The sequence below is a fragment of the Genypterus blacodes genome, unplaced genomic scaffold (genome assembly GCF_046128005.1).
Source record: "Genypterus blacodes isolate CSIRO-AG114 ecotype Tasmania unplaced genomic scaffold, CSIRO-AGI_Gbla_v1 ptg000156l_1, whole genome shotgun sequence".
In the NCBI taxonomy this organism is placed as follows: domain Eukaryota; kingdom Metazoa; phylum Chordata; class Actinopteri; order Ophidiiformes; family Ophidiidae; genus Genypterus; species Genypterus blacodes.
The window spans coordinates 4,950,882-5,058,702 of record NW_027466957.1 but is presented as its reverse complement, the minus strand read 5'-3'; the positions used below and the strand labels follow the sequence as shown (position 1 = coordinate 5,058,702).

The 107,821-nt window shown below is 43.5% G+C and overlaps 12 protein-coding genes across 19 annotated transcripts in view; 7 read left to right on the top strand and 5 right to left on the bottom strand.

The window, feature by feature from the left end:
• Positions 1-1,476: 1,476 nt before the first annotated feature.
• Positions 1,477-13,166, bottom strand: spats2 (spermatogenesis associated serine rich 2). Its single transcript, XM_076166786.1, has 13 exons — positions 13,007-13,166; positions 10,429-10,723; positions 9,809-9,888; positions 8,976-9,084; positions 8,451-8,500; positions 8,058-8,277; positions 7,635-7,820; positions 7,404-7,539; positions 5,947-6,005; positions 4,914-5,023; positions 4,711-4,813; positions 4,387-4,541; positions 1,477-4,249 (listed from the first exon to the last, which is right to left on the bottom strand). Exons 2-13 carry the CDS (start codon positions 10,451-10,453, stop codon positions 3,986-3,988), a joined length of 1,497 nt encoding a protein of 498 aa, XP_076022901.1. The 5' UTR covers positions 10,454-10,723; positions 13,007-13,166; the 3' UTR covers positions 1,477-3,985.
• A 1,325-nt stretch (positions 13,167-14,491) lies between these two features.
• Positions 14,492-16,864, top strand: pym1 (PYM homolog 1, exon junction complex associated factor). Its single transcript, XM_076166599.1, has 3 exons — positions 14,492-14,805; positions 15,584-15,677; positions 15,775-16,864. The coding sequence occupies exons 1-3, from the start codon at positions 14,775-14,777 to the stop codon at positions 16,277-16,279; spliced, it is 630 nt and encodes a 209-aa protein (XP_076022714.1). The 5' UTR covers positions 14,492-14,774; the 3' UTR covers positions 16,280-16,864.
• A 645-nt stretch (positions 16,865-17,509) lies between these two features.
• On the top strand, positions 17,510-20,497 carry LOC143012902 (matrix metalloproteinase-19-like). The gene is made up of 10 exons (XM_076166240.1): positions 17,510-17,515; positions 17,765-17,869; positions 18,410-18,498; positions 18,635-18,765; positions 18,872-19,084; positions 19,207-19,452; positions 19,550-19,648; positions 19,758-19,922; positions 20,017-20,144; positions 20,219-20,497. Exons 1-10 carry the CDS (start codon positions 17,510-17,512, stop codon positions 20,456-20,458), a joined length of 1,422 nt encoding a protein of 473 aa, XP_076022355.1. The 3' UTR covers positions 20,459-20,497.
• Positions 20,498-20,508: 11 nt separating this feature from the next.
• LOC143013116 (transmembrane protein 198-like) lies at positions 20,509-24,889 on the bottom strand. 2 transcript variants are annotated; one of them, XM_076166598.1, is made up of 5 exons: positions 24,697-24,889; positions 23,532-23,836; positions 21,664-22,239; positions 21,447-21,571; positions 20,509-21,219 (listed from the first exon to the last, which is right to left on the bottom strand). In XM_076166598.1, exons 2-5 carry the CDS (start codon positions 23,665-23,667, stop codon positions 21,070-21,072), a joined length of 987 nt encoding a protein of 328 aa, XP_076022713.1. In that variant the 5' UTR covers positions 23,668-23,836; positions 24,697-24,889; the 3' UTR covers positions 20,509-21,069. The 2 variants fall into 2 exon arrangements, with proteins under 2 accessions (XP_076022713.1, XP_076022712.1); XM_076166597.1 differs by having other exon boundaries at positions 23,532-23,810.
• Positions 24,890-26,097: 1,208 nt separating this feature from the next.
• kdm5bb (lysine demethylase 5Bb) lies at positions 26,098-38,844 on the bottom strand. 3 transcript variants are annotated; one of them, XM_076166347.1, is made up of 28 exons: positions 38,463-38,844; positions 36,947-37,024; positions 36,508-36,630; positions 36,252-36,422; positions 35,810-35,866; positions 34,614-34,769; positions 34,418-34,511; positions 34,176-34,300; positions 33,868-34,026; positions 33,636-33,755; positions 33,378-33,536; positions 33,004-33,185; positions 32,751-32,913; positions 32,516-32,635; positions 32,017-32,211; positions 31,714-31,895; positions 31,405-31,529; positions 31,061-31,211; positions 30,839-30,953; positions 30,320-30,675; positions 29,411-29,549; positions 29,120-29,299; positions 28,857-29,018; positions 27,802-28,287; positions 27,627-27,711; positions 27,315-27,523; positions 26,971-27,228; positions 26,098-26,751 (listed from the first exon to the last, which is right to left on the bottom strand). In XM_076166347.1, exons 1-28 carry the CDS (start codon positions 38,613-38,615, stop codon positions 26,614-26,616), a joined length of 4,641 nt encoding a protein of 1,546 aa, XP_076022462.1. In that variant the 5' UTR covers positions 38,616-38,844; the 3' UTR covers positions 26,098-26,613. The 3 variants fall into 3 exon arrangements, with proteins under 3 accessions (XP_076022462.1, XP_076022463.1, XP_076022464.1); XM_076166348.1 differs by having other exon boundaries at positions 34,176-34,297; XM_076166349.1 differs by lacking the exon at positions 35,810-35,866.
• A 2,556-nt stretch (positions 38,845-41,400) lies between these two features.
• On the bottom strand, positions 41,401-47,085 carry klhl12 (kelch-like family member 12). Its single transcript, XM_076167130.1, has 12 exons — positions 46,578-47,085; positions 45,904-46,121; positions 45,555-45,708; positions 45,231-45,448; positions 44,472-44,621; positions 44,273-44,387; positions 44,079-44,185; positions 43,803-43,998; positions 43,558-43,716; positions 43,370-43,468; positions 43,094-43,280; positions 41,401-42,473 (listed from the first exon to the last, which is right to left on the bottom strand). The coding sequence occupies exons 1-12, from the start codon at positions 46,633-46,635 to the stop codon at positions 42,347-42,349; spliced, it is 1,788 nt and encodes a 595-aa protein (XP_076023245.1). The 5' UTR covers positions 46,636-47,085; the 3' UTR covers positions 41,401-42,346.
• A 745-nt stretch (positions 47,086-47,830) lies between these two features.
• Positions 47,831-53,682, top strand: ptpn1 (protein tyrosine phosphatase non-receptor type 1). The gene is made up of 9 exons (XM_076166829.1): positions 47,831-48,325; positions 48,914-49,004; positions 50,036-50,136; positions 50,298-50,396; positions 50,507-50,644; positions 50,727-50,936; positions 51,183-51,344; positions 51,478-51,635; positions 51,760-53,682. Exons 1-9 carry the CDS (start codon positions 48,269-48,271, stop codon positions 52,052-52,054), a joined length of 1,311 nt encoding a protein of 436 aa, XP_076022944.1. The 5' UTR covers positions 47,831-48,268; the 3' UTR covers positions 52,055-53,682.
• A 7,925-nt stretch (positions 53,683-61,607) lies between these two features.
• On the bottom strand, positions 61,608-63,302 carry cebpb (CCAAT enhancer binding protein beta). Its single transcript, XM_076166727.1, has one exon. The coding sequence runs from the start codon at positions 63,096-63,098 to the stop codon at positions 62,184-62,186; it is 915 nt and encodes a 304-aa protein (XP_076022842.1). The 5' UTR covers positions 63,099-63,302; the 3' UTR covers positions 61,608-62,183.
• Positions 63,303-65,118: 1,816 nt separating this feature from the next.
• On the top strand, positions 65,119-71,199 carry peds1b (plasmanylethanolamine desaturase 1b). Its single transcript, XM_076166327.1, has 6 exons — positions 65,119-65,471; positions 66,395-66,514; positions 66,622-66,713; positions 66,829-66,973; positions 67,082-67,294; positions 67,395-71,199. Exons 1-6 carry the CDS (start codon positions 65,336-65,338, stop codon positions 67,514-67,516), a joined length of 828 nt encoding a protein of 275 aa, XP_076022442.1. The 5' UTR covers positions 65,119-65,335; the 3' UTR covers positions 67,517-71,199.
• Positions 71,200-71,906: 707 nt separating this feature from the next.
• On the top strand, positions 71,907-75,312 carry ube2v1 (ubiquitin-conjugating enzyme E2 variant 1). Its single transcript, XM_076166328.1, has 4 exons — positions 71,907-71,974; positions 72,958-73,103; positions 73,838-73,963; positions 74,761-75,312. The coding sequence occupies exons 1-4, from the start codon at positions 71,953-71,955 to the stop codon at positions 74,905-74,907; spliced, it is 441 nt and encodes a 146-aa protein (XP_076022443.1). The 5' UTR covers positions 71,907-71,952; the 3' UTR covers positions 74,908-75,312.
• A 1,219-nt stretch (positions 75,313-76,531) lies between these two features.
• slc52a3-1 (solute carrier family 52 member 3-1) lies at positions 76,532-88,280 on the top strand. 5 transcript variants are annotated; one of them, XR_012965121.1, is made up of 6 exons: positions 76,532-76,823; positions 77,917-78,968; positions 79,107-79,230; positions 79,508-79,745; positions 79,970-80,050; positions 87,920-88,280. XR_012965121.1 is itself a non-coding variant. In XM_076166705.1 (5 exons), the coding sequence occupies exons 2-4, from the start codon at positions 77,974-77,976 to the stop codon at positions 79,721-79,723; spliced, it is 1,335 nt and encodes a 444-aa protein (XP_076022820.1). In that variant the 5' UTR covers positions 76,532-76,823; positions 77,917-77,973; the 3' UTR covers positions 79,724-79,745; positions 79,970-81,207. The 5 variants fall into 5 exon arrangements, 3 of the variants coding, with proteins under 3 accessions (XP_076022820.1, XP_076022821.1, XP_076022819.1); XR_012965120.1 differs by lacking the exon at positions 87,920-88,280 and adding an exon at positions 81,261-82,789; XM_076166705.1 differs by lacking the exon at positions 87,920-88,280 and having other exon boundaries at positions 79,970-81,207.
• A 16,350-nt stretch (positions 88,281-104,630) lies between these two features.
• scrt2 (scratch family zinc finger 2) overlaps positions 104,631-107,821 on the top strand; it is a 4,372-nt gene continuing 1,181 nt past the window's right edge. The window contains exon 1 of the mRNA XM_076167094.1: positions 104,631-104,790. Within this exon, the coding sequence (XP_076023209.1) occupies positions 104,631-104,790 (160 nt within the window). The remainder of the gene's footprint in view (positions 104,791-107,821) is intronic.

The window sequence follows — 107,821 nt, the reverse complement described above, 5'->3', positions numbered from 1 at the left end:
ACACAGACATGGGCATGAAATCATAACATTTTGATTGTCGTAAATATCACATATTTATATACTGATATATAAGGGAGGCAGTAGTCGAGTGGGTAGAGCTTCCGCTTAAGAACCGGAGGGTTGCCGGTTCGAGTCCCTGTCGAGGTGCCCCTGAGCAAGGCACCAAACCCTCAATTGCTCCCTCTGCGAAGGGTGGTAATATAATGTAGTGTAAGTCGCTTTGGATAAAAGCGCCTGCCAAATGGTCGTTATGTTATGTATAAGGCATTGAGCGATTTATCCCTAAAAATGAAGGATTATACACTGTATATTCCCTTGTTTTAGACAGAGAGGACATGTGCACCACTAAGATGGTGACATTCAAGTGTTGGCATGACGGTCATTGATAGAATTTGCACTTGTGAGCCACACACACATACAGAAGGAGAGAGAATGTGGAGGTGTAATTTGGTAAATGCTTTTAGTTCTTAATCCATCGGTGCCACTGTGTTTTTCCTGTGAGACATTCCTTTGGCTGGGAGCAGCTGGAAATGTGAGAAGCCGGCAGCATACCAGTCTGAATAATTTGCCTTAGTGGGGGTACTTTAGAGTTGTCACACCATAAACGCTCATCCAATCTCCACTCCCTCTTGGGCAACGACTCCACACCATCAATAGCATTTTGCTTCCCTTGCATCTCTGATAGTTATCAACACACAATCGCAGTGTGAGTACAGCAGCAGTCATAGTGCTTCTTGCTTATCAGCTGCACTACAGCAGCTCCCACGCTTGTGAGTTTATGACTGAGTGGATCAGAAAATCACAGGAATTAAATGACATAGTGGCAGATGTTTCCATCTTATTGCCCTCAACCGTCATTGTGTAACTGCACTGACTGACATCAAAGCTTATTTAACAGTGTTCTGGACAGAAACACGTTGAAGACCTACAGTTTTTCGGTCTCTCCAGGCCATACAGACATGCACCTAAACACATATTGGATATGTTTCATGGGGAAGCTATGTTACATATTCAAATGCAACTAAATATAAGCAAACAGTATGTGGTTTGTCTCGGACAAACGGCTCTGCTGTCCGACTGGAGGTTAGATTTCAGAGTGTGAGGGCGCTCTCTGCTGGCTGTACCTGGTACTGTGTATTTGAGTGAATTGATCACAGCCAATGCAGTGCGATCGAGGCCTGAAACTCTTTTCACACTGGATACATGTGAGAAAATCCAACGAGTTTTTGTAAAATGACTAGAAATTCATTATATTTCTAATACAAGTATGTGAATTAGTTCATAAGCAGTTTAATTCAAAAGGGAGAACTGTTTTACTGTACAGAACATTTTTCTTTGTTACAGTACACTTGCAGTCAGCATGGAAAAAGACAGAAATCCTAAATTTAGCTTGAGCTGCTGGTTTCCTAACATGCAGTGATGCGTGTGTCCCATCATTTTCAAACATATCTAAAAAGTAAAACAACACCATCAAAGTATTGCAAACTGTTTTATTTGTAGTAAATGAAAAGTGTGCCATTCAGTGACTGGGAGAAAGAAAGGGCAGGGGTACATGGGACGGCCGATGTCTTTGGTCCATACTTGTGAGGGGACGTCAACGAATTGGTGGGAGACAAGAGAAGGCACTTGAGTTTACAGCTGTCTCAGAAAGGTTGAGAAGAACAGAAGGTCTATTGGAAGAGTGAATGAACCAGAGGGTTTAACCTCCAACTCCAGATACCTAACATGAATATCACATACAAAATGCCCCATTTGGGCACAAAATAATATAGCTACATATACGTATATACAGGATTCAGAAAATCAAGGGTGGATGGAAAGGAGGAAAGGTGACGTGTTACTCTGGTTTATCCCCTTTGGAAAGAAAAAGGCAGTGACTTTGAGCAGGGTGAAATCATTTCTTTGGCGATAACCTAAAAATATTCCTACTGTTTGGAATGTAAAAAAAGAAGAAGATTGTTTGGTTAACATGATATATAGACAGGATACGGATGAGAAAGCTACTTGCTTTGATTCTTGATTGTACGAGATATGAGGTGGGGTATAAACTGAATTGTTAGGCAATCCAGCAACAGTCAGTCCACTAACGGTCCATAAACACAGCAAGGTTGGCCGAATCAATCAATTCTGCAACACAACCTCCTAACAACTTAAGTCAGCAGCATGAACTTTGTTACGTATATAACCAACTTAACACCTCTGCAACAGAAGTCAATAGATAACCAGATTATCTGCTTTACAGGGTGTAACTATAGCACACGTCAGGTGTTTTGATTTTCTCAATAATATTCAGCGAGAAAACAAAGGATGTTCAGCAAAAAGAGAAGAAGAGATTTGTTCAGGTGTTAGAACTTGTTAATATTGAGAAACTCATGATGAAAGAAGACGAGAATCAAGAGTTAGGACATAACAGAAGACGACGAAGAAGACGCAGCTCCACACATAAACACACACACACACCCACCCACACACATACATACAACTCCCAAGAATCACCAGGAGTCCTTCTCCCTAAAATGAGATCCCACTCCAAGAAACAGCCTGCAAACAGGCCACGACAAAGACCAGCAATGAGGTATTCCCCGGGGTTTTCTTCACAAACTGGATACTACAAGAGATTCTAGCCCGACGACGGCCTGCACGCGTCTACTTGGCAGCCAGAGAAAAGAGCTGTGAGATCAATACCTCTTCCTACGACTTCAGTCTGATCAATGTGGTTTTGGTAGATTGGGAACGTGAACACGTGAAGGGGAAACAGGAATCCCGCAGCGTGTCGTTAATGTGTCTAAACGGCACGTCTGCTCCCTCAGTACCTCCCGCTCAGAGAGCTGTCCGGACCCAGACGGAAACCACGTTTTCGACAAAAGGCAAATGTGAATATGTGACATGAGTTAAAGGCAATAATATAATCGTTATGCCATTTATGTGCATATAACAACATTAACACAAAGTACAAAGAACTGCGCGTGTGGGGAATAAAGGACGTGCTTCTCCGTGTCCAGAAGCAGCTGTGAAACTTGTGGACGCGCTTGCTTGATTGGTGAGCGATAACGTTCTACAAAAGGAGCCCTCTCTGGATTAAACCAAGACAACAGACGGCAAACTAAGAAAAACCGACACACGGCACAACATCCCTGTTGGCCGGCGGGAGGGGAAACACATCACTACCTTAGGCCGACCTCTGACCTCAGGGTCGGACGCGGCTCATCCCTACTGTTTAATCAACCCCAACTGTTTTACAGCAGCCGTACGAAAAGCTCTCAATTACAGTTTGATATGTATACATGTTAGTTTGAAAAGATTAAAGATGGTCTGTAGTGTTGATTGCACGTCTACACTTCCTGTTGACCAAAAACGAAAAAAAACGAAAAAACCCTGTCAATGCTTGAACTGCTGTCGCGCTTTGTGTTTTTCTACTGAGGCGGAATTGAAATGATTCTAGGCGACGAAACAACACATCTGAGGTGCAAATCAGAGAGCCGACGAGCCACAAAGAATATAGAAAGTACTAAGAGTTAAATAGTGCACTAATTGTTTTGCGGGTTATCGTGTCGAGTCTCTGAACATACGAATTTCACGACTGCTTAACTGGATTCTCTGAATCGATACAAATTTTTTTTCACAGAGACTGACATTAGCATAGCAATGAGATCTCTCATACAGGGGAGGGGGTGGGGGGGGGGCTGAAGATAGAAGTTGTTAGGAATTCCTCTAAATAAGCAAATGCAACGGGAAGAGAGATTGCAGGAGAGCAAGAGCTTTTCAAGTTTGGAGGATGAATGGATTGATGAGGAAGGTGGCACTACAGCTCGACTGACAAAAATATGTAAACTTGTATCTTATTCTTCATTGAAAGGAGTTAGTGGGGGTCGGAGGGTCGGGGGGCGGGGGGAAGGGGCGGGCAGGGAGGGGGAGTGCGAGGGTTAGTCGGCGGTTTGACAAAGCCGGTGGCTGAGAAGTAGTGAGGGGGGGGGGGATTCCAATGTCAAGGGCAGTGTGTCCGCGGAAACCTTTGGGGCAGCCCGTTTTGAGAGGGTCGCTCCGGGTTGTAGGAGGAGGACGTGGATGAGTGGGAGGGGCCTCGGGAGTTGTTGGAGTGCTGCTGCGAGGTGGGACCGGAGGAGCCGGCGCCGGCGCCGTCGCTCTGGTGACGGTAGTTGCCGCGGCTGGCGTTCCTGTCGTGGTAGGAGCCGCCGTTGTACCGTTGATAGCCTTGGCCCTGGAAGGTGCGCCTGTTGCCTTGGAAAATCTGGAGAGGGGAATTCAAAGCCTGTCAGTGAATTGGACCGGAGACTGTGTTGGTGGATCGTTATTGATGAGATGGTTCGTCCATGGTTGAACTTTGTTGTGAAGAGTGTCTGACGACGTACGATGTCGCCAACTCACCTGTTTGTTTGGTGGCGGGCGGTGTACAAACTTCTCATTCCCGCTTGGAGGGGGCTGGGAGAGGGCCGGGGTTTCCAACAGGCCTGGACTGGCAACGGAGGAGGACGTGGAGCTGCAGCGGGAGCGATTTGAGTAGCCTGTCCTCGGGTGGTAAACTGCAACAGAAACAAGGGCAGATCACTGACAACAGTCTCAGACCTGTTTTCGCTGAGCAGGAGATGACATCATTTCACTCGGCCTTGACACTGCAAAATGTAACTGATCCTGGTCGTGTTAACATGTGTTGCGACATTAAAAAAATGAACAAACGCTGCAGCGCTGTACCTGAGCCGAACCCTGTGATGCTCGTCTTCAGCGGCTCCAGGTCGAACGTGAATCTCACAGCTTTGCCGAGGTCTTCGTCGTACTTGCGTTCGCTCACAAAGTGCTGAAAACGACAAGCAGCGGTGATCAACTGAAGTTCACATAACAACAACAACTCCAGACCTGCTGAGGCCAAACGGGTGACAGTGGTATAGTGACAGTACCTTGATGTCGGCGCGCAGTTCAGTCAGCTGCTCCTCGGACATGGATGCCGACTTGTCCGTCAGCCGCCTGAGCTCCTCCGCCCGCTTCTGTCGGGCGTCCAGAACGACCACTGAAACGCAGCGGAGTCACATTTAATGGTTCGAACGCAGCTTGGATCCGTCCCCGTTCCACAAAACAACACAAGATTGTATTTCTGTCATTCTGGCGACTCCACAACCTTTTTTGTACACATAAAGTCCATATTGCTTTATGGGCTGAATGTGAAGGTTCTCACAGTTTGATCCTGGCATTTGAGCGATGACGTCTCAGATGGCCGCGACAGTTTCTACCATTGTGGCCTGGACTACATTGTCTCAATTTGTAAAAGAAAAACCTACTGAACAAAAGGATTGCATTCTGTAACTGAAAGATAAAAACACAACAAACCCGTTTACTGAGTTTGACTTTTTCATCATCGGTGAAGTCCAAAATAAAGTAGGAGTGCGTGTGCGTGTGTGTGTGGAAGGTCGAAAGGCAGAACGGGCTGGGAGACTTTGAGGAAACCTGACTTTTTTTTTTTTTTTTATGTCAAAGTAGCCCTAGAAGTTCCCCGTCTTTCCTCCAATTCCCCACACACACCTCAGACAAAGAGAGCATTGACTCTCCCCTGACACCTGACACTATTCACTTTTCCAGACCCAGAACACACAACACTCTACTTTGAGAGCACAGAAGAAGAAAGAATGGCCTACTTGTACAACTATGCAGTCTTGCTCTGTCATGTTACACACACACACACACACACACACACACACACACACAGGTATGCTCCAGTTATAGCAGGACCCCCCCCCCCCGAGGGTACCGCTGCTGCGCCGAAGGAACTGGGACTCGTTGTTTCCGTGTGTTTTACTACCATCCCGGAAGTGATTTAGGTCAGAGTCTCTGACACCTCCAGTCAGGTGATGATGAGTAAGAGTATATGCTCGTAGCTGCAAGGCGCCATTTGACAGGCAGGGGTTATTAGAGTTCGGAAAAACAAAACACACTTACTGGACTCGGCTTTGACTTTGTCCATTTCTCCCAGCAGAGTCACTTCTCTGTCCATCAAACTGAAAAGAAGGAGAAGGAGAAAGTGTAGTTATAGACTATGTGAGTGTGATTGTGCGTGTGTGCATGCGCGATACTGACACAGACACAAATGTACGAGTTCAAATCTCTCTCTCTCTCAATCAAATTGGAGGGTTTTGAGGTTGAAATGACGGCTTCTTAATTCTTCTGAAACCTTTCTGTTGCCGCGGATATCCTGAATTGGGTTGGTGCGTGTGTGTGTGTGCCTGGCTTGAGGCAGTCGATGCGATGCAAGTATGACAAAAGGTAAACAAGGTGGAGTGGTGGTGAAAGATGAGTGTGAGTCACGTCTTGTGATCACACGTTTAAACGCCTGCAGCCCAATTTGAGGTCGGTAGTGAAGTGAATCAGGTAAGTGAATCAGACTTTGAGGTGCCAAAGTAAATATGAGCAATGGGTAACAATTTCTACTCGCTGAATAAATACTTTCACTGCCACCGACCAAGATTAAAAAGGAAGCAAGATAAAGAGAGTTGCTTAATAATAATAATATGATAAGTCCACACTCTGCATTTAGTTTGCTCATCTGTGTTGAGTCGTTGTGTGTGTGTGTGTGTGTCAGACGCTTTGTGTGTGTTGGGCTGAAGTGAAACCTCTGCTGCTGGCTCTTTGGTGTCAGCACGATTTATGCAACGGCTGTGAGGGTCTGAGGAGCAGCGATGATCACTGTGTGGGTGGTGGGGTGGACTCTGCCCCCCGTGGGTGGGTGTGTGTGTGTGTGTGTGTGTGTGTGCGTGCGTGCGTGCGTGCGTTTGCTGTGACATGCCTGAACATGCCGTAGCCTCGAGGCGAGCACGGGAACATGTAGCGGGCGGTCCACTTTAGAGGGAGGAGATTTGGTTTGGTTTTATTGCAGAGGGCAGTGAGGTGAGACAAGAGCGCTAATGCGCGACGAAGATCGAAGAATCAAATCAAGGACTTTGCAAATAAAATATATGGTAAACGTCTGAGCCGGACGTCTCTCGCACAACGTCCATCTCCACGTTTAAAACAGAATAAAACTAGATCAAGATAGGCTCCAGCAAAAAGTGTGACGGAGAAGCAGCAGGCAGAGGAACCGAGAGATGGACAATTCATTTGACATATATAAGGAAAGTGTGTGTGGAATAAAGAAAACACAACTATTCTATATAGCATTTAACGTGTTCTCGTCTCACAACATTCTATTCTAGTGTTTGGCTCCATAAAAGCTCTGTGCAGGCAGAACGTTCAGGCTTGTTTCCTGTTATGCAAAGCTCTCTATCACTGTGTGATCATAGAGGGCAAAGGTAAGAGAAGTCTCATGGTGCGCTGAAAGCCCTCTGAACTAAACCACCGTTATAGCTCGCTGTCCCAACTAAAAAACAGCCATATCCAGATCCCGGCGGGCAGATACATACCAGCTCTGGAGCTCGGCAAACGTCTGCTTCATCTTCTTGATGGAAGAGTCCATCTCCTCCTTCACCACCATCCTGTAGCGAGTCAGCGAGGCGGTGCAGCGCTGCAGGTCCTTCACAGAGCGGTCGATGTTTGGAGCTGAGGGGCAGACGGGACAGAAGATTTACTAGATTGAATTTGGAGGAGGAGGAGGAGGAGGAGGTGGAGACAAATAAGCAGCGCAGATGTCTGACCCATCTTCTTGTTTCCCGCCGATCCATGCTGACTCTCGCCGGAGAGGGCGGCTGTGGACGAGGAGGGGGGATGTGAATTGGAGCCTGGCCTGTGTCGGCTCTTGTTGCCTCGGGGTCCCTGGTGATTCCTCCCTCCTTGCTGAGAGGCCGGACTTGGAGCGCTACCCTGACTCTCTGCTTCTGCACCTGTTGGGAGAAAGATTAGTGTGAATTATGGACTCCATGGCGGGATTCAAACATGACTTGACAGCATCGCAATTCACAAAACCAGAGGCTGCTCTCTTATAGTACGTAATTCACAAGCACCTCTGACAGTTGTAACAGGAAAAGAGGTGTGTGTGTGTGTGTGTGTGTGTGTGTGTGTGTGTGTGTGTGTGTGTGTGTGTGTGTGTGTGTGTGTATATAAACGGTGAGAGTGGTCACCTGTGGTTTCGGATGTAGCAGGTTCAGAGTCCAGCTCGCCTGCATCCAGGGAGGCAGAGTCCAACTGTTCGCTCAAAGAATCCAGAGACTCTACGTCAATTACCGACCCGTTGGCGTGGAAGCCGTTCATCTCGTCCTTGCCTTCCTGCGTTGACGCGGCCTCGGGAGGCGCCGGCTCCGGGACCTCCGGCTGGGGCTTGGGCTTCTTTTTCTTCTTGGGCTGCACACGGGGTGATCAGAGTCAAACACAACCTCTACACTCATTCGCCATTTGTGAGAAATGAGTTTTCCTACTCTCTACTACTACACTACTACGTTTCAAACACTGTTACATCTCCGGACGGCGTTGCTACACTCCAGTCTCCATAGAGATACCGGTTTTTCAGCTCTCACCTTCTTCTTGCCGGTGACATTCCACTCCTTCAGGATCTCGACAGCGCTGCCTACAGAGCAAAGCAAACAAACATGATGAATGCAAACAGCCTGGAATACCTGTCTGCCGTTGTTAAGCCAGGCCCAAAATAAAGAATGGTCCTCTGACGTATTGGGACACAATTCTTGTTCTATATTTAAACTCGATTTGGCAGAGGGCTGACACTCAGCAATGCAGAGCACGCCACGTATGAGCGGCGCAGGCACGGATTGTTTTGTCTTCTTTACCGCCTCGCTGACGTCAGACACTTAAACCAGGTCAAATGGCAGCGGAGCATAGTACAGTAGAGATCAAGGTGGTTGACATGACAAAGCGCTATGATATCACTGTCGCTTCAGTGGAGATCATTCATCAATGCGGTTGACATGTGGGCGTGCTGCAGGTAGACAAAACTCTGCTCTTTACTACACCGCCATAATAACTGCTCACGCAGGGCACATTGTGTGGGCACATTGTTGAGTTCACACACCGTCACATCCTCTTACCTTCTAAAAAGGCTTGGACCGCCTTGTCAACGCAGTTCTCAAAGTGCTGCAACACCAGAACGATTTCATTGTTGCTTTTGTTCGGAACGACGGCCCGAACGGCACTTATCTGAAAGACAACCACGGCACAAAACAAAGCATTAGCACAACAGACTTTCTTATAACTTACTACTACTTAAGCGTCTCAAGTAACGCTGAAGAAGAACACTTGACTTAAGGCCTTTGTCAAGCGAAACATGCAGGGATGTTATTTTTCGCTTTAAAGAATTCCTGTTTTCGGAACGGCAATTTGTGAGGCATCTCCGCTCCAAAGCGACGCCGCCCATCACAACGTCAATTGTACCTCAAAGCATGAAAGTTATTGTCGAAAGCTAAAAAAAGGATTCAAAAAATCTTGTAGCCTCGGAGGTCATCTGACGAGTCCCACATTCCAGGCGGCGTTCCACTGTAGCCGAAGAGATTCCTTACATTCTGTCAGTTTTAACCGCCATGGTCACTTTCACAAGTGGCGCTATTGCACATCTGAATCACTGTAAAACAGAAGCGGATGCTGCTATTTTAACTCTTCCGAAGGTAGGAAGGACTCCGAGAACAAACACTTGGGCCGTTGGTTTGTTCTTTCGGTTGTCGACCGATGCCAAAATCCAGCTCATTGGGAAAGAAGCTGCGCCGTGCCCACAACTAATGAAACCAAATACGGGAGCTTAGCGGCGGGTCCACCGACACAGCGAAGAGGAGGATGAGGATCTTCCTGCGGGGGCGTATTAAGCAACCTAAACTCTTGACTGAAAGGCTTGAGGGTGGGGGGTCTCAATGGAGTGTGAAAGTCTTACCTTCTCCTTCATCCTGTCAGCCGTTCCACCCTGGGACATGACCATTTTAGAGCGAGTGTCAAACACCACCCCAAAGGGATCTGGTGGAAAAAGGAACAAAAAAGGAAACTCATTTGCAAAGCACTGTAGAGGATCATTTGCAAACCAAAATACGGCATGTTCCTCGGGATTTTGCCGAAGGTGCGTTTCCAAAGGGAATCCTGCGTTTTTCCTTCCGTATTCTCATCTATCTGAAAATGTCAAGAGCCACGTTTCTACGCGTGAAGCAAATGTCAAACAATGATGATGGGGCGTCTAATCATTTGTTGTAGGGAAACAATCTTCACACTGTGGCGGTGGCAGGAAGCACAATTTAGGCTCCTGGCTGACAGAGGAAGCCGCCTCAGTCACTTCTCTACCGAAAACAGCCAAGTAAAGACCAATAAAGTCATCAAAACGTTCAAAAACAGCAAATCTTTGAGGTTTTCCTTTTCTTAGGACAATTCTATTAGACTCAAAGTGGTAAGATGGACGCACACCTATTAGATCCCTTCAAAAATACCATAAAATGAAGATTGTAACTTTGACAAATGCAGAGTGAACATGTGAGGTTTTACATGTGTGTTAATTCAAATACACACCCTTATGGCTGTTCTTCTTTGCCATGTTTCAGTTGCTGCTCTGCGCAGACGAAACCGAGAGAGAGACGTGCAGAAACCGAATCAGAGTCGAGATACTCTGGCCTGGTTAATATGGTGTTCAAATAAAGACTCAGAGTGCAGTAATTTCCACTCTGAGGTTTTGTCTTGTGAGAGAAGGTGCCAGCAAAGGCTCACAGCTGGCAAACAGGTCTGGAACAGGAGGAGTCAGATCAGGCATCCACCATTAGGGCCCAGATTCAGGATTCCTTCTCCTTCCACCAAATCTGATCCAAACCTAAGAGGGGAAATAGGAGGGGGAAAGTGAAGCGTCATGAATACATTCGACTTGAGTGTAACAGTAAAACTCGAGGTATAGGAAGTAGAAACATAGACACCGTGTTCACTCTGTTCATATCTTTAAAGTACGACAATGATATATGAATAAAAATACGGATTCCAATAAATTGTTGTCGGCCATGCGGATCATTCCAGAGAGTCTGCAGTTAATATTGTCCTTGGCAGAAACTTCGCATTTAGTTTGCGGAACAAAAAAGACGGCCAAAACAATGACACATCGCTGAGGAGTATTTCCTTAAGTGTTTAATTCTGCTGAAATGTTGGATGATCTTTTTTCCATGACAGCTACAGTACACATTTACAGCAGATTTGTCATCAAAGCTTAAGCAGATTCTATTGTTACTGGACGAGCAGGTGAATGTTTGTAAATATACATGATAAATACCCAATCTGCTTGCAAATGGGGTTTCCCAACCCGTAAGCTGTAATAAGATCAGAACTGATGGCACAGCTGCTTTTTCCATTTGCAAACTTTCCATTTGAACTTAGTTGTCCTCCTAAATTGTTGATAAATAGCTACTAAACGCTGGCAAGTCTGATTAATACATTAATGAAAGAAAAATGTAGATACTTTGGGTTTTCCCCATAAATGGAAGTATCCTTGTTATTCATGTAATTACTTATTTCGATGTGATCGGCCTTATCGTCTCAATAACAAACAATAAGCAACTGGTACAACATTTCTGCACTTTACAGAGGCGACTGCAACACGTTTCCAAGTCTGCGATACAATCTGGTGACGTCTGGGTCATCAACCTATTGAGCAATCAATACCAGCTGAGTCCAAAGCTCCTGACTGTTCACGCGTCCAAGTCCACTTTAATTATGCCTCATCCTGCCTTAAAGTGCCGCTACATCACTTAAACAATCTGGAGTCCCCGTTTATGGGCCAGCTGCGAGAATATTCTAGGTTTCTGTTTCTGACCCCGATGCTCTAGAAAGGGAAACTAAAAGCTGTACAAACCCACGCCCTTGTGATTAGAACTTGGCATAGATGAGCGCTGACTTTTCCGCTGACACCACACCTTTGCACACGTCAAAGTCTCATTAGCACAGCCAATAAGTGTCACTAGAGCAGCCAATCATGCAAACACTGGGATGCATTATGTTTAACAAGAGGGATGGTGCTCCAGTCTTCAAGGAGGCCCGCTGTGTGTCCACTGATGAGGAGAAACGCTGCCTCAGCACTCTGCGCGTTGGACTTTTATGTCCAGGATGGCGATGACTGCTGACATTAGACCATGACACCGGTCACACAAGCAGAGGCAAACACCTGCATGACTTCCCGTCACTTGCTTGAGTCAACACACAAACAGTTACAGGCTTGTCCCTCTCTCTCTCTCTCTCTCTTCACGGAGGTCAAATTTCAGTTGGGTTGGCGAGATTTGTTATCACCATTATTATATCACCATGTCTTCCTCCCAGTTCATTACATATGACACTGACTATGACCTGGGCTGGACCAGAAAACTAATCAGGTAAAAAGGTTTATGTTCTTGTGGTTTGACTTTGAGTTAAAAGCCCAAATTCGTTAAAATAACTGGATTTAAACCAACAACTGCAAGGAATTCCTCACATTTCAGAGTGTAACTGGGTTGCTGGGGAGCTATTAGACGACCGATGTCCATTAAATAACCCAGTTCCTCTTTAGCTAGAAAGCTTATCAATGAACGATTACTGGACGTTTTCTGTGAAACAACACGCTCGACTGATTATACTGTGTTTTTTTTATCTTTAATTTTGTGTTAGACGCCGCTGCCTCCCGCGTACTACACACAACTTCCACGGTGAGGATCTCTGTCTTTCATGTCCCAGCAGATCGTTTCACATATTTGGGCTCAAACACCGGGGAGGTTCACGTTAGCTCGCTATCATTACCTCATGCTATGTGTTTTATCTTGGCGTTTCAGTGCTCCGCATCATTTTACACCATTTATATTCGAAATGTGTTTTTGTTGAGTTTTTTTTTTATACTAAGCAGTGTTGTGTTAGTGATGGATAACGCACGGGCTCCGTGTTTTTAGATGGAGCGTAGAGCGCAGCCCGGGCTAGTCGCGGAGCTAGCTCACCGCTGATGCTTTTATTATTCAAAGCTAGCCATTCCTTCACGTCTACATACTAAACTTTGACGTTAAACAGCCCGGTTCACGTTAAAGTGCTCGTTTGTAAGGGTGCGCTCGTATCTCAGGGTGTTAATGGTTGCACAGGAGTCAATACGTACTTGGTGCTGGCTGCAAAGCGGGCGGTAGATTCTAGAAACGGGTTAGCGCAGCTCCACCGTCAGTACGTCTCTAGCGCCATGTAGGCTGCTGCTGCTGCTGTTGCTGTTGCTGCTGCTGCTGCTGCTGCTGCTGGCTGCTGCTGTGGACAAGATTTTCCCCCAGCGGACTCTAGATGGGCTGCCAGGTCCGCCTAAAACACGCCCCTTTTAACAAGGGCCAACGCTGCGCCTCAAAGGTTTAACTAAGCCTGTGCAAATGACATGAAACGAAACTGATCAAAACTACCAAGTATTCATGATTCAAGTCATAAATGTTGAAGCATACTTTGATATACTTACATATATTATTTTCACGAGTACATTCAGACTTTACAGTGTCATAATTTTGGACACTTAATATAAATTAGATTATTTGTGATGTGATTAATGAGGATATTTAAATAAGCATGAAAAAATAAGCACCTTAAATTATCTAATTCTCGTATAGCCAAATATTCAACTTATACATCTGTATAGGAACATTGTAAGATGACTTATAAACCGATAAAGTGACAAATCTGTTTTGGTTTTGGAGAAAGAAGAAAGTAGTAGAAAGTCTTTCTTAGTTACTTGTCAGTGGTTTCAAAGTCAAGTTGTAAGTCGTTTTTCACAATGACGAGTCTCAAGTCGGCAAATGTGTGTGCGTGTGAGTCAGTGTCAAGTTAAAGTCATGTAACTCATGTCAGTCCACACCTTAGGACAACTCATCAGCACACAGACACACACAGGGATGTAGTTAGAACAATCAGTCATCTTGATAATATTCTTCATAAGAATTTGGGTGTTAAGGAGGGAGTCAAGATTTTACATTTTGTAAAATAAAATCGAAAATCAAGGTCCTGATTAGACAGACATCCAAATTAGTCAAAGGGTAAAGTAAGCAGGCAATTCCTTAATCAAACCACTGATAAAAAGAGCTGTAAGCAACATCTGAACAGCATGTATCCACTCTGGTTTCCCCAACACTCATAAACCTGTGCTGGGTTGTGTTATGTGTGTGTATTAGGTGAACAGTTCTTGCAACACCCTTTACTAAGAGTTGGATTTGCTCATGATAGTCAAAATGGGTTGAACAGTTTAACATTTCAGATGTTCTTCACAGGTGAAGTTGCAGGGTTCGCTACAGTGAATAAAAAGGATGTAACATGTATTTTATCACTCTCTTTGTCGAGAATGCAACTTTGTGTCTTGAGCAAGGCAAAGGTTTGTCCTCAGTGTTCAGTGTTACTGGAAAAGCAGGTCAACTATTGTGAGTGGAAGCAATGAAAACTGCAGTGAACGTTCCATTTCACTTACTGAAACCAATGTACGTTATATTTGTGCGCACTTAAATTAAATGCGTAAAGTCACACGTGAAATGAAATGTTCCATCTTCTTTAAACTATAAAAATGACTTTTGAAATACGTGTTGAACATGCACACCTGGCAACCCAAGATCCACGTCGTCATTTCCGAAGGCCAAGTAAAGGGTTTGCGCGTTTAGTTTTACAGCACCGCCCGGTTGAAACTCAGCTCTGTGGGGTTTAGCCTTAAGCTGTCCCGCCACACATTAATGGTTGTAAAAATCCATTTGTAAATGTGAACCATGTCCGCGCTCATCTCGATGGAACAAAAACAAGTCAAGCTAACGGAGCTATAAGCGGCCTTTCTCTCGCGTGTAAGGCCGAGCAGAGGCAGGAGACGCTTGGAGACCCGGACCGAGCAGAGCAGAGCGGCACCTGATACCAAAATGGCAACTCCCTATGTCACAGATGAATGCGGTAAGGCGCCTGCATGTGCCTGAGCTTTGTTTTACCGAATAAACATTTTCTTCAAAACTGCTACAATTACGTCCACGTCTTTCTCTTTCATCTTTAGTAAAACCAGCGTGGAATTGTTTGCGCTCTCGGTGACGCAAACGATGCGTAAAGTAGCAAGGACTCCCCTTACGGCTAATGCTAAGCACTTAGCTCGTATCTATAACCCCTTAAATCTAAATTAAAACATTGTATGCTATTCCTGATAACAGAGTTGCATCCAGGTTAAAGGATAGCGTTTCAAACCCGTAATTTAAAGGTGATATTTGGTTCAGTTTTTGTGTAAACTGTCAGAAGGTACACAACATTACCGCTAACTGCAGGCGCTGCTAATGGGTCCTCAGGTTGTGTTGAGTTGTCTGCTGTTGTTCTGCTTGTTTGTAAGTAAAGTAACGTAATATGCCTGTATAAATACTGTTTTGGCTTATCACAATAAACGATTCATTCATGAAATTGATGTTTCTGTTCTATTAGTCGATTCATTATTTTCCCATAATAAACTTTATTGTCTAAGTCTAAAGTGTCCAGCCTCTGTGCTGCTCTAGTTCTGGTGTGTGTTCGTTTTCATTTGTATCAGACTTAATATTACCATGGTAATATGATAAGAATCTCTTCTTCTTCTTCTTCTTCTTCTTCTCTTGACCAAGTCATTTTAATATTCTGCAGGTTTCAGGTGTCAGAAGAATGTAATTAATGAATGAATCTGAGAACTCCCTAAAATGTTTCCTCTGCTGTTCCTCAGGTAAATACATTGCTTCCACTCAGCGCCCTGATGGTACGTGGAGGAAGACGAGGCGGGTGAAGGAAGGTTATGTCCCCCAGGAGGAAGTCCCAGTGTAAGTGCTCTCCTACTTCCAGTTATAGATGTGATTGTAAAATGTGTTTGAAATGGTCCCTCATTCAAGTTTCTGTCTCTGTTTCGTCCTATTCTAGGTATGAGAACAAATATGTGAAGTTTTTCAAGGGCAAACCTGATCTGCCACCTGGTATGAGTCCAGCTGATACAACTCAGTCAAAGCAACAGCAGAAGATCCCCGGTGGTGGGGACAGCGACACAGCCGGTCTGTCCAAATCTGCCAAAAGGAACATGAAACGTAAAGAGAAACGAAAACAGCAGCAGCATGATGGCCAGGACGGAGACGCGGACGAAGACATGGAGTCGGTGACCAATGCTGTTGAGAGCGTGTCCATTTCAGAAGGGGGGGACTCGTCAAACAAGACCCCGTCATCCGTCTCGGCTCCAAACGACTCCTCAGCTGCAGCGGCTGAAACGGTGAAGAAGATCAAAAACCTGAAAAAGAAGCTGCGGCAGGTGGAGGATCTGCAGCAGAAAATGGACTCTGGAGAAATTAAACAGCCGACAAAGGATCAGTTGGAAAAGCTTGGACGGGTAAAGGCCCTGCGAGAGGAACTAGAGGAGCTGGAGCAGGAATCCTGAAGCCACGAAGCACAGCAGAGACATCAGAACAAACTGAACACACAAACTCAATATGGACAGACGGAGGGGGGGTGGGGGGGGAAGGACCTTTGCAGCTTTGATATCTTAACCTCAATTACATACGTTCTACCAATTTGATATCCATCGTGATTCATAGGTTTGGAATCGGAACACAGCCGACGTTGGGAAGGCTGTGACGCAGGAATAACATGAGAGGAGAAGCTGTTCCCTGTTTTCTGGGCTCCTGAAAGCTTCAAGGCTCCTGTTTGTTCGTTGGTTCATTCATTCGTTGGTTTGTTTGTTTCCATTCATATGTTTTAAAGATAACATTGTGAATTGTTTTGTGCATGTGTGTCCTTTCCATTTTGTACCTTTCATAACATCAGGTGATGTGTACACACGCATTTTACATTTAGAGGCGTTTTAGGTTGTCGACCCGTCTACTTTAGGGATGAAGGCAGTATTTTTGGTCAGTGATTGGACGAGCCTCTTTGTAGTCACACTTTCATGTTGATGCACTATTGGCTAAACAGTCGTTGCACTGATTAAAACAAGGTGGCATGTAAAATGTTTATCTCACTTTGATTTCTCTTCTTGTTCTTCTGATGTTTTCTTCTGTTTTTCGTTTTTGTCACCCCGTACGCGAACGCTGTCAGCGAACACACTCGAGTCCCAAATGTCACATCACATCACAGCAGCAGAGAAGAGGGCGTCTCTTTCTCCATTCTTCAAGACGAATCTTAACAACACTTACATTTCATTGTTTTGCCGGAGGATAATACAAGGCGGGCGACTCTCGCTCTAATTAGGTTTTGTTTTCTGGTTAAGGAAGTGCGGTTAGTTGTTTTCTTCATTCAACTGTAACAATAATGTGCGAGAGCTTGATTTATTTATAGAGACATATTTGACATGTTTCAAAAACGCAAATCAACAACAGAGCTATGTGTGGTGCAGCTGCCACACCTTCATCTATGCTCGTCTGTAAAGCAGCTTCCAACTAGCTCAGTGACAAGTGACAGGAAGCTCTTTTCAACACATTGACTTAAGTGTAATGGTGCATAAGTGGTTGAGTAGAGATTAATGACACCTATAAAAGAGGAAGTTGACAGATTAAGAGCTGTTAAACTGTTAGGTGCAGCTGACACTTTATACACGTTATTGACTTCCTTTAAATATTCAAATGCATTTACACACAAACGGATATATATATTGGTGCAAGTGGGCGCGATCATGTCTGTCTGTCTGTCTGTCTGTTTGAAATATGTGTTGGTTTCACAGATCCAAACATCAACATTCCCTGTCAAGGTTTATTTAGTGGTTTTGAGGCAACTCCTGCTCAGGCACATCCTGGTGGTATAAAAACCAAATGCTGGGTCCAGACCAGAGACGAGACAGAGACTCAGGACGAGGACGAGCTGCATTCCTCAGGGTTGCTTAGGAAGACTGTTTTTTTAAGGGTTGGCAATTCTCTCTTAGTAAAATAAGCATATACGTGAAATGGAATATAGAACGGAGCTGATGATGCTTCTCGTCCTGCTGATGACAGCTTCGTCTGTTGCCCTCAGCAGGGGAGAACTGATGGAAGCTGTGGTGAGTATTATAACTCTCTGTGTCTCAGTTAAGAAGGAGAAGATGTAAAATGTTTAATTCCCCTGAGTTATTACATTATATTTTACTCTTGACAACAAAATGTAAAAAGTAAAGTGATACAACTCAAAATGGTTACAAAAAGAAGGTAATCCTACTTTAACCATGTAAAACAATCATATGGATATTGCTGATTTGATGTAGATGGAACAGAATCTCTTGAAATTTGGCTGGAATGGTACATTTTTGTTATCACTAAACATTAAACAATGATGTCATCAATCTAATAGCAGCAATATTCAGCCATTTTCAAGCGTACGACTACATGTCACTTGTTATCATGATTGTTTTCCCCTCTCTATGTATAAAAATAGTCTCCAAAATGTTCTATAACCACATTCTGAATCTAATGTCCTCAGATGCTCATTTTGGTTGAAATGGTTTACAGTAGTTGGAGAAATAGACCGGAACAGTAGATGAAGTGGAGACAAATCAATGAACCAAAAACTGCCTTGTTATAAAAGCAGCTCCTCTCTTCTCCAGGCGTATTTAAGGCGCTATGGTTACCTGCACATTCCACTGGACACTAAGGACCAAAACCATCCACCTGAGCAAATACAAGAAGCCCTCAGGTGACTGACTGTTCTTCATCCCTTTTCAGACCTAAAAGCTTTCATCTCATGTTCTCTCAGTGTCTAAAATTTATTATTCAGCATCTTATTCAGACAAACACTAATATCATAACATGTTATCTTTTGTATATGATAGAATCTTTCAGCGAACAACTGACCTGCCAGTATCAGGAAAACTAGATACAGCCACACTGGCAATGATGCAGAGACCTCGCTGTGGTTTAGAGGAGCCTGTCAATAACAAATCACTCAGATATCGAGTCATGGGTGAGTCACTTCATTTATGTTACAAACTCCTGTTGTTAGTGCAGCATTGGCTGACTAAAGAGTGCTTTACATTAAGATGTTTCTAATGTGTGGTCTAATTGAATAGGTTACTGGCGTAGGAAAGTGCTGTCCTATCGCATTTATAAATACACTCCGGATCTGGGACTGGCAAAGACCCGTCTGGCCATCCAGAACGCTTTTAAGTACTGGAGTGACGTGTCGCCCTTGAGGTTCAAGGAGGTGCATCAAGGAAGAGCAGACATTAAAATCTCCTTTCACAGGAAAGATAACACATGTCCGGTGCCCTTTGATGGGAAAGGTTGGGCCACTTTCAATAATATTCACCACAATAAAGATTTGTATCGCTGGATATGACCAAACTGCAAAACATTTTTTATTCTCCATCGTGAACGGAAATAAAGATTCCTGCCTTCTCTGCAGGTCATGTTTTGGCCCACGCTGATGCCCCTGAATCAGGGATTGTACATTTTGATGAAGATGAGCTGTGGACAGAAGGGAAGAGCTATGGATCCAACTTGAGGATCGTAGCGGCCCACGAGATTGGCCACGCGCTCGGTTTGGGCCACTCACAGCATTACAGCGCCCTGATGGGGCCTATATACAATGGATACCGCTCCAACTTCAAGCTGCATTCAGATGACATACAAGGCATACAGGCTTTATATGGTAATTTCAGAATAACGTCGCAGCATCTGTGTATATATATAAATCGTATTTGAAGCATTGATGTTACTTATTGTGAATATATGTGTATCTTTTCCAGGAAAACCAGAGAAACACTCCCCTTCCAAAAATCCAAGCCAGCCATTACCAGGCAATGCTCCAGATCCTTGCAAAGCTACCGTGGATGCAGTCATGTTGGGTATACAAACACTCATGATGGCAGAATGTGCTAGAAAAAAGAATCTCCATTTCCAACTACAGCAACATTCCTCAACTGATATGAGTTCCTCTGCTTGATCTCCCCCCAGGTCCTTCGCGTAAGGCGTATTTCTTCAGTGGTCAGTATGTGTGGACAGTGTCCGGCTCTGGCCACAACACTCCCATGCTGATCTCTGTGCTGTGGAGGGAGCTGCCAGGAAACTTAAATGCAGCTGTTCACTCTCAGCTGACTGGCAGGTCTTACTTCCTGAAAGGTGAATTACGATGTGTGAACACCGAATCAATGATCTGACTTTGGCCTTCCAGCGTTTACAGTGCGATTCTACTCTGCAAATGTTCTTTCCCCAGGTGACAAAATGTGGAGATACACAGGTTTCAAACTGGACCGAGGTTTCCCAAAAGCCCTCACCAACATCCCTGCTAATGTTGACTCAGCATTTTATTTCACAAGGACCAAGAAACTGATCTTTTTCAAAGTAAGTATTAAGTATAAAGCTATTGCATTGTGTGGTTTCTGTTTTGAATGGGTATAATTTACTCCTCATTTCAGGGATCTGGATACTGGCAATGGGATGAAATTGGACCGACGGACTTCAGGTCGTATCCCAAACCCGTGCAGCAGCTCTTCCACGGGGCACCAAGCCATATTGATGCAGCGTTTACATGGACAAATGAGCAAATATACATTTTCAAAGGTGCTAAGTACTGGCGTGTTAACCAGTACCGCAAAGCAGTGGAGAAACCTTACCCACTGAGCACTGCGAGGTACTGGATGCAGTGTGACGACTAAACCACCAGAGGGCACCAGAGTCAACACCACGCTTTTCTTGCACAGTCCCAAACAGAGAAGTGCTTATTTATTTTGATAAAACAAATGAATAGAAAACGTTCACACCATTATTAAGAGTCTGGACAAAGTTTACGTGGCATTGGATTAGATTTTTGGATTTTGCAGACTTCTATATAACCCTTAAAAAGCATATTCGTGAGGACTGCAGAATGTTTGTAAATATAACTGACAATAATGTATGATAACACTCCAACAGCTTAATATTGTGAATTTCTATGAGTGTTGCTTAATTTGAATAGCCATCTTATTTGTTTGTGAAACATGTTACCCACTCTTGACACCTTTCAATGGCATGTAAAGGTGAGTATTTAGAACATATTTAGATAATTATACCAACATGCAAAAAGGCAATTCTACTGTGTAATGCAGTGTTTGAGCTCAACTCAATGAAGTATGTGATGATGACAAGTGTATGTTGTGTTATTCTGTCTTGTCCATCAGTCTTCTTCTTCTCCAAGCCTCTTAAATCACACACAGTTGTCGTTTGATTTAAGATGTTTAACGTATAGCAGACAAATGTCCCGTATGCTGCACTTTGATGCTGTGTTGCTTTATACCCTAAAGGCAGACGAGGCAGAGGTCAGGGGAACCATGGAGCCCCTCTCAAAGTCAAATTCAGTGACATTATGTGTGACGGTGCTGATGCTGCTGGCGGAGGAGCCTGTTCCTGCCTGGCGCTCCTGTAGGCTCCGGAGATAACTCTGAAAGGCAAAGAGGAACAGGAAACAACACTCTGGTCAGGCTGATGGTGGCGCTATAATAAGCACTTTTACATTTCGTCCTCTATTTTTTGAACAGTAACTCATAGTCCAACTGCTTTTATCCTTAAATGCTACACCCGATCCCCACAAACTAGATTACCCCATTTGAAACATCAATAAACCAGATAGGACTCCAATATGACATTTTGAGTTTCTCAGCCACTAACCGGAGCCAGGGCGTCTCCGGCATATCTCTTAAAGAGCGGAGGCCTCCGCTGACGGCCTAGGCGAGGTCTTCTGGACTCTCTATATCTGTCTGTCGTCGCATGTTTCTGCTGTTTCTTGAGTGTATCTATGGGCGTTAAGAAGAAATAATGAATGGAGGAGGAGGAAGGTGTTGAGCTGTACAGAATTGATGGAACATGGGGAGTTTGAAGCACTCACCCTCTCTGTGTGACACATTGTTGGCAGTAAACTTCCACTGCACCATCACTCCTATCAGACTCAACATAGGAGAGATGGCAGTGATTGTCCAGTTGAACCAGCAGAAAGGTTGTGGGGTAACTTGACAAAGCAGATCGTACACCTGAGCTGGCAGCATGAACGACCCCAACAGGTAATCCACACACAGCATCATGGCAGTTGCTCCAAACACAGCTGTGGAGATGATGGTGAATAGTTTCTGCCACTGAAGTGTGAAAACAGCTGTGACGACGCTGGCGGCCAATGCAGCGCTGAGAGGCACCCACACTGGATCGAGGCTGTAAAACTGTCCCAAGACCACCAGGACCACCAGGGATACCAGCCACCCCAGCTGCAGGCCTGTGAGGAAGAGTCCCATAGTGTAGAGCAGCATGGTCATCAGACCGCAGAGCACGCTCACGCCAAAACAGATCCCTGCCTTGGTCTCCATCCCCAGATGCGTCTCCAGCACAGGCTCCTTATGGTACAACAGGAGCACCGCAGCTGATCCAAGCATGAAGCCCGAGAAGAACATCACCATCTTGAAGCAGCGGTATCCTGGAATGAGGCAGAAGTGGAACATAATGGACCATCTCATCCTTCATGTAGCAAAAAATTAATGAAATTAAACCTAAAAAACCTATTGCTGTTTTATTGATACATATTCCAAGTGATTAGGTGAGTTTAGGACTGAAGACTCCTGAGACACTATTAAAGCTGCTTGGCTGCTGCTGCTGCTGTGTTGACAGGACAGATGATCACAGATTATTGAAATGTCTTCTATTTTAATTCAGTTTGTTCCAGTTCTCATGCCCAGCACCAACTGGGAGACTGGCTGATCTACTTCAGAACATTTTTAACTTGTGAGTAATATCAATACTCTGAGCTGTCTGGGCTTATTCTTCATCTCTGTTTCGAATAGCAAATGTGAACTGACCACTCTCTCACCACTGCAGGGTTTCTGTGCGTTGTTAAACATTTACATTGGTTAAAATTATTTCTAGGCAAATCTTTGTTTATTCATTGACCATTTCTGTGAACTGCGACCTTGGTAATGTGTGTGTTTGCATGTCACGTGCAGGCAACAGGTCCACACAGGGACACACTGCTGTTCAGGTTCACAGTTTGCTTTCATGAGATATGATGACGCATAAGTTCTCAGTGAAAACGACACAAAAGTGAGGTAAGATCTAAGGTTTTTGAAAGAAATCTAATCTGATCAGTGTTTAAGGTTTTCCTGCAGCTGCTAAACACACAGAGCTTATATGGAACATGAGGGATTCTGGAACGCTCCCTGTGGTTTCTTGCATGTTCTGGCGGCTTGGAGACAGTGAGATATAAGTGCGACAGGTGGCGCCTGATCGACGGCTTCAGAGAGACATCCAGCCCAAACACCTGCCAACATCCACATACCATCCTGATTCTGATCCAAATCATCAAATACCTTTAACAGCTTATAGCTTATACTTTATAAAGAGTTCATCAAATGTTCCTAACGGCTTTATTAAGTCCCAATATATGTTTACTAATGGGTTGATTAATGCAACCAGTGATAAGCCGTGATTAAAAACAACTTTTGAAACCCTAAAGCCTTGGGTTGTTCCTCTTCACTTAATCTTAGTAATAAAGTGCCATGAAATCCTCGCTTTAAAAATGATCAAATATCAGACAATAACAAAGTCACTCATAAGGTTCTTCCTCTGCAATGACCTATATTATAAATACATTGCTTTTTATCTTTTCTTATTACTAATCCTTCTGTAAGTGATGCCAAGATCCCATCCTGCTTATATAAATGGAATGTATCCCTTACCAAAGTGCTTCTAGAGCCAGTTATTATGAATACATACCAAAAAAACAGTAGACCAGGCCAAATGAAAGGCCCACAGAGCAGACAATAGACGGGATGACCTCATATGTCTTCTTAATCTCCAGAGTACATATGTCCACTCCAGCCCCAGGCTCCTCAGTAACATTCAGTGCCATGTTGGAGGATTATCACCGCTGTTGTGTTGTTAGTCTGGGCAGGAATTGTCTTTGTTCATTGAAGGAGCGATGCTGGAACATAGTGCATGAGGCATCCAGGAAAAGAGGAAGCTCTCTCACCAAAAGCATTTCCTGTTCTGCACCTGCAGAGAGAGCAGAGCACCGTCACCTCCAATGATGGGAAGAAATATGACATCAGCCTGTTTTCCTGAATTATCAATCATCAAGTCAGATGACCTGGGAAATTTCCTGAAAGCATGACTTTTGTTCAGATGCTGATTTATTACTTTAAAGCAGCCTCTGTCAGTTTGACTTCAGATGAACCTGCCCTCCAGAGTTGTTATTTGTTAATGCATGAGAGGAAATGTCCCTTTTCCTTTTCCTAGGAACAAATCCCTCACCAGGAACCACAGATGGAAACGGAGGATCCTTGCTGAGTTTTAAACCCTGCAGGTTCTTTTGTTCCAGGACAGGATACAGATGAGGAAGTGACCAAGTCAGCTTGGTGCCACCATCACACAAACATATTGTTTTGTACTCTTTGTATTTAACAATGTGATACAAACACAAATCCTTACAAATACAGGACGTTCTAGTACCTAAACAAAGTGAACTATAAACTGTGACAGAAGGACCAAAGCTTCATGATCAAGAAAACTGAGATAATGTGAAAAGTGAATCATTCTATATCTGGACTGAGGAAGAGAGATAGAGAATGTGTGAAACGTGTTTACATATGGTGCTTATCTGGTCCTCCATCTAGCTGCAGCGTGTGTCACTGTTACGACCTAATAAGCTGTTCGGGCAGATCCCTCTGTCAGCAAATGGAATTAGAGGAGCTTTGGCAGGTGACTGAACATGCTGTGTGTTTGTGCAAACAGGTGAACGTAAAAACAAAACCAGCTACATTTCTACTTATATTTTTGGTTAAATAAACAGATCTGAGGAAGTCTTTGGTTCAACAAAGAAGAGTTCAGATAATTTACAAGACCAAAGTCATTTCTTAACAGTCAATAAATAAAGACTTACCTGGACGAAAGCAACTTCAGAGTAAAGCAACTTTTCTCCATTGATCGTTTGAGGCATTCCAGCAAGGTGTCAGAAAGTGTGTGTGTGAGCTTGTTTGGTTGTGAGCACTGGAGTCTGATGCATTAAGTCCTTCATCTGTGCTCATGTGAACAGCCTGGCTGAGAGAGTGTGTGTGTTTGTGTTTGTGAGAGAGAGAGAGGGGGGGGAGAGAGAGAGAGAGAGAGAGAGAGAGAGAGAGAGAGAGAGAGAGAGAGAGAGAGAGAGAGAGAGAGAGAGAGAGAGAGAGAGAGAGAGAGAGAGAGACTATCAGGCAGAGCATGTAATGACACTGGCAGGTTCAAGGCCAACCTCTCACTACCCACAATCCCCCTGCAGCCTGTGCTCAAATTTAAATAATGGATTATTGGTGAAATCAACACTTGACTACCTGACAATCAAGTCCTGAAAGAACCAACACCCAAATGTTTTTAATAGAGTGGCTCCAAGCTAAGAGCTAAAAGTCAATAAATGGAGGTAGATATGAAAGGGAACAATTTATTTCATACAGTGGAATGACAACACATCTGTTTCTTTTCATTTAACTGTATTTTGGTCAGTGAAATGCAAACGACATCATCTCATGGACATGATGCATCCAGGTGTTACTTGGAGTCGTCATATAATCACATTCAGTAGCACAGAATTCACTTTATATACAAAATCCTCTGTATGTTACATGTGTGTGGTAATCATTTGCAGTTTGTGTGTCATCCCTCATTCAGCAGGATGTGCATAGAATAACTGACCTGTTGCTGTTTTTATCTATTTGTGCCGTGAAATAAACAAACTGATAGAATTGGACAAGGGGTGATGTGTAACTTTCTTTTAAATGTACTCTAAAATTGTCTTTATTCATTTTTTATTAGGAATATAGTCTATGTTCAGATCTTATTTAACATCTTAGATTGAATTTTCATGAATATCCTTCATTTGTAAACTCCCACAAGACAATGCTGACCTGATGAGGACATCTAGTGGCTCGATGTTGCCAGTTGTAGAAGTGAAAGAATGAGACTTCTTAGAACAAAGGGGCTTTATTCCACAATAGAAACTTGTAACGTCTTCAGCTATTTCGAGTCCTTCCCAAAGTATCCTATGCCAAATGCCATGCTGTGGCAGGGAAATGTACGCAGTGTCTTTCCTTCGGTCTGCTTAACCTCTAATTCACAGCTGTAAGCCCTCCATCTGCATAGCATTCTGTACATCACACCGTCGCTAAAGCACAAACACAATTCAGCAGAGATCAAGCCATTTAAAACAATTCAGACAAAAAAATTATTGCTCAGATAAATAAACCTAATCTACAAAAACCGGGAATAATTATATTCAGATGTACTAAAGACAGGATTTCAAAGAAAAACATTGGATTTTTTTGGGGTTTTGTTTTTTTTTGGGAGGAGGAGGGGGAGGGGTGGTGAAAATCTTGACTTATCTCCCCTTATCTCTGGTTTTTACATGCAAGGAGGTACTAAAGAAGATAACATTACCAACCCTTGATCTTTAACGGGTGCATCCTGTTCATTAAGACTCCCTGGGGGCCAATTGAATGGAATCCCATGCAGCACACTCTACATCCTGTGTATTATTCCATTTAGACAACCACACACAACTTATTGGAAGAAAGATATATATATAATATATATATGTAAAAAATAAAAAGAACGAAACAGTATAATTTTGGACAACAAGTCAATAAAGAGGAGATAGCACCGTTGTTACAAAAGGGTTGGACAGACAGGACAAGGAGGGCGAGGAGGGGGGACAAAGGATCAGTGACGCATCCAGACTGGTGGTTTTGCAGTAATGGACCCGATGACAGAGGCAGATTATCTCCAGCCATCCTTTTAAAATAAAAAACAGATTCTTTATTCCTGCGTCTCACTTCCCCGTGTGTTTGTTATTTAGTGTACACCGGACACAAATGTAGTCCTCCTTCTCCGCCATCTCGGCCGTCACGCCCACGCAGACTTGGTGAAACCACTGGTTACAGCTGCCGTCGCACTGGACCCAGTCCACCTGTTGGGGAAACACACCAGTCGTTCGTATTGTTCAACATGAAGGGCTTCCATTTCACAGCATTTGAGTTATTAGTGCTGATGCTTGAGCTCCCGGGGATAAAGGAGAGAGGGAGAGGGAGGTCCGGCAAAACCGGTTTCCCTCAGCCTCCATTTTATCAAAACCTATCATAAATTTCCAGCTTTATTTGCTTGCATTTCTCTATCTAATGTCTCTCACCTCATCTCCCTCAGGTAGCTGGCACCTTTCTGCCGGGCATATTGCCATTTCCTCATCGGAGTCATCAGACTGGGAGAAATCGGAGCGTGGCGAGGACGATGTGGAAGCTGCTCTGCGCTGTTGGTTCTTCTCTTTATTCATCTTCCGTTTTTTGGGAGAGTGCTTTTTGTCCTTCCCTCTGTGGTCCACCTCCAGACGTTCCTTTTCCAGATGCCGCTTGGCCTTCTTCTCCAAGTCCCTTGAACCCCCGTTGCTATCCTGGAAACAAAAACAACATGACTGAAAACCGATCACATCTACTAAAACCGCCTTCGACTTATTCCATCAGTGGAACGATCACATACCTCATCTAGTGGCAGATTGTTTCCCTGAGAGTTGAACTGCATGCGTTCGTTACAGTCTATGGCGTCGTCCTGCGGTTGCGACGTGCATCTGTTTGTGTGTTGGGTGGCGGCTCTGTCCAGTAACACGTGGTAGAGCTGCTGAACCTCTGGCAGAGACACGGGCAGCAGGAGCCCTTCCACCATCAGCTCCTCCAGCTCTTTACTCAAGCCTGGAAGTAGACACAGAAACCATTAAGGCCACGTGAAACACCGCGGATCACCTCCTTTCCCTGTTAATGTTAATGCGGCAGTTGTGCGTCGGATGACACTGACCCTGCAGCGGTATGCATCTCTGCTCGGTGTAGAAGACAGTCTGACCATGGCTTGTCCTATTCCATTCTGGAGTCAAATGAGGAGCCTATATCAAAAACATCAGATACATTAAACATCTTAACCTTCATTTAAACCTACAGTATTTCTATTTTGACGATAGGAGCTAAAGCGTGACCTTGGCGTTGTCGTCGGTACTGTAGCTGCCTAACGCCCAGCGGGTTAGGGTGGGTGGAGTTCCTAGACTTTCTTCCAGTTCTGGTAGGTTTAAGGAGTGAGAAATCTTCTGCACTCGCTCCTGCCAGTCAAGTGTCCTCTCCACCACGCAGTGCAGCGCGTCTCCCTCTGGCAGACGCACTCCTATGCTCTGCAGGGACGCCAGCAGAGACAGGAGTTTCTTCAACGGAGGCTTTTCTGACCGCTGGCACTGCGGGCAGAGCCACGGGTGTGCGGCGCAGGTGTCCGACGGGTCTCTAACGCACACGCTGTGGAAGGCGTCCCTGCAGAGCTCGCACTGCAGCATCGCCCCCATGGGAGCCTTCTGACAGACGCACACCTTTAGGTCCATGCAGTCTGCTGTGGGGAGGAGCTTGGACTCATTTGCTGCCCTGAGATTGGAGAACGCCTCCATCTCCCTTGCCTGCAGCTCCTCCAGGGTTGCCATCTGGTGAAAGGAATGCACACTTATTAAAAATGTGACCTCAGTGAGGGTTAGGTTATCACACCTACTGACAATCTTTGATGTTCACTGTAGGGAACTGTTTTATTAGATTGGAGACACATTTATAGTTTTTGTGGTCTATCAAAGTGATTTCCAGAGCAAACTTTGATATGAAGGCCTTCGTCTGGTCAGGTTCAAACTCTTTTTAGTCTAAATGGGTCAGGTTGGGTCTTGAGTCTTGTGTGTCCTATACCCGAGTGAATCAGAGACCCAAGTATCTCCCCATCAGCTCTGATCACATGAGGAAGGAGCTCAGAAATAGAAGCTCTTCATTAAACGGTGGAGCTTATGTTTGACTGCATGTTGGATCAAGTCTAATTCTTCTCAAGTCCATTTCAGTCCTCGGATCCCTTTCTGCCAGGCTCATGTATGTTTGGCACAAAGTTTTGGACCTGTGAAGACCTGTACATGAACACTCTCTCACAAACAAATGTAAATGTAAATGTACAGGTCAGTGTCAAGGTCAAATGTTGCTACAATGAACATTTAACCTTTGCACGTCCTCTACTTACAGCAGACGTCACATCCTTGGTCTCTGAAAGAGCTTTCTCCACATCGCTGAGAGTGTTGAGCCTCGGCATTTTCTTTTTGTTGCTCTTCGGGCATTCTTTCACTTTCTTGGCCTTTCTTTTTGGGGAACCGACGTTTCCGACTTCACATCTTGGACAAAGGACCTGGAATGAGCAAAATAACCGATTGCAGTAGAGAGACGGGAGCGGGGGCTGAACATGCAAATCTAAACAACTTTGGATTTGTTTTATGGTTGTGATTTTACCTCCAGTAAATCATGTGGAGACTCTTTTTGCAGGAAAGTTGTAGCTGCGGATTCTTTCCATTCCTGCACTTCTACCACCAAAGTCTCCAGCCTCTCTAGTGGCTCCAGATGTACTTGAATGGCTTGTCCTCGTAGCATCATGTCAGATAGGCTGTCCACCAACGGTAAGCAACCACCAGCCTGGAAAAGAACAGGAAATTCACTGTTATATCTAATTTAATAAACTACAGAGTGTTATACCTAAAGATAAAAGTGATAAATGCCTTCTCATGCATTTTTAGGTGTCCAAACCTGAAGCTCCTCGGCCTCTTGAAGCCACTCTCTGGCTTTTCTGATCGTGTCCTTGAGGAGTAGACAGTTCGGGAGGTAAGCAGGGATGCCAGACGCTTTCTCGGCAGCGGCACAAAGAGTCTCTATCGAATGCGGGGGTCTGGTGGGGAAATAACACACAACGGATTTATAGTATGTATCTTCAACCAACACTTTGAGCTGATATCCGGAGCTAAAGTATGTCAAACCTGCCTCTGCTCTGTTATACACACTGTTATTATTACAGAGGGAATTCTTACATGTTTTAATCAACACTTAACAGCCTTAAACCAAAATTGTGTGCAGCTGAAACTAAATACTGTGGGTTAAACATTTGGGTTAAGCAATATTGAAAATAGTCTCACAATTCTAAATCACGATTGACCAAGCGTGGTGAAGGAAGAACAAGTAGACGTTTGAAAAATGTAGAAAATCAAAGCCTGTTTCAAAGTAGGTTGTTTTTTGGGATAATGGAGAGAAGAGATGAACATTCCTGACAGCCATGCCAATAATAAAGCCTTTTAAAAGCACTTGTGACAGATAATAGTGAATAACACTAAAGTACCAATGGAATGATGGCAGAACTAAATCAGATGCTCACTTTTTGTTGATCTTGTGGAATATTCTAGCAGCAACATTTTGCACTAGCTGTAATCAAAATGAAGCAAAATCAGGAGCACTGACGTAATATTACATTATTCAGTTTACAATCAGTGCAAATATCCTGACCAAAGGCTTTCACCAATAAAACAAAAAGGATCAAAGATAACCTCCGACAGCGGAATTTTTCAGAAAAGAACGACCAAGAACAGAGCAAAGTAACCCATCACAGTTTCACTTCCTTAATGATGTTTCTCCATTTGACCCTGGATCAGTCAGCGCTGCCCTCACCTGGCTTTAAGGAGACTGCTCGCCTTGTCCTCCCAATGCTCCGACACGGTCAGCAGCTCCTGAAGACGAGCCATGGCTTTCTCCACGGATGGATGCGGGGCCAGGCCGACTCCTTGGTCAATAAGTCTCCTCATGGTCTCCAGTGTCAGGGTGGCAGGCTGCCCGCTGGCCTGCTGCACCCCCTCCAGCCAGCGGGCCTGTTCTAGCCTCACTCTCAGGCGAGGCAACTCCGGCAGCTCCACGTCGAAGTCGAAGCTGATGTCTAACAGGCTCTGGATCTCGGCAACGCTGGGGACTTCATCTGCCAGGACCTTCTCGCTGTGCTGCTGGAAGTCTTCAATGCGATTCAAGAGCTCCTACAGAAGAAACGTGAACCCAAATGTACGTCTATTAAAAATGAAGGAGGGCTTTTATGCTTGGTGTCACAGTCATTATATCCCAAAGCAATTTGCGGTTGTTTAAATGTTAACCGTTTCAGAATCATGACATCACATTATGCATTTTACTCCCTGGGTTTACCTTTAGCAACGGAGCCTGAGGGAGACTGCAGGAGAGGTTATACAGCTGCCTCACAAATGAACTCAGCTCCTCCACAGTCAGCTGGCTCCGCGATTTCCCACTGCCACACCGATACCTAAGAGAGCACCCAAAAATAGGAGGGTAAAATTAATCCTATTAAAAAGGTAAAAATACAAGCCCGTTCCCTGAGCTGGAGCCCACCCACGTGTCTGATGTACACACCTGGTCTGCCTTTTGCCATTCAACAGCTGCTGTGCTACAGAGGAGCACTTCTCTGCATCCTTTGTGACCAGACGAAGCCTACGCAGCAGGTCGTTGTCGGGGAACACCTTGGACTCTGATTCGGCGAGAAGAGAGCGGAACACTGGCAGGCCTGAGGAGAGATTACAATACAATACATTACATTACATTACGGTCATTTAACAAGACGCTTTTATCCAAAGCTTCCAATAAGTGCGTTCAACACCTGGTTAGTCACAGGCTGTCATTCAACATCATATTCAGGTCGAACTATGTTGTTTTCTGTCACTTTCTGTTGCCGTTTATCAACTCCTATTCCTCCTTACCTTTCTTCTTTTCCAGTTTAGCCTCCAGAGTCTCTGACACAGCGGAGGCCCAGTCATCATACAGTTCAGCTTGTTGCTTCACAGCCTTCATCATGGGGAAGAGGTTGTCCAGTGTGAATCTGAAGCTGCACAAGGAAATGGAGCACTGAAGTTACAGCGGCACAGAGGTAACGGGATACACAAATACAGTGCAAGCAGCTAAGAGTTGCCAAATCTAAAATATACATTTAAATGTCTCTGCAGAGCTGCACTCTTGTCTGTAGGTGTTGGGTCTTTAAATATCTTGCAGGCAGCTCCAGAGGGACTCACTTCAGTGTGTAGTTAGAGACAGGGCAGGAGCAGAGGTCACTGATGTGGTGCAGACAGACCAGTACTCCTGGGCTACAGGGACAGGTGATGGCTGACAGGAAGCAAGTGGTCCTGCACTTGGCACACTGCCGCTCATCATCCTGCAGGTGGTCGTATTTTGCCTCTTTGCAAAGCAGCACGCCCTAAAGGTGTGACACGATGACAGCAGAGATAAGGTGAGTGTGTTGACATTTCAAGTTCACCCAGTGAGAGTGACACGTCAGGAGACACCTTCTTGCACACATTTATTGGGGATTTCCTCACCATTTTCCTGACTTTCTCTCTAATTTCCTTCTCCTCTCGGATCATGCCGACCATGTCCTTATGGATGGCTGATGCCAAGACCACGTCTAGGGAGTTTGCCTTGGCAGCCATGTTGCACACCATCTCGTCATGGGAGAACACGTTGTACCGGTGAAGAATGCGATAATGGTCAACACACTGCCTGCCAAGGGGTATCTGGTAAAATTGAATATTAGAAAAAGAGAGAAAATGTATGGGTTGCAAGCACAAACAAACCCTAACAGTTAAGGAGACCCCAACACACTGGGAAACATTGTTAAATACAACAAAAAAAACACAATTTATATCAACACTTGTGCATTAATGGCAACCACTTTGTTAAATTAAATCAAGGCATTGATAATTTGTAAGCATTCCTATATGATGACATCTTTTGTTGTTCATTTTATAGGAAACAATGAGCAATCAAGATGTGTTTTAGGAATTATACAAATGTCAAGGTATACTACATTGAACATACCCAATCCACAGTGCAGAAATTGACTGCCTCAGCGAAGTTAAAGCCCTGATTGAAGCCACTGTGATAGGCTCTGGGAAAGGTAATGACAAACTCACCAGCACACTGGTTTGTTCTGTAAATCTACAAGGCAGGTGGAAGAAGAACAAAAGATAATTTGTGTTAAGTCATAGAAAGATGAGCGCTTGATTCATAGACACATGAGCAGCAGATGGAGAGCAGCTTCTTCAAGACGTACTGGGACTCCGTAAGCCATCAGGGTGTTTGGGTTCATGATGGTGACCAGCTGGTGGAGGAGGTCAGGCTGGGAATCAAATAGCTCTGGGGCAAGTTTCCTCATCACCTCCTCCAGCTGTTCTGCCGCCAAACCAGGAGCGCCGTACCATGTTTTGGGTTCCCCCCTTGTGAATAAGTTACACGGAAAGGTTTGGATTACGCGAAAAGAACATGTAGATCCCTTTGCTCTGAGAAAAGACTCTGGTCTGACGTACCAGTGTAGGTAGTTGATGGAGTAGCTCCAGTGATCCTCGATGTGCCAGCAGAAGGAGGAGAAGCACATTCCCACGTACAGCCATGGCAACGTCATTCCACAGATGTCAGCTGTCACATGAGTCAGTACAGAGGGGTTCATCATGGCCAGGTTGTTAAGGTTCCACCCACACTTCAGGTACTTCTGCAAGATGAAAACATCCTTCAAATCAATAACAAAAGAATGATAGCGCAAGTACATGTGTTCTATCATATCAGATTATACTATGTGATACAGCCAAAGACACCGCCTCCATAACTGCGGTTCAGCAGGCAGAGCTGTGGTTTTTGCTGCCTTTGAGATGGATTATTTCATTGTATGTTGCGATTAATTTACCTCATCTGCTGGGGAAACCTTAAATTTTCCATTGGGAATGGGAAACCCGCTCCCAAACTCCTTTGAGGCAATATCAGCTCCGTATTCCACAGTAACATCCTCATCAATGGCTCCCACCAAGCGCCAGAACTCTTTCTCCACCAGCTCTGTAGGTACCATCTGTTCCAAAAGACAAGATTAAAAAAAAACGATCTACATCTCAGTACTTAACAGCAAGAGAGGGCCCGGAAAGCTTCCTATGAAATTGTATCTACTTACATGAACTGGCATGTTGAAGTAATCAGATTTGAAGGCATCCGCCATTTGCCCGAACGCGCGCAAGGAGTAGTCCCTGTACGCCTGCTCGAAGCCAAACGCCTCATGAGGTTTGTTGCATTCCTGCTCGAAAGGTTGAAAACAGAATCGTCTTAAATATCTGTGTTTAGTAGTACCTTCTATCTGTAGTATCTTAGAGGAGTAGTGGGACCGTTTCCATGCAGTTCCCTCTCACCTGAGCGAGACACTTGGGGCACCTCCAGTCTCCTTTGGGGACGTCGTGCAGCGGAGGGATCAGACAGAAGGTGTGGTAGCTGTCGTCACAGCCGTCACACAGCAACAGGCGGTCTTCGTCTCCCCCGCTGGCACACACCAGACACACAACCAAGTCTACCTGGAGAACAGAGCAGCAGTAGGCCAAGGGTCAGTTTCAGAGCCGCCACTACTGATATAAGCAAATTACATTTGAGCATTGCGATGACTTCTGATGTTAAAGCAAACTGACTAGTAAAGATGTGTTTTGTGAAGCACTTTTCTACTTACTGGGCTCACAGGAAGTGGAGGGATACTTTTCTTGTATCGCGATTTGTATTTGTCAGGTTCAATTATTGGTTCTTTAATTTCAACAACAGGTTCCTGCTTGACCGGAATGGGAATCTCTTTTTCTGCTGAGCGAGAAAACAGACCTCTGTTACCAAGTTGGCCTTTTCAGATTTGAAGGTAAACATGACAAGCATTTGCTATAATTTGTGTCGTTGAAGATACTCTGGGATGTGAAGTCTGACCTGGCTCTGGCTTGGCAACTAAAGAGCCCATCCTCCTCCTCAGGTTTGGCCTGTTATCAATCGATTCGCCTGGCTCAGTCTTCACACAGACACCCTGCATAGGAATGGAGATGTGATAGTACAGACTAGTTAAACCTTAAAACCAAGTTGTGCGCGTGGGGAATTGCAGGGATTACATGACGAGAGTTACACCCACCTCATACTTAATGCGCTTGGCTCTGCGGGCAATGGGGCAAGTCTCTGGGGTCTGGGCAGGTTGTCTCAGAGCCTGGTCCTGCAGTTTGAGCTCCTTGTTGTCGGTGTTCTCCATGGCGTCTGTGATGCCCATTGGCAAGGTTGGTTTCTGGACACACTGAGGGAAACAAAATGTCTCTAAACAAGTGTGAGCATATCACAGCCTACAGTCGAGGGGATGTACTGATATGAGTATTACTTTAGTTGACCGGGGGTAATGAACTAATCAGGAAAATCAAATGAAACAGTCGGTATGAAATGTAAACAACAGCTGCTGTACTGTGTGTGTGTGTGTGTGTGCGTGAGAAAGACTCAAGGACACAAACAAAACAAATTTGAAGGTTTATAACAAACACTAGTTTGCATTAAAGGCACTCTGTGGCTTTGGTTTTTGAAAACTACATTTGCATTTCCTTGTAGTCTTCTTCTACTCCAGTTTACTTGCGTATCGCTGCCTTTGAAGGCACACTACTGCCATACGTGACAAAGCGTGTCGCAATCCTTGGCAGTTGGCAAAAATGTGTGATGCTTCACTCCCTCGTGGTATGCCTTTGTGCGTTCTTGGGTGTGTGCTGGTAGAACATGTGATACAAACAATACGCACATTATAATATTGTTCTTCAGCACAATGAGTGGTCAGAAACTCTACAGAGTACCTTCAATGCAGCTTTTAGGCAAACAGCCATTGGCAGTGGGTGCTGAAGTTTGAAGTTGGTTAGTTAGTCACCCCAAAGAGGAATCAGAAGACAGGTAGATTTAAGCCAAAGTTGTTATGTTGAGCATAGTTGCATGTGAGTTTGAAATTCGATGCAGAGCTGTGTCACTTGGAAACAATCAAAGTGCTGAGCATTGTATAACAGAAAATCTATTGCAGTATTTGAACTACTTAATAATTATCTTGTAATTGCCACCTACTGGGGCATTACAAGAGACTTCAATATGATGATTATACGCTTTTTCTGATGATGATCCAGATGATGATCCGTTTGATGAAAAATGTATTTTGAAAAGGAATGTCACTCGTGAAAGAATAGTTAATGCCATGCTTAATGTTGCAAATACTGCATAAAAATTAGCTGAAAATATACTGCCCAGTCATATGTAAACATGCAATCTGTTAAATGTGAAGGTTTTTTTTAACCTCAGACTCAAACATACCTCTTCATGTTCAGGATCAGCCTCCAAACGCATCAGTTTGGAAGCTGCCTCTGGTGGCTAAGGCAAGAGAGAGCTCAGGTACAGTAAACAATTTAGAGTGACCTGTGTAATAGGTCACACAGTACCAATCCAATGACCTTTGAGATGCTCTCTTTCAAAAGATTATGGGATACAAATGTCCAGATGCTGTCAAATGGCTCGACAAGACACCAGATGATAAAATTCACACTCAATAGTCAGACAATAGCGTTGGCTCCTTCAAAAAAAAAACCACATTAAAATTAGAAGGAATCGAATCAGCTGTCTCCAAGTTAAGTATGAAATGAATAATTCATTTTTCTTCCTTCCGAGAACAAACATAGATTTTATAGCACCACTTTGCATAAATCAGACAAATCAGACAAAAGCTATGCTGGTATATTGATGCTTGTATCCAACTCACCAGCAGGTTTGCTCCACTTTGAAAGAGATTGTACGGATAGAGGAGCTTCTCATAATGTGCTCGCAGGTGTGAGCCTATAGCTTTGCCAGGGGCGAAGCCCATTTGTAGTGCAATCTTGGTCCATCGCCTGTCCTGACAGACGATGTCAAATCCACCCTCATCTGCTACCAGCTAGAATGATAGAATTACAATTGCATTTGTGCTATGTTTTGGCATTTTTAAACAGCAAAATAATGTCCAGTGTAATTAATTTTACCTTATTTAGTTTGTATAAATCCAAAACCTTCCTCTCCACCTGAGGAATCTTCATGGCACACCCCTGCAAATCCCAAAATTTGGCAATTTGGTCCAAGAAGTTGAGCTTGACTCTGGTCTGCGCCTGGGAAAATGTATATGCAATAACAGTTATCCACAAAAGAAAATAACAACACTCAATAGATTAGAATGGATATTCATCTAAATGTGAATTTGCATGGGATTGCTGAGTGTGTATTTCTTAAAATAAAAAATAAAAACCCTGCAAGTTTCCCTGTAAGGTTTGTCACGTCAGGACTTAATCAAATAAATAATAACAATATAGTCATATTACATCATTGCATTTCTAAGGAACAAGCCATTATCAGTTTTGACACAGAATACACAGGAAATGTCTAAACAGACTAAGGGGAAAAAATTAATTAAAAAAAATGTTTTACCTCCAGTTCATTAAGCCTCTGGATCCGAGGAACAAAGTGGAGTTTGTCGACATCGCAAGCAAATGGAGGCTGCCAACCCTAAACATACACATAATGACCCATGAAGGTTAACAAACATATAGCATAGGTTATATACTAAACAGCTTCAAAGTTATGTACATTTCTGCAATGATGATAAGTATAACAAAAACTAATTGTATCTTTCATTTTAGCTGTTCCATTCTTGTAACTGATCTTCAAATTGTGGCTTCACACAAATGACCTTTTGAATGACCGCTTGAACTTCAGCATCATTATTAGACAGATAAAACAGGAGCCATGCTTAGTGAAGTGTTTTGCATGAGGATGATACACTGAGGCCTGGTTTTCAAGGTGGATAAATTGAGGCCTGCTAATATTGAAATGACAAGAGATACATTTCAGGTAAAGGTCTCAACATCGGTCAATATTTACTACACACACAACGGCAATTACCCCATTAAGCTAAACCCAAGTTCACGTTTGTAGCCAGGAGGCAACATCCTCCTCACTTACACACACAAAATGGCCAGATGGAAGACTCACTCTCCAGCCCAGCTTTACCACAAAGCCAACATGGAGGACAACACCCTTACACATGCACACACACGCACATGAACAGTGGCTCATCTTGAACAAACTTGAACAAATGTCACGCAACTGCAATCTTAAGTGTGAAATGAAGGGTTAAAACGCCACTTTAGGCAGAAGAATATATTTGGTCTGTGCAGTGAAGTTACACAACGCAGCTCTTGTTCCAGCATATAGGTCAACATCTTTCTAAACACAAATAAACGAGGGAATGGCACCATAACTGACAAAAACGACTTAATTAGCAGTGCTTTAATGTATCTTTAAAAACTACAAGCTGGTCAAGAAGAGATGGATCACATTGAAGTTCATTGTTGACTTGACTCCACCATCATGATGCCCTCCAACAAATAAAGCATCATTTACGTTTCAACGCAGGGGGACAAACGTTGCTAAATGAAGGAGACAAGATGGAGAACCTAGAATTAAGATTAAAACTCGCTGGGATCATCATAACATCATCATCATCTACGATCCAACACGAATGGCTTCCGCATAGCCTCCTACTCTATGTCAACGCCGTGTGTGTGGCTAAATGATGACAGGTTCGCTGCTGAGCTCCGGGACTAGCGCTTTAGCCCGCTAGCTAGCCCGTCCAGCCTCAAGGACCCGACCGCCGAAGCTTTGTTGACAACACCGCTAAAAACAATACCTAACTCGTCGTCGTCGTCTCTGCTTGCGTGGAATTGACTCCGTGTCGGTAAAAACGACGGGAATAACCGAGAAAGAGGCGCTCGCTAGCCGTAGCAGCACAAAGAATGAACATAGCCTCAAAATCCGCCATGTTGAAGAGTCCCTTTAAATCCCCCCAGCGCTAGGTCCATCTACGGGCTACGGGCTTCGTTAACGCCGAACCGATCCAGCATCCGTGTCGCTACGGTGTTCTAAAGTGTATTGTCGCACTCACCGGAGGCGGGCGGACTTTGCAAATGCCCGTTTTTTCAGCGATGGGGCGAATCTTATTGATGAAAGCAAAAGGATCTCCAAATTCTTCCCAGCTGGGTTCGAAGACCGGGCACTCCGGAGGAGGCTTGAACTCGTCCGGCCGAGGTTGGCTCATCGTTTTTGGGGACGGAACCCGGTGGCTCAGGCGGGGACGGGTCTGCTGCTTTAAAGATACGGACCGGACCGGGGGGAAGGAGGTTCGCCTGCGATGTTTGTCCCGTTTATTTGCCGTCAGACTCGGTAGCGATCGGTCGACATCAAGACGTGCAGCAGCTCACATACACACACATACACACACAGGCTACACACACACGAGCTCGCACACACACGCATCCACGCACAGAGAAGAGAATGTTCCAAGGCAGTGAGCACGTCCGCTAAAAAAACTAGACACCAGACAGGTTTGATACAAGCTGAAGTCATTTACAAGTCTTCATCGTATCTGACGTCATTATAAGTAATTATATGTTTTGTGCGAGTAAGATTTCTGAGAGTTTAGTGGCGTCATTACGGAATTAATAAGGGTTTCTAAGGGTTTCTGTGTTACACTTTATTTAATATGACGACACATCACATTGTCACGTTTACATTATCAATATTTTGATAGCTTCAGACTAACTAATTGGAGCTACGAGCCTCCTGACACAGAAAATATAATTCATATGTAGTTTTTTTTTTTAAAGATGTGAAATGGTGTCAATGGTGTTTAGCTTTATATTCTATGTTTATGATGCTAAAATTGCAAAAATGTAAAGTTTGACACTGAGATTTGGGAAACAAGCGGTCGAGTGGTGTTTACTCTTATGTTCACTCTTATGTTGAGGCTCTATATGGGATTTAAACAGTGATGGGTTTACTTCCCCACAAAGTTCAAGATCCAAATAATTAAGATAATGATGAATATTAAAATAAAAAATACATTAAACTGCATTCTTACAATAATAAGGATACTGTAGTTATATATTAATCATCCATAAACTTTGAACTTTGAAAAGACATTGTCAAGTGATGGCTCACGCATCACAGGCCTTGTTTTGTTTTTGTTTTTTTATGCAATAATTGACGACACGGGTTGTTCGGAGAGGATAAATATACTTTTGTAAAATAATTTTCTCCTTTTGTGATTTGTCTTATGTTTACACTTGGCGCGGATGGATATGTTCAGGTGACACCTTCAGAGCTGCCGGAACTTGTTGTTTAAATAGCAAGTATGAGCCATTTGATTGGTTGGTTATTATTAAGGTTTTGTAATACTTGAATTTGTAACTTGTTTCAGTAGAAAAGTTCGATGTTCAGGGATACAGTCAAGAGTAAACTACTAAAAACCACGTTTGCCTTCTTTTCACGTGTATTTTTCATCCGTGATATTTTTGTATTCGCAGTGTTAGTGGTGCAAACTGTAAAGAGTAAGTAACTCGCAGTAAGTCATATGAAAACGATATTCGAAAATGGTTACTTATAAGAAAAGAAAAACACATGATACAACAGCAGCTAAACTGATATATGTAGGCACTGACAAGACTACACTTTGAAGAGGATCATGTGATTACAGTAGTTCTTGATTTATTTTGAAAGATTTAATGTTATCCGTTTATTTCATTTCTAGGTGTCAAATGCTAATTTGATGTTTACACTTGTTGGTGTCAATGTTCACACAGAAGAACACATGATTCAATACATCATATACCTCAGTTTGTGTTACTATTTTACAGCTGAAGTGATAACTGCACAGCATTACTAAATCTATTCAAATTGGACAACTTAGTCTTAGAACAAGAGAGGTACAATTTTTAATGGTTAGTATGGACAATATAAGTTAAAAAAGCTGAGTAGACAGACACGGCTTTAAAGTGAAGGTGAAGGATCAGTCTTGTCGATTGTCTTCGTCGTTGTCAGATTCAGGGAACATGTGAGCCAGCTCATCATAATCCTATTCAAGACAAGCCCTCTCTGGCCTCTGACAAAACTCCCATCCTCCATGCCGTCAGCCACATATTAGTGGACAAATGCACTTCAGCATAACGTCCAATGTGTTGTCAGAAACCAGGCTTCAGCAATAGCAGCGGTGTTGCAGCCCTCTGCACACTACGCGGCCAGGTCAGCACCAGTAACTGCAATTTAAGGCTATTTATTCCCATCTGTTTAGACAAAGAGTAATAATGACACTTATGGGCATGCAGATGTCTACATATACTTTCTGTCAAAATGATCAGTTTATAATGCTAATAACCTTGAGACTAGTGGGGCACATTTCAACTAACTGGTGTTTCTATTTGCTATGGCAGCAATAACAGCCCTACAGCAATCAACAAGCCAGATACTTAACCATGTCCGTTGTGGGCTCAAAGCAAGCACTCGTGATCTCTGACACAGACAGCTGCTCGTGGTAAGACTTCTCAGCAGAGATGATGGATAAGTATGGAACCAGTGCAAAATGGATACAAAGAAATGGAACAAGTTGATCTGGAACTACATCAGATCAACACTGAGTTAGCTGTTGAAGCGGAAGTGAGTGGTGATTGAGGAACCAATTAATTTAGTTGAGGCTGATGTAACCAGGGCTGTCAATGTGCGTATTGTGAAATGTGTGATAGATGGCTTGATTCCTGGGGAGCTGGGTAAACAGCAAACTCCAACTCCCATGCCATAGTCAACACAAAGACGAAATATCAGCCAGGAAGTGAAACTAGAGAAATATAAAAGAAGTATTTCACAATTTGTCTGAATGTGAAAACTTTCTTACATGTCGTTACATTTAGCAGGAGTGAGTGAGATATTGAGGTGAGATCTCATCCGCAGTATACTATACTACTATAACATACATTTCCACTGTGAGGCTTGTGTGCATGCAAACTATCTGTGTGTGAAAACAGTGAACAAGTAATGTTTTGGCTCTTCATTATGATTTATTCTGATGTTTACAGACTCTGAAGATGTACCAGAGATAAAAACATATCAGTTCTCGGTATGTTTATTAACTCCTCAGGCAACAGTGATGTTGTTAGGACTTGGTGACCTACATGTTCAGCACGTCTCAATTAATCATGTTCAGCACATGTCTCAATTAATAAACTGAGGGGGGGGAGGGGGAAATCACATGCTCCTCATACTATTCTTTTTTTGACATTCGATCTCTCAACAGTCAGATGGGGGGGGGGACTCAGAGTAAGCTGAAACAATTCAGTTTATTTCTAAAACAATATTTATCAGTAAATATATTTTCAATTTTCAGAGCGACAAGTATAGAACCATTTGTATAAAATTAATTCAGCCTATAAGCAGTGAATGAGGAAAAAAAAGGAAAAAGTGGCTGAATAGTGGATCATTAATGCTCTAGCAAATGCGAAATGTGCATAATTGATCACAAGCTCATATAACTATTTTCACAATCAAATGGGAGGCAACATGGATGTTCACTGTTTTGATGTAGACCAAAGTCATAAGGCATATAGCAGCAGCTGGAGTCTGAATCTGCTCCAATGTATCTGTTTTTTTTTTAATGATAAGTAGAAATATATTGCACTTTGAAGACAAACTGAAAAAAATATATATCACAGGTAACAACAGCAACAAGTACCACCAAACAGACTCATGCAAGTGGTGATGGGTTCCTCAGAGGCTTCTTCTGAAGACGTCTACCACGGCGAAGCTGAATCTCTGCTCCAAAGTCTTGAGTGGTGAGAGCCGACGCGTCTCGCCGCTGCACTACAGAGTTTTCCCGACAGTAACTGTTGCCATCGTGGCGACCAAAAGTCTCTCTTTGTGGCTCTGCTCAACTGGCATTTTAGCAAAGTCTAGCTGCCTTCCTCACTTGCCACCTCCGACAGTTCTCGTTGTTGGCAAAGATCACTTTTCTCGTAGAACACACACTCCAGCATCGCACCGCTGCGTGGCCATGGAGGTAACAACCTCCCAGCTGTCGATGACTGGGTCATAACATTCAATACTGCTGAGGAGCGAGTTCCCGTCATATCTACAAATAGATAGAGAGAGAGAGAGAGAGAGAGAGAGAGAGACAGATTTTGAAATACAGAGGTGAAGAGAGCGATGTGATTATAAACTGTTTACATGAGTCTGCACATCACTGCTAAAACAAAGATATTCAATGAATGAACTTTAAGTGTTGCTGTAGTAACAACTGAACAATGATCTTGTATGGATTAATTTATTTGTTGATTATCTTTGAACAATCAATTCATTTTAGAGTCTCTAAAATGTCCAAAAATGCAAATGCATGTCACAAGTTACTAAAGGCTGTAATGGGTTACAGTATAGATACATGTTTACACTTACATCCAACAGGGAAAAGCTGACTAATCAATAATCTATTTGGCTCTAAAAGTGTGTGTATTGAAAGGTCACTGCAGTGTTAATATACACTTTATTGAGCTGCTTGTGTGTCCATTTTCATTAACATATATTATGCTTTAGAAAACACAGTGAAAGTGGAGAACATGCAGCAGCTGTATGATCCTTAAAACAGGTTAAATGTTTTATATTCAAGCCTTATAAGAGTCCAACCTTATATGCTAGGGCACAAAAATCACGTCATTTATATCAGAAGGTGATTAGATGACCTTTAACCCTTCTTACCCAGCTATTGCGTAAAGACGTCCTCGGAGAACAGTGGCTCCCACGTAACACCGGGGCGTCGTCATGCTGGCTACGGTGGTCCAATAGTCTGTTCTGATGTTATAGACCTCCACAGAGTCGAGGTGCGAGACGCCGTCGAAGCCTCCAACCACGTAGATGTGGTCATTGAGTAAAGCTACACCGGCTCCTGAAAGAGCATAAAGGGTCCATCAGACTAACCCACATGCCGGTTATTGATGGCGTCCGTCTGTGTTGTGTTGAACCGGGACAACCCACCTGACCGTTTGGTGGCCATGGGTGTGACGCTTGTCCAGTGGCCTGTGTGTGGATCGTACCGCTCCACTGAGTTCAATATATTTAGTCCATCGTATCCACCTGTGAGTAAAAGATCACACATTTTCTCATTAGAAGCCGATGTTTCAACCCGAGCGCCGACTGGACGTGTTGGCTCCTCTGATACACACCTAGACAGTATATAAGCCCACTGGCCACCACCAGTCCTGCTCCCTCTCTCGCTGTCTGCATGTCTCCCAGCATGCTCCACTGGTCAATGTTTGGGTCGTATCGCTCCATGCTGGTGTGACGCCGACTGCCATCGAATCCACCGGCGACATAGATCATGTCTGTAAAGAGCCAAAGAAGAAGAAGAAGAAAAGCATTTATACATTTAGAAGATAAATATAAAGTGTTGCAAAGCTCACAATATTACCTCCGAGTGTTGTGGCCCCGGCGAGGCCGCGTCGTACATTCATGGTGGCGACGGTGTACCAAACACCGTCCTCGTCTGCCGTGTAGTCCAGACACTCCACGGAGCTGAGCCGAGACCGACCGTCATAGCCTCCGATCACGTAAACCCGATCGTGGAGAGACACGGTGGCCACATAACGCCTTTTCCGTGCAATATTCTGTAAAAAAAAAACAAAAAAAGGGATAAGTCAACTCCACTGTGCAATTACAACAAAAGTCACTTTGTATCCAAACTTACAGGAAGGAAGCTCCATTCTTGTGTTTTGGGATCATACTTCTCAACTATATCTATTGGCGACTGTTGACTGCCAAACCCTCCGATAACCAACAGGATTTCTTTGGCACCTGAAAAGACCAATAAACAACTTTACCTCATCAAAAGAGTGACTTAAAGAGTTTACAGCTAAATTGAAAGGAAATCAATCTCTCCACCTAGTCTGGCTTGTGTGCGTGGGCCTTGCATTTCACTCCTCAGTTCCGGTCTTAAGTGGAATTTCTTGGCTTCGTCGACGAGGTCTCGACATGGCAGGCTACACCGAATGAGTGGCTGGACCGCGTCAGAAAAAGGACTTTGTTAAGTGCGATGACGGCAGCTGGGATAAATACGACAAACGTGTGTAAACTGACTCACCTCAGAATCGATGACATCTGTTATATAGCGGGGGGTCAGCAGCGGCATTCGCACAAACTCGAGCATGTCGGATAAATAAGGCTCTCTCTCTTTTCGGTTGTGTTTGACCCAATTTAACACTGCCTCAAAGACGGGCTCTTCTGAATCCACCTGCACACACAAACCGTGGATAAGAAGTGTTAAAGCTGCAGGGACACATTAACACACAACACCTGTAGGAGTGCTTTAGGTAAACACGACTCATTCAACAGTAAAAAGAAGCATGCAACTACTATTCACATTACTTAGAACCGTGTAAATACCTGAGTATGGCTGCAAAGACAACGACATGCTTCAATGAAATGTGAAAGATGCTGCTGAGAGGTTTCATTCTAAAAATAACCTCAATGATGATCTATCACGTGATCTATAAATCATCACGTGATAATAACTGTGTTCTCCCGGAGTGCAGCCTGTAATTAGGGATCGGAATCCTTTGAACAAACTTAAGAGTTCAATCAGGTTTTCTGCAATTTCATTGTCGATAAATGCCACCAGGTTGGAACTTGTTTTTCTGCTTCGCTACGCGTGTATGAAAGGTGTGATTGTCATTCACACCATTGAAGTCATGCTGCAGGCATCTCGCTAATCGTGTAGGTGTCTTCCGGTCTTTTAACTATCAAATGGTTATGTGCATTAGAAGTGTGGTGGTATGAGCAGCCTGCACAGTTACACAATAACACCACTTACTGCAATGCCTCCGGAAATTCAAGCACTTACCTGGATTTCATCACATTTTATAAGTTTCTCAACCTCGGTCTGGCTGAGCAGCATGAACTCCTCGTGCTGGACGACCTCGGAGAAGTGCTTCTGGGAAAAGAGCTCAGCCGCCTGCATCAGGTCGAGGCAATTGTGAGTTTCTGCGAAGTCTCGAATACCCAGACAGTTGGTGGGGTCGAGCTGACTCTCCAAGAAATCGCAACAAGCCCTTTTCACACCTATGAAAAGGAAAGACGCATTCCTCTCAGACACAGGCCTCAGCACATGCTTTTCAAATCATTGTTTGGGAGGTGGAGGTGGGGGGAGGGGGGATCCTCAACTCACCTTTGAGCTGCAGCAAGCACGCCGCAGGGAGCAACTCTTGTACATTCTCCACTGTAACTAGCACCGTCTCTGTGTAGACAAAGTCCAACAGAATCTCCATCGTCGACGCAGTGAGCCCTTGAATGTCCACAAAAGATTTCCCCTTTTCTGCAAGCTGCAGACACAACGACAGAAAAATATCAGGTGTAATTAAAAACAAAACAACACATTAAAAAGGTGCAATTCAGAAACTAAAACACTTCTGAGATTGAGAAGGGTGTGGGGACAATGTTTAGAGCTCTAAAGATATAGCTTTTGTATATTATGTAAGCTCTGTGTCCGTAAAAAACAATGAGCAGTTTAGAGTTACCTCACTGGTAAACATGGCACAAAAATAATCACTACAAGCAGCCAAGACAATCCGGTGTGCTGGGAAATCGGTGCTCTCCACCCTCAGAGTGATGTCACAGAGTGTGTTGCTCTTGCGAAGTGAATTCATTGCATTGAGGATGGATTTGGCATGGGAATTAGTCATGATGTCTTTCGGAGCCATGCTGTCTTGAGGATTTCTCAAGGATCTCCAGGAATCTAACAAACAAAAGACAGATCAACGGTGAGGTCCTCATCGTTTCACAAAGCGAGCACACACACACTCACACACATTACACGGCAAATTGACAGGACAGGGACGAGACGGGGCCTTGTAATCTTCAACTGCGACCTTTGTTCTGCAGTGCGTTTAATCATCTGATGTGTACAAATGTGCAGACAGGAGTTTAATAACAACAAAGAAATAGTTTGAGCGTTGAATTCAAGTAATGTCTCTTAGTTGTGTACAGAGGTCACAGTAAGGGTTCTACTGCACTGTTTACACTTTATTACCTCTATCTATGGGGATATGTCATGCAAAATGTATGAACTAATAAAATACATTCCTGTGTATTGAGACATTAATGTAACTATTTTACTTTAGCATAATTCCAGTGTAAGAGCTTTATTTTGAATGGTTGCAACACCTTTGTGGTGCTGTTAATGTTTACTTACCGTTGAATGATTTCAATACTTTTTCCACCACTGGGAGGCAATAACTACTGCTGCACATTAGCTAACACACAACGTCAACTGTGGTCTAACGTCAACGCTAGGTACCCACAACAAATATACTGCTTTACAAAGTCAGTTACAGACTACAGAACACCAGCACCAAAAAGACCCACACACAGACAAAACACACGTAAAGCTGTTTGCATATACCTGTCAGTTAATCTGCCTCAAAGCGTCTAGCTATGTTGCTTTGCTAGCTACCGTTATTAGCACCAAACAAAGTCTCTTGTCCCAATTCTTGTTTGTCAGTCACTGTGTCTGTAAAATACATCTAATCCATGATGGCCTCTGCTAAAGTCACACTACGCGAAATGGAATATATGTTTGAAATGATCTCAAACACATTGTTCACCCAGCTAATGTTTGCTACACTGCGCTAACTAGCAGCAGCAAAAGGCTAATCACATTGAACGTAAACAGCCTTGACGCGTGAGTGTACGTGAACGCGCCTTCTCTTCTTTTGCGGTGTTTTCTTGACAAGCACACGGCGATATTGGCGCCCCCCTATGGGGCTGCTTGAGAGGGGAAATTTTGATTTATTGCTCAGAGAAGCTGTTTTTTCGTCAGTTTAGGCTCTTAGGTTTTAATAAAAGGAATTTGTATGACGATGATAACGATGCTTCCAAGTGTGTAGGACCTGTATATTAACGCCTCTCCTGTGCCAGCTTGACAAAACGAGGTCCATAAAAAGTTTGCTGAATGTTTTGTTAAAGATCTTTAGTTGCAAGCAGCAGCCATATTCCAAAATCTGGTGGGAAGTTAATTCAATTTCCCCCTGATAACCACATACATTTGTCAACAGTGAGCAAAATTGGTTAAAAGTAGAATTGAAATAGCCGATAGCGGAATATTTGCAATGAGATGTTGAGATGTTGTCTTGACTAGGTTTTGGCTGTAATATTTATTCCTCTATGGGAAATGTATCATTTTCTTGAGACATTGAGAGAATTACTGTTATCTTGTTATGTTGACCAAATGTCTAGTTTTATACAATAAAAACCATTTACACAAATACAAAATACACAACCGTAAATCATCAATTAAATCAACGACTATATACATTCAGAAATAAACGTTGGATTCCTTCTTGTTAATTTTGAGTGAGGTCCAATAATAAAGGTCATATTCGGCGGTGGCTCTTAGATTGGGCATCGGTAGCTTGTGTCGTAATTTTACGTGCGCGCTCCCGGGACGCATTTCAAGAAGCAAGATGCCTTCCGCGCGCCCACGTTCATTTCTCTCCGCAACTCGCTCCGGAGTGGTAAAAGTGACTGTTTCACTCCATTAGATACTGTAGATATTTTCATCTACCGGACTTCTACGAATTCCGACTTTCGCCCTTACAGCTCAGAAGAGATTTATTTGTATTTAAAAAAACAAATTCGGCTATTTTGCGGGCCAAGGACGGGCCGCGGGAGCGAGTAGGAGGAGCCACCGGTGTGTTTCCGGTAAGAGCAGGCCGAGAACTCCACGGTGATCTATGCAGCCCGTAGTACAGACAAACACGGAATAGTGGCGGAACGCTTGTTGTCACCGAACACGGAACCGTGTCGGAGCAGAAACCGCTTAGTTCTTGGAGAGTTGCACTTGTGTGTACCGGGTGAAGAAGGACGACCGGCAGCCGGACTGCAATGGAAGCCGAGTTTCGGGAAATCGATGAAAACGGGAGTTGGGGCGACACTTATCAGGTACATTTAAACGTCAACGGACTTTGAAGAGGAAATTGTCACACTCACGATAGACAATAAGAGGAAATGTCGTGTCTGAGTGTAGTTTAGCGAGTCCTCCCCCCCACCCCCCCGCCTGCACAGAGCGGTCCCGGTGATTGATGTGTCTGCCATCACTGCCCTGTACAACGCTACGACTGTGATTACACTCATGGTGTCCATGTTACTTCATCATTTGTGGAGGATGTGGATACACATGAATACAGTTGGCTCGTCTGTAATCTTCACATATATCTGATCACTGTCACATTTCAATCCGTTCCTGGGGTGATTCTACTGTTAAAGCCTGTGATGGCCTTTGAAAGATTGCATCAGATCTCTTAATGCAATTATGTACTAAGTTAAATGCCATTATACACTGTCAGATGCCTGTACAAGCTCACAGAATGTAAGGTGACATCTGCATATAGTTTTCGTCTGACCTGCAGTGTTTTACAGCAGTCTCCCTCACAGTCACAAGGCAAATGACTTGAATAATTTCCTATAAAAATCCATATAATCCATTAGTTGTTGAATCTGATGCTATGTTTTTTTTGGATTGTTTCACAGGAGATTCGTCAGCAGTCATGTGAACTACCTTGCAAGTTTGCCAAATTACCTGAAAACAAAACTCGGAATCGTTACAGAGATGTCAGTCCGTGTAAGTTTCGCCTTCCTTTGATTGACGCAGTGGAAAAGGCAATTTTACGTCTCTTTCATGATTACTTTATACTCATGCCATTTATGTTGAGTGTAGAAAATAGCCTCTGCGGTGTAAGATAACCCCAAAGCTCTTTAATCTCCTGTTTATGTTCAAATATCAGCCAGTGGCATCTTATCCAGTACAAAAGCCCAGTTACTAAACCGATGCGCCTACTACAACTGCTAAATGCCGCCATTGTAATAATCATAATAAACAGAACAGTGTTAGAGCTACACAGTTAGCCGACCATTGTACTGTTGTGAATGGAATGACTACATGGAAGATATGTTTTACAGTTTCAATTCTTTGTCCTGTTTTTAATGAGAAGCTAATTTTATGACCAAGTATGTATCAGTGTGTGGTCATAGTAAATGGAGCCTCATGGCCTCTGGGGCTCATTGGTTGTGGGAATAACCTTACCGGAGGAGATCAGGGTTGCTTTTGTCTCCTTTGCTCATGTTGAATAAAGTCCATAAAAGTGCCGCCTCAGATAGACGTGTAGACAAAGTCAGTAATGGTGATAATGAACTCTTAATGAGAGCATTGTTCAGTGGAGATCCTAATCAACCTTGAAATGGAGCGCTGATGTGGCTTTTTCACTTCAGATGAACTATGAGGATTCAGTATTTCTAACTGATCAAAACGAAGTCACTTTTCTTCCTGTATGGTCACAATCCTGCATCAGAGTGTGGTTTCCTCTTTTCTGCAGTGATAACAAATGCAAATAGTGTCAACCATTTACAAGAAATTTAAATTTCTTACAGAAACAAATGTATGCAACTTCCTTTTTTTACTTTTTTTCTGTCTGTGCCATTTAAGTTCAAAACACTGGGTGGGTTTGGTTCAAAGACACATATAGAGATATATACTGTATATATTTACTGTAGGTTCCCAGAACTTGTCCTTATGTGTTTCTAGTCTCTGGGGGAACAAAGCACCCGACCAACATGCAGAGTTGTTTTTCACGCTTGTCATTTTGTTCTCCTCAGTCGACCACAGCAGAATATGTCTGCAGCTGGGGACGAACGACTACATCAATGCCAGCCTTATAACAGTGGAGGAGGCACAGAGGAACTACATCCTTACTCAGGTACATATGAAAGCAAAGCTGTAACATTCTGTCGTGGTAATGCGAGGACATTTCACTTTACTGTCATAGAAGAATCCTGCTGAAATCTGTGGTTGTCAACTTCCAAGTAGTTGGAATATTTGTGGCGTATTTGTTGACATTGTTTCTATTTCTTTTTTTAGGGACCCCTTCCAAGTACATGCGGCCACTTTTGGGAGATGGTGTGGGAACAGAGGACTCTGGGTGTGGTGATGCTGAACCGAATCATAGAGAAAGGATCTGTAAGAAGCAGCGTCGGTCCTTAGTGTGGAAATTGTGGATGTGAGATAGTAGCTGCAGTTGTTGTTTGGACTAAATACGATATCTGCTTTTCTCTGGCTTTTGTTTTTAGATCAAATGTGCCCACTACTGGCCACACAGAGAGGAGAGGGACGCTGTCTTTGAAGACACCAACTTCAAACTTACCTTTGTTTCCGAAGACGTCAAATCATATTATACAGTCCGCCAGCTGGAGTTGGAAAATCTGTCTGTAAGTGTTTTTACTTTTATTATGTGTTATTGTCCTTGTGATTAAATAAGAATAATTTTAAGAATTTTTGCTCTCTCTGCAGACACAAGAGGCCAGAGAGATTTTACATTTTCATTACACCACCTGGCCTGACTTTGGGGTACCAGAGTCTCCCGCGTCCTTCCTTAACTTCCTTTTCAGGGTGCGAGAGTCAGGTTGTCTCAATGCGGACCAGGGACCGGTGGTGGTGCACTGCAGTGCCGGCATCGGACGCTCTGGGACCTTTTGCCTTGTGGACACTTGCCTCCTCCTGGTAAGTACCTGCTCACCTCCGCCCAGTGATAAATCACCAACATAACAAACTTTATCTCTTGTACTGTTTACATTTCACATTTTCAGGACATGAGCTCACATTCGCTAACCACACAACACTTAGTTACTTGATCTTAGTTACTTGATCATAAATCCTAGGGGCTGAATTTAGATATAGGGCCATTAAATCATCATGTTTGAACTCTAAATGCCTAAATGTACCTGATGTCATTGCTGTTGTGTTTAGATGTCCACACGCAAGGAGCCATCTTCTGTGCGTGTTCGTGAGGTGCTACTGGAGATGCGGCGCTCTCGCATGGGCTTGATTCAGACGGCAGACCAACTACGCTTTTCCTACCTAGCTGTCATTGAAGGTGCCAAGTACATTAAGGGAGATCAATCTCTTCAGGCAAGTTCATTCTGCTCTCGCTCCCGCATATTGGTCATTGTTGATAAATGGCTGTTTGCTGTGAGCCATATTTGAACTTGCATACTGTATATCTTGCAAATATTGAAGGGATTTTACACTTTTTTGTGTGTAGGAGTCATGGAAAGAGCTTTCCAACGAGGAGGACGAGCCTCCAGAGTTCACACCTCCTCCTTTGCCTCCTCCCAGAGACCCTCTCTATGGCAAAGCTGAGCCCTTGTTTTTCCCTGAAAATGATGAGATTGTCCAAAAGCTGGAGATCCACTCTCTGGGGTAAACATCCAAGTCATATTCACTAAAAGATTTCACCTTCCTCTACCTCACCTGGTCGATTGAGGCCGAGTTGAAGAAAAATACTCATACCATGATAATCATCTTCTATTCTGTCTTCATTCAGGTCCTCACAAGACTCCCAGGTGCGACAGAGGAATGTGGCGGCCTTGCATCCCGATCCCGAGTGCGTCAGCCAGCCCGAATGCAATACGGGAATCCAGGATCATACCTCCAAAGCTCCAACCAAAACCCAGCAGCAGCAGAATGAAGCAGAAGAGCCAGAGTTTCCTCAGGCAGCAGCGCAGTCGAAGGAAAACTCTCCTGCACCAGGGCCGTGGTCCCCCCTGCTGGCCAATGTGTGCTTGTGCACGGCATTCGCTCTCAGTGCTTATGTCTGTTATCGAGTCTATTTTCACTGATGTCTGTCCTCCCCCCGCCCCCCTCCTCCTCCTCCTCCTTTTCCTTTTTGTTCCTCTGTTCTCTCCACTGTTTGTTGTAGAGCGAGCCAGGCTGGCCAGTCCGCCTCCTGGAACTCTGGGTTTTAAACTCTGCGAGCGAGTGGATTGTTTGGACTTCATCAGATTCAGGTTCACTCCTTTAATTTACTAATGCAGTTGCAAAGAGGGGGTGGGGGCGGGGCTAGTTGGGAATAACAGGCCGCCAATCCTCATTTCAACACCCAAACGTCCTTTCAATATGTCAGTTTGGATGCTCAGGGCCTCAGTTTTTTCAGGTGCGGCGTCCCAAATATATGTGCCGAGTTGAAACTAACAACCTTTCATGTGCTGTATGTATCTGTAAAGACAGACGGGGCCATTTGACACACGCCCTCTCTTATTTACCAAATGACTTAAGTGTTCTTCCATTTCAGCCTTTTACTAATGTATCCACGAGGCTTTCACCAATCCTTTCTTTCAGACAAATGGATCTGAAATCACAGAGCCAGGTTTGTGTCCAGTTTTGTCTAAAGATATGTCAGTAAGGGATCTAATATGGGTCAGTATTAAATGGAATAATAATGTAAGAGAGGAAGAGGAAGGCAACCCCAAGGCCATTAGGTAAGAGATGCATGCAGGGGGGTTGGGGGGGGGTTGGGGCAGTGAGTGCTCAGTCCTCAGTAGTGGCCTATATTGGGCTGCAGGGGGCGTACTGGCTGAGTATATGTGTGCGTCTGTGTGTGTGTTTTTTTTGTATGTATATCTGCATGAGTGGTAGTTGCCAGAGCCTTCTACTGATGCTTGAGTTTTAAGTCTGAGAAATATTCAAGTTTAATATAACCTTTTATGTGAAACGAGATCTGGGTTGAATCCCGGTTGTCGATTTTTTTTTTTTCTCTCCCCCCCCCCCCCCCCCCATGAAGCCACATTTACACACAAAGAGTACCAGCTAAGCAAACGGAGACACAAAGTAGCTTTCACCATAACTCCTTTTCACCAGCAATACAAACCCTTAATGTGTTTGTGTGTGTGTCACCCTTTTGACGTTACGAAACTCTGAATGCTGAACCATCCCCGCCCGTCTGTCTCAGCAGGCAACCCAGGGACTTTTTTTGAACAAACCAAAAATCCAAAACACCAGCACAGGGACGAAATACAATACACTGTAGTTATGATTGGCTTTGTGAGCTTGCAATATTGTTTTGTATAATTCCTTTTGGACTTTACGGCATGCTGCATTTGTGAATCAACAGGTTTGTCCTAGAAGAGTTAAAGCTGCTAGCATTCAGTTTTTACCTGTGACTCATGAAAGCACTCGAGTCTTGACAGCTTGACCTTTCTTTAGAATGTATAAACCAGTCCCATCAAAGGACTCTTAGTCGATAAATCTCTTTTTTTTATTTCAAAATCAGGTTCCAATGTGCTGAGTTGTTTTTTTTGTTTTTTCTAAACGCTTCAGCAAGGGATTCGATCTCAGCAGCCGTCGCACCAGGTTTTCTTGTTTTTTCTATACTTATGCTGAGCTCAAAAAACATGTATTTTTTTATTTACATTCATTGTTTGCCTTTTTAAATAAAGACATCAACTGCTGTTCTGGTTTTTAGAACAGATTTGTCTCCATATTCTCTTTTCTCAGCGTTTTGTCAGTACGACCACGAATCACAATGTTTCCATCTCACATATATACTTACTTGATAACAACGGTTCTTTTTCTAGGTATGAAGAGTTATTAACGTACAAGAAAACCATAAAATGCCTCTAGATACTATAAAGTTTGGGGAAAGGTCTTGTAGCCACTGAGCAGATCCTGAATCCAGTTGCAGAAGAAGCCACACCTGATTTTGTTTAATCTTACCACCAGGTGTCGCTGTGGGACTGTAGGAGCGCTTCCATTGCTTCGGTTTACTGCAGCCCACACTTTCCTGTTTACTCGAGTCTGGTTCGTTCATCAGTTATCTTTTTAATCTTGTTTACAGACAATTTTCATCATCTAGTTTTAAGGATTAGTCATTGTTTCAGACCACAAACATTGCTGCCGTTACGAGATCTGACCGCAGTCTGGTAGAAACTCTGAGAGTCTGTCTTTTTGAAGTGTCTTGTATCTTAAGTTAATTCCTTTCAAGGTTAACAAGTACTAACTTCTGTACTGAACCAAAGCCAGGAATGAGCTTTGATTGATTTTTTTTTTTATATTTTCATGGATGTGTTGAGAAAAGACTTAGGAAGGAGCAGTCTCTCTGTAGACACACGCATTGCTTTAAGGCTCAGCTTCATCACAGCTGTGTAGTGGAGCTGATTTGGCAACACTCTTGGCTAGAACTTCCTGTTTTAGGAATAAAAGGCAGGCCCTGGTACGTGGTGTACAGGAATGCAACTTAAACAGTGAGTAATAGCACTCCCAACCACCATCACCACGCTCTTCTGACGCAAGCAGGCGAGATGGAACTCGTCTCAATAGGAAAACTACATCAAGGTGTGGCCAGGGCCGGAAGCTGATCTTAAAGGCACAGTTACTTAGACTAAACGCCACCTGATCTGTGACTGGCATGACTCACTGTTGCAAGGAAATAAGACTCAGAATTTAGCAACAGGCTGACTTTTTGTGGGTTCATTTTATTGTCTGTGTACAGTCTTCCACTATATGGTGTACCTGTCTTAATGTGCAGGCAGGTTCACGTTCCAATAGCTGCAAGTCAGAATTCCAGGTTCTCTGGCCGCATGGGTTAAATATTAGGAATTGGACAGGTTTATAAAGTGGCATGGACAGAATAGTGCAGAGTGAGTTAGCTGTCAGCTCTGCCTTGAGTCTACTTGCTGACTCCACACTCGGACTGAATCAAAAGGGATATCTGCTCTGCCCTGCTGACTTGTCCAGTGTGTCAGTTTAATTATTAACTCGGAACTTCCCAGTGACTGGCTCAACCCTCAACCCCACCCCTCACCCGCAAACAAGCCGTACAGCCTGGTGGGACGGTCATTGGCTGGAAGTCTCTCGTAGGCTGCACTCGGGCCAAGTGAGGATCAGGAAATTCCTGAATGTGAAACCATAGTGAGGAGGAGAAGCAGATATTTTCCAAGTGTGACTGTGCATTCTGCAAAGTCTGAGTCACCAATCAGTACTCCAGTCCTTATAGCAGGAAGTGTGAGTACATTGTCAGGTGTACCAGATCTATTCATACCCATATCATTTCAAAACCTTGCTTTTAATATCAAACAATTGCTCTCACTGACTGATCAGGCTGCTTCTGGTTTTAACCTGAACATGTGCTGTTGATCACTCAACGAGAGAGTGCTGTCTTTGGTGTTTACTGCTGAGACCTTCAGCTCTTCTCTGTGGTTGCTGCTGTGGACCAAACATCACTCACTGACATCACTGTAACGTGTAGTAGCTGTCATATTCCAGAGCGTGCATGTAGGTCAAAACGTACACACTCAAGAGTTTGGAGCTGGTGCTTCCCCGACGTCTGTACTCTTGAAAGCTGCTGCATCCTGCTGCTGCTGAACATAGTGACGTTGGGGTTAGATGGTTCGCATGTAAACAAAGCTGCTGACCTCCGTGCTTCACCACAGATGTCGCCACAGTGTTGTTTGGGGTTTTGTGCATGTTCTTCTCTTAGCAACTGTGGAAAAAAATAGGCACCTTTGTTTTGATTGTCATATTTGACGTATGATTGTATTTTGGAGTCTCTTGGCCTGAAGGTTAAATGATTGTTTGTCACACTAACTGATGGAATTGAGGTGAAAGGTGAATGGCGAGGAACGTGAGGATGTTCGCGTACTTAAAGGAGTGTGGGTGATGTTTTCATGGTGCCGCTGTCTACACACCCTTATTTCCTGTTGAGTAATCTTGTCATGTCACAGCCTACACATCATTACACCTTTACAAAGCCTCTATCTGTGATCAATGTGTGTGTGTGTGTGTATATGTGTGATTCTGCAAAAGAAGATTTACTCCAAATTTCACTTTCTGGCATCATAGAAGGGAATAAACAACAAAACACTGACACATTTTGGTTGCAACATTCTCCTTCACAATTTATGTATGACATGAAACCACAGGGTCACATCCGTAACAAGATGACCTGCAATTTTATCTTCCTACTATTGGCTGAGATACACTAGAACATGTAATTTTGAGTAATACTGGTTAACAATGTCTGCTCTGCCCCTGTGATCTCACACCTCCATCTGCATTCCCGAATAAAGATAGAGCAGAGGAAGATTTGGGCCGATCCATCCTCCCCGCCTGACTTCACTTCTTCTACCACTCAGCACATTTTTCCCAAACTCGTGCCTCACCTTCCTAACTTCCGGAACAATGTGGAGAAATGTTCCCCCTCAATTTACTGGATTCTTTACCAGACTCTCACAAATCTTTATAAAGATCATTCCTCATCGTCGTCGTCAGAATCCATCTGCTGGATCATAGTTTCGTTGTTGTGTCATGTGTTTTCTTTGAATCACCTCTCAGGAGGTTTGATCTATTTGTGCTTTATCATCTTAGGACATGTTGAATCAGTAACATAACTCTTGCATAGCAGAATAACTGAAAATCTGAAACCTCTTTGCCTTTCAGCTGCTCCATCTGAGAGGCAAAAGGTTATAAGACAAGACAACAAAACACACAAAATACTGCATGTACTTTAATATTTTATGCTTTTTGCCTGTAAAACTGGAGCATAGATCCAGGCAGGGAAGTGAAAGTACATCACTTTTCCCCTCTCTATTATCACCACTGAGGTGCCATTGAGCAAGGCACTTAACATACTACTACTACTCTACTGGAGTTAATCAGTCACCAACAGATCAGACTTTGTTGCACTTTGGTACTTTGTTTAAACAGTAGTGTTGAGTGGACACAGTCAATTTGCTGACGGCATTCATTTGTGTCTCTGTCCTTTAGCTTTTCTTTCATGTGTGTGGAGCAAATCTCACTTCCATTATTTCACCAATCTGTATTGTGAGAATAGAACAGGACTTGGCTTAAGTCATTCTCTCAGTGTGTCTGGTAATCTAGGAAAGTTTTAGGGAAACCTTTGAGGAACAGTGCAGTCCACTAAACTTTCTGTCTGCACTTTCAAAGACAGCTGGAATCTTCACACAGGTCCACTACAGGCTGTGACCGAGGCCACACACCTGCCAATAAGGACATCCTGTAGCAGCACAAGTTTTTTAATTGTCAGTGTTTTCCTTGATGAGAGGCGAAAGATTTATTGCCGAGAAATGTATCTGTGTTGATTATGTAATGGATCCAACACTGCACAGTGTGTACTAAAGTGGTGAATCAACTACTATGGCAACAACAATCACCATTAAGCTGAATCAACACCTCTCATATACAATGTCAACCAAAACTGAACAAATATTTATGCAGTTATTCATGCATTTATAGCAATGGGTGTCATGTTATACTGCATTGGATTGAACAGATGTATCTTATAAAGTAGCCAATGAGTGTATGAAGTAACTAAAGTCTTATTGTTTATCAATGAAAGACTTACAAAGAAAAAGATGGACTAGATTAGTAATAATTGAGTTAAAGATAACTTAATATTGGTGCTTATGATTTCATTTGAGGTTCAAAAGGTTCATATTATAATTATAATGTCAATGTTATAACTTTGTTAATGTTGGTGACATCAGTGTGACACTGTTGGACATGTTGGACACTATTAGAAGCGACACAGTTTGTTGACCGAGCGCTTCAAACTCTTCTTATTAAACATTTTCCACTACAAAATAAAGCACAAGTTTGGTTTGCAGTTTTTATAAGTGCAAACGTCACATTTCAAATGGTGTGTACGAAAAGCTTTAGAATGAACTGTTCTCCTGCTCATCATCAATCGACCCAATTTTAAAAAGCAGCACAATAAATCTCCACAATCCTAACTGACTCACAATTCTCACATTTGCCGCACCGCTGTGATGAAATATTGCCCTGCCAATAAGATTCCGGTAAATTGATTTTGCACAACTTTCTTCACTAATGCATTCGTGATGTATCATTGCCATCTGCTCAACTTCACGTTTTGTCCTAAAAAGCCAACGTTCTTATTTTGCAAGATGTAAGATGGTCGAGTGTTACACAAGATCTATCCACAATGCTGTGTAGTGACCGCAAGTCACTTCTGCACGTCAGGGTTGTGTTTTCACAGTCATCTACAGCAAAATAGGAGAAGTTACCAAAGATGTTGAAATCTTGGTTCACTTCAAGGCATACAAAGTTCTGGTTGTCTTACGGTAGCTGAAGCGGCCTGGATTCCCGTTACACCCATTTTCAGGATATCCGCTCTTGCTTTCATTTGGAGGAGGAACTATAGCTAAATTAAATCATTAAAATAATCACAACTTAACAATAAAACAGCTGCAAAAAGTAACTGGAATATTTGGGTTCTTTCTTTTTCAGTTTTTCAGTGTTCAAACCGCAGAAACATTGTGTTGGATTGTTCTAAACAAACCAAGTGGTGTTCAAGATCTTGATCTTTGGCCCACAACGCCCTCTTAAAGGAAGATTTTTCTTTAGGTTGACGTCACTCAACAGCCATAAAACTATAAAAGCCCTTTAAGCTTGAGAGAGGTTAATAAACCATGTTAGTAAGTACTTGTTCCAAATTCTCCAAGATTCTTAAAATCAATAGCAAGTCAAAGCAGGTTCTTCAAAATGGAGGTCATATTCAACTTTCATTTTAGGTTTGGTCAGCCGTGAAATGAAACTACACGATGAAAAACCTTTATCCAATGAGGCAGTGACTGAACTTATGTAAATACTTTCACAATGGGAAAATCTAGATCAAATATTACTTTGAACTTGTATTGTAACAGGCGGAGCAGAGAATCAATCACTATCTGGTTAGAATCTAACCAGGTTAACCGTATCTAACCGTTAGATATTAGTTGATTAATTAGATCTAAAAAAGTGTAATTTTGTCAACAGTGACCTTCTGACTTTGTATCTACACATTTTTTATCTGTGGTGTGTAAGATGGACAACTTTAAGTGGAGAGAGCAATTAAAGGACAAAGTGCCTAATATGAACAACAACGACCCAGAATATAACCTTGGGGTACTCCGTGACCTAATTACTCTCAGGACTATATTAGAAAAACAATCTGATATGATGACTGAGTGTGTCAACATGAAAAAGTTAGTCAGAAGCAATTTTAATGCATATTTTTGAATTAAGTCAACACAATTAGTGGGACAAAATTCAGTCGTGGCAATCAAACCGTCCTGTGGTGTCTTTATAATACATGACACTGACAGCCAGTCTTCAGTTTTTGTTCCATTATGAAGTAAACATAAGTCATATCCACTCCTGTGTTACTTCTATCCACTACCATGTATTTCTCATCTCGTTTCATCGTCCTCTGTAATCAAAACACCATTCGAAGCAGCTCACATCTTGGTGAACTGGTCTGGTCTCATACATATGATGTAAAACAGCGGCACATGCCAAGTGTATTCGTCTCCGTCAGATTGGAATGCTGAGTCAAACCTGCCAGAAAACATTTGGAAAACAAAAGCAAGCGGAAACAGTCCAGAACGTTTTTAGCATCCAGTTTATTTGATTCATTAAGGCAAAGTCTGTCTGTTTCACTGCTCAAACACCGTTACCACACACCCAAATGTGTTTGGGGAACAAACACACAATGTGCCAAAATCAGCTAAAGCCATAAGACCTAACAGTGACTCATCTGTTGAAAAAAAAAAATCTTTGATTTCAAAACTGGTTTAAGACTGGGACAGAGTGGACACTGCGACGATAGGCGTGTGTGTGTGTGTGTGTGTGTGCGTGTGTGTGTGTGTGTGTGTGTATTCGCGCACATATGTGTATGTGTGTGTATACAGTATGTGTGCGTGAGAGTATTGTGGAGTTCTAGGAGTCCGGTTGGCCTCTGGAGTGCCTGTGATGCAACGCAGCGAGTTTACGGACAAACACACTGCCCACTGACGGTAAACTCTGGAAAGGGGCCGGACTAAACGTTGAAGAAAGAGGTCATCCTGTGTGGGAAATTCCCTTTCTCTTGTCAGCATGTAAGCCACCACCAAGGAAACAGTGTATGGGGCTCTATTAGGAAACAAGGGGTCATCGAAGAAAGAATGCTCAGAATGTTCAAACTCACCCCTGCCAGCGGCTAAGAATAACAACTTTGGGTGTAAAACTGATAGAATGTCTTATAGCAGATCAAATGTTTGTTGTGTTGTAAATCTGAATTGTGAGTTTGTTAAACATCTACAGAAGCCCGATGAGATACAGTCAGTACAACAATGTCTTATTTAAAAGTGGGTGTAACATTCTTTTAGTGGTGATGTGCTGGAAAAGGATATTGCACAATGAACTGAAGCTGTTCATCAATAGAAGTCTTGAGAAATCTACTGTATTCAAAATGTCAACACTGGCTGCAACAGAGGTGACACAACTGTTCTTTATTTATAGGGTATAAAACGACTCTCAAAGCGTAGCAAAGGTAAACGCAGGAGAGGTTTTGGCTCCCTGAATTGTCATGGATCACCTACAAATCCCACAATGCCTTCGCTCCTTCCTCTTATCTGCTCCGAGCTTTTCTTGGCAGATCAGTCTCGTACATTACACACGGAGCAAAGCACCATGGGGGCCTAGGCGAATTCCGCTCCAGCCAATCGCCGAATCGTTTATCTTGTCTGTCGTAAACTACTTTGTCACTCCCAAAACAACTCCTACATTTTTCTCTGAGTGATTTCCACTTGAGGGTTAAACAAGGTTTGCTCAGGATTATTCCTCTCCGGCCTGCACCTACTCCCAGGTTCTGGCTCTTAAAGTGTGACCTGAGGTGGTGTGAGGTTAGTTGCTGATTAATTTCTGCACAACCTTGAACCCCTCTGTGGGCCAGTGGACCCAGCAGTCTATTGACAGTGCCGTGTGCTACAGATAAAGCTAACATTTCTGTGCTGTGTGCAGAGTCTTTTTTTTGCTGCTCTCAGCACGATCATTTTATGATGTCAAGCAGAGCTCAAATATAGAATCGAATCAATGAAGCAAACAGGACTTTGATACCTGTGGACAAACTCAAAATGGCACAGACATTAAAGAATTTCCTCCGTCGCTTCTCGCTTCAATCATTGAGATGAATGAAATGATTTGGAGCTGTAATCTAACTGGAAATGACAATCGCTGCTTCGCCTTTATGTTCTGTTTGAGGCCGTATGAGACGGTGACTAATGCTTTGGCCGATGACGGTGATTAATGATAAACTGATACGTCTGTATGTCGACTGGTTATGACAAGATTTATACCAATCATTCAATGTCACGAAGAACCATCAAACCCCTTTCAGTCTGTCGTTTAGAATGAATAATGGTGATTGCAATTTTGTTTTATCGTGATGCCAATGTCCTACATGCAATATGTTGCATTTCTGACAACATATACAGTATTGCAGTCTGACTGATCTGCTCATGAGTGTGGAGACTGTAGACTGAGCCCAACACCCATCCGTCTCCGTCTACGCCTGCTTTTTCTTAAAAAAGGACAGAAAAGAAGAAAAAACGATAAAAATTGTTTAAACAAAGTAGAAATCTGTTTAATTCAATAAAATATCAAGTACAATTAAAGCCTTTCACCTGTAATGTTAAATAATTAGAATTATTTCATTCATTGCCAATAGTATTACAAAGAGTTGCATCATTTCACTGCAGCACAACTCTTCCCTTGACAACCATTGCTCCACATAGAGAAAAATCCATCAGTTCGCTCACATGTATGTAAAACCTCACACAGGAAATACTGCATAAACAAAATTACATCTGAGAATAACGCTAAGGTGACATGTGAAGAATCATGAAAGATTGCGCAATCCATGCACCCCTCAGCCCCCCCAACACACACACACACACACACACACACATACACACACGCACACGCACACACACTACTACTTCACTCCCATTCAAAGTGTCCTTGTAAACTGGTGGTGGCCGTTTTCAGCACTCAGCTCAGCGGATCACCTCCTGATCTTCAGTCCCTCAGTGGTTTGACAAACAGCACAGGAGTCTCTTACAGGTCTCCAGAGCCCCATGTGGAAGACCCTCTTTGCTGCCAGGGGGGAAGGGGGGGAAGGTGGGGGGTTCGCTTCTAACACTGACCGGTCGCAGAGAGCAGGTTGCGCAGGGTCGCCAGCTCTCTGGACAGCTGCTCCACACGCTTTTGTAAACGATCGTTCTCTGCAGCCAGTTCCAGCACTTTGTGTTGCGTCTCCAAGTTGCGCATTTTGGCTTTATCTCTGCTCTTCCTCACAGCCAGGTTGTTCCTCTCCCTCCTCTGCCTGTACTCGTCACTGTCCTTGTCCAAGCGTTTCTTTGATTTCCCGCTGGACATTCTGGTACCGTGAGACGGTGACCTGCTTTTACCTGACGGGGCAGGTGTTCCAGGCGGGCTGGAGCAAGTCGAGGACGCGGACGAGATGTTTCCCAGGCTGCCGCTGGGAGTGGACTGGTAATGCAGGTAGGACCTCATGTCGAACCCAGACGAGCCGTTCTCCATCTTTGCGTCTTCTTGGCTCTGATCGTCTCTCTCAGCAACCGCGGCTCTGTAGCGGCTCCCGATGAGTTCGGGGCTGAGCACGCTGTCCACTCGAGTCTCGTGTAGGTCGGTGTAGCCCAGCGCGTACGGCTCCCTGGGCTCCCTCAAGTTGTCGCACTGGCTCGACTCCAGCTCGTTCAACAGTGTGTAGTTTTTGTAGTTCTGCAAAGCGGTGCCTCTCTTGATTTTGCTCTCTGCCAGGAACTCTGAGAAAACGTCTCCCTGCTGCTGCTGTTGCTGTTGTTGCTGCTGTTGCTGCTGCTGCTGCTGCTGTGCCGCCAGCTGTGGATAGTGCAAAGGTGTATCCAGGTAAACGCTAAAGTCAATGGCTCTCTCCCGCGCTTCGATGCCCAGCTCCGTCATCGAGTCACCGAGCCTCCGGTAAGAGCCGCTGCTGATGGGGCTGATGATACTGTCTCTACCGTGGAAAGCAAAGCTGCCCTCGTCGTAGAATCCGGCCACTTCCATGGATCTTAACACCCGCCGGATTGCAGGAGCACTGAGGGCACAGATCAGACGCCCAGAGTGGTGTTGGCTCACACTTAGTCTCAAAAGTGTCAGTGCGTCTGTGAGTGACAACCCCGTGTAAGCAGAACCTATGAGACTCTGAGGGGGGCTGTTCTTAGAGGCTGTCCTGGTGAAGTGGGACGATTTGACAGGTCTTCCTGTCTCGGAGGGTTTAATAAAGTAGGGGGGCGGGCCGAGGCTTAACAGGTGTGTGTGACGCGCATTTGAGGAGGCGACCTGCACTTTTTGCTCAAACGTTTTTGGGTGCAAATCATGTAAAAAAAACAACAACAACATCAACAAATAAACAAATAATGAGAAAAATACAAGGAATTAAAACGAGTTTTTGTGATCTCTGTCTTTGTTTTGAAACCACAATTGCCATGAGCATAACAAAGAGAGAATCTGGACACCTCAATATGGACACGCAGCATTAAGACATTATTTACACATAATGCCAAACATTTTTTCTGGTAAATGAACCTGCAATGTGAGACTAATCTATATTTATTGACAGGGGTCCATCTACGCCCTCTAATGTCACATTTTGGCAACAGGGCTATAATGGAAAATTCCCACAGTCTGTTTACCATTAGTTAGTTCGTGCGTAATCAAACCACAATTTGTACTAGCAAACATCAGAGGATCGATCAGTCTTGGTTTACTAATCAGTGTTGTGACGTTAACAACGTCACAACACAAATTACTCTCTGTATCTCATTACAGACAAATTAATGCAGGCTGAAAAACTGTGGATAGCGTCTTGGTATGTCTATACTTTTGAAGAACTGTTTCATTTTGCGTTTTCTTTTATCATTATGTTTAGCTATCATGATTATGCACCGCAAAATGTAGCAAGAACATTATAAAGTATAAACACATAACAGTTTTCTTTCCCAACCTGGCTCGGAGCTGAATAAATTTGATTTCATTTGATGATCTACTGCCATCTAGTGGTATAAAGATGCATGCGAAGGCTCTCAGTCATGCAACAAGGCACGTAAGCAATAAATGAGACACAATACATTACATTACGGTCATTTAGCAGACGCTTTTATCCAAAGCGACTTACAATAAGTGTGTTCAACAAAGGTAGATAAAAAAACAATAGCATCTCATAACATATCTTACTGGAACAAGAAGAACAGTATAGTTGGAATATGATATAGATGTTTACAAATATATGCATAATTCAATATCAGATGTATTTCCTGTGAAAAAGATTATTTGAAGTGAAGTGTTTTGCCTATTTCAGAAGTAATATTGATTAATAGATATTATTCTACTGTATAGCCGAGTCTTATCAGTCTCCCCAAAATACAGACAAGTGAAGTAAAGGACTCATTAGTGAAGAAAGATGAGCATATAGGAAAGTCAAGAGTGGATATTGTCTCTCTGGGGTTTGTGGAGACAACAGTTTCCCAGAGGAACCTCATGAGGACCATGTCTTTCACAACAGCTTAGTTCATCCGTCACTTAGTGCTCATTAAATCATTATTACCTCAGCCCATAATCTGTCTGGCTGTCTATCTGTCTTGGTGGGCAGGTTCCCAGGGAAGAACCCATAAGATCGTGGTACCATACAGTCTGATGGTGGTGTTGTAATATAATACAGTGGCAATAAAAAAGTAACATTTTGTAAACATTAATAATGTCAGTGGAGGGACATTCTAGTCCATAATCTGTTAAATGTTACTCAGCCGTGACGGATGAATGAGCTCTTTGAGTACCCACTAGTTGCAGCATTCGTTGTAATGTTAACTACAATTTTAACTAAGCATGAATTAAATATACACCAAGACAGTCAGAGTTTCGATTGTTGTTTAAAAGTCATGCAATACATTTAATTGGTAGCAGGAGTTAACAAAATAAAAGCGTTGCTCATTTCCCCTGTTGTTGTTGTTATTGTTTTCATTCCATAAATGCTACTTTTTCTTGGTATATTATACAACGAAGAAGAAAGAGGGGTGGGCAGAGCGGTCGGGTGGTGTCAGGAAATGCGGTCTTTCCCTCGCAATCCTATTGGTTACTCATCTCCTGGTGAAGTCGTTACTCGTTCGCCGATTGGCTGTTGCGTTCATGTCTTTTACGCTATTGGTTGCAAGCGTCACCGGCATCTCAGCCGGAAAGTCGTTGACGCTTTCAACTCCTCCTCGCTGTGAGTGAAGATTGATGGGGCTGGGCCCAAAGTGGAGAACATGGCGAGAATAGTAAATGAAAACGGGAATGGACACGAAACGCAGACCGTGGAGCCGGAGGGACCGGGTCGGGGAGCGGCCAGATGGGGTCCACAGCACGCCGGCGCCCGAGAACTCGCCAGTCTGTACTCACCAGGTGGGCCAAGCCTCTGAACAAGTCGTCTTTGGGGCTTTGCTTTCCGTTTTCTGAGCAATCCAGTTTGTGGGTTGGAGTGTTCAGCGGTGACATCACATAACAGCAGCATTTAACTAGTAAATAAGAAGCAAATAATTCGTTTTTAAGCCGCGTTTAAGAATGTAAATGCATCTATGAACCCTACGATTTGTCAAACCGAACAATGTGTTGGAGCTGGATAGTCGCATCCTGACGTTACACAACAGGAATCATGTGAGATTGGGGAATTTTTCCGTGTCAAGTGAATTTAGGAGGCTTAGGGCTGACGTTAGAAGATTCCACAGCTTCTGCTTCTTTGGTCATTAAGCTGCTGTAACACAGTCGGATTGGGCTAAATCAGATCGCAGACCGGGAGTATAACATAACATGCTGTACATGTAGAAACCGCCATATATAGGTTCAGATCTCCACTGTGCCACCATTCATGCAGCTGTCCAATTCAATCATATCACCACAAATTGAGCTTGTCCATACAATGTGTACGGTCTTTGCAAATATTTGTTTACTGACTCAGTGTTTTGGCAGTGTGACTCTGACACAATGGGGCTGTCACTATGGTGATTCAAACGATTACATTGTTTAGCCTTGGCGTTCCTACGACCCTCTCAGAGTGGTGAGTGGACAAGTATTTCAGGCCCAGCTGCTAACACAATCGTGTACCAAAGTATACAGTCGTGGTATCTGTCACTGTTGTAAAGGTAATTATGCTGACTAGTGTAGTTTTGATGATTAGATGGTACTGTATGTAGGCATCAACTATTATGGACTCTAACCTGTGACACTGAGGACGATTGAGAGTCTTATCTCATAATCATGTTTCTAAATCAAGTCTATTTGTATTCTTATTTTTCCACATTGTAACATGCACACTCTTGTGTTTTTAGGCAAAAGATGTCAAGAGTGGATAAGTGTCCTCGTTTGCTTCTCTCTCATGGCCTTCAATTTTATTCAACTCCTCGCCAATTTCCATCTGGGACATGTGTGGTACATCCTATTGAGCATTGGTAAGTATTGAACTATGGTTTGAAAAGCAGCTGATTAGATCAACGTCTTATCTACCTGTTATCGATCCTGTCGCACTTCATTTGACCCTCCTCTACCTCCATCTCAGTGGCAGGGATACTCACTGCTGACTTTGCATCAGGCCTTGTTCATTGGGGGGCTGACACATGGGGATCTGTGGATCTACCCATCTTTGGAAAGGTAATGTGTCTCTCATTCTATGGTTTAGTTAAATTGTTTTGGAGTTCACATTTCATAAAGTTGGCCATTCTTTCATGTTTCACACTCCTTACTTACTTTATGATCTGTCCTCCAGGCCTTCATACGACCGTTCAGAGAGCACCACATTGACCCCACAGCCATTACTCGCCATGATTTCATTGAAACAAATGGTGACAACTGCATGCTGACTATATTCCCTCTAGCAAACATGGCCTTCAACTTCGTCACCCTCTCACCTGGTAAGATATTTAGCAAAGCTTAACACTGACATGTTATTCATCAAAGTATTCACACCAATAGAGAAACACCACATATTTCACCTTATCTCTGTCTTCTTTCAATTTCAGCGGATATTTACTATAACTATCCCTGGTACTGCTACTTATTTGCGCTGGCCATCTTTGTGACCCTCACCAACCAGATCCACAAATGGTCCCACACGTACTTCGGCCTGCCTAGTTGGGTCGTGCTCCTGCAGAACTGCCATGTTATCCTTCCCAGAAAGCACCACCGCATCCATCACGTCTCCCCGCATGAGACGTACTTCTGCATTACCACAGGTTTCTATAACCCCCCCGCTGCAGAATGTGTGTTTTTATTGTGGTTGGATGTTTTTAGTTGTATGAGGCTCAGCTGTCTTGTCTTATCTCGTCTTCGCAGGTTGGCTGAACTACCCTCTGGAGAAACTGGGCTTCTGGCGTAACCTCGAAGATCTTATCCAGAGTGTGACAGGAGAGAAGCCCAGGTCGGATGACTTGAAATGGGCTCACAAAGTCAAGTAACACCGCAGGCCAGCTGCACCCTACCTCAGAAGACACCGGCCCTGTCCGGTCTGCTCATCCCTTCTTTGCCTCACTCAAACTGTAGTCATAGGAAGAAAACTTAACCAAGGGTTTCTGATGCCATAGCTTTAAGTCTTGCACATTTTGTCTGTTTTTAAGAAGAGGGCTTTCTTAATAGATTTTTTTCAATGGAGACCATTATTTCAAATCGCAAAATCTCCTTAACTCATGCCAGCTCAATGTTCTGATGTATGTCTGCCACGGGTGTTGCACAAGATAGTTATTGCGAGATACATAATTTGAAATCACTCTTTTAGGAGACTGGTGTTAGATTTTCTCCAGCAACTTCCATCCTGACCAGTAAAGATACTTGAAAGGGTGAGAAACCCCCCACAGACACAGATTGGGAAATGATGAACACGTTATGTTTATCGCTGCTTTATTTCCTTTGTTAGTATGTGCTGCATCCGTCTCTTCGAATCGTCATGGGCCTGTTTGATCTGCGTGAGACAGATGGGCACAGTGTAATGGTAAATCATAGGGATTGTATAGGGTTGGGATGTATTATCAGTGTTGATAGCTGACGAACAAATTGGTTAATTGCTGTTACACCTGATGAAATCCCGAAAACAGATACACAGACGTTTGCCGTTGTGATGGCTGAGCGGACTTTGAAGTTGGGTGGAGTGAAACTAGGAATTTTCGGAGGTCACAAAAGTCCTTATGAATACAAGAATTATGTACAGGAAGTGTCAGTGGTGTGTCAGGGAGATATACACACATCTACACACCCACAGTCAACCAGAATGATTGAAATGCCTGTGTGGGTGTCTCATGGGCAGTTGTGAATTTGCAACGCTGCATGCTTGGGTTAAGTTACGCGCAAGATTAGTCTTAAACCGCTTGTGAATTTGATGAATTTTCATTTAACTTCTCAATTATGCTACAGATCAAGTGCAACCAGGAAATACTTCCAAAAGACTCATTATATAACAACGGTTTACTTTATACAGAGCTGAATTTGAGCTGTGTTGTGATACGCTGGAAGTTTTTTTTGAAACAGACATTCCACCAGAATGCCCTAAAAAGAAAGAAAACAGGTTTGAAAGTAAAACAAACCAAAAAGAGCAAACGCAACGTCTCACTCATGCTGTTGTCATATCCTCAAAGACGGAAACAGAAAGGGTTCCAGATGGCTTTATAATTGGAATTTCAGATATTGTGGATTCTCTCTGACCACAGTGAGCATTTTCAGGCCAAATGTTGACGCGCAATAATCTCGTGCAAAAATACTTTGAAATGTGTAAGTCAGCTTTAATACCTGGCCATTAACAGAAATTTGTGCAATTACGAATGCATCATGGTGTTGTTGCTGTGCTGCTGTCAGGTTCTACTAAATTGTCTAAGTGTAAAGAATTTGTAGAAAAGTTTAGGATTCGACTCTCCTGGGGAAGAGATGTCAGTGAAGCTACCAGGAAGGATTACAGGTTCATCACACAGCCTTACATACCACAGATGCAGATTAAAGTTCAGCACTAAACGCTATTTGTGTGCTGTCGGAACGGCCACTCTGGCTCGATGGGACAAACTGTATGTCTCAGATTGAATCATATGCATACGCTCCACTTATGTGCCACCTTAGTGTAATATTGTTTTGACATCTATCCGCTATTCTTTTGTAATCTGGGAGGAAACGGTTGGTTTGAGAAGCGTAACATTCCCCTTGAGTAATGTCGCCACCGTCTTGGTTACTGTGACAGTGATGTAATGTTAGAAGTGCTTCGATGGTGGGTAACGACCCAATGATTACTTACTATAGATGAGATTATGAAGTTAATTGGTTAAAGGTTTGTAAATGTGCTGTACAGCAAAAAACTATGCAGTGTCATAAGAGGCCATTGACAACAAGTCTTAACGCATGTTCAAAAATCTGCTTCGGTTGATTTCACTTTCCTCTTTCCCTCTTGTTTACACTTATTTGCAAAGTGGCATAATTGGAACTTGAAAAATGTAGTACTTAGAAAACTGCATGACAATTACGCTTATGATGTCACACAGACATCAGAATGCGTGCATGCATGCAGCATGTCGGCTTGCGCGAGCAATACACTGGGTCACCAGCTTACCTTAGAGTTTGTGTGAGCGGCCAATGATCAGGGAGGATTCTCATGTTAATTTATTTGCAAAAAGAAGAACCCCAACTTTGACCAAATAGCACCAACATGTTAGTTTCCCTCTATGGAACGCCTGGCAGTGTTTCAGGTTCCATAGGGAGAAGCTAAGCGTTGCGTTCACCAGGGTAAAGACTTGGTTTATTTTTAATTCATTAATTGGCCTCTTGGCCATTATAGTCACAGTAGTTAAGGATAGTAATGATTTATTCTGGAGCCAAATTTGATATTTATACTGTCAAATATTCCACCTTTTGAATCCTTATACTTGATTATATAAAGTTGTTTGCTGTAGGTCAAACAGATGTACACTGCAGATTGCATTGTGCTTGCTATAGGTATGTGGAGTATTGTGTAAGGCAGTTTTATGCGCTAGGTAGTAATGTATGCTGAGGGTGGCATTTTGTGTCTTTTCAAAAGCTGAGGCCTACATAGGTTTTACTTTAACAGGTCTTATACATCAGTGTTGGTATGATTCAATATTATTTGAGCTCCGCTATATGCAGACCGTAGACACATCTAAAGTATGAGAGAGGATTTCTGGATGCTAAACGCTAAAAGCTATCTGTGGTGAAATAAGAGACATCTTTTGTTTACGTAATGTGACATAATAAGGTTGTGTAAGTAAGTCTTTGTGGATAATAAACTGAGTAGGAATACTAGATATGACACGCTATAAATAGCTTGGACATACAAAAACTGACAATTTACATTAAAATATATATATGGACAGCTAATAACAAACGCTTACCATAATAATCTTTGCTTGAAGACAGACGTACTATAATTCCTTTTCATGGCCACTGGTCTAGTGAGTGTAGAATTTACATCAATTAACATATTTATTATTTGATCTCAGAATTGAAGGTAGTGGTCAAAAGGGTTTGCGATTAAATGTTGACAACTGTTTTTCCTTTTGTCATTTGATTGATATTGCCATTGTTTTTATGGCTCATTTTGTTGGCCAAAGTAGGTTGATGGTTGTAAAGGAATGATGGGCCCCACTGTAATCATCTGTCAGGTTAACTTGGCGTCCTGTTAATGAAGTAGAATTTGATGTCAAGCTATTTTCTGTTTGAGTTGATCGGTTATTGATGATTGTGTGCCAACTGTCAGATTTGCCCACTGCACTTGGTTTTATCTGAGCAAATGATCTTGTTGCTCAGTGGGCAGTTGTTGGATTCACATGCTGTGTGGAATCAGTTGTAACGATCCTTGGATTTGTATTGAATTGCCTTATTCCCTCCGAAATTGTTTTATTGTAAATATTGCCAGTCATATGGGAAACAATATTATTGACTCTTTCAAATGCCATTTCTTTGCCTCTCACTTGTTCTGAGGCAATACCCATGGATGTTGTAGTTGGTCATGTAAGCTGGTGGTGATGGAGTTTAAGATATCAGAAACAATGCCTTGATGCCTTTTTGTTGTCTTCCACTTGGGAGATGTACAATGTGAATATTAAACTGTATTTTTTAAAAACCATAAATAAATTGTTAATAATTACCACTACCCATTTCTCTGATCATTTATTTTTTATGTTTTCTGCACAAATGCAAAACTATGTTCCAAAGAATCACAAATACAATGGTTTGCTATGATTAAATGTTTCAGAAGGTATAAAATTGAAGCAGCAGTCTGTAGGTCTGTGGGTCTGACTCCACCTTCCTCCTGCCTGAGAAGATCAGATATGATTGACAACTGAAGTAACAATTCACTTGTGGTAAGTGGTTGTATTTTTCAGGTTCAAATGCTTTTCCCAAATCAATTACTAGCAGTAGGTTACGTTACAGAAACATGATATTTAAATGAATCCCTATTAGGGTTTAGTGATGGTTTCAGCAAATACAACAAAATAGTCTTTTTTTGAATTAAGCTGTTTTTCACAGAAACACTAGTGCAGATGTCTCAATCATACAATAAATAATAGAAACAAGTAAATAATAAAATGTATAGTTGTCTGTAGTAAGCCTGAAAATCATCTTTGTTTGATTATATCTAAATAAACTGGTGAAGCCCATGTGCTCACAACACCAACATTAATTAATCATTCTATTAATGCGGTTGTCCAGGTAATGCCAACAGTTCTTTGACATTTTACTCCCATTGTATGTTTGTGGGGGCCATTATCATGAGCTAGACCAGGGCCCCAGAGCGCCCGGGGCCGCCCCTGGTTAAGACAAAGGGGGGTGAGTCTGTGCGCGTGCACGTAGTACGGACGACAATGGCTAAGCTACGTGCGCGCCTCCGCTGAGCAGCGACAAGATGGCGGCCTCCGCCGGATCAGGTAAACGTTTGAAATAAGTGCACAAGTGTGACACGCATTAGGCAGCCAGGATAGATAATATACGGTCTGTAATCACTGCGAGTGTGATGAGGTTTGTTGTGCGGTGCTGAATCTGCTGTGTAACAAACGAGAAACCTAAACTTCGCTTCAGACGGACCAAGTGAATGAATGGGTCGGGGCGCTGTTAGCTAAGCTACTGTTAGCGGGTTAAAACGAGATAAAAATGATTACCAGCCGAACTGCAAACCCCGACAACAGCGGTTACGTTGTTTAATGTCTACGGATTAGCTCGAACGAAATAACATCCTTCGTTGCCCGTTGTAACGTTGCATATGGTGTTATCGCAGTGACTTAATGCGCAAACACCGCCGCGACTTCGCCACAATGTCGTTTCGTTAGCACATGGAAACACTCGTTTATTTAGCACGGAAGACTGCGGTGCGCGCTGTAAACCAAATTGTCTCTGTCTTTCACACGAACACTACGGTGTATTATGGTCTGTTGTCGTTTGCCTATCGGTATTCATCGTTCCCGTCCGATGTGTAAGTTTAACGGACTGTGTGCTGTGGTAGTGACATGTAGCGTAACGCGTACTGCAGATGTGTGGCGGATCTGGTAGCATGTGTGTTAAAGTTGTGTTATAATCGCTGAATGTGTGTGTTATTAGCTGTAGCGGTTTGTATTCTGGCACGAAGGCCAGTTTCGGTAACACAGTAGCACCGCAATGTTTCACTGCAGAGGCCGAATGCATCACGAGTAGCTTTATTAGACACGACAACGGGTGAAAACTGTAATCTACTAACATCTAAATGCTCCGATAGATTATGATGAGATCATATCTGGTGAAAGGGTCCGAGTCTGGTGTGTGTATAGACATGGAGTTGGACGGCAGTCAGGCTCTGTCGCGATCCAGCTGTGATGTCTGCATCTGTGCGATCTGTGTTGATGCCAACTGAATTCATGTGTGATCATCGTTTGCACAGTCAGAGTTCCTCGCAATTTCCGGCTGCTGGAAGAGCTGGAAGAAGGTCAGAAAGGCGTGGGGGATGGAACCGTGAGCTGGGGTCTGGAGGATGACGAGGACATGACCCTGACACAGTGGAGAGGGGTGATCGTTGGGCCCCCAAGGGTGAGTGACAGGACAGATGGACACCTTCAGCAAGACTGGAAAGAGACACAACCTGTCCGTGTGTGTGTGTGCTTCCTTGGAAATATGCTGGCTCACCATGACTTCAGTAATTTGGTGCAACAACCATATAAGTCTAACTCTTAACATTCCAATAAAGTGTCATCATTATCTTTGTATTGCGATGGAGAAGCTGCTGCTGATTATGCAGACAGTGAGTGTGAGTGAGGAGATTTAAGCTTTACTGCAAATTTCTGCTTGCACGACCAAAATTTGTATATATAAAGACGGACCCTGCAGACATGAAGGGTTTTATTCTGCACGATCAGCAGTGACAGGTAGGATGACTTTACTGCTGCACGAGCTAAAGACTTAATCATTTAGTTCAAAACAATTAAATATAGGTGGTTTCATTACAGTTCATTAGGTGTCATAGGAGTCTAAAATGCAACATTTAGTCATGTTTGAATGTGATGTCAATGTTGTCACGTTGTTAGTTTGATGACATCAGTGTTGTAACCAATGTTAGTTTGGTGACATCAATGTTTTAACGTCGGCAGTTTGCTGTTAACTTGAGACGCTCGGGAGTCGGACACTGTCAGAAGCAAAACCGTGTTCTCGTCTCATTCAAGTTTGGCGTTGTGTTTTGAGATTTTGAATACTGTGGACTTGTTAAACTGAGGAGTATCTGTGGCCCGTGGACTCACCCTCCTGTTCCATCATGTCTTTCTCCACAGACCAGCTATGAAAACAGGATGTACAACTTGAAGGTTGAATGTGGGCCCAAGTACCCAGACTACCCACCAGTTGTTAAATTTATGACAAAGATAAACTTGAATGGCGTGCACAACTCCAACGGTGTGGTGAGTAAACCATCTTGTCTGTACGGTATTAGCTTGACAGGGGTTGTGATGAAGTGAATATAACACGTGAGTATGTCCTTCCTCTCACCAGGCTCCTGCAGTGTTTGTGTAGTCAGAATAAAGTCTGTCACATGGGGAATAGTTTGTTTTGCTGTATAGGCTCTGTAAAGCGTGTTAAATGTATGCACGCTTCCTCAGTTACACTAAGAAAGACGCTGTGAAGCGGACCGTAACTGGTAATTCCAGATAAGCACGTTTCTAGTCATCATGAGCACCAGTGCAGTCTGCGTCTGCTTCAGGGAATACGAATTCCAGCGTTGTCGAGGAGGAGTTGCTGCTTGCTCTGCCCCACCCTGTGAACTCCACAATGCACCGCAGTACAATGCTACACACACAGTAGGGTGTGGTCATTAATTGCAACACACTTGAAACTCCACCAATGGAATGCCTCGGCAATTTCTTGCATAGAATAACTAAGCATCTGTTACTCAAATAGCGGCACCCCACCTTTTCTCAGTCTTTGTGTAGAGGCCAATCAGTTTCAGGTCTCTGTCTACTCTCTACCTTCTTCAAATCATACTTCCTACAATTTTGTGACCAGTGAGGCAGGAAACAGTCTGTATTATCCGATGTAGAACACTCACTGTCCCCACACTCTAAGAGTCTCGGGGTTATGCTGAAGGTGTCTCTCAAATTTCCTGTTTGGCTGCATGAACAAACACGGTGCTGTTTGCCAGCTCAGAATGTTGCCCGTCCCCATTCTTCTTCTTCTGTCTGTCTGTCCGTCCGTCCAACAGGTTGACATGCGAGCTGTGTCCTCACTGTCCAGGTGGCAGAACTCCTACAGCATCCGGATGGTGCTGCAGGAGCTCCGAAGGCTCATGGCATGCAAAGAGAACCAGAAGCTCCCTCAGCCACCCGAGGGCCAGATCTACACCAATTGAACCCGTGCTACCCCCTCCCCCCCCTCTTTATTTTACACCCCCGCCCGCCCCCCCTCTTCTGTTCGTATTTAGCCCATCATCCATTCTTCCTACCCGTGACATTCCTTACCCTGTTAAAACATGGCCTTTTCACATCCACAGCAGAAGACAAGCATACAGTAACGAATACAAGGCATATAATCACACACACACACACACACACACACACACACACACACTTATTGAACATTTGTGAAAGTCATTCCCGGCCCAGTTCCCTCTCGCTCTCCCATCACTGGAGCTCTGGGTGGACTCAGTCCTCACCAGATGTGATCATTTGAATACTGTACATCTTACTAATCTTTTTTTTTTTTTATTATTTGTTAAAATGCAGATTGTACAATAACATAAATAATATTGAGTGTACCTCTCCCGTGTTGCCTTATTGTAAACATCGAAAAGAAAGCTACTCGACATAACGTGTGATCAAATTCTGGTCAAGGTTCACGTTCAGGAAACCTCAACCCCAAAATGGTCTAATGAAATATTCTCTTCTATTAAGTTGTCAACTTACTCATTCTTTTTTAGGATTTTGCCTTATGCATAGTCTCCACATAACGTTGGCTATTGATGACCTTACCAGATGCAGCAGAAGTGTAATGTAAGCACTCACACGAGATTTCACTTCCAGTTTGTATTTTTGCTGCCTCGGCAACACACTGCTTGGTGGTGAGCCGTGGCTGAAATCTGGTATGTCAGATTTATGTGGATGCAAAAGTCATTTACCTGTCAAATCAGAATGTAAATTCACCATGAGAAGATAAAACATTCATGTTCACTACCCAAATCACTACTAGTAATAAATGCAGTGTTAGCATATCAGCGATAAAGGCAGAGTGTTTCCAAGCGTTCATGAAAAGGAGTGTTAATTGTAATGTCACAACCAGTTTGGCATGTCATTCTCAGGTTCTTTCCAGAATTTTCTCCATGTTCTATATAGGTTAAAAGACTATGCTGTCATTGGCTAACACCACAAAGAGTGACGTGCTCAGAGAGGCTACACAGTTGACCATACCAGACTATACCCCTGTACAAAATAGCTACAGTTATAAATGGAACAGGGACACAGGAAGGAAGTGGGTAAAGAACAAGATGGTGTGAGATGTTGTGTTTCTGCATAATTGTAGATTGTGCATCGACCTGAGGAAAAAATGAGTAATGGTGGCACAGCTGCCAGATGTCAAAAGCAGAAGTGTTACATGAACACGAACTGAAAACAGAACAGGCAGGCGACCAAAACAAGAAACTCAGAGACATGAACATTAATGTTAGAATCAGATGTTACTGTGCTTCATTAAGGACCACAGAAAAGAATAGCTTGATTGATCGGGGCTCATGGAGGGTGTTGGGTTGGAGGCCTGTGTTCTAAAACAGCACTTCACTCGCAAATTTGACTTCAATCTTTAACAATTCAACTAACAATTCATTGCTAAAACTGTCTAACGTTTGAGGTTCCTTAATCATGAAGTGCTGGTGCTGCCCAATTTCTCTTGCGTCAGAAACTGCACATGGGAAAAGCGTGGCCAGTTCTAAACCGCACCAGCAGAGGGCGCTGTCGGCCGCACTCTAACGTCAACAACTCTTACATGAAACGTCAACGCTTGCCAAGATGTCAAGGGCGCCGCCAAGTGCTGACATGACCTGAAGCAATTCAATGAAGAGGAGGAGGAGGGTGTACTGTTGAAAAGCTGGAAAGCTGGAAGACGCTGCCCTCCGCTCTCCAGTGGAGCTGATCGCCTGCTGGACTCTGACCTTCTCAGAAGACATGTGTCTCCCCTCAGCGTGTGCATGTAACACAGCCACAGGCGATCTGTGACTGAGCGCTATGTAAGATGACAGCAGGTCAAACTCATGACGTCCAAACACTGAACACACTTGTAAGTATACCGCATTTCTATGTCTTTACTACCAGTAACTGCAAATATTGAATGTATCTGTGTATTCCTCTGAAACCAGATAACTCACAAGGTTGAACTTACCATTTGTTTACACTGGTCTACATACATAGTTCAGTATTTTCTTCACAAGATGTGTTGCAGAAAAGTGTTACTGTGTTGCAGTGTGTATCCTGTTCATGATAATGAGATGAGTGTGACAGCACATGGAGGCCTGTATGGTTTGTTGCTTCCTGTGAGAAAGGGATGTGAAAGGGATGTCAGCTGATTCATGGGTTAGTCAACTAAAATGACAAAAGTTGAGGTGGTCTGCTTTATCACAAATATATCTTCCCATCCATTTTTATAAAGAAAGTCCCCCCCCCCCTTATTTGCTATTATGCACAGAAGTAAGTGTAAGTGTTGATTTTAGCAAAGTAAATAGATGTGGTCTTTATACACCCAACCAGTCATGTGACTCTCTCGTCAGCATTGGTACAGAGCTACATGGAAGAGTAATACGTATCTAATAAGTAACTTATTAGATACCTAGCTACAGCAGTGAATTTGTGATTTTTATAGCACCCACAGATCAACTGAAGACAGTTTGGCTCAACATACCCACCACCACCTGCACTTGAATCACACTGCGTTTAATGTGGCTCCTTAACACTTAACCTCAATAGAAAACAGAACTGAATTCGGTCTGAACTTTTTTAACCGGTGCTGACAAATGGTTTTAGAAGTCGCACAATTAGTTGAGTGCACACAGGTGATCTCAATTTATATAATTAGGTGAGCCGTCACCTAATTAGATAAATTGAGATCACCTGTGTGTGCTCAACAGTGTCAAAAGCTTAAATGAGGTCTCTTTTGTTTGTGAAAGGTCATTTTGGGGAATTTGAGTTATTATCTCAAACAGTATATCAGGTATTATGTGAATTCATCAGTGCTGCTAAATAAAAAGTTAAGTTAGCCTTTAAAAAACACTACATCAGGTTAATATTTGCCCCCAGAGCTTTTAAATTTGAAAAATTTTCTTAATTTCGTAACAATATAACATCAAGATTTACAGCTCTTGACTGCTTCCCCAAAGGTATAACATCAATAAGGTGGGACATCAGAGGAGACTGCTTCTTGATCGGGCCCCATCATGGCTCTGCTGGTCCACGTGCTGGCCTGTGCCTTTGGTTTGGGCTCCTGGGTGGCAGTGAACGGCCTGTGGGTCGAGCTGCCTCTCATCGTCAACACTCTCCCTGAGGGCTGGGAGCTCCCCTCCTACCTGACCGTCCTCATCCAGCTGGCTAATGTGGGACCTCTGTTCGTGACTCTGATGCACAAACAGTGGCCGGGACGCCTCAAAGAGCGTTTCGTCATTTACTTCATCCTTTGCATCGGCGTCCTGTCCTGCATTCTGCTCGCCTTCTTCTGGCATAGGACAACCATAGTTGCTGGGGAACCACACAGCACAGCATTCTTCATCATCACCTTCTTCCTCTCACTTGTGGATTGTACTTCTTCAGTTACCTTCATCCCTTTTATGACGCAGCTTCCAGCAAAATACATCACCACGTATTTCATCGGCGAAGGACTGAGTGGTTTCCTTCCTGGTGTGGTCGCCCTGGCACAAGGCGTAGGCATGACCAAATGTGTCAACTCCTCTCAGCCGGCGGGGAACCAAACAGGCGATGGGGGCTCGTGGACATCACAAACCGTGTATCTTCCTCCAAACTTTTCTACTGAGGTGTTCTTCTTCTTCCTAGTAGCCATGATGTGCATCAGTCTGGCTGCTTTTTGGGGACTGAACAGGCTTCCTCGCTCATTCGATCTGTCCAGTCAGAACCTCATGCCAGACACTGCGGCATCTGTAGCCTCTGGTCTGGATAACCCTGGAGCACAGATAGAGGAACAGCGGGCAAACAAGCAAGTTGAGGAGACGTGCCAGAGCAAGCCAAAGTTCTCTGTGCACCAGCTGACCTTCATCTATATCATGGTGGTTTTGGTCAATGCACAGACCAATGGCCTGCTGCCGTCTGTGCAGACATTCTCTTGTATGCCCTATGGAAACCTGGCCTATCACCTCTCTGCTGCTCTGGGATCAGTGGCCAACCCAGTGGCTTGTGTCATTGCAATGTTCTTCCAAAACAGGTAAACATTTATTACATTTATTGGATTTTTCATCATTCATTCATTGGTTTCATAGCAAGCAAGGGAGGTCTGTCACTATCATTCTAGTGAACCAATAACAAAGAGAATTCAGTAGTAGATTTCCACTGTTGTTTACAGGTCACTGGTCTTTCTTGGTGGGTTGAGTCTTCTGGGGACAGCTTTTGGCAGCTACAACATGGCAATGGCAGCTATGAGTCCTTGTCCTTTACTTCAAGGCTCTGCAGCGGGAGAGGCAATTATTGTGAGTAATACATAAAGATGTTGTGTAAGAGACTGTGGCACAGAAAGTGACAGATTTATTGCCATTATCAGGGAAAATGCCCGTGACAAAGTTCAGTTTCCTCCTTTTTGCAACCCTGTTTACAGCCGTCAGAGCAGGCGGTGATGTAACATACCTGTGCTGCTAATGTGTGGTGAAGTTATCAGGGTGGAAACATGATAACAATTATATAATGATGATAATATAAAGAATTTCAAATCTTGAGCTTTTTCCTCCACTCTTGTTCTTCTCTCACCAGGTACTCTCATGGATCTTCTTCACTGGAACTCTGTCATATGTGAAAGTGATGGTCGGCGTGATCCTGAGAGATCAGAGCCACAGCGCCTTGGTGTGGTGCGGCGCTTCACAACAGCTGGGCTCCCTGGTCGGCTCGGTCATTATGTTTCCTCTGGTGAATGTCTACCACATGTTTAAGTCAGGAGACTTCTGCAACACCAAATGTCCTCTAACATAGACAATCAAACTGGGAGATTGAGGTGAACACAGATCCTTTTGTTCCATTAGCTTTTTTGTGCCAATGTCTTTGCAGCTGTAAATTTAAAGCCATGACCAGTGTTTGTACTTATCATCGTCAATATTAAAACAGGGTCATTTAATGATCAATGATAGGATTTATTTAATAATCTTCCTTCCTCGTAACTGTTCAATATTCAATTCAGTACTGCGAAATAAATCTTTCGTTATTCTCTTGTTTCCAAAGTGTCAAAAGTTCATTGCATCAGACTCGGATTGGCTGATGAAACCGTCATAAGTTTGGACTACCGCCCACTAGATGGCGCAGGTACACCTTTATATAATACAAACCTGTTACTCCACATTGCAGGCACCCAATCACCACAAATCATTGCAGCTCATGAAATACATTTACACCTTGCATTTATGAAGCAAATATTCCATGTAATAAGCGGAAATGCAACGCTGGCATTGACGCACTACTTATCTGGGTCATTTGCCCTTATATTCATACGTGTGAGCAATTAAATATTTAAAATAAAAGCAAGCGTTTAACATTGTGAATATGACAGACGAGCTATGAATAGCTACACATGTGCTACAGCTTCACTGAGGGCAGCAGAAGCTCAGGGGAAATGAGTGATGAAATGTAGGAGTCAAGGTCTTGTGAATCGGGGAGTGAAGTCTCTAAATACTACACACGAGCTTCATCGGGCACAAATTGCTCATTTCTTGTTCCAGCTATGTCACAGTGGTGTTGTTCTCTGTGATGTGCACCTTTTACAATGATGATGTGTATTATGGGGCTACTGTAATTAATTTTATTACATGTATTATGGTGCCCATCTGCAGTTTATTATCTCTGTCAAGGAGGCTCCAGTTTCACATATGAAAACACATTTTGGTGCTAGTCTAAAAACATGATTACCTTCCATTGTGTCAGTTTCTTCAAAGGCAATCCAATCCAATCAATGTAAACAATCTGGCATCCAATGACTATCAATAGCCATAATTTTTGAATTTTGAAAACTACTACTTATGACAAAGCAAAGCAACTAAATCCCTGTATTATTATTATAGTTGTTCCTTCAGGACTTGGTGGTGTTGCCCAATAGCAAGAAGCTGCTGGGTTCAAAGCTCCATACTGGCTCTGTTTCTTTCTGTGTAGAGTTTCCACACTCTCCCCTCTGTTTTCTACACCTACTCCAATTTCTCCCACCATCAAAACATGTGTGTGTTAGGTTCATGCACCTGCCATTGCCCTTGACCAAGGCACCAAGACCCTGCATTGATCCTTGGCAAACAACACAAATTCTTGTCTCGGCTTGTTCAACACTTCTAATTGTTCATTTGACATTTGTATGTGTGTGTGATGCGACACTGTTAATTACCCACTGAAAAGTTAACTGAAATAAATCACTAGACAGTCATAACAATGGAGATAAATGCTTCTCAAAACCAGAGATAATCACTCATGAGAAGCAGACAGTTCAGGGCTGTGATCCTTCGATATGTCTGGTCTTATCATCCCCGCAAAGGATGCTGCTGCACATCTTCTGAGGAGGATAAGAGAGAGAGAGGGAGAGAGAGAGACGCTGGTCAGCCATGAGAACCGGAGAGTGGTTTCCCATCAGCAGCTGTTCCCTGTCTCTACCCACTAACCCCCACCCCAACCCCCATGCCCCTCAAAAGGAGAGCGAGAGGTCCCATGGCCGGGGTCTGCAGGGAAACACAGGGAGGAGGAGGAGGAGGGCTCTAATTACTGATGCTCAGCGGGGGCTGTTGGCTGTTGCTCCTGCCGCTGGTCACTTGGGAGCTTCCCTGACCCCGACACTGAGTAAAAACAAAAAGATAAGGAAGGAAAATAGAGACACAATTAGCCCGATGTTGCCTCCAGGGCTCCGGATCAGTGGAAGAGAAGAACAGATGGGACTTTCTCACTTGGATTTGTTGAATCTACATTGGAGTACTGTATGCAGTACATGAAATCACTGCAGTCAGTTGTTGATGCAATCAAATTTGATTGCATTGATATCCAGACTTAATCTCATCAGACAATTCATAACATTTGGAAGATTCCAAGGAGCTTTTCTTGAAAATGTTGTTTTTCATTTGTTTTGAAAATAGAATAGGCTTTGATTCTTAATTGCCTCATCTATTGCCACAAACTCAAAATAGGTGTTCATTGAAAGCTTGCATGCAAATACTGCTCCCCTTTTGTTTCATGACCTTGAACATGTATGTGTAATCAAAAGGATTTTCCCTTAGCTTCATTAGCTAAATTCCTTGATTGGCTCGGGGCTTTTGTGTTGAGGCACTGACAAAACCAAAGTGTATCATTTCCCTGGGAGTGTCAGATGGTCCCATCGCTCCTCCAGCTGGTCAGGAGGGGCTGTGGCCACCTGGATGCAGCGTCCTGGTCCTGTGAGATCCTGCAGTCTCCTCTGCCATGTGAAGACTTTGCTTACTACGCCACTGAGAGGTCCATCTGCTCGGGACGACACCTCCCAGAGAGTCCACCCCCACCCCCCGGCCTCCAACCCTCCCCGGCCAGCCACCGCGCCTCTCAGCTAAATGAGCAGCATGTCAAATGGAAGGCGGATTTACCCTTCCTATAACGGGATAAGAGAATAAATTCACGGCACCATGATGCAATGTATGAATGAACCCAACTGCACTGAGTTTGGCTGCTGAATCGACAGATATGTCACCTGTGTCTGACTTTGCAAGATCTTCTCTTCCGCATGCATGCAAGGTTCACAGAGTAGCATGTTCCAGCTGAGAGCACCCTGTAAAATCACACATGCACAGAGGGAAAGTGTTGTGTTAGTGTCAAAAATAACAACAGAACATTTAGAAAGTGTGGAAATTTGCTGGAGTGAACCTGAAGGCCGACAGATTTTGGCAGCTGATTTTCAGGTGAACAGCTTGTGGGTAAGCCAATTGCTGATCCATGCAGCCTATTTACAGACAGGCACACGCGGCACAGCTCAGACAGCATCTCTCAGCCTCTCTGCCATCAATTTCCACACAAACCCCATTTAATAAACGCTCTCCATTTATTTCAGATTGGATGTGACAGCCCCATGTCATTTCAATACTGTCTTGAAGCAGACAGTGATGCACACAGGCCCACTCCTCGTTTTCTATCAGCAGGTATTGATGTTGCTTTAATGAAGTGCCTAGCACTCCACCCTAGGAAGAGACAAGTCTGTCAGCATATGTAAATGCTTCCTGCCTGTCATTGTTGTGGAGGGTTCAGCGTGGGTCAGCATAGATTCCCCCTCTGGGAACCCTTTGTTCTGGGGCCCGATTGTGCCACATGAGGGGACCAATTACAGAGCTGCACAGCAGGACGGGGGTGCAAACTTGTTACCCTGCTGTACTGAGCTAATTATTACCTCCACACGGTGGGTAGTGTGCAGCTCATCATGGGTGGGTGACAAAAGCTGCTGATGTAGATGCAGTTTGGATGCACATAAGTTCTAAATGATTGGTTTAAATTTTCAGCGCGCTATTATTCCAGCGTATTATGTTCTACCCAAGGCATCATTATCAAAGTTTGGGAAAAGGTCATCCTAATTTTCCAACCATATATAGCTCCCGAACTGGAGAAATCCCAGTGGTGCTCTTTTGCATTGTCAATGCAAAGGCAATTTACAGGCTACTGACTGCTGCACACACAACCTTGATGTGATGTCAAGAAATGATTTATGAAAATGCATCCTGCTCTCTGTCCCGTAAGAGACCTTACTGGACCCGGTGTGTTGACACAAAGCCCATATGGGCAGCCAACCCCACACTTGCATGAATTATCAGTCACATCAAAATAGCTCAGTGGGGTTTTGTTCCCAGTTTGTGACGAGATATTGGCAGAATATTGTCTGTTTCTCATCAAGGAGTGCAAGAGATTTGCCAAGTTTTCACCCTTTCAGCAACATAATGTTTCAGTTGACACAAAGCTCTGCCTCAGCCTGATGCCAATGAGCGTACAGATGAAAGCCAGACCTGTAATGCAATACTATTACATTAGGTGAAAAGTAACAATGAACGGGTCAACTGAAACAGGTAAACAGACTGATATCATGTCCTACGCTGTGACTGAGCTAATTGGCTATAAAAGCACAGCATTATGTGAATTATTTTAGAGGGCAAAGTAAAGGGGACACTTTCTAACAAAATGCAGGCCACACCCCTCCTCATATATAGATGCTCCTCCCTTCTTGCTATTAGTCATGTCCCCTCCTCTAATATTCAGCCCATTCATCCCCTGTTCCCCACCCCCAGTGACCAGTCTAGCACAGCTGCTAGGGGCTACCAGTCCCCCTTGTGTGTGGGGCCAGTCAAGTGGAAAATGGCTGCTACCGAGAGAGCCCACTTCAGAGAGCCATCACGCTTTGAAGGGGCATGATGGCCTTTGACAGCCTCAGTGTTAACATGGAGCCCACATGAACACAGCATTGCTATTATCGTGTTTACTAAAGCAAGAGGAGAAAGGAGAGGATCAGGGGAGATCCTGTTGGTTGATGTTTGGATCCAGAGGTAGCAGGGTGGCACCGCAAGGAAACATGACATGGGATTACTCTCAGTGAAGAAGAGATTTCAACATGTTGAGTCACTGTGTGGAGTGTACGACGTGTTGCTGCCAGCATTTAACCACCCATGGTCAGTGGTTAAAGAAGGACTCCAATGATTTACTGAAGTAAAAGCACAAAGGCCACAAATGAAACAATAATCCATTACAAGTAAAAGTCTAACATTGGAAATGCAGACTATGAGGGAGGTGATAAGTGAGTAACAGTAACTGTGGAGCGTTATGAAGAATGGTCCCTGTCTGTTCCATTATTGACACATTAACATGAAGCTGAAATCAATACTGAATATCTTTAAACAAACCTTTTTCTCATCACATGTATGAGATCAGATAAGGCATTAAAAAGTGTTCCTCACAGGAATTAACTGACCTCTTTTCCTTCCTTAAACTTTTCGAAATGCTGATCCGCTAAAATGCATCGAGCCATCAAGTTAATACAAAAGGTGATATAAAAACCCATTAAGTGACTACAGCAATATTATACTGCACATTGATATATTAACTATAGTGAGTGAAATACTTAAATCACAATTGGCTCAAATTTGAATGAACTGTAAGCACATTACACATTACATTGCTCAGGCCACATGCTTACTTTATTTGCTTAACCATAGCTATTGTTGTAGCATTCATAACCATGCATCATTGCTCATTAGCTGATGCAGTGTGCTGTAACTCCCTTATGCCCTTAGACAATGTGTATAGCCCATAATATGGATGCAGAATGGATGGCTATAAGATGAAGGGGACAGAAAGTGTCATGCGGCACTGCTTTCTCTGGCTTGATTCCATCACTGAGCGACTGTTGATCTCAGGCTGTAAATCAGCAGCTGCACCAAGCCGCCCTCACAGCTTCCATACATGTTGCTGGAGGACACACGTGTAGCTCCGAATGAGCAACAGTGACTTAACCGCAACAAATGGCCGAGGTATGTCGTTATCCAGATTTTTGGTGAAGGGATCATTACCTGGCACAGATGCCACTTTTGTTTTGTGTCTCCATTTGTCCTGAGGCCAGTATAGGCCTGATACATGAAAAGAGCAGGAGGTGCCTTTGTGTAGACGCACACCTGATCTTACTGATCAATTGGCGGTTCTACCCTCACAAACGTCGCTCAGGCTCTGCCTTAAGGCTGTCCATCTGTTGCTATGAGGATGCGAGGCTGTGGGCGCATGTGCTTGTGTTTACACAGGTAGGCATGTAGCTCTCTCTCTGTCTCTCTTGGTGGGTCTTTATGTGTGTGTGTGTGTGTGTGTGTGTGTGTGTGTGTGTGTTTGTGTGCGTAGGAGGAGGCACGTTGCAGAAAATATCTGATTTGTGGCTTTGCGCCTGGTGACACTTCTGCTCTCAGAGGTGTAGCTCTTACTCCTCCCGTCGTTATGAAACTGATATTTAAAGCAGGAAGAGGTGACAAATAAATGTGACAAGATGCATATAGTGTGTAATTAACACAAACAGAGCCAGGGAGAAAAAACTTTGATCTATACATTCTAAAGAAACAACCGTTCAGCCCCATATGCTTTTGTATCACCAGATGGGAATGTGCAGGAATCTGAGGTAGAAAGAACAAAAAGCTTCGGACGTTCTAACACACTGGAACAACAGATTATTGTTTCCTGCTGAGTCTGCACTTTGCCACCACTCCTGAGAACCTTATCTTCTCTGAAACATTAGAAAAGGCTTTTGATGGTGTTGTTGAATGCCCGGAGCATTAAATGCTCGTTTGCGTGTGTGTGTGTATGTGTGCGTGTGTGTGTGTATGTGTGTGTGTGTGTGAGTGCTTACCAGAAAATTCATGCCCGAGACATTTTACCAAAAGTCTCTTATTACAGTGAAATTCAATGAGAAAAGCAGCGCAGAAGCACAATGTAAATGATCATGACAGAAAGATGTAATGCCCTTGGATACAAAGCACAGCACTGTTGTGTCTTGCTTGCTCATTGCTCATGGTGCCATGGGGGGAGATGCAGAGTATAACGACACACATTCACAAGTCCACACCTTATAATGTATCCCCACCTGCACACTGCAGAGGACAACACTACATGCATTAGTGAGCATGTTTACACCCAAACAGCTCAAGGGAATATGGTTTTTGATGACAATGACCTTGTAAATATTTAACTATTGAAATGTGGTATTTAATGCTGCGTTTGAGTGCTCATCTGAAAGTGGAACATAACAAATAGAATTGACCATGGTACATATACTGTTTAAAGGTGTTGAAGTGCTTTCTGGAAGAAAGATTCACATCAGGAGAAACGTGCCAAAAAAAGACACATAATGTCAATAAACCCTCAAAACGCAGAAGGTGAAAAGGTCGTGTTTTTTATCATAACTGATGTAACTGGTGCAACTCGTGTTGCATCAAGAGTTCTGAGTTCAGGGCTTTTGTTGGCTGTTCAATCGCAATTTCCAAGTTGTAAAATCCAACACCACCCGAATGCAGCATAATTTTCTCTATCTGTGTGTATGTAATGTATATGAGAGTTACATTTTGTATTTCCATTTAACTGGTATGAAAGGATTTGCCACTTGTTTAACAGGACCACTTTGAGTTTTATGTCATTATCTGATCCAGGTCACTGATCTCTCTCTCATGCCTGCACCTCAATCCTGTAAGTAGAATTGTTGCAGATGGAGAACAGTAATATGCTGTGCTCATCCTCCTCTGGAAGTGCTCTCTCTCCCTGTACGCTCTTACTTTAACATGATTTAGTTCATTATGGGATATGGTGCTAGAGAGAATGTCATATGCTAAGTTAACCTCTGCATGCCTCCCTGGCTTGGTGCCAATTATGAAAGGACATGAGCATATACACACTCTCCTCGATGACGACAACTGGCAAAGTCCCCAACCCTGAAAACAGCCCGAGCTGCTGGTGGATGTATCCAGTGGCGAGTGAGCGCTCAATAAATCTGCCCCGGTCTGATTCAGACCATTCAGTGTCCTTGAAAGCAGCTCAAGTCATATCAATCCAGGAAACACACCATCTATCCGCACTTGCAAAAGTCAATGAGTCACTGAGAACATCTTTAATTGCATGTGCAGTGGGTGTGGGAAATCTTCCCCTATCATCTGAATCCTACCCTCTAAAGTGTGTCTCCTCATTGGACGGGCGTACTGTGAGGACAGCCAACAATCCCATTGAGAAATTAGCAGGGTCCCTTGTGCTTTGCTCTCCTTTAATGAATAATGCAGCTTTCAGGGTGAAAGCAGGGCGAGGAGACCTTGTCACTGGCAACTGACTCAGCACTCTGCGGCCTGAGGGTGACTCTCCAAACCTAAACGTGCCTTTCTGTAGCCTTCGTCACAGGTTGTGCCGCTTTGGCTGCTGTGTTGGGGGAAACGTGTGATCATCCAAGTGCAAAGAAAATATAGAGGGGTAGAAGTCAACGCTATCCGGTGTGATGGAAAGTATAGATCTGTGGATCATGATAAGGCTCCCACAGAATGTCCGCAGGCCAAGATGCCCCATTTATACCAGTTTCACCCTAACTTGTCCTTCTCCTCACTTTCATCCCTTCCTCCATCTATTTAACCTAGTTTCCGACACCGATCATTATTCCTGAGTATGTTGTGTCCTTTCTTTTTCATGCAGACATAGTGAGTGCTTCATGCCTGCAGCTGTCTCCTGCTTTCATGGCCTGTGGAGGAGGAAGGCATTTCAGGACACTTATAAAAGAGGATTCAGCATCCAGGGCAGATAAGCCCCCTGGGCCCTGTGCGTTTGCCTCCGATGGTCCACAGAGCTCCGAGCAAACATCTGTTTTGCTCTGGAAACAACCTTTGATCTGCGAACGACAAAGATTTACTGTCAAACACATAAAAATAATCCATGAAGCAAAATTGTGGAGTCCAGTATTTGTTATTGTTACATAATTGTATTATAGCATTATAAAGTAAATATTCAGGCTTCACATGCATACATTTATTGTGTATAATAGTAAAAGAATAATACAGCATTTCCAGTCAATTAAACAGAAATGAATCACCTCTGATTTAAAGCTAAATTCACCCAATTAAAATGTGCTGTAGTTTTATTGTACATTGTCATTTTGGGCCATTAAAGCTATTTTCTAGAAGAACTCAAATCTGTGAGAGAGCAACTGACAGCCCTGTGCTGGTGTATTAGTGTGGGCAGCACAATGTGATGCAGTTCTATTAATACGTGATAATTATGGGAGGCGGTCACAGCATGGACAAACTATAAAACCTATAACATTATTATTGTAAGTATAATTAAGCCAAATCTTAAAACGGGACTAATTTCATATTATTCTAAATAATAGGAAATATAATATAATTATTTTTAATGGGTACACAATTGCAGCCTATGCCACAGCCTAAAGGTTGAGTATCAGTCTGGGGTAAATATGGCTCTTTAAATGAGCGCTGCTACAATGGAGCACTTGGACCGAATTTAGTACATTTCTATACACAGGTTACACACAGAACAAATCACATTTTGCCCATTCTGGAACAGACACTAACCCTAACCATTCACACTGAACGGGAACACGGGTGCATAGAAAATGGATGTGTGAGTGAAGCAGAAAATGCAAATGCTGCAACCTGAGCAGTGGTTATGTGATGAGGAAATACTGCACTGCTGCTTTAATTCCTGTCCCGGTGCACACAGATTCCTCTAATACACAAAAATGTGTCAGTGTTTTGATAGCCAACTTGACAGTCATGTTTTACCCACGGACATAAACAGAAACACAGCGGCGGTTCTCATGAGAAAAATCACAGCACCAATCATAAGTGATGCAGAGAGAAACATTAAGTGACAAGAGTCTTCTCGCGCACACACAAAAAACCTTTTATTGGGAATTCAAACAGGTGTCTTCCTGGTTTCTGAGAGGCAAAACAAATGACAGGCCACTGGGCCGTAAATAGCACAACAGACGATGGGAGATTGGCCATATGTCCACTGTGTGTGTGAGCGCCAGCAACACTGGCTCGGTTTGAGATAGGATTCTTTTGGGAACATCCCAGTAAAAGCTCCTCCGGGACTGAGAGAGATTCAACTACAGCATCAATTTTGGTTAGCTGAAATGCTTAACAGTGCACTTGCCTCCTCAGAGATTTGGGATGTATTAAAATGACAATTTCATTGTGTGTTATCTGTCACTGCAAAGCAATTAGACGACAATCAAAACACTGTTGAAATAGCAAATCGTTGTTGCTAGGACACAAATGTCAAATACAGTGGAAAGCCATGCACTGATCCAAAATGTTATCAAAGCATCATTATTATTTAGAAATTTGTACTTCTGCACCTCATTAGCCCTTTTCATGTCCCTGCTATATTCACCACCAAGTGCAGGCCCTCAAGACTGTGTGTGTGTGTGTATGTGCACGTGTGAGTGTGTGTGTGCAAGGCGTGGATAGGGCTTTCTCTGAGGAGCACACAGCTCCATCTGGGCCAGAGTAATTGGTCTGCTATTCATATTCAGCAATGTAATAGCCTCTAGCTATTCATACAGTCACACATGAACTAGTTACACTGAGGACAATCAAAAGATGGTTTGACCCAATGTCACCGTTTTCAGGAGGCAACACAGTGAGGAAATCTAACCTGGTTTGATGGGAAGAGAAAATGTTTTGAGCATGAATCCTTTTTTTTGATCGAAACTGTAATTTACCCGCAGTCATCCAGTCTGAACGGCGCTTAGCACAGATTCTATATTAAATTAGACTCAGCGGCAGCACTGTTAGATTACAGGAGCGCTGAACAGGTGAAGAGCAACAAACACTGTGCGAGGTGGAGTCAGTGAATCTTGCATTATGATGAACTGCCATTTATAGAAGCTGCTTGCACTTTGAATAAAAAATAAAAAAACTGCCCTCCTTTTGCTGAGAAAAGCCTGCAGCGCTCCTCTGAAACCCATGCAGTGAATCATCAATTACACTGGCAGCTTATGGTGAGTTATTATCCTCTCAGAAATAATTATGTTAAAGATCCAACATGTTGTGAGCCCAGTGACAATAACACACCCATAGTAGTAATGCTGTAACACCTGCACAGCATTTGAACGCTGGCAGTCAAAGAGCATCGCAAGAATAAATGGTGCCACTTTCTAATGGAACATACTTTATAAAGGGTTTGGATAATATCTTTATTAATGGTTAATAATAATTATTATTCATGCTTTATCGACCAACAATAAGCCCTTAACTAGAGCACACGTGGGGTTGCCAGGTTGGCTTGACTTTATCAGCCAGGAAGGACAATGTTTAATTAATAACAAGACGAAACAAAAGATTTTAATTCAACACACTGTAAAATATTCTAATAATAAATTCAAATAGAACACCTTCATTATTTAATGACACATCCAGATGCTAAGATGTGTCGTGCAACAGTTAGCAGTTCAACAAGTTCACTAAAAAATAAATACATTATTTCTTATACATTAATAACTGTATGAGGCCTGATTTGAGAGTAGAACCAACAGCTACTATTTAGAGGGAGGGATTAATATTGGGCACTTTTCCTCATCAGCATCACTGCTACCAGAATACTGCAACGTCTCCAGCTGTAAAGGTAAACTGGCCCTCATGTTTTTGCAGTGTAAAAACACCTATAATTACCTGTGTAATGGAAGAAAGCACCCTTCATCATCTGATCATTCCTCAACAAGATAAATATAGTGGTCAAGGCATTTAGAGACAAATGCTATCCTCATGGTGCTGAGGTTTGGAGTGGTGTATTTATCATGGTTTGAAGTGGTGTCTGAGTCTAACCAAAGTACTGATTATTCAGAGTGAAGAGGAGCTGCCAGCCCATTACCTCCCAGAAAATAACAATGTGAACACCCGCCTGCCTGGCCTTTCCCAATGTAGTCTGTCAGAGCTTGTCAGCTGCAGCACCATTCATTCAATCACAACAAGCACAAGCGCTCCAGGATTCATTCCTGTCCTGCACTATCTCTCCCTGCACCCCCCCCCCCCCCCCTCCCCCCTGCCCCCCTTTAGCTTCGCTCTCTCCCTTGCACTGCTTCGCATTACATCCCAATGTTTTGCAGGTTACCCCCCCCCCCCACACATGCACTAGCCCCGACCGCCCCCCCTTCCAAATCACTTCCTCCCTTTCTGCAAACCTCCGCTGCTCCACCCCTCCACCCTACTCGGTCCCGATGAGCCATTGTGAGATTCAAGCAGATGGATGGGGAACAAAGGGGTGAGAGGGGGCCCCCTCTGCCTGTCCCCCTTGTATCACTGCCAACCAGGCTCTGGGTAATCTTCTCAAGCTTTCACGGCAGTGCAATGAATAACCTCAGCCTCCTCTGTGAGACCCAGGCTTCGCCGCAGCCGCCCCCTCTTATCTCACCCTCTGCAGACTCGACAGGGCCGGCTGCTCCCCGGATAGCATCTCTCACCCTCGCTTTCTGCTCACTGTCTCTGTCCTCCACACCCAATCAGGTTTTTTTGTTTCTCAGGGTGTGTTACAAGGCCCGGAGATTAATTGGGGCTGTGGCTGGATGACATCTGGTCCAAGCTTCATAAAAGTCTGGGTCCTAGAGGTCTGCCGGGTTTATAATGAAGTGTATATAAGTTAATTTTCTCATCAACAGAGCGTTCCTCAGAGCTCCTTCAAAAGGCATTTCAACACTTATCTGTGAATACAGTTTAGTAAATTTGATTACCAGAAGTTGCTAATGGAGCAGAACAGAAGTGCTGATGCCACATAATTTTATGAAATCTTTTCACCACTTTACAGTAGCGTTTTTTTTAAAGGGAGAAAATAGGAGAAAATCCGCTTACGGCTTTGACAGTAGCTCGAAAAATATAACAGAAAAACAATTTAAACAGTGAGTGCGACTTGCTGTTCCCCTTTAATGAAATGTATCATCAATAATAAGTGAATCAATGTCTTCTGTCACATACTGCATCACAGCTGCATGGTGTTTTCAGAGTCTATTTGTGCTTTATTACAGCTCAGCAGAGAAGCTCCACCTTCATTAATATGAACTTTGCGTTATCTTCTCGACAAAAACAATCACCTGTTCTGCTTTACAGGAACAGACTAACCACTCCACTGCATCCTTGCATGGCCCTGTTAAAATATTGAGCATGTACTTAAGTGCTATTTGGCCAAGTGTCATTTAGGCTGAAGGGCTCTCCATCCACAAAAGATGTCTTGAAGTGACTGGATCAGAGCTGGAGTGAACCTCAGAGGAATACACAGGTGTTGAATTATTTACTCTGGATAAAATATTTATACTTTTGTCCCACAAACTACAACCGTGAAGTAAAGCTACGACTCAACTCAGAGAGCAGAACCCCTGTTGGTGAATCTCGTTAACTTGGAATAAAAAGGCTTTTATGGCGTCTACTTATAAAATACTTAAAATTGGCATTAGAGGCTGGAACTGTTGAGACAAATGTAAAAGGTCTTTACAATGTGCAGAGTAAGATATGCTTCACTTACACATATACGTCAATATATCAGCAACAGATTCATTCATCTGTTGCTAAATTTGACATTCATCAACATTTATGTGACACCATTAAAGTCAGATAAAAGCCCCCTGGACCAGATTCCAGTCCCTTACATGTGAAGGTCAAAACAGTCAGAATAGCACCAATAATAGAGCAAAACAGATAATACGTCCTTATTTTATTAGTTTAGAGGATCATTTGTGACTAATTTCCTTTTAAATGAGTGTGTGTGATGTATTTGAGCTCTTACATTCCTTTTCTTCAAACACTTTGAGGATTTACGTCATCACAAACAATAGAAACTCGTAAAATCACAGCCAGCACAGAAGTTATCTGCCGAAAGCAAACTCTCGAAATCGCTCCATAAACTGTGATGATACTCTGTGATTAAATTAGAGGTATATTGACTTTTGCAAACCACTTGTCTAAATGTACAAGATTATTTCATGATTAATGATGGACACTTAATCCTTTGTTGAAATTGGTCTGTGCCGAGGAAAGGACACGCGCACACACACACGCACGCACACGCGCACGCACACACACACACACACACACACACACACACACACACACACACACACACACACACACACACACACACACACACACACACTTTCTCCTCTGCAGACACCTGCTGCTGTGTCACATTACAAAGATCCTGCACTGAAAAACAGCCTGTAAAAAAAAAGGGAACAAACCACATTGTGCACGCTTGCATCGTTTGTCCTTTCAAATATGATAGTGTATCCAATTCGCACGGACCTGACAGGGCCAAATAAACTCTCTCTCTCTTTACGTCACTACATCAAGAACAGCACAGGTGATTTGGGTAAAGAAAAGCAAGTCACATTCTAGGATCTATGCGGGATGATTATAAATCTAATAAGCTCTTGCTATTATTCAAATTCATGCTCGCATTCACGCTTGGTAATTATGAAATTAAGCAGTGGTACGACGCTCCGCTGTGAGAAGAATGAAGGCTTTTACAAATCTGCTGGAGATGTTTTCCCTTTATAAACGTGTCATGAAACAGTTCATGAGGGGCCTTTTACAAGTGTGCTATTTTTGTGACTGTTTGTGTTACCTGTCAGAGGAGAATATATTCACGTGTCACATAAAGGGAGCTACCATCACAGCTTTATGGATATATGAAAGACAATGGGAGAACACAGAAATGTAGCCTTATTTAGACTAAAAGCATTTGCTGGAAAATCAGACATCACTGCATGACACTTTAGGCACAGACTGAGCTGTTTATACATAATTCCTTTGTTGTTGCGGGAGCCGTTTCTGTGGTTGATCATACTCTCTTCTGTCTCTGAAGCTGACCTGTTGTGCAAAGATGTGCATATTTACTCTATTCATAGGCTCCACACACACACACACACACCCTCACACACACACACACACACATGCACACATGCTACAGGCACATATTCATTACTAAGTAGCCTGTGGCGACTGTCATGTGCAGACAATGGTAAGAGACAAAAACAGTATATCTACCACACAGGGAAGCTTCCACACTTGTAGCCACGCTATAGCAACAGCACTTGCAAATAGCACGTTTTTAATCATATTCACATAATCTTTGAGAGTGAGAGTCGTATTTGGAATCACAGATAAGCCTCCTTATGTTGCACAGATATTACTGCAAATGAGCATGTCTGAGAAATGTACCACCTTGCACAGACTCTTGCATTTTAATTTCTGCGGCATCTGTGACCGGTCCGTCATGTCCCTAACCCCCTCGGGGGACCCCCAACCTATCTGCGGCAGACCCCAAAACCCAAGAGGGGGGGAGCAGGGACACATTTGATTGATGATGGTGTGAATTAAACAGAAAGAGATGGAGAGAATCCTTTTATCAGGCCAGAAACACGAGTGGATTAAAATGTAGTTGTACAACCCCTCTGTATAATGCAGCAGCCGGGCCGCATATCACCAGGCACCAGAAGCCAAGATGAGAGCTGCTCCTTGTTACGGCTGCCCCCCCCCCCCCTCCCGCCCTCCAAACTTTGCTGAAGCAGGAAAACAGGACTGAAACATGTGGTAAATGCAGCAAGCAGATCCAGATTGTGATCACATTATTTTCGTATAAAAAAAAAAAATCTTTTTGGAGGAATCCTGATGAGCCAGTTGCATTTTTTTTGTCTCTGTTCACGTTGATTTTGGCACTGAGCATAGAAGAAGCCTTACTTGTTGCAAGTTCAAATGATTTTGTAAGAAGCTGACAGAAATGGTGGGTGTATTATAATAAACATTTACGGATTTTAGAACACAAACGTGTCAGGAGACACCATTTGTCTCTAACAGCAGTCTCTAACACAATGCAGTGTGTCCAGCCCTTTATTGTCCTCATAGCATCTTTAAGTGAAGCCCTCCATGACCGCGGCCGAGGCTCTAATGGACCTGCACCACGTCTCCGTCTGGCAGCCGCCTCCGTGCCCGACTCCAGAGCTGCTGTGCTGATGTTTTGTGCCACTGCATAATTTATTGCCCTCTTTGCAGGCCTCGTCTTGCACATCCCCTGCTCACGGGGCAGGTGAGAGTTCAGCTGTTTGGTTTAACACATCACTGAGAAGGGCCTCAGACCTGGCTCCACAGCAGCGGACCCCACATGTGACAAATGCAATTAGAGGGAAATATGCAATTACCGCAATACCCCACTCTCTCATGTGGCCAGACAAGGACAATTTGTCAACGAGGCCCCAGCGGTCTCTCCTGAGCCTGGATAGGGACCTGCAGGTACCATTGTCCCTGCCTCCTTCTGCAGAGCTGGCCTGTGGTGCTAGATGGCCCGAGGCCCCAGGGAGGGCTGGCAGAGGAAGATGTATGGCCAGAAAAGGATACAGGGTTCAATAATCAAAAACAAACCCGCTGCCTTTGACTGTTTTTGTTTCCACTGAGACTGTTTCAGTTGGACCACAGTGAGGCTGCAGCGGATAAACTATATATCACGCTGTGCAATAGATACGGCGACAAGGAAACACAGAGAATAGATTGAAAATGTAGGTACACATAACAGTGAAGAGAAGGCTCGAGCTGCAGACTGACTGAAGTGTCCAATCTAATCTGATGATAAATAAAGCAGCCAGCGTGTTTATTTTGAGGCTTTTTACTTTGACTTAAGAATATTTTGAACGTTTGACTCGCAGTATTGAGTATTTCTCCGCAGAGGCACTTTTACTCAAAGATCTGAGTGCTGCGCCTGTGACCTGCTACACGCCTTTGTCCCTCTTTGAATGGACATGATAGATAGAAGTGGAACAACGGGGACTAGACCATGACAGTTTGAGCACTGACCTGGTTTTCACTGTAGTCATCATAAAACACAGAGCCGGGCTGCCGGGGACATGTAATAACATCAGGCCTTTGGTGTAATTCACTATCGCAGTGTGTGGCAATATAGCGAAAGCCATTACATTTGCCTTGTAATTTGCAGCCAGCCCCAGCACGGGATTCAGGTGACTGCGACCCCTGTTAATGGAGTTCCACTGATAAGGACAGGTCTGTTTATTAGCCACATGCGGTCAAGCGTGGCAGGAACAGCTGAGCATGGGCAGGTGTCGGGCCCGGCAAGGGGGCCCGGGCACCGCTGGCGGGCCTCGGCGCTCATTTCACGCACGTTATCGTCACACTGGCTAGGTTGAGAAAAAGGAGGTCGCCGGGTGCACAACAATGTAACTGCTGAGTGATGGAGATGAGGTTTCGTAAACTGGCAATTTTGGTTTGTTCCTGCAAATCAGTGAGTCATCTGTAGTTACATAAATAAGTTAAATAAATATCTGGTTTCTTTATTTTTTTTGGGGAGGAGGCCACATGTGCTGTCTTGCTTCGCTTCCAACAGAGCGCATGAACACCCAGCTGGCTTTTCGAAGCGTTTACACTCATGCGCGCTCTCCGTATGCCAAAACGCAGTCAGTGATAACAGAACATTTGATCAGGACGCAAAAAATGAAAAGATCACGCTAGTCAACACTGCTAAAGAAAAGTTATCTCTTCCAGCGTGTGTGTGCTTGCAGACATTTACAGAGCCTAGAGGCGAAAATGAACTTCAAATTAAAATGTCTATTTGATGCATTATCCTAATAGGGACGGATGGAGAGAGAGAAGTCTATGATGCGCTCATCCCTCAGCCTGGGGGGACAGACTTGGGGAGTTGTCATTACCAACTTAGCCCATCAAGATGAGCCTGTTGGGAGGTGGATTCAAAGAGATTGTCTGCTGTTTTGACAGGTGTCTGTACTGGTTAATTTATCAGCCAATTACAGAATAAATGGAGCTATCTTTACTTGGGTAACCCGATTGATCTTGTAAGAAAATTACACAATGCCTACTTAAGAGTCAAGCTGGATAGAGTTAAAAAAATAAGCTTGAAATATCAAAATAAGCCCATTTATCTTGCAACAACACGCGTCAGATACTCCTGTTGTACGCAACGGTGATTCTACTTGGCGCTTTGGATGACTTTACTGACGCTAATTGGCTTCTAAGTTGCATAATCTGTTTTGTTGAATATAAAAACCCTTCCATCACTTACACAAGAAAGGAGCAGCCCAATGTCACCTGTGAGAGGAAATTGTAAGTCTAACATCTGAAAAGAATTGATAATGACTTATGAGGAGCGACACCTTGGTATTGTCTCGGGCACTCTCCAGTCTGTGCGTCTCAGCCGTTATCGATGGGCCAGACAGCAGACGGATAGGCAGCCTTTATGTAGCCTATATAAAATGTGACCAGGAGCCAGAGCTTTCTGTATGTGTGCCAACTTGGACCTGCTTCCAGCAATAGTCATGCTTCTGCCAGCTGCATCATCTGTGTCCTACACAAAAGCTCAACACACACACGAACGCAACCATGCATGCTGCACATGCATCAGTGTGCAAACGTGCATGCTCACATCGCTCCTGACTCAACTCCTCATATCTCAAAAAAAAAAGGAGGACTGGTGTGGCTGTGAAATTGATACACTTCCATCTCTGAGAGTTTTTATTTTTCTTCATAAACCTGCTCGGCTACTTTAGATGCAAATCTTACACAAACATGATGGAGGAGTCGGAGTGCTGGAGCTGATCTAAAAAGATTTGTGTTGAACTCTCAAATATGCAGCACTAGATTGAGGGAGAAGCAACAGAGCTCATCTGTCCCCTGGCAAAAGACTCACGGTGAGTCACACCAAGTGCACACATCACTGTGGAGACGCTCAATTATGATTCAAATCTCCATAACGGAGCAATAAAGCCATTTGTCATGTGACCATCTGCAGTGTATCTCCTTTGATTCTGCCTGAATGCAGTTAGTCCTTCAAGCAGAAAGACGGCGAGTGTGCGGATTTATTAGTGTCACCCTCAAACTGAAATCACCGCACAATCAGTACCGTGCCAATTGATTAATCTTCTGTGAATTTTGCTCCCTCCTGCAAATCTGTGTGAGCTGGGAAACAAAGCAGGGGACCTTTAAAAAAAAAAGTCACAAACGGCGCCGGACTCTTTGTTTTTACCTTTTTTCTGTTCAGATTAAAAAAAATGGCAGAGTGAAGGGAAAGAGCAACACCAGTTTACTCCCCGGCACCGTAATTATCGCCTGCTTTCGTCTCCCTGGGATGTTCACGGACAAGGGCCTCATAACAGGTGACAGAATGCCTGCCAGCCGCCCCCGGTCCCCCCCGCCCCCACCCCAGAATGGTGACTATTATAAACCAAAAACGTATGCTCTCAATATATATGCAAATGATGCTTGGTCCCAAGGTGAAGTTCGCAGAGCAGCAACGCCGCTTGCCTCTGTTTTGCTCATTTGCAAAAATGTTGAGAGTAACAAAGACCACAGGAAATTGAAAAATTGTTACTAAGTATTAGAAAAAGCAATCATTTTCCCCAGGCAGCCTAATCCCATGGAAATTGATCTCACCTCTCTGCCTGACATGCACTGCTAGGGAAAACATATAAGAGGAAAATGCCTGTCTCAGTGTTGCCTGATGGGAAATTTGTTTGGTTGCAGATTTCTTTATTTTATTCATAAAAGCGGGCCGTATATGATGTCAGGAGCCGCTTTCTTTGTTTGTCCCCTTGGCTGCAAACAGGTGTACCAAATCCTCAAAAAGAAAATTGTAACCTGTGTGTAATTATTTTCCAGACGCTCCTGCTACCTGAGTAATCGCAGCCTGCCGCCTCTGTCCGGGGGAGGGGAAGAGGAAGAGGAAGAGGAGGGAGGGGGGGGGGGGGCTCCCATCCATGTTACACGCATGCAAATCTTCCCATTTGTTGTCTAATTTTAAAAAACACTGATACCATCTCGCTAATGCATTTTGCTCTCCCCTTTTGTGGGAGTACAAATCGGAAATGACAGTCTATTACCCACCGCTCTGACCTTCGTGATGGAACATAATGTGAAAAGACCCACAATGCCTCCATCTGAGGAGCAGAAGGAGCCGGACGCGGCGGTGATTAATTAACCCAATTAATTTAGAATAAGATTATCTGAACAATTATTTTTCGATAACTCAGAGCAAGGTGCGACCATGACTATTATAATTAAACTTTAATTACAACATTGGGAAATGAAAGTACTTTACTATGAATACACTGGTAGCATTTTGTAGATGGAATTACAGGTTCCTTTTGAAAAACAAAGTAATGTTTGGGAGGTGAAGAAGTGATTAGGAACGCTGTTAGAATCTGATGTTTCAAAACCCCGTAAGATGCCGTTTGATCAGCCGCACAACTGTTTTTTGGTGGGGCACAAAGAAACGAGCTCACCCTTGGAAGCTGACACATTTGTTCTCACTGCTGACATGAGAGCTCCTTACCGAGTGTGATAGTGAGTAGCTGGAGCTTTCATGTGCTTTATTGCTTCTACTTTCTACTGTTATTATTTATGGAACTAGCATCATGGCCCCCGAATGTCTTTGTGCCCCTCAGTATGATCGAGGAATTTATGCCACACTGAGCTCAAGTTTAAGTGTTATTAAGAAGCATCCCTCATGCATAGGCTACTATTTACAGTAATGCATTCGCACATGCTGCAACCATCTATGAAAGGCTATAGAAGGGGAAATGATGATAGATTGTGTGGATGGTGAGAGGGTGAGAGAGAGAGAGAGAGAGAGAGAGAGTGACAGAGAGAGGAGAGACAGAGAGAGAGAGACAGAGAGGGAGAGTAAGAAAGAGAGAGAGAGAGGGAGAGAGGGAGAGAGAGAGAGAGAGAGAGAGAGAGAGATGGAGAGGGAGAGAGGGACAAGGGGAAACTGGGTTTCAAGTATCCGACTAGTCTTGAATGAAGAGCAAGCATGCGCCACACAAGACAGTGAAGGAGAAAAGACTATCATCTGTGGATGAGAGGGAGAGAGAGAGAGAGAGAGAGAGAGAGAGAGAGAGAGAGAGAGAGAGAGAGAGAGAGAGATGCATTCACTGCCACACAGCTGTCTTATTTGCAAGGTGTCGAGAAACCACTTTTTTTTTTTTTTTTTTCAAGAGGATGAAAAGATTCTTGTGAAGCCAAAAGGGTCTGCTATCATTTTTGGGCAGCTTGAGCAGTAGAGATGTTATTAGCATAAATTATCTCCCCCACTAAAGAGATAGGAACATGCTAGCTCTTTTCTGCTTTTCACACTTAATTGCCCTATTTACCGAACAGTTGCCCGTGGACAACAAACGCACACACACGCTCCGAGATGCATACAGGACAACAGGCAGACACAAGCCAAATAGGGCATGAGTGATACACTGAACTATCTGCCAAGCAGCATTAGATACAGTCAGTCCAGCCATTTAGACTTCATGACTGACTGGGAATCCACAATAAAATGTTAAATATTGTCTCCCTTGACCTGCAGTCCTGCCACGTCTGATCAGGATCAAAAGGTTTTTATCTGCAAAAATGAAGCCGTAATGGGAGAGTGGGAAGTACGACGCGTCTAGGACAAATTAAACGAAATTAAATACTTGTTGCATCTATCTATGAATTCATAATCTAGACTGTTAAATCATCATCCGCTCTTATGTTTTGAAAGCACATAACCGTATCATGGGAGCTCAGAAAGCCTCATTGAAGTGACCCAGTAAGCCAGAGTGAGGTGAATTATACATGGCCGTGCCTAATGGACTCTCCTCTCTACCTACCAGTCCACCACGCTCAGCATGACTTTATGTAAGCAGCCGCCCAGCGTCTAACACCAAATCCTATTTCCCCCCATCATTTCATTCTTCTTCCTCTTATTTTTGTCAAGACTTTGCAGGTTGTATGAATTCTCAGGAGAGTTAAGTCAGATGATTAAACAGGCTTCACGTGTCTGTAAATAGAGATAATAAATGGTGGTGTAGACAGGGTAATTGTTGGTGGTGTCTCTTGTGGAGGTGTTTGAAGGAGGAACAAATCAAGTAGATTGACTTCATTCACTGGGCAGAGCCTGGTCGTCTCCATAACCCTGGAGGGCCATACAGGATGTTAATGAGGTTGATGGTATCGTAGTCTCAACCCCCCCACCCCGCCCCTACACGCACACACTCCCACACACCCCCACTTCACCCCAATCTGACCATAGAGGAGCAGCTCTCGCCCAAGCTGCCGTACTTCAGCCCAAAAGGGGTCAGTCACCATGGTTACGTCCTGAGGCAGTGACCACATGTCAGGGGGAAGGTGGGGGGGTGGAGGGGGGCTGGAGGAGGAGGAGGAGGAGCGAGGAGATGTGGAGACAATCAGCAGTGCGTTACCTGCTGCTGAATATATTTCATATAACCTGTGAGAAGTTTCCTCCTACTAACCTGTAGCTGTAAATTACAACTTGTTGCACTTATTCTTCACTTTACAAGTTAAAGTTAAAGTAATAATGAACTAGAAATTCCCAAATAAAAGATGGCAGCCACCCAACAGCTGCAGGTCTGTGGGAACAAACAATGGCGAGATCCAAACACAGGGGGGGGAGAAAATAAAGTTATCAGGCTGTCATGGTATGTTTAGTATAATCTATATTTACACAAGATAAATCAGGACAAATATACGCCACTATATTGTTAATCTCTTGTAAACAGAATTAGTCACTGATTAATTTATAGAGAGATTATATTTCACCGTCGGTTTTCCTCCACATGTGTTACAGTAAAAGGACCCGATCTGCTTTTCCTCTTTTCTGTGGTTAAACATCAGCAGGAAGTGATGGATTTTATTACTGAGAAAAAGAAACCAAGTTAAATTTATCACAAGAGCCATTACAGTGCAGAAGGAAACAGGAAGAAGGAAAAAAATCACTTTATAAATAAACATTAGCTGTTAGAATTTACTTTTTCCAGTTATTAGTGAGCGTTCAGAACCTCAGCTTGAAATATTGACGCATGTGTGTGTGTGTGTGTGCCATGTTTATACTATAGAGAAGTAAACTGGCTGCGCTCCACCGCTCTGTGCGAAGGGCAGAATAATGAGCCATACCTCTGCCAGAGGTGAGCCGCAGTTCAGAGGGAGTCGACCTGCAGGTTAGCACTGCTGCTGTAGGAGCTCAACATCAGTGCAGAAAGGTTCCTCCTCTATTTAACCTCCATGTTAGACGGCAGGAGATGGGAAAGAAACAAAACAGTCATTCATAAACATTGCCTGAGTTCTGCCGTAACCCCGACACATCAACACAAAGGCTAAAAGGTGAAGATTTATACAGAAAATAGCTGCAATTTCAAAATTAAACAGTTGCGCTTTGGCAGAATGTGTGAAACAATTTCCTGCAAAAAGCTTCATGCAATATACAATTCTGTCAAAAGAGATACAAACAAAAAGGAAAAAAGGGAGAGAAAACCCAAACACTGGCCCCCTGCCCACTATTTGGACATTGATTCATAGTCTTCCTCTGACCTTTCTCGTCCTTGCTTCTGTACTATGAGCTTGGCTCGGTGACAGCAATGTGAACTTGTACTGTAATGTACAATCACATGCGTGTGATAAATCCTGAGCGCACTGATTTAACACGGTTCTCTCTCCAAAACCTCCCGCGTCCGTGCTGCAGGGTCGCAGTTTTGTGGCAGGCCGTGATTTAGAGTGACCCAGGCAGAGAGGGCACCCACTCCCCCCCCCACACCCACCCACCCACCCCAAACGTCCAGAGAAATCAATGGCACCTTCCACCACATCCAACCTCATTTTCAGGACCCAGGGTAACACTGGATATGCAAATGGCACAAATCAATCTGAAATATAAGCTTTTATTTATTTTCTTACTCAGCATTTCTCATATAGGGAACATTAATTTCAAGGGTACAGTGTATTTATGTACTCAAAGCATATAATTACAAGAACAATCTAAGACATAACTGCTTCTCAAACACATTGAAAAGAAATATAAATAGAACTATTATCTCTTATTTTAAACTATTATCGTATCAAAAGGCTAAATTCAACATCTCTTCCAAATGTGGAGAATTTGCCCCTCCAAAGTTTTTCTCTTTCAATCACAAAACCTTCATTAGCACTTTTTCTGCTCCAACACAAAGGAGAATAGAATAGATTTGCAGTGTATGACATGTTTATATAATAATACAGTTAATGGGAGGAAGTCATGTGATGTGACACAGAATCTAACAGGTGAATGTTTTGTGGATTTGATTCAATGGTGAATTTATGAAACCTCCACATGTGAAACCACATGGAGCAACAGATTCCAACATGTGTGGCAGAAACTCACAGTGATCTAATGTATCCACACAAATACAAAGCAATCCGGAGATATCTGGCCAATTTAGCGAGCGTGAATCTAATTCTAGATTTCACCCTAATCAAAAAAGATGTAATTAATTAATCAGATAATTCACTGCCACGGTTGGCAGGACACACATCTGTGCAGCAGTAATGGGAGGAGAGAGAAAGGAGCTGAGCGGTGCAGTATGTACTCGCCCGCTCATTCTCGCCAGTGCAGGAATCCAGTGCAGCTTTAAAAGGGTCCAGCACTCTTAGGCACTCACTTCTCCTCCAGTTCTGTACGTCTGTGAGTACAGTGCAGAGTGAGTGTCGACGGGGACGGACGGATCTGAGCCCTGCGAGGGTGTTTGAGGTAACAGAGGACATGAGGGAGGCAGCGCCTGTACAAGGCAAACATAAACTGTGGCACTTCATCTGAAAACAATGGGGGACAGGACACCGAGTGTGCTCTCATCCACATCTCCATTGTCTGCCCTCCTCTTTTACTCCTCCTCCGAGCATGGAGCATAAGCAGGGTGAAAGAGGGAGGGAGGGAGGGTGGGAGGGGAGTTGCAGTTGGGGGGGTGGCAGTAGTGGGGGCAGTGGGGGTCTGGCTGTGTTCTTTCTCCTCTGTCTGTGTGCGAATGCACAGACGGTTCAGTAGTAATTTGATGTGTGTCCCCGGGGACATTTGATGGATTAAAGCTAAGCAGCTCCATTTCGCAGCACCACCTGATCTTCCACTGCCTGTGCCCCATATAAAGGCTGGCGTGATTGCTGATCTCAGCTAGTCTGACAGTCTCTCTCTCTCTCTCTCTCCCTCCCTCCCTCTCTCTCTCTCTCTCTCGCTCTCTCTCTTTCCCTCCTCTCTCTGTCTGTCTCCATCTCTTCTCTTCCTCACTGGTCCCTTAAGCCTGCTGCATCACAGGAGCTATCCAGTGCTGAACAGGATCGTTTTTATTTTTTATTTTTTTATTTTTTTGAGGGAAGCTGGGGGAGCCATAGAGTACCACACAGCATTGCCGCCAGCCTTGTTCTCCACCGGTTTCCATTTTGTTTCTTATCTTATGTTTTGGACTGTTGTCTTTACATTAACCAAAAGGATTACCGTCAAGCCAGAGCAGCTTGCGTGCTTTCTCAGAGGGTCTCCTATTCTTTTTCTCATGCGTTTTTCTCAGCTCTGTGTTTCCATCCATTGAAACATGCCCCGTTCATTTTTGGTGAAGAAAATCAAGCTTGATGATTTCTCTTCGTCCAGTGTGGCCACCTCCAATCATCATCACCACCTGGATGACTCCTTCACTTTTGCACGCTCCATCACAGACTCGGTGACCAGCCTTGGGGTTCGTCTCAGCGAGAATGGTGAGTTAACATACCTCCAGTCAGCCTCCGTCCGGCTCTAGTTAAAGATGTGCACTGCTGTTGGTTTCATCTCGCCTGACGTTTCCACAGTTAACACAGATTTGCGTTGTCTTTTGTTCAGTTCTGGGTGATTCTCCGGCGCTTCGGCCAATAACATACCCACACAGTGTCTAAATTACCGTGAGATGTTACATGTGGTCAGCGGATTTTTGCATCAATATCTGAGATAATCCTCAGCACAGCCACCCCACCCCCATCACCATGCTGGCAGACTTTTGTTTTTTTTTGACTCCAGGAAAGGGCAGACACAATTCAGGTCACAGCCACGGATTATCTTATGTAAATAGGGAAGGAAACGTGTGTCTAATCAGGAGGAGGCTTCAGTTACGTATTTCTATTGACTGTGAAAAAGCCACAGGATGCTGAGCACATAGAAACTGACTTCATCTGGTCATCCTGTGGACTAAAAAATTCATGAAAATGAGACATGAGTATCGGATGATACATTTGTCCTTAGCTGTTATTGTCCTTGAGTTCCCATCACGGTCCGATCCTCCCTTGCCCCCCTCTTCCCATCCAAATGGAGCATGCATGCTCTCCCCACCCCCATCACTCCACTACATCTTTCTCTTCCTTCCGGGCATTTGAAAACTAGCAGGGGTTAGAGTTTCAACCGTGCAGGCCTATCGCCGCCACAAGAGACATCAACACACTGTACAGTAAAGCCAGGAGGTGGGGAGCGAAGGGAAGGAGAAAAAGGAGACAAAAATGCTTGGGGCAGCATTGAGGGGAGTCACGTGACAGAGGTTGTACAGTAAACATGAAGAAAGGCACATAGCTGCACTGTGGTCAACACACACACTCACACATACACACACACACGCACACACACGCACGCACACACACACACACACACACACACACACACACATATACACCAACATACGCTCAAGTCAGAGCTGAGAGGCGACCTTCACTTTCACAGTCAGCTTTAAGCTCACCGCTTCCATTTTGTGGCCACGTTTAGAGGACCATATGTGTGTCTTTGTTATGATTTGTTGTGGTATTTTCACAATAAGAGAAGCTTCACAGCTCCCAGTGAAATGGTGTGATGGTGCCCACCTGTTATTCAACCATGTTATGAACAGGGTGCTGTGTATTTCAGATCATCAGGATTGGTTGCATTAGCATTTTACTGTATTGTTTTGTTATTATGGTTTGGTTAAATGAAGATCATTACTGGCTGAATGCTAGAAAAGTATTGGAGTTTACATGCTTTTGCACAGAATGATATCCCGTATTTACAGGCTTCTTTCACAGCTGGTGTTGGATGTTATTTGGCTTCACTGCCGTGGAACTTTATGTTATTATGCAGGAATCCATTTGCCTTGTGATTCTCACTGTCTATTGTTCCAGAATCTATTGTTAAACACCTTGAAAAATAGGCATTAACATTAGAAGGAAGAAAAGAATGATAAGGCACTGACATCGGCGTTGACAAAGGCGTTTAATTTGAACAAAAGAATTGCCCTTTTCATGCTGAGTCAAAAAGGCAAAATAAAAGAATCCTCAGCGTGGCAGAAATACCTTGCATCAGCACTTCTGCAGTGCCAAGAGATTTTCTTTCCCCCCATTGTGGAGACATTTGACTTGAGTGTCTGTCGAACAACAAAGAGGGGTGGCTGAGAGGGTCCATTAATTACATGCTTGCTTTGCATTAGAGAAATGAGTCTATGAGCTGTAAAGGCTGATACAGCGCGAGACCTAAATGATGAGCTCCTTGTCTGACCTTGGGTAATTGAAACATATTAAACAAGCCTGCGTACGCCGATGTGTTTGTTTAAAAAAAAATGAAATCTGTCTGAGCAAAATAAAGGCCGTGTTGTTTTCATCCCCAAACTACACTGTGAGAGAAAAACAAGTGTGTTTGTCATATGATTACTAATAATTGCTGCATCTTGGGAAATTCAATAATAATAATAATAATAATCTTGTACTTTTTAAAGATGACATATTTTACAGATATTGTTTCATTTACAATTGTATTATTTGAAGAAAGCGTTTGTGTGCTTCTTGACAACACTGTACGCTTTAATTTAAGATAGAGGCTAGGGAGTGAAGCGTAACAGTGTGTGTGTGCGCGTGTGTGCGTGTGTATGGGCCTCGTGCCTCCCCGAGTGTTACGGTGGAGCCTTTGACAATGTGGGTGTGTGAGCATAAACCCTTGGGGATGGGAGACGGTGTAGTAAGAGAGCCCTTCAAGTGATTTCCTAATGGCTTGTTTCTTGAAGACACTCCAGCCGGCTCGCTGCTGCAGACAGGTGACCCTCTTCACAAACAATGTGCTTTTGCTCTTTTCTGCTCGCCGTGAATCACACACAGCTCAAGTCTGTCCTCAAGTGCACCGAGACCAATAAACTATTATTGTATGTTGCAGATAGTCGATCGGCCCTTTTACACTATTTCCATCTTCTCCAGCCCTCGCCGTTCTAACAGCTGCACTATTTTACAGATGATGGCCTATTGATCAGTTCAAAACTTTGAATTTCATTAAAGAGCAGTCAATACCTAATTTCCACCGCTTGCTGCACACAGTGCTTAGGAATGACTTTTTTCTGCTGTTATGCACTATTTCTCTCAGGGTACAAATTTCACTACATCTTATATTTGCCCTCATGTGTTCATCCTATATGATAACCCCGGAGGAGAAGCACATCCAGAATTCATTCAGCTGCTTTATATTAAATTCTCTTTGGATGTGTGTGTTGTGGAGCTGCCAGCAAGCCTTTTAGCTGCTTTGGCACAAGGGCTGCTTCAGAAAAAGGAAGCAAGGACAGGAATGAAGGATGTACCTCGCTGTAATCATGCAGTAAACATTTAGTGGTGTGTAAATTACTTGTGGTGTTTTGTGCACTGTTGCGTCACATGGAAACCTGTTTGAAGATGCGGCATTAAAAAAACAAACTCAATCTTGTCAAAACTCCCAAATCGGAGGCCATTACAACACTTGAAGGGATAATGTAGTTTGGAT

What these genes read in the sequence shown, in the direction of transcription:
- spats2 (XM_076166786.1), bottom strand. Translation starts at nt 10,453, where the DNA reads ATGGCAAAGAAGAACAGCCATAAGG. An exon ending in CAAAGTCAAAGCCGAGTCCA is followed by an intron (nt 5,024 to 5,946) that starts GTAAGTGTGTTT and finishes GCTGCGTTTCAG; the next exon opens with TGGTCGTTCTGGACGCCCGA. An exon ending in AACTGCGCGCCGACATCAAG is followed by an intron (nt 4,814 to 4,913) that starts GTACTGTCACTA and finishes TGTCGTTTTCAG; the next exon opens with CACTTTGTGAGCGAACGCAA.
- pym1 (XM_076166599.1), top strand. Translation starts at nt 14,775, where the DNA reads ATGGCAACTCCCTATGTCACAGATGAATGCG. An exon ending in CTATGTCACAGATGAATGCG is followed by an intron (nt 14,806 to 15,583) that starts GTAAGGCGCCTG and finishes GCTGTTCCTCAG; the next exon opens with GTAAATACATTGCTTCCACT. An exon ending in CCCCAGGAGGAAGTCCCAGT is followed by an intron (nt 15,678 to 15,774) that starts GTAAGTGCTCTC and finishes GTCCTATTCTAG; the next exon opens with GTATGAGAACAAATATGTGA.
- LOC143012902 (XM_076166240.1), top strand. An exon ending in GAGAACTGATGGAAGCTGTG is followed by an intron (nt 17,870 to 18,409) that starts GTGAGTATTATA and finishes TCTCTTCTCCAG; the next exon opens with GCGTATTTAAGGCGCTATGG. An exon ending in GGTGCCCTTTGATGGGAAAG is followed by an intron (nt 19,085 to 19,206) that starts GTTGGGCCACTT and finishes CCTTCTCTGCAG; the next exon opens with GTCATGTTTTGGCCCACGCT.
- LOC143013116 (XM_076166598.1), bottom strand. Translation starts at nt 23,667, where the DNA reads ATGGCACTGAATGTTACTGAGGAGCCTGGGGCTGGAGTGGACATATGT. An exon ending in CCTGGTCTACTGTTTTTTTG is followed by an intron (nt 22,240 to 23,531) that starts GTATGTATTCAT and finishes GCCTCATTCCAG; the next exon opens with GATACCGCTGCTTCAAGATG. An exon ending in CAATGTGTCACACAGAGAGG is followed by an intron (nt 21,572 to 21,663) that starts GTGAGTGCTTCA and finishes TAACGCCCATAG; the next exon opens with ATACACTCAAGAAACAGCAG.
- kdm5bb (XM_076166347.1), bottom strand. Translation starts at nt 38,615, where the DNA reads ATGAGCCAACCTCGGCCGGACGAGTTCAAGCCTCCTCCGGAGTGCCCG. An exon ending in GCCCCAAGTGTCTCGCTCAG is followed by an intron (nt 33,756 to 33,867) that starts GTGAGAGGGAAC and finishes CCTTTCGAGCAG; the next exon opens with GAATGCAACAAACCTCATGA. An exon ending in GAGATGCATACCGCTGCAGG is followed by an intron (nt 27,524 to 27,626) that starts GTCAGTGTCATC and finishes GTCTACTTCCAG; the next exon opens with GCTTGAGTAAAGAGCTGGAG.
- klhl12 (XM_076167130.1), bottom strand. Translation starts at nt 46,635, where the DNA reads ATGTGCAGCAGTAGTTATTGCCTCCCAGTGGTGGAAAAAGTATTGAAA. An exon ending in TGGGCTTATATACTGTCTAG is followed by an intron (nt 43,469 to 43,557) that starts GTGTGTATCAGA and finishes TTTTACTCACAG; the next exon opens with GTGGATACGATGGACTAAAT. An exon ending in CATGGCCACCAAACGGTCAG is followed by an intron (nt 43,281 to 43,369) that starts GTGGGTTGTCCC and finishes ATGCTCTTTCAG; the next exon opens with GAGCCGGTGTAGCTTTACTC.
- ptpn1 (XM_076166829.1), top strand. Translation starts at nt 48,269, where the DNA reads ATGGAAGCCGAGTTTCGGGAAATCGATGAAAACGGGAGTTGGGGCGAC. An exon ending in TTACAGAGATGTCAGTCCGT is followed by an intron (nt 49,005 to 50,035) that starts GTAAGTTTCGCC and finishes TGTTCTCCTCAG; the next exon opens with TCGACCACAGCAGAATATGT. An exon ending in TGGACACTTGCCTCCTCCTG is followed by an intron (nt 50,937 to 51,182) that starts GTAAGTACCTGC and finishes TGTTGTGTTTAG; the next exon opens with ATGTCCACACGCAAGGAGCC.
- cebpb (XM_076166727.1), bottom strand. Translation starts at nt 63,098, where the DNA reads ATGGAAGTGGCCGGATTCTACGACGAGGGCAGCTTTGCTTTCCACGGT.
- peds1b (XM_076166327.1), top strand. Translation starts at nt 65,336, where the DNA reads ATGGCGAGAATAGTAAATGAAAACGGGAATGGACACGAAACGCAGACC. An exon ending in CGCCAGTCTGTACTCACCAG is followed by an intron (nt 65,472 to 66,394) that starts GTGGGCCAAGCC and finishes TTGTGTTTTTAG; the next exon opens with GCAAAAGATGTCAAGAGTGG. An exon ending in ATCTACCCATCTTTGGAAAG is followed by an intron (nt 66,714 to 66,828) that starts GTAATGTGTCTC and finishes TCTGTCCTCCAG; the next exon opens with GCCTTCATACGACCGTTCAG.
- ube2v1 (XM_076166328.1), top strand. Translation starts at nt 71,953, where the DNA reads ATGGCGGCCTCCGCCGGATCAG. An exon ending in TGATCGTTGGGCCCCCAAGG is followed by an intron (nt 73,104 to 73,837) that starts GTGAGTGACAGG and finishes CTTTCTCCACAG; the next exon opens with ACCAGCTATGAAAACAGGAT. An exon ending in TGCACAACTCCAACGGTGTG is followed by an intron (nt 73,964 to 74,760) that starts GTGAGTAAACCA and finishes TCCGTCCAACAG; the next exon opens with GTTGACATGCGAGCTGTGTC.
- slc52a3-1 (XM_076166705.1), top strand. Translation starts at nt 77,974, where the DNA reads ATGGCTCTGCTGGTCCACGTGCTGGCCTGTGCCTTTGGTTTGGGCTCC. An exon ending in GCAATGTTCTTCCAAAACAG is followed by an intron (nt 78,969 to 79,106) that starts GTAAACATTTAT and finishes TGTTGTTTACAG; the next exon opens with GTCACTGGTCTTTCTTGGTG. An exon ending in CAGCGGGAGAGGCAATTATT is followed by an intron (nt 79,231 to 79,507) that starts GTGAGTAATACA and finishes TTCTCTCACCAG; the next exon opens with GTACTCTCATGGATCTTCTT.